Here is a 103,218-nt window from a genome sequence, read left to right as displayed (position 1 = left end):
GAGGAAAAGAAAGTTGCTTGACCGAAATTTTGTGCTTTAATCCAAATACTAAGTTTTTATTATATTTAATCCGAGATTATCTTTGAATCCTGCTTTTTACAGTCTGTTATATTATTCCTATTCGATCTACCATGTAATGTGTACCAAAAGTACAGGCCAAATAGCATCACTCCGCTTGTTGTTTTATAAATTTTTTTTTCCTTTATTCAATCGGTACAATTAAAGTCGACTGGCAAAACATGTAGAAAGGCTGAACGGCAGATGTGTTTTGTTCCGTTCCCTATGTCAGTTTGAAGTGTTGGGAAGCTATTTTGCAGCTTCACCAATTTTGAAGGCAGTAGCCGATTTTAGAGTCCCGATTTATGGATAAAGAAAAAAGACATTGGCTGCCTGAAGCACTGCCACAATTCCAAAGCTAGCCCTCAACTTTAAGTGGGTGCTCCATGAAATGAAATACGAGAAGGGTGTTGGTGTTGCTTCATGACCAGGCCCCCCAACTTAAGGCCTAAGGTAGCTCCCAACTCAAGGGGTTTACAAGTGATGGTCTAATTTAAAATACAAGTGATGGTCTAATTTAGACTAAATTAATCTAATCAATTGTGAGAGGATTTGGATTCAAACTTGGATGCAATGAGGGTGGGATCACTGGGCGAGGCAATGGTGATATTTTGTAGACTTTGGCAGATGGGTTTCCCTAAATATTTTAGAGTGGATAGGTGGGTAGGCGAGGTGAGTACTTCGGGTTAATAATGTTACTCTTTATAAATAAAGTGTTGTTTCAAAGAGTAAGAGCATTTGTCTCTCCCTATTGTCGTTGCCAATATATGATCAGTTGAATTGAATTATGCCAACAGAACCACCACTCTAAAAAATAATAATAATTTGGTAAAAAAGATATGTATAGAAATCTGAAATTGGGGATCATAAAGCATTGCATCCATTAAATTCCTGCTTCAGATGTTATACACACCCAAGAAGGTCTTGGTTAAAAATCCGGTTAATATTCAACTCTATCCATTTCCCATCTTATTGGAAAACATTTGAATTGAATAAAAAAAAAAGCTTGTATTATTTTGAGCTTCTCCAATAAAAATGAGGTAGTTTCTACACTTCATTATGAGATGAAAAGCAGAAGGAAGCATCTTATTTTGATTAGATCAAGCCTAAATCTTACAGAAAATCTGAGCTAATACAGTTCAGTTTTCACCAACTAATCCAAGAAATGATTTGCTAAGGTAATAATATTAGGACCATTTCATGGAATGAAAACTTAAAAGCAAATAAAATATGCTTCCCTCTAAAGTGGTTACTTCCTCAGTCTCCATTTGTGGAGGGTCTCATACACCCACACACACGAGCCTTCTTGCGCCTCTCACTACTTCTGCCACTGTAAATAAAATCCTTCAGGAGAACACCTGTTCTACTTACGTAAAATCCATTCCTCCCTTTGTTTTTGTTTTCATCCTCCAATTTCAGCAAAATATAGTGAATGTTCTGTAACTCAAACTGCAACCTTCCAATATTCTCAGACCCTTTACTTGCCTGTTCGAGTATTCTCTCTCTCCGGACATTTCCAGCCTCCTCCAACTCCATGGACGTCTGCTCGTTCAACGGAGACTCTTCGATATTCTTTTTCAATTGATCATTAATTTCTGCTAGCTGCACAACTGCCTCCTCAACTTCATGCAAGTGTGTCTTGACTGTTTCATATTCAGTGCCATTTGCCTTTCTACCCTTCTTGTTTGTCTCCATCTTCTTATTCAAATCTTGAGCAATTGTTTGCAGACTTATCAGTTTCTGAGCATCAGAAGCAAGTCTCTCCAATATCTTTTCCTTCTTGCCTTCATGACTTGGCCCTTGAATATCAAGGGACACCTCTAGCTTGTCAATGCCCAACTCCTTCTCAGCCTGAACTTCCGAAGAAGAATTTTGAATGATCTTCTGCAAATCTTCAAACTGATGGTAAGCCACATCATCCCTTGGTGCAGATGCCTGATTTTATATCTCACTGGTCACTGGATCCTGACGGCAGTGTTGTTCAGCAGTTTCCCATAACTCAAGCATTTGATCATCCACCCCACCATTATCTCTCCCGCTTCTTCCATAAAATGAACAATCTGAAACATGATCAAGCGGAATATCTTTCATCGAAGTCCCATTATCAGATTTCATCCTCTGCAACTTGAGATTTTCATCAGTAAACTCATTCACAAGTTTCAGCTCTTCACTTTTACTGCCTTTTCCTTGAAGTGAGATACCTTCTGATTTTAGCTCTTCGATCTCCACAGAAACCTCCACTTTGATGTTGCTGTTTTTTGTACTTTCCTGAGTTGCAAGCCTTTCCATTTCTTCCACCATTGCCTTTTCAACTGCTTCAATTGCAAGCCTTTCTGTTTCTTCTACAAACATCTTTTCAACTTCTTTGATCATAGTCTGCATTTTTTCCAATTCTGAAATTCCGTCTGGTACCAATGTGCTTCGATCTTCTCTGGAATCCTGACAGCTCTTTTGATGTAGATAATTTTGTGGTTCAATATCCTAGAAGCAAAAAGCTAATTAGAAGAAAGAAGAAGAGCAGCAGCTAGCAATGGCGATGGTCAGAGTGGTGCAATCAGACACAAGCATGTTAATTTAGTATTAGTTTTAGCACTAAGACTAAAGACAACTTGCAGACTTGTTTTCTCAAATATGTTTCTGTTGTGAAGGCCTTCACCAGAACAAGAATGTTTTAAGTTTAATATAAACAGGACTCTCAGAACTAACTGGAATTTCATGTGAATATATGATAGCAGTTAGATACACATTTCCTCCATGCCATTTGGCCAAAAACACACACTAAACAGATACACTTCTATGTTCTTGAAGGTTCCCTTGAAATTCAAGCCAATTAATTTGGGTTCATGCTGTCAAAACCAAAAATGGAGCAACTACCTAGCTCAGATTGTAACTTCTGAATCATCATGATCATTAATGTTTCTCAAAAGAGGGAAAAGATTACCTTATATTGTTGATTGCTTTCCACAAGAAGCTTTGTTCTAAGAACGGCATTGTGCTGAAGAGATGCTACATTCTCTCTCAATGAGGCTACAACAGGAACATATGCAGACAGCTGGGCCATCAGTCCACCAACTTCACCTTCCAAGGAGCTAACTCTTTCTTTCATTTGTTCAAGCTCCACACCTTTTGTAGCACTTTCATCTTTAAGACTCTCACAAACTTCAGAAAGCTCATTAACTTTATTTTCAAGAAAAACTTCACGGACAGCAGAAACTTGAAAATCAAAATAGAATGTTGCAAGTGGATCCACAGGCTGGCCATATCTCTCTTCAAAAATTGAGGAAACTTGGTTAGGTTATTTTAAACTGCGTCAAAATGTCAGGTACAACACTTATGTCATAGATGATGGATTTTCCTACAGTTCACGGATGAAAAGCTGATGTGAATTTAAGAATGACTACAAGCTTTTGCTAGATTTCTGATCTATGGGAAGTGAATTTCAAAAAGAAGTCACGCAATCATCTGGTTTCAGCTTATATTTCCAAGTCCTATTTCTAGATTTCATACAATAAAAACATATAATCATAATCTTTAAGAATCTTCATTTCTTATTAAGATTCATATCATTTTCTCCAAAAGACAGCTTTCATTCAAACAAATATTTTAATTATTATTTTCTGATCAATGGGAAGAGGAAAAAAAATGCACCTGTGAGTACGCTGGAAGCTGAGGGCGCACTGGAGCCACTTCAAGTGGATCCACAGGCTGGCCATATCTCTGTTCAAAAATTGAGAAAACTTGGTTAGGTTATTTTAAACTGTGTCAAAATGTCAGGTACAACACTTATGTCATAGATGATGGATTTTCCTACAATTCACGGATGAAAAGCTGATATGAATTTAAGAATAACTACAAGCTTTTGCTAGATTTCTGATCTATGGGAAGTGAATTTCAAAAAGAAGTCACAATCGTCTGGTTTCAGCTTATATTTCCAAGTCATATTTCTAGATTTCATACAATAAAAACATATAATCATAATCTTTAAGAATCTTAATTTCTTATTAAGATTCATATCATTTTCTCCAAAAGACAGCTTCTCATTCAAACAATATTTTTTATATTATTTTCTTATCAATGGGAAGAGGAAAAAATGCACTGTGAATGAATGAGCCACCTCAAGTGGATCACAGCTGGCCATATCTCGTTCAAAAATCTGACCAAGTTTCCTCAATTTTTGAACAGAGATATGCCGATCATCTTCCAAAGTGTACTCACAGTGCATTTTTTCCTCTTCCCATTGATAAGAAAATAATAAAAGTTAAAAAAAAAAATTGTTTGAATGAGAGCTGTCTTTTGGAGAAAATGATATGAATCTTAATAAGAAATGAAGATTCTTAAAGATTATGATTATATGTTTTTATTATATGAAATCTAGAAATAGGACTTGGAAATATAAGCTGAAACTGACGATTGCTTCTTCTTTTGAAATTAACTTCCCATAGATCAGAAATCTAGCAAAAGCTTGTAGTCATTCTTAAATTCATATCAGCTTTTCATCCGTGAACTGTAGGAAAATCCATCATCTATGACATAAGTGTTGTACCTGACATTTTGACGCATTTAAAATAACCTAACCAAGTTTCTCAATTTTGAACAGAGATATGGCACTGTGGATCCACTTGAAGTGGCTCCAAGGCGACTTCCAAACAGACTCACAGTGCATTTTTTCCTCTTCCCATTGATCATAAAATAATAAAAGTTAAAATAATAATAAAAATTGTTTGAATGAGAGCTGTCTTTTGGAGAAAATGATATGAATCTGAATAAGAAATGAAGATTCTTAAAGATTATGATTATATGTTTTTATTGTATGAAATCTAGAAATAGGACTTGGAAATATAAGCTGAAACCAGATGATTGCGTCTTCTTTTTGAAATTCACTTCCCATAAATCAGAAATCTATCAAAAGCTTGTAGTCATTCTTAAATTCACATCAGCTTTTTATCCGTGAATTGTAGGAAAATCCATCATCTATGACATAAGTGTTGTACCTGACATTTTGACGCAGTTTAAAATAACCTAACCAAGTTTCCTCAATTTTTGAAGAGAAAATAAAACAGATGAAAAAGCAATTTTGCACCCGGAAAGTAACCTAAGAGTAAGGAGATCAGAGTGACACGAGTTACTGAAAACAGAGCCATCAAAACCTAATAATGCTCAGAAATAAAGTTATCCAACCATTTCCAACAGACCCAAACAAAAAGTGACCTTCGAATCAGTATCATCAATACTTCAATACCCAAAAACAGATCATACATACATATGCTAGGTGTAAGCAAAAGTCACAGACCTATAAGACTCAGACAACTACAAGCTCTAGATTTCATAAAATGCTAATGATGCTAATATTAAAGACATGTATGAAATGCTAATGATGCTAATGAATTCATTGACCTCAGACAACTACAATTATAAAGTAAGATTCAAATGCTCTTGCAAATTATCTTGCACTGATGAGACATAACCAATTGAAAATGTTACTTATTCTAACTTTTTCTACCCACTTTTTTCCCCCAACCTATGTGACCCAAAGTATGCACACAACATCAAAGCATGCACCCAAAGTATGCACAGGATCATTCTAGAATCATGAAATACAAAACCCTTTGTGACAACAAAAAACAGAAAGGAAGAACAGAAAAATGATAGGGAACTCACCCAAGTCAAAAAAAGGAGCAAAATTGTGCAGAAAGTAAAATGCGTGACAGATAACCATCAAATGAACAAGAAGGAAATAGAAGAGAGAATAGTAACATTCTCAAGCATGAATGAGCACAAATTGTAGAATAGAACAGATATCCTAGACCCCTCATGATCAACTGCAAAGATATCCTAGAAACCTTGTGATCAACTGTAAAGAATCGATATCCTAGAAACCTCATAATTGAACTTTGGAACCAAATATGCCTACACTCTCCAAGATATTCCAACTCTTTAGACAGCCTAGAACCATGCACTTTCCTACCATAAAAACCCACACTAAGCTCTCACCCTATCAATATGCAAGAAGACCATAAGGCCATCAGTTAGACTTAAATCAACATATAATCTGAAAAATGAATCAGCGAAAATAAAACAGATGAAAAAGCAATTTTGCACCCGGAAAGTAACCTGAAAAAGAGCCATCAAAACCTAATAAGCTCAGAAATAAAGTTATCCAACCATCCAACAGACCCAAACAAAAAGTGACCTTCGAATCAGTATCATCAATACTTCAATACCCAAAAATGATCATACACATATGAGTTACAAAAGTCGCAGACCTAAAAGCTCCTCAGATTTCATAAAAGCTAATGATGCTAATATAAAGACATGTATGAAATGCTAATGATGCTAATGAATTCATGACCTCAGAAATACAAGCTCTAGATTTCATAAAATAAAAAACATATAATCATATCTTTCCTAAACCCTAAGAATCTTGATTAGTCATTTTAGTCAGAAAGAAAACAGAATAATCACCAGCATCCAATGCCCGATGAAGCATTTGCTGGAGGAGTTCGTGAAGATTTCTTCTCCGTTCCTCACTCTGAGATTTTCTGTGATCTTGAGTGCAGAATCAGAATGCACAGAGAGAGAGAATGAGAATGGGTATGAGGAAGAAGGACAGAGAATGCTTGAGGAAGAAGAAGGGAGCTGTGAAAGAATAATGAATTTCCTTCCAAATTGTTTGTAATGTGAAATAAAAGACACATCGTTTTCCCCATCCAAAAAACAACGACATTGCGTTTTCATAAGAACATGGATACGCTGCTAGTCCGTCCCGTATCAGATACGCAGTCGGATACGATAGCATCGGATACGCTCCAATACGCATTGGATACGTATTGGAGTCAACGGATACGATCTTTGACTAACGGATACGCGTATGCTCAATCTTGAAGCCAGAAGCCAAAGAGAGAGAGAAGGAAAGATTGAGAGAGAGAGAGAGAGAGAGAGAGAGAGAGGAGGAAGAAGAAGAAGAAAATATAGGAGGTACACTGGACGCTGCGTGTGAGGAGGGAGGGGGCGAGAGAGAGAGAGAGAGAGAGATGCAGAAGAGAAGAGAGATGGTGGAAAAGAAAAAGGAGCGGCGCTCTGAGGAAGAAGAAGACCTCATTTTTCTTTCTGTAATATAAACTCTCAAATGAACGACGTCGTTGGTTGTAAAAACATATGTTGACAAAAAATAATTAAAGATCTGTTTATGGGTTTTGGGTCTTAATTAAAAATATTAAAATGGGTCATAACATAATTACAGCAATAGAACCACCAAGTGTACCAAAATTCACATACACAAATGCATACGTGCGTTATTATGACATAAGCCCCCATTTGGTGGGCTGCACTGGACTGGACTTTTCCAATTAAAATGGATTATAGTCCTAGTCGTTGTTTGGTGAATCTAAATTGCATGTTGGACTGGCTGTGACTTCTTTTTTTTCTCCGGATAAGAATCCATTGTATGATGGTTTTGTAAACCCAAGCTGAACCACGGGTTTTGAAGCCTCCACCTCCTCCTTCACATCTCATCGCCTCTGCTCTACGTCTTCACATCTCATCGACTCTGCCCTACGTCTTCGCCCCAAGCTGAACCACGAGTTTTTGTCATTCAATCTTTAGAAAACCCAGATTGTGCAGAAGTTTCGCATTCAGAAATCAAACCCAAAAAAAATACTAACTGAGTACTAGACTTCCATTTCTTTGCAATTTAATTATATGTTTTCTAGTACTCAGTTAAACTATCATATAAAGTGATGCTCGACATTCAAGCAGGAAAACATGTCTCACATAGGCTGGAATCCACTTAAGAGCATCTCCAATAGATGTGTCAAACGTGCCACATAGATATTTAACAGCTAGAAATAACATCTCACATCACTCCAACCGATGTGTCAAAGCTTATGTGGAATGAAGGCTGGAGGTTGATATGTTATTTTTGACATCCCAAAAGCAAGATGTCAAATGAATATTTTATTATTTTTTCTTTTCTTTTCTTTTCTTTTTACTTAAAAATGAATCAACACTAAAATGTAATAAAATAATAATTTAATTTGACATATTTGGTGAAGTGTAAAGCTGTGTAAGATGTATCAAAATTCATATACACGAATGCACACGTGCATTATTATGACATAAATGACTTTATTTCTTTGCAATTTAATTATATGTTTTCTAGTACTCAATTAAATTATCATATAAAGTGATGCTCGACATTCCAACAGAGAAAACATGTCTCACATAGGCTGGAATCCACTTAGAGCATCTTTAAGTGATGCGAGATGTTATTTCTAGCCGTTAAATGTCTATATGACACTTTTGACATATCAATTGGAGATGCTTTTATCTCGCAAATCATAAATTCAACTTAATCATGGATGTTCATCCAATCCACTTTCTTAAGAGTCAATTTTGAAGTATTGTAGAATGCGTTGAGCAAATGTTTTTGGCCTTTCCTAAATTATAGTTTGGATGTGGAAATCACTCTTCTTCTTTTTTTTGTGCGAATAGACATTCACCTTCCAAGTTTCCATCTCATAATCCCATATCCTTGGTGAAATGAAATGGTTCGTCAAAAGATTTGTCCTTTTATCTTTCAGGGCAGTGGTTGAGCAAGATCAGAGAATTCAAGTAAAGCCAATTTAAGGGAAAATCTTATACTAAAAGGATCAAGAATTTTTTTAAACATGCTATTTCGTTAAGTGGCCAGAGAAAGATGAGAAGCATGGAAACAAAAGGGGGGGAAAAGATGGACTATAGATTGAAACTCCATATTATACAAGGAAGAGTTGGGTATTATGAGAGCAGGATACCATACCACATACTATTATACAAGTACACAAAACTAAATAAATGACATACAGAAAGAAACTAAACAACTTATCTTAAGCAAACTAAAAGATTTTGTTCTACTTTCCGCAACGAAAATCTGACCATCGCAATGCTCTCAATGCTGGGAAGTGAGAGACGGAAACAAAGGGATGGATTGTAAAATTAATTTCCTACCAGTCCTTCGACCAGGTGATGGCCCAAAGTCACTATTAGGAGGGCACACCCTCTTACTATTGGGAGAAGCAGTCTTGACGCCGGTGCTAGGAGATCCATCTCCTTGAAGAATCTCCGGTATTTCATCCTCTGGAACAGTTTGGCTATGTCTCTCAAACTTGGATTCGGGTCGCAGAATATTTGGTTTTCCGAGTTTCTGGCTTGTATACAATCCAGAAGAGGATCCTCCAATGCTAAAAACAGAAGATCGCGGTGGTTTGTTCTTTGATGAAAATGGCAGTGAAACCATTTGTCTGGAACACAAATTGTACCATTAGAGATGTTATAACAATGAAACATCAACTTCTCAACCCACAAATAGTTTAAGAATTAAACCTGGAAAGCCGTAAAGGCGTTGTGGGAAGAGCAGAATCCAGGCGCTGCTCTTCATTTTTCTGAATTTCAATTTTCTGTTGATGTTTCTCAGCCACACTCTTTTCACATGCTTCTGCTTCTTCCTCATATAGCTCAGCTTCTGTTCCTATAAAAGATCCTGAATTCCAAAAGAATAAGGAGCAAATGTAAAGTTAATCAGCAAGCACACTTGAAGAAGTTCATAGGAACAAATGTAAAGATGATAAGAAATCAAAGGCATGTCAAGCATAGCACTTCACTCACCATCCTTTCTACCAAATGCGTTTTTACAGCCTTCACATCTGCAGCTAATAGAGCATCCAACACCGCCCTTTAAAAGAAAACCAAATGTTAATAAGATTAAATAGGATTTTATAAGCAAACAGAATATGCTGAGGGGAAAACCTGATAGCATTCACAGTATTTTTTCAGGCAGCTTGATTTCTTGCAGTTGCATCCTCTTTTATGTCGTGCAGAAGCTGGGGTCTTGCTGGATTCCTCCTGCTAGTGAAAACAACTTTTACAGGTTAGATTGCAGTTCAACTAGCAAAAAGAACATAGAAGAGTTGACTTATTTTCTAACCCCAAGTTCAGGAACAGAATCTGAGCTCCTAATCACTTTCGGAGCAAATGCAAGTGGGTTGCGAGACTCAATCTGTTTACGAGTTGCAAGAACAGTATCTTCATGGATAGGCTTGTTGAAGCATTCGTGACATGAACATGGTTCTATGCAGTAGACACCAGCAGCAAAGCATTCACAGTAACTACATGAATAGTATCACGAGTCAAATAATAAACTCAAGGACTTCTAATGGACTAATCAACCAGATGCATATATCTCAATGCAAGCGACGTAACAAAAATTTTAGGCTTCACTAAAAGGGAGATGAACCTACAGTTTCAAACACTTCGATTTTTTAGAGTTACAACGTTTGCAAGACTCAGTTTCTACAGCATGGTCAAACCTGCGCCTGCAAATCCAATGAAAATTATGAGATGATAGATAAATATACAAAAAATCTAACCAATTACATGAAAAATGAAAATCAACAGGACAATAATTTAATGGAGAATATCTAGTCAACAGCACATGCCTCTTCTTTTTGGGGCTCTTCTGGTTGAACTCTTCATTAGCTAAAAATGCAGGTTCTTGGGAAGCATCGTGCGCCAGCTGAACCCCATTTTCAGTGCCATCCATGTCACTTTCTGAAGAAGCTGAAGATAAAGATTCATGACCAGGTCCTTGACCACCGGTGGGGGAATGAATGTCGGCAGTGGAGTTGGGCAAACTTAGTTGCCTACCATAAGCCAGACTTTCACACTTAATGATTTTGTAGTCTGTTGAGGTTTTTGCAAAAGCATTTAAGTGCAAACCAATTCCAGGTAAGATGCACCGTGAGGATTCACCACCGGGTTTCATAGGAACTAGTTGCTTATCATTTGTGGTGATTTTTTCATCAGATTGAGATAGCATATTAGAACTACTGTTTGAAACATTATCTAAACTCTTCCTGCGAGCTCCTGCCATCTCAAAATCCAGACAGCGCCTTCTCAAGCCACGTTGCAAATTTAAAACAGCAGGCTGATACACAAACAGAGATAACACTATTAGTACAACCGAAGAAGTAAAATAAAAAGGCAATGAAAACGATATAAACAAACAAGTCACAACTCTTTAGAATCAGCAAGAGAAAATAGATATTAAAGAGGACTATCAAGATGGCATAAATGTTCTGCACGAGGGTAACCAGAAAATACACATAAAATTAGTACAAACAAACGTACAACTCTTACCGTACAACCTACAGGAGTAGGCTACTTTTTTTTTTTTTTGGGTCAGAACAGGAGTAGGCTACTTATTCATTATATATCTATGCAAATGTTACTGAAACGTGGGTGATGGAACCTTGTTGCATACTGTACCTTTCAACTGAACTGCATGGGTGTTTCCTCTTTATTATCTTCTTTCTCACTTTGAGTGCTAACCATACAATTATTTAAATGGTCCTCCATCTGTTCTGTTCTTTCCAGCTGACTAGCTTCTCCATATTGAGAGGAAGGATATTCAGTTTCAAGTTGTCCGCCAGAACCAACCATATCAAGGACTTGCATGTTTTGCTCATCATTAACGTCATTTTGCGTGAGCTGCGGCGCAAGAGAAGTACAAAATCTTGTTGCAGGGTCCAGAGAATTCTGCATCAGCCCCTTGAAAGCCTCGGTGCCATTGGGGGAATCAAAAATTAACAGGTCAGCAGCATCAGAAATCAAACTCTCCCAATCACAGCCTGTCCCTTATTTTCTTTGCACAGTCTGGCATATAACCTGTAGATGTGCTTCATCATTGGATGAACCTTCTTCATAGGTCTTTTGAACATATGGAACAAGTGGAGCGGACAAGTCGGCCACTTCCAACTCACAATGTGCCTCAGTACCAGAACGAGTTGTTGGGCGACAGTCAGGGCTACCAGTCATATTTCAAATTCCGTGGTAGCTCAATTACAAACTTTGAGTGTTCACTAGATGGCTCTACAGAATCTTCTCCTGTAGAAACCTCTGGAACACAATCTTCGCGTAGCTTTTCTGAGTTAATATAAAGTTGAGCTGCATCTTCATTTGCAGAGACTTTATTTCCACTTTCCAGAGAGGACTCGGGTTTTGACTGATCTGAAGTGTAATGCCTGAAAACAAAAAAAAGTATAATTTACTCAAAGAATAAGGTAAAAACAAAAGGTACAAAGAAATACAGCAGTGAATTACCTCCTAAGGAATCTGGATTCCTTGTGAGCAATGACATGGGGAGAAGTGAAAACAGATGGAAGGGATGCAAAACTGAGTGAGCTGAACGTCTGAGTAATGTGTACAGACTTAACTGGCTTGATAGAAGAAAGACTATTGATGTAGTTAAAGACAGGAGAATCCTGCACATGAGGAACACAATTCTTCTTAATTAAAATATTTACATACACACAGCAATAGGAACATAAAATCTGGACTAAATAGAAATTAAAATGAAACGGGTTTTCAATACAAAATTAATATATAAACTCTATTGCACCACCAAGAAAGTAAAAGAACCATCCGCATATCCTCAAGCATCAACAATAGGAGAATAGGAAAAACAAACATACACCTATCAAGCAAATAGTTGACCACAAAATCTGGCAAAAATGAATGCTCTACAATCATTATCTGCAAATTTCATGAAGATGCATATATCAGATCTGTTAATAACTTTTCTGAGTCTGGTTTTATGGCCTCTTGTAACATAGAATGAAGTAATAAATGGCTCAAAAATCTTTTATAAAATTTTATTAAAAAAAAGTGGCTCTAAAAGAAATTGTGTTAGCAATATATTGAATCTTAAATGAAAGAAAAACATTTGAAAATAAATTCCATTACTTCTGTTTACAAACAAAAAAGGTAAAATTGATACAAATTAGGCCTGAACAACAGTCTCAAGTCTCAAAATAAGCTTTCTAAACAAATCATCTTACAAGAGACTTGCTGAAGCCAATTAGTGACAATTGAGCTCAATTTGAGATCTAAATCACAAGATACCAAAACCCACATAAAGCAAACCAATTTTCCAAAACAAAATGAAAAGAGGAAAAGCGGACAACAAATTATCTAAAACGAATTATCACTGTATTCTTTCTAAGGACATCCAATTGACCACATAAAAAAATATATACGAGTCCTGATCCAGCTGAGAATCAAAGATTAAACCACATGCAGTGATGCAGAGCAACACCCCATGAACCAGAAAGAAGGAAAAAAATATGCCTCAGTTAGCCTTCTCAAAAATGCACAAGCTTGAGAAACACCAAGGCAAAAAAACTCAAAAACAAAAAAAAAACCAATTGAGCAACAACCTTAAAAGTTTGTTTTAAAACCGAGGCAAAAAAACTCAAAAACAAAACAAACCCAATTCAGCAACAACCTTAAATATATATATATATATATGTGTGTGTGTGTATGTATATATAATGCCTAGAACCTTCTCAAAACTGCACAAGATTGAGAAATACCAAGGCAAAAACTTCAGAAACAAAACAAAACCCAATTCAGCAACAACATTAAAATTTGAAAGAAAGAAAAAACAACAAGAACAAGGAGAACAAGAAAATGGGCACAAAGGCTGACCTCAAATTTGGCTTTGGAAGTGCCGATCTGGTTCCTCTCCGGGGTGTCCATTTCCAGAGAGGCAGCTCCACCACAAGCCCTCTGCCTCGACTACTTCATCAGCCACTACCACTACCACTACTTTCTCTCTCTACTTTTTTGGCAGTGAATATTTGTTCTTCTCTCTAAATTGTAAAAAGGAAAGACATGGTGAGGTGGGTCACTTGACTGGGTCTGCTCTGCTGCAAATAGGTTGAGATTCAAGTAGAAGTGAAGGCGGGAGAGTTATAAAGGAGTAGCTAATAGCTATGGATTTTTCTCGTGGGGATAACCTTGACCCTACCACCAAAGCCCCAGAGTATCCACAGCTGTCTGTATGTATATATGTTTGCGTTTTCTCACACCCACCCAAGTTTAAAACAAGGTAACGTACAGTTTACTGTGTATGGATTCTCTCTCTCTCTCTCTCTCTCTGTGTCTGTTTTTTCCTTACAGGGTTTCTCACTCATTCACGGTTCACCACCCGCTTATCCCCTCCTCTAGTCTTCGGTCTTTGCCCTTTTGGGTTTTTATATTAATTACTTTGGTTTGCATTCTTTTCTTTTCTTTTTACTACTTGACTTTGTAAAGTGTAATACTTGTCCCTTGAGTCTTTGACTATTTTGCCTATATTGAAGTAACTTGGCAGTGGTTTTGGCCTTCGGTAAATAACCCAAGGTTGCAGTATATGCCAATAGAATTACTTAAACTTCTTACATTTTTTATATGTGAATGGAGTGTCTATATCACATCCTTAAGAGAATAACCAACGATTTTGTTTTCACAAGGTTAAACCCAACAAAATATTTCCATTTTTTGTGCAAATTGCATGCTCATTATGGGTTAAAATCGCCACTTCAACATCCATTTCATATTTAAGATAAGGCTGAGGTTGCAAAATGCAGATCAGATCTTGTGGAGTGAGCCTTTTGGCAGGAAGTGTTTGTTAATTAATTAATGTTATCCTGGGACGGGAAGGAAGAAGGCTATCTCAGTTGAGCTAGGATATCCTTGTAGCTTTTATGGATTCTGGAGGCCTTTTGTTTTTCTCTGTGTTATGTTGCACAAACAAGTTTTCTTGCTGACAAACGTGTAACACCATTTGCCCATCTTTTTTTTTTACTCTCTCTCTCTCTCTCTCTCTGCCAAATAAGCATTCCAATAAAAAAATTACTAGGTATATTGGAGTTTGGGTATGGGAGGATAGATTTGCATGTTACCCTACCATATCAATGGGTTGTGGTCATCCTTCTTTTTAGCTCAAAGTGTGGATGGATTTAATTTTATCTTTGTATGTTGTGTAGCCATGTATTCATCACTTACGTTCTCCATTCGATGATTTTCGTTTTGTACTTCAATTCAACTGAGAGGAAGGCTTAAGTTTAGACGTAATTGTTGGATTAAATGCTCTACTCTTAAAATTGTAAGGGACTTCATAGTTCAAATAATTAAGAATATTCGTCAATTTAACCGATATTTTATGTACAATTTCCAGCTTTTGTATGGGAAAAAGGTAAATTATAAAGCTCTTAGGATTTGGACCTAGGTAAGATTAGGCTAGGCCCAAATAATAACAGCAAACTTCATAGAAAATAAACAAAGAGGAGCCCGACAAACAAAGTCTTTGAGCTGAAAAGCCCATTTAGGAGGCCCAATGATTCTTTCTCAGTGTTGTTATTGTTTTGTTCTGACTTCTGTGTTTGCTTCCCAAGCTCTCAAATTGTCATATTCATTGGAGGCTATTGAAGGAAACTGCAAAATGCCTTACCTAAAACAGACATGAGCCAGGCAAATGTTTTCATGAATCCAATGCACCATGAAGCTTAGCTTAGCTACCTTTTTAGTTGGATTCATTAGGTTGACAGGCTATAGGATGTCAACATGGATTACCTGTTTGTCGTCACTTGGCCCTTCTGAGTTTCGAGTGCTGACAAAGATTGCCAAACATGTATTATTGCTCTCTTCTTGGCAAGCACTCCATTTCATTGTTGTAATCACCGAATTTTTGTTTTGGGGGCTTTGAAACACAATGTGGAATTAAAATGCCAAAGAAGATACAGTTGTATCTTTTGCCGGCCACAAGTTTTGATGACACATTGAAACTATGATTTTGTAACCACATCGCATGTCCATTTGCGCCGCACAAAATGCTGATTCTATAAGAAAAACACAAATGAGTACGTAAGGCATATCTGATGATTTTCTGTTAGAAATGATTCTGTTTTTTTTTTTGGTAAGAAAGACAAATGATTATGTTGGGGATATACCATAATGTATCTAGCTGCTTTCCATATCGACCATCACTCCTTAAAATAAAAGCATGAAAAGTGTTGCTATTTATAAGAAGGAAAAAAAAAAAAAAAAAAAAAGGAAGAAAAAAAAGAAAGAAAAACAGTGTGCCCAAATAGTTTAATAAGACTTGAATTTCAATCCTTTTTTAAAAATAAAAAAATCACAAAGAATAGCATTTGGTTGCCTCTATTTTGTTCGTTCTGTTCCAATGTTAGATAGATGTCTTGTTCTTACTTTTACATCAAAAACAACATTTTGGCCCATAGAATTCATGGTCTAATAACTAGAGTCCTATGCTTAAGAACTTTTTTTAGCTCTAGAGTCCTATTTTTGTCATCCATAATAATTTGGTACCCAAACTATTTACAATGCATCAAAGTGACATTCCACATCACATCTACAAAAAGAAAAACAAAAAAACAAAACAAAAACAAAACAAAACAAAACAAAACAAAAGGAAAAAGGAAAGAAAGAAAAGTAAATGATGGCTAATTTTGAGTTTCTAGACCTAGACTTGTTTTGAACAAGAGAAGAAGACCTAGACTTGTAGTTGTGAGTTTTGTTTTGAACTTTAAATCTTGATATTTATTAAGAAAAGTATGCTTGTCTGGTCAAGTCTGATGGTATTTGGACGATGGGGTAGTCTCATGTTCAAATTCCATAACATTTTGGTAGTGTGTGTAAGAAAAAAACCCTCCTCTTTTCTAACTTTTACAAAAACAAAAAATTGATGGCATTTGATGCATGTGACCTACTCTTATTTTTATCGGACTCGAAAGATCCTAAGAGCATTTCCACTCATGGCCTTTTGCCATCCTAGGCTGAAAAAACCTCTCCACCAATGAATTCTAGCCCTGATAGGATTCACCCAGACTAGGCAGGCCCGAAGGCTAGATCAGCTCGAGTGTTGACTAAGAGCACTGACGTTCGCGAATAAATTTTTTTATAAAATATCGAAAAAAATTCTAAAATATTACAAAAAAAATATCATACCTATTAATTTTTTATTCATTAGTCTCATACATATAATTCAAATTAATCCCATGTGAATAGTAATTGTCCTTGGGTTGCCATGGCAATGGGTGGAAAAGCACAAAAATCATTGCTAGGCCAGATACTATTTACGTGAATAAGGATTTCATTTAAATTTTCTTGATGAAATTTATGAAAAATCTAATCAGTGGACCACTCCTAGTCCATTTGAAAGTACTAATCGCTCTAAGTCTACTTCCTCTTCTGTTAGTAAAGGGAATTTTCAATTAAAAGGAGGAAGATTATTTGAAATTAAAATATGAGAATTTGGCCAAAGAGGCAGTTGCTTTAAAAATCTAAATATCTAATGCACCTCAACATGTTTATTCCACCAATATTAATTAGGTTTGTGATGTTTGTTATGAGATTGGTCGCTGCACTAAAAATTGTCATCTGTTACACGAGATGAAATGAGCTTATGAAGAACGGTGTGCAATCATAGGAAATTATCAAAAGGCATATTCTTCTTTTTCTGAGACCTACAATCCAGCAACAAGAAATCATCCTAATTTCCGTTGGAGGAATAATGAGTCCCAGCCTCAAGTAAGTTTCTCTAACCAACAATTCTACTCCAAATTCATTTAATCCTAAACCATCGTTGGGAGATACTCTTTTCTAACTTTTACAAAAACAAAGAATTGATGGCATTTGATGCATGTGACCTACTCTTATTTTTACATGACTTGAAAGATCCTAAGAGCATTTCCACTCATGGCCTTTTGCCCTCTGGATTGAAAAAACCTCTCAACTAATGAATTCTATCCCGATTTGTAGGGATGGCAAAAATTCCCATAGGGGCGGGTCCTCGACCCTAATGAGGGGAGATTTCGAGGCCAAACTGGTATTGGGTATGAGGATCCTCGAACTTGAAAAATCCCGGATGGGTGTGGGGAGGGGATGGTTTTGGAGTCCCCATCCCTGAACCTGACCCGAAAATATATATGTTTATATTTAAATAAATAAATATAGAATTATAATATTTATGTTTAACCCTAAGTTAACCTCCCTTTCTTAATTCTTCCTAATCTTCTTTGGAAATTTTTAGGCCCAAAAAATCCAAGGTTGGGCCCAGATATATTCCTGGCCCAGTACGACACCTTACTGAGAGAAAACCTGACTTGGGTACGCAAGAGTTTGTCATATGCGCTTGCACACGTGCCACACGAAGCAAATACGCAACATGCCACACAGAAAAGTGGTAACAAGCCCGTAAAATATACTGGCTCTATGAACCCTCGCTTATTATCTCGTTGAGTGTCATTTGGCCTGGCCATAACCCATTACAATATGACAAAATTCAAGCACAAGCACGTCAAATAACATGCAATGCCAAGTGAAAAACCTTTATCTTAGTACCAAGCTACGCTACAAGTTTAAGTGGGCCCAAGTCACACGAATGCCTAGGGCTTGCTGAGCAGGTTGTGGTATGGATGGTTACGAGTATTCAAGAGGCCCATTGATGGTCCAAAAAATGGAAGTTTTGGGCTGCTTGGGAGCACCAATGGAAGTTTTGGGCTGCTTGGGAGCACCAAAACTCAAGCTCATTTCTTGAGCCTAAACATATGGGTAAGTATGATAGAGAAAACCCAATACCTTAGGAAAATATCCAATGGCCTACAACACCTAGAAATATCCCACATCAGTCAAAATATTCAGCACCTTGTCAAAACTAAAGCAAATCTATGCAGATAGGCTGTTCCAGCAGCTTGACGAAACCAAGGCAAACTTACAAGCCGCTCTATGGTGGGTGTTGCGTGCGCAAATCTCACGGTCTAGTGCTCCGGGCCAAGGGGATGTGCGTGAACAAGTGACGTCCTTCTTTTGGATGTGCGGTTGTGCGCGGCGTGCCAAAGACGGCTCACCGTAAGGCGTCGAGATGGTGATGAGGTTCGAGTAGAATATGGTTAAGTGATGCGCCTGTTTTGAGTTGGACTTCTAATCAAACGATTGTGACCGAGAAAGGAACTTATCTCGGCCGTCAGGTTCACGGCCTGAGTTACAAGGCCGTTTAATGGTGGTGTTGGTGGTGGGTTTTAGGCGGTGCTCCGGCGCGTTGCTCAGAGAGCGACGATCGTATGATATATGGGGTGAATGAGACGATAACAGGGATGGTGCTCCGGCGCCTTGAAAATCAAGGGTCGTATGATATATTGATGAATGAATTTTCCTTACAATCTACCACTACTCCTAGGAAAGCAATTAAAGGTATTGAAAGTGCATTGCAGGAAAATATAAGTTGCTCCGTGGGAAGCTTTTGGTTTGGTGTTGGACCCTTTGAACTTAGTCTTAAGCTTAGTATTTATAGGGGGAGTCCTGGAGGGACAATCAAGGCTTGAAAAAGATCTGTATGGTGGAGTCTGATCGAGGCAAGTGGGTAGTCAAATTGGCATTTGGGATCGTGAAGCATGGTGGTGTGACCCCCATAAATCTCGGCAAATCTTGGCCACCGCCCTGATCATGGGTTCTGCGCCCTTGGCCGTGGGAACGCATTTAAGGCCCTGGTCTGATGGTTGGTGATCTGACCTCAAGTTGTAAGAATACTTATGAGAATGTTTGCGCTTAATCACTCGATTCCTGCTACCAAATCCCGACTTCAGTCACTTCCCTCTTCCTTCGTGTATTAAATGCTTCTTGCGACCAATGGATTTGCTGCGATAGTCAGATGCATTACTTCATTAAATGGGGCGTGGGACCCTGAGGCCACGTGGCGATTTAACCATAGTATCTTCGACCGTGTCTCTTACAGCCTTCGGCCTCGGCCCATAATACCGCGGTCGTGAGGCGAGAGGATTTTGCCTTCGCATCCTTTCTTTTGTTTTTAGGAAGGCAAAATGTCTAACTAAACGTGGCCGTTTCAGTTTATGAGCAGTGTCAGGGCCGAGAGGAAATCCCTTCGGTTAGTTTATGACCGTGATTTATTGGGCACAAACAGTGGGAAAACAAGAAGGAAAAGTAAGAGGCGCCTCATGCAAATAGAGGAGTCCAGCCGCAGGAAAGTCTTGGAACCCCAAAAAGCTCTGCTCCTATATGCTTGGGTTGGGGAGATTTCACCAAAGAGGATTGAATGGAAGAAAGTGAAGAAAAATTGAGAAGAAGACTTGATAAAATTGAGGACAGAGATGGTATTGTCATACTCGGCTCCTACTTGATTCGTTGTCATCCCTACCAAGTAGGATGTGGGCTCCACCAAGTCTGGACAAGCTCGAAGGCTAGATCAGCCTGAGGGCTCTGATGTCAACGAATAAAATTTTTTATAAAAAAAATTGAAAAAAATTACAAAAAAAAGTAAGAATTTTTTTTTATAACACATACCTAGCAATATTTTATTTATTAATCTCATACATATAATTCAAATTAATCCCATGTGAATAGTAATTGCCCTTGGGTTATCATGACAATGGATGAAAAAGCACCAAAAAAAAAAATGCTACAGCAGATACTATTTATGTGAACAATAACTAGCCTTACTTGCCATTGCCTTTTGTCATAGCAAATGAGTAGAAGTGTTTTAATAACTCTTCAAAACATATTCATCTCTTCCCTAATTTGAGCAACGAAGCTATAATTTGAGTACCAAATCGATCTAATTTAAAAGTTTAGATATAAAAATTAATTTAAATTAAGGATACCTCAAAAGTTGGAAAAGTTTCTAGTACCCAACAATTTTCAAAAGTACCAAATTGAGATGGGTTAAGAGCATCTCCACCCACAAGGGCAAAGTCTAGGGCAAGGGCAAGCAAGGGCTGTTACTATTCACGTGAATAGTGTCAGCCTTTGCATTTGTGGTTCCACCCACAAGGGCAAAGTCTAGGGCAAGTCTAAGGCAATTACTATTCATTGTACTTTATTTTCAATTTTTTTATAGTTTAAACCATTAATTTTGATAATCTTTTGTAATTAAATTTTCGGATAAGATTTTCACCCTCTAAAATTGTGCCACGTCTGATGTAGAACAAATGTCAGATTTTATCGCTTGAGTTAGAAAAAGGACGTAGTGGGAATTTGCAGATTTGTCGTCCGAGCTCCGATTAGGACGCAAAATACCATTTCGGAAAGGGAACGACGCCACGAGTCAAACTCACAGCTTTGCTGTGATGTATGATGGATTTTGGCATTTTGAGGTCGTTTGGCCTTCCAAAACGGCATTTAAAGTTTCGTAGTTAATTTTCAGTATTTTAGATTTTAATAAAAATTATTCAAAGAAAATTCCTTTTAAAATTGTGCCATGTGTCAAATGTTAGATAACATTTTCAGATATTTTTAAAAAATTTTAATCTCAGATTTTAGATAAGATTTTCACCCTCTACAATTGTGCCACGTGTCAAATGTCAGATAACATTTTCAGATATTTTTTAAAAATTTAATCTCAGATTTTTGATAAGATTTTCATCCTCTCAAATTGTGCCACGTGTCATCTCAATCTTCTAAATCCGTCTATAAACTATACCTGATTTTCAAACCCCTCACACCATCTCTTATCTATTCCTTCATTTCTCAGATTGTAGAAAACACATTCTACTCTCAATGTCAAACTTGTTGAGGGTGTTGGAGAGGCAACAGAAACAAAGGGAAGAAACAAGGCGTAGACGTGCTGAAGAAGATCGGGAAGCCGATGAAGAAGAGGAACTACTGCTTGCAGCAGCGGTGTGTATGATGGATCAATCAAGGCAAAACCGTCGTCCTCGTGCCCCGAATGTGGACAGACATAGGGAGTCTCGGGGTAAGAATCTCATGGAGGATTATTTTATCCCAAATCCGTTATATCCTGCTTCTAAGTTTCGAGAAAGATATAGAATGCAACCACATTTGTTCCAAAAAATCATGCATGATATTTGTAATTACGACACATACTTCATTCAAAAGCATGATGCTGTTGGAGCTGTAGGTCTTATCCCGGAGCAAAAATCGATAGCTGCTTTGCGGATGCTTGCTTATGGGGCATCTGCAGAGCAGGTGGATGAGATTGCAAGGATGGGAAAATCTACTGTCCTAGAGTGCTTGGTGAGATTTTGTGATGCAGTGGAAAATTTGTACACGAGGGAGTACCTTCGCAAACCAACGCCAAGAGACCTGCAACGGCTTCTACAAAAAGGCGAGGCCCGAGGTTTCCAGGAATGATTGGAAGCATCGATTGTATGCAGGCGGTGGAAGAATCCATCGCTTGGCAAGGGGAGTACGGGAATCGGAAGGGCCAAAAAAGTATAATTTTGGAGGCCGTAGCTTCATTCGATTGTTGGGTTTGGCATGCCTTCTTCGGGGTTGCCGGTTCTCAGAATGACCTCAATGTCCTTGGTCAATCCCCAGTGTTCGATGAGGTATCGCGAGGTCATTCCCCAGTCACGTACCAAATCAACAATACCGCTTACTCGTGCGTACTACCTTTCCGACGGAATTTATCCTAGGTGGACGACATTCGTGAAAACAGTTCCGAATCCCCAATCCGAGAAGGAAAGAAACTTTGCTTCCTTTCAAGAAGGTTACAGGAAAGACGTGGAGAGGTGTTTCGGTATCTTGCAAGCTCGTTGGGCAATTATTAGAGGTGCTGCTCGGATGCTAGATGAGGAGGTGCTGCGGAGTATTATGATGACTTGCATCATCCTTCACAACATGATTGTGGAGGATGAGTATGACTATGATGCTCAAGAGGTGTTTGAACCCGATCCAATGAACACATCGTTGACAAGAATATATGAAAGGCCGATTGGACCAAATGGACTACCACTGGAGCCCGAACCAATACTTCGGGATGGTCAATTCAACAACCCCATGATTGATCGGTATCAAGAAATGCAATCTTCATATGTTCACGAGATACGTCAACGTGACTTGATCGAGCACTTGTGGGAGATGAAAGGCAATCACAATGGATGAAGTCAAGATTAGTGCTTTGTTTGGAATTATGCCTTGTTTTTAATTATGCTTCATTTTGTGTGTGGTTTTTTTTTTGGAATTAGGCTTTTTATTATTATGCTTTTATGTATGGTTTGTTTTGTGTGTTGTTTGCAATCAATGAAGGTTTTTTTGAATTAATATTTGTTTTGATGCTCAAATGTTTTTAATAAATAGTCATTTAATTTCATGCTTTTTTGATTGAATAAAAAGGGAACAATACAACAAATTAAAGGATAAGGGAACAATACAACAAATGAAAGGAAAATACAACAATACAACAACTTAAAGGATAATACAACAATACAACAACTTAAAGGATAATACAACAATACAACAACTTAAAGGATAATACAACAATACAACAATACAACATATGGCAAAGGTGTTTCAATTGCTTCCTAATGGTTTTCATCATTTAACCAATCCGTATTGCTAGGTCCGTCGTCATTGAAAAGTTTTTTCCTCATGACATCTCTTCTTCGTTGCTTCCAATAAGCCTTTGTTTCGGGAGACATATGGCTCGTATCCATAGCCATGATTTTAATCTCTCTATCCTCTATGTCTTTTTCTTGTGCCATTTGTTGTTGGAGAACAAATGCTTCCTCTCGTGCCTTGTCCATTTCATCTCTTTTCAAGTCTCTCTCCATTCTTAGTGAGGCGCTCTTAGCTATATGCTCCAATAATTGTACATAATCATTGGTCGAAGTGGCCCCTCTCTTGGCCTTTGCCGCCTTTCTCCCAATAGGTCTTGGCGGACGTGGCACAAATGGTGACTCCGTTTCCATTGGGGAGTCCAATGGAGAATCGGTTGATGTTGAATCGTGGAGTGGCGTCTCATTCATCACAACCGGCGGACCGGTGGGAATAATTTTGAATCTCGAACAATCCTTCACAATTTCCCAACATTGGAAATGCACGAAACTTTTTTTGCCTTGCCCCATGGCACCGAACCACATTTGTGCTTGTACCATCTATTAAAAATAAATAATTGGAAGTGCAAGAAACAAAAATTATTATGCAAGAAAATATAAACTATTTTGAAATGCAAAAATAAAATTGATTATGCAAGAAAATATAGACAAATTAAAGGTGCACCAAGAAAAAAGAAATTATGCAAGAAAAACAAATAGAATATGAAAAAAAAAGTGACATTGAATTGATTAAAATGGCAATTATAAATATTTTACCTCATCGGTTAAATTTTGACCGCTTTGAATGTTCGCCTTTGCTTTTGTCAAGGCATTTCTCCATTTCCCTAACTCTTTATTAAGAAGTTTCCATCTACTAGACAACGCCATTTCGGTCCGAATAGAACCCGATCTTTGACAAAATTCTCCATGAATTTTGCTCCACATGTGATGAAACTTCATCTCATTACCCGTGATAGGGTCATGACTAATGTTCACCCAAGATTGACACAACGCAATATCTTCATTCGTTGACCACGAGCCTCCGACTTCAATAGAAGATGCCATTTGTTTTTTTATACAAATGGAAAGTAGTAGAAAGAGAGTAAAAAATATTTGAAGGAGAAGAGTTTGTATGGAGAATTGGTGTGGAAGTGAAAAATGTGAGTGGAGATGAACAAAAAAATTGGAAGGAGAAAAGTTTGTATGAAGAATTGGTGTGGAAAGTGAATAATGTGAGTAAAGAGTAAAAAATATGGGATGGAGAAGAAATTGTATGAAGATTTTAGTGTGGAAAGTAAATACAATGGTTAGGTATTTATAGAGAAAAAATACAGAATTTTTGGGTATTTTTTAAAAAAAAATTCAGATTTTTTTCGATTTTTTTTGCAATTTTTTTAGCCAAAAAAACGAGGACCGTCGGATGTCTGGAAAAATTCAATCGGAGAGTCCCCGGCGCGCCACGTGGCACCCGCCGTTGAGCTGCTGGTCGACGCCACGACGCCACTAACTCGGCTTCAGCCGGGCAAGACTTGCCCTTGGGCTTCTCGGGCTCGTGGGACCCGCCACCAAATCGGGCCCGCCCTCGCTGGATCGAACTTCGGGCGCGCGGCGCCTTTTCCTCGCCCAAGAGCGCTGGAGATGCTCTAATAATTAGTGATAAAAATTCCACTTTTTATTATTATATAGACGAGACTTGGGTTGGGTCTAGGCCTCATCATTTGGCCCGCGGGCTCATGGGCGATGGGGCCCGCCGCCCATTGGAAAAAGCCGCCCGCCCGTTATGGGCTTTGAGATGGCCCGCCCCTGGGCCGGCAGGCTTCTGCCCGCCCATAGGCCCGCCCGATTAAGCCCAAGAAAGCCCGCCCACCCAAAAAGCCCGGCCCGTTAGGCCCGCATATATATATAATTATGTATAAATAAGAGTTTAGGATTAGGATTATATCACTTAAATCACATATATAATTTGTTTCATTTCATTTACTTTTCTTTACTCATTCCTAGTTTATAATTAGATGATTAGCACATTAATTTGTGTCAATTATTAATACAACAATTATATATATATATATAAATAAGATGAACAATATATCATATCACTAAACATAATCGTACTACTACCACCAAATATAATCATATTTTTCTTGAACACATCACCAAACATTTACATATTTATTTATACCATCCTTTAAAAAAAATATCTTTTTGATACTTATTATTTTTTTAAATTATTTCTTAAAACGTATTATGGTCTAATTATGTAATAACCTCAAAAATAATACTTTATTTTATTATTTTTGTGGAAAATCTTATTAAGTTGTGTGACTTTATTGAGTATTTTATGAATTTGGTTTGATGTGAAAATATTGGAATTAAGTGAGTTTAATCTCAAATTTAGACTAAAATGCCCTTATGATTAAGTTTATGATTTTTTGAATGAAGTAGGTCTGCTTCGGCCCGTTGGGCTTAGCCACCGCCCAATGGGCTTTCTCAAGCCCGACCTATGGGGGCTTGAAGTTTCTAAAAACCTGCCCGCCCGCCCGATATTTTCTCTCCTCTTTAAAGCCCGGCCTCAGAATTTTGGCCATCGAGCCCTAGTTGGGTCCGTCTAAACAAGTACACGTAAGCTAGGTAAACAGACAGAGTTTGGGTCCTCCCGCGCCGTGGAACAGATTTGTTTGTTTTTTTTTTAAATTTTAATCAGACAGATTTGTTGTTTTTCTGTTACGAATTCTTTTTTGGGTCAATTGTTACGAAAATTATTTTCTCCTGGCCACCTTTCTCGTATGTACCTGTCAATTGTACCTCTCTTCTGGTATTTTCCTTGAGTTTTGAAACAGTCTCTCTCCCTCAAAGCCGTACATTAGGCAAACCCGCGCATCTCTCTCGCCTCTCCCTCTCTCTCCCTCCCCTCTCCCTCTCTCTCTAAAACTCTCATTCATTCGCCTCTGCCTTCTGGGCTGTGGTTTCCTGTTCTGGTTTTTTGGTTAATCCTCCTCGAAATCTCATCCACAAAGGAAAAACCAAAAGGAAAACGAAAAACCCATAAGCCCCAAACTGCCCAACACCGCAAAAATGTTGTTTTCTGCTCATTATTGTTGTTACAGTTTGTTCCATTCTCTGTTTTTTCATTGCCCTCCAACGGCTTTGTCTTTCTTCGATTCTCTGGTGTTCAAAGTAAACCTTTTCGTCTCCCTATAATATATTCCAGTTTCGGGATTTATTGGGATTTTTTTTTGCACGCGTGATTCTTCTGGTACTTCTCCGTGGGTTTGTTTTTTGGGCTTGTGTTTGAATTTTCAATCTTTTGAGGGTCATTGGTCTTTGGTCACACAGTTGTGGAAATTGTGTCGTTTTCTGAGAGTTTACTTTCATTCTTTTGTTATTATTTATAGAAAAGAAATCAAAGAAAAGTGGTTGGTGATGAAATACTTGGGATTTTGAAGGTTGTTTTGTTTTCATTTATTTCATTTGGAATATAAAAGAAGGGAAAGTCGGTATTGATTTTTTTATTGGTGCATATTAACAGAAATTGTTTTTTGGGTTATGAGGTCAACATTGGAGACATTTGGGGTGGTGTGATTGGTTTTCAATTACATCATATATTCCTTTTTCATCTTCCATCTTATTTCATTTGTTAAATTTAAGGAAAGCTTTGTTGGTGAGTTCTATTGTTAACCAAAGAAGGGTTTTCCAAATCTATCTGTTTTGAGCTTTATCATTGATGGGTTGCTGCATGCATATCTGGCAAAGATGATGATGAAAAATTGAAGTCTTTTGTTGATCATGTTTTCTATGACAACAGCTTAACAGATTGTTTCTGGGTTTAGCTTTGTTTCATTTCTTTTTGCTGTTCCCATTACCGTTGGTAGTTTGGATTTTCTCTGTCGATTTTTCTGTATTGATTGTCAGCAATGGATTCAAGGACAAGTGAGAATTTTGAAGGTGACATTGTATCGAAGCAGGTGGATCTCCAGCAAGGCGATATGAAGTTTAACATTAAGGGTACAGGTACAGGAAGCATTAGTTTCAAAGATATGGATCCAAAAATTAAGGGTACAGGAAGCATTAGTAACAAACAGATGGATCCGAAAATTAAGGGTACAGGAAGTATTAGTAGCAAAGAGATGATCTTCAGAGCTGATAAAATTGATTTGAAGAACATAGATATACAGCTTGAGAAGCACTTGAGCAGGGTTTGGTCCAAGAACATTGAGAGAACCAGGCCTAAGGAAGAGTGGGAGATTGATTTATCTAAATTGGATATAAGATATGTTGTAGCTAGAGGGACCTATGGTATTGTATACAGGGGTACCTACGATGAACGAGACGTTGCAGGTAATCACTGATAATCCCATTCCCATTGTGATTTTGATTTTTTCTGGCTGTGTAGGACATGATGGAAAGAAAAAAAAAGGAAGGAGCTTTCTTTACATATTGTATTGAATACATCCATCTTCTCTGTGTATCTCTTATGTTAATTTGGCATTGAATAACTAGTTTTTTGGCAGTTAATTCTAAGAACTGCTACGCTGAATCCCTTTCGGCCATTTCTGGTGTTGAATTGGGATTTATATGAATAAAAATAACAATATGTTTTTAGCATTTCCCTTTGCTTTTGGTGAGTCATGTTAAAACACTAATTTGGCATATATCAAGTCTGTAGGTGAAACTGAATTATGTGTTCCACTTCAACGTTGAACGCATGATATTGAAGTGTTACATATAATTTATCTTTATAATCTGTATTATTGGTGTAAGAGTGTTGTGATTGACAAGTTCTGTTATACTTCCAGGCCTTAGTAGAATTTTGATCAAGACATTAAAACCGTTCATAATCCTGATAGAAAACCATAGACAGTCTTAATTTGTATGAATTTTTAAAACTTCTGTACTGATGTTGTTTATGGCACTTTCCAACATGTGATTATATTACTCCAATTGCTCTGTTTCGCTCTGTTTCCAATCAATCATTAGCAGCCATAAAAGTCGGTGCTCAACCTCATATCATATGTACTCTCTTTGATAATTCTGAAATTCTTTGGATTTATGCAATATAAATTGGAGCTACCACTTTCGTATTATGAATGATCTTATTTGAGTTACATTATAATGCTGAAGCAAATCTATTAAAGAATATATTTAGTCAAAGTTAAAGAAAAACACTTGAGGAGCCAGGATGCCAGTTAATTAATAATGGATATTTTATTTTGGATTATTATTCTAGAGCTTAATTTCTGTAAAATGAAAAAGGAAACATCATACTTCTGAGATTATTTATAGTAGTTTGATAACTTTGCATAAAGTTATAGAACTCTGCAAATGAAGTTAATTTAGTATATTTTGTTGCAGTATTGTCTTGTCAGGAACCTGGCGGAGTTTGAATTGTTTTACATGGTGATTTGCAAACTTTATGATTGAAGCATGACTGTTTAATCTGTTCTAACACTAGTCATTTCATTTCTAGAGTACCAGAAAAAAAACTGATGTTAAATGAGATCGATAGCAATTGTTTGCAGTGGTGGTACAGTAGTGCTCTGCCACTTTGTTGGCATGCATATCAAATTCTCATTGCAATCTTGTGCTGAATTTTATAGTTAAGGTGTTGGACTGGGGGGAGGATGGTTATGCCACAGCTAATGACACTAATGCTGCGCGGGAATCTTTTCAAAAAGAAGTTGCTGTCTGGCACAAGCTTGACCACCCTAATGTTACAAAGGTACAGACCCAGTTTTCTTTTGATTTTTTATATTCAGTTTATTGCAATCTCCATTATTAATGTAAAAGTGACAGTTGTGGAGATTATCACTCAACGATTCTTCCACCCCTCCTCTTTGTCTCAGTTCATTGGAGCTTCAATGGGAACTTCAGATCTTAAGATTCCTTCAAAAAGCTCTTCAAGTGATGGTCTAGATTCTAATCCTGCAAGAGCATGTTGTGTTGTTGTGGAGTATCTCGCTGGTGGGACACTAAAGCAATACTTGATAAGAAACAGGCAAAAGAAACTTGCCTTTAAGGTTGTGATCCAACTTGCTTTGGACCTGGCTAGAGGGTGAGTTCGATTGTTCTATACATTTCTCAGCTACATACTTTTCTAGTAAAATTCTTATTGATCTGGGATTGTTACCCTTCCTCTTGCAGTCTTTGCTATCTGCATTCTCAAAAAATCGTACACCGTGATGTCAAAACAGAAAATATGTTGCTTGATACTCGCAGAAACCTTAAAATAGCAGATTTTGGTGTCGCTCGTGTTGAAGCTCAGAATCCAAGGGACATGACTGGTGAAACTGGTACCCTTGGATACATGGCCCCAGAGGTATGCATGCCTAGTTAAAACCTGTTATGTGTTTTTGTGTAGCTGGAATATTATTTCACACTAAAAAAGTAACTGTCTGGTGCTCTATGAGCTTGAAATAAATTAACAAAAAAAAGGGGGGGATATAAGGTTAAATCTCCCCTACACTTCTAATTTCATCAGTTCACACCTTAATTGTGCATGCATCTTTTTTTTAGCTTTGGACTTTAGAATGGATGGAAATGACACGCAAGCTTTACATGTGAATAAGTGTGTGCCCTTCATGTGAGAAAGCCTAAACTACCTGCCGAAACCACACTAACATATTTTAAAACAACAAAAATTGCATAAGGCTGTTGTGAGCATGTGCAAAGGCACATGGGCTCAGCAAAAATGCTCTCACAGGGTTCTCAACATCCATGTTGAAACCAGAGCAACATATAACAAAGCCACCTTCCTCTTGCTTTTCCCCAAAAAATACCAACACTTATTTGTACAAACTATTATTTCTCAGTTCCCAGCTTCTGATTCTTTACTCTAACCCCACCAAATTCGCTCGTGAAGGCGATGAAGACAGGGACCCAATTGAGGATGTTGTTTTGAGCCTTTAAGTTGGTTATGAAATCAATATACTGCACACCACCTTGCTCGGTATTCTGTCTGTTCCCAGGCATCAAGAGAAGTAATTCATTGAGGTCAAGTATGATAACCTCTTATTCGACACACATCAACAACACTAAGCATTTAAGAACTATTCCTTTGACCTTTTCGTGTTACTGGGAATCTGCTTGATCAATATGTTAAATTGAGCTTTAGATGAAAGAATGAGATGGCCAAGGTGAGAGGGTTTAGTTCAAGAATTGAGGATTGTAATTGTGGATCATGTTATCAAAGTATTTATCGCCGATGATAAAGATTTAGGAGTCCAGGTTGTTGCTGGAGCTGATACTTAGAGCATGAAGGGCCAACCTTTGAGAAGGGTTTAAGAGCGAGTTGGCTAGAGAGGGAGAGGGGCTTATGGCTATGATAAAAAGAAAAGAAGAACGTGCGGCAGTTGAGGACAGTGTTGGTTTTTCCACTGACATAGCAAACGACCTGTTATGTGGGTGTGGGATGATGTGGCCACCGTAGTTGCCCATGAGGTGACCTGCCTTACGGTGCTCGTTGGAAGGAGAGGCTCGTCACATGAGTCTGTATGAGAGCTTTCCTTAATGTCATGTGAAAGGCACATGAAATTTCCATCCATTTTAACATGTGTTAATTGATAGAATTAGAAGTTTAGGGGAACATTGGGACTAGCCTAAAGTTTATGGGGGTTAATTTTATATTCCAAAAAAAAGGAAAGAAGCAACAAGGAGATACTATTGAGTTGAATTATGTTTTCCATCTTGCATATTGTGCTAAAGATGATTCTTCTTTATCGGGTTTGGGGTTGGTTTTGTCTGGGACTCTGATATTGTGTTCCCCCTGTGATAAGGTAAAATTATCATTTGTGCTGTTAGCTTGTTACAAATACCTCCATAAATGAGAAGAAAAAAAAATCAATTTTATGTACATTATTGGGCGTGAAAAGAAAAACCTCTCTTATTCTTTCCTCTCTGTATTTCTCTTAATTCGTGTGATATTTTGTGAGGTTTTAAGTGGTAAATCATTAAGCTGACAAGATATATATGTAGGTTCTGGATGGTAAGCCTTATAATAGAAGATGCGATGTCTACAGCTTTGGCATATGCTTATGGGAAGTTTATTGCTGCGATATGCCTTACCCAGACCTTAGCTTTGCTGATGTATCATCTGCAGTTGTCCGACAGGTCAGTTTTTTTCAAGAAATAAATATATATCTCTTTACATTATATAAATACAAGGAAACCTGGCATGATCTAGAGTTTGACTTGTCCATGTTTAACTTTAAAGGTCCTTTTGAAATGTGGGATTTCAAATCTAGGGATTTTGGCTTATGTTTTATATGTAAAAGTTGCATGATACATGAATTTTCATATTTGCATTGTGCATATATATTTCTGATGATTCATTGTATCTGATAATTTCAAATTCAAAATGTTCCATTGTCACCTTTCGAAATAAATTGAATTCAATATTTTTGTTGCTTTTCCAATAAAATGTAGCTTCATTGTCAAAATCCAAATCGCTAAGTTAGGTCACCCAGTTTAAAGTTATCTGCTTTTATAAGACTGCTTACTGTTCATTTAATGAGCAACGTTTATTTATTTTGCTTCTCTGCTGACAATGACCAAAATAAGAAAAATCTGAAATGACTTAAGAAAATTGCATGAAGATTTAGCTCATATCTTGTACTTTTCTGCCTGTTGGTTGGGTCTAAGACTCCAAAGATCAAGGCTTAGTTAGTTGAGTTACCAGTGTCTTAATGAATGGACTTTTGTGGCGGTCTTTGTAATTGAAGTTGTATATCTACTCGAAGATTTGACATCTAACTCTTCATGGGCGTTTCATTGTTCGTACTATATGGTTTGTTAACAGAACTTACGGCCAGAAATCCCCAGATGCTGTCCGAGTTCTTTTTCGAACATCATGCGCAAGTGCTGGGACGCAAATGCAAATAAACGTCCTGAAATGGGTGAGGTGGTGAGAATGTTGGAAGCAATTGATACGAGTAAAGGAGGTGGGATGATACCTGAAGACCGTTCTCCGGGCTGTTTCTGTTTTGCCCCTACTCGTGGTCCCTGAGCTTTTATCTTGATTTGTTCCTGTTGCCGAAGGAAATTGATCGGCTATTTTCTTGCCAGAAAGACGATTGAAAAGAAAAAGAAGGGAAAAGAAAAGGATGGTAAAGTTTTTTTTCAGATATGCTTGCAGTTGCAGCCTTGCCGCTTAGTTTCAAAGTTGTTTCTTTAGTGAATGAACAAAGAAAGGTTTATGAATTGTGCATCAATCTGATTTTCCAGCTTGTATTTGTGATGTGGGTCTGTTTCGATAGTGAGCTTCGAGAGTTGGGATTGAATGCGTTGTTGCACATGACAAAGAGCCGAGGGAATCGTTGCCTAGGAACAAACAGGCAGTGACTGGATGGAAACAAGTTGAGCAGCTTATTGAAACGTATTTAGGGGCTGTATTATATATGGTTCTGTAGCATTGCTATGTTCCTATATATTTGATTGGCCTTTTGTATGTTGATTTTTAAACGAAAAGATTTGCATTTGTTTGTTGGGCCTTTTGACCTTTCATTTAATGCATATACTAATTAGCGACGAAACTTAGAAACTTATCTGGACGCTAAGTATGCTAAGGACTATTATGTGGGCAAGAATGTAATTCTACGGCATTGAGCAACACACAAGCAAAGCAAATGTTTGGCTCACGTCCCATTCATTTGGAGGTGGAGAGGGTGTCAGGAAAGGATAGAAAACAATTCAAGCGATAATTGATTGTTGGTTCTATTTGAGTGATCTTTAAATTTATTTTCTACTTTTAAGGGGTGGTGCAAATTCGAGATATCTTTCAATATTGAGAAGAAAAATAACACATGAATTCGACCAAATAAATGACAGAAAGAAAAAGAGACCAAATAAATGACAGAGAGAAAAAGATGAAGAGATGCACCAGCTTAGTGGGATTCTAGTATTATTAATTTGAACACCAATTAAATAGAGCTTGCTTGTATGATCATCATCTCACAGGTGACAGCATATCTCTTATATATTCTTCTCATGTCATGCGCTTGCCATATAACACAAGTGGAATTGTAGTCGGATTAATTTGGTGATGGATGAGGATGAACCTACCTTCATTTGTCGCCTGTGGTTGCTTCTGTGTACCTATAGTGGTGGAAGTGGAACCAATGCCAATTATTATGAAGAGAAGTTAATTGGTATATTTTATAAGGGAGCGGTTGTTCACACTCTAAAAAATTTATTTTACACGTCTTTATTATGAAAATATAAGGAAAAAGTTTCACTCGAAAGAGTATGTATGATGACTATTTTAGAGTGCCAATAACAATTCCCTTTTGTATAAAATTATGACCCCTAAGTGCAATCATTGGTGATTTTGAGGTGGAGTGCATTAAATCGAACCATGTCCACTCCTATTTATCAAACTTATTCATCAAAATTGTTCACCAAATCGACGATGTATCTATAATACCAATGAACTATTTATTTGTTGGTATTTCTCTATTTTTAGAGGAAGTTTCAAGTTCGAATTTTCATTTTTTCTTTGTTTGAGAAGTAACGTAATGAGAGAGATAGACATATAATTGTATACAATAGTTAGTACGAAATTGAATTACTCCCACGAAAGCGCAAAAAACAGTCCCTATATTTTTCTGTACAAACATCTTATTTGGTAAACAGATCATCCTTTATCAACATGAATAGAAGATTTGTCCTTGCTGCCGATACGATGTCCTATTATTTACCTAATCCCATAACATTTGTTTGTTTTTAACCGTACCCTTTTGGAAGTAGTGGGTGTCACCACTTGCACTAGTTAAATCATTGTCATTCTCCATATCTGCACCCTCTACCGCTTCACCTTATCTAAGCTAAGAATAAGATCCTAGAGGTAGGGCACCTTATAAAAAGAAAACCCCTATGAAATATATTTATATTTTTCTAAATAAAGCACTGGACCCAGCCTCTATCTTCTATTGGGTTCCATGCGACAGTGCAAAAGCAAACAGCAGCAGTAGAATTGTTCCTTATTTTATGCTGTCAAGAATGTGGACGTCAAATCGACCATGTGCATATTCTCAGAACACTCCCCTCCCCAGAATAAAAAAACGTAGAAGGGAAAAATTGAGATTTTTAAATATTTTTTATACAAGCGAGATTTTATTTTAATTTAATATAAATTACGGGGGATTCAAACTCGAGAGCATATTTACTTTAACGAACTTAGCTAAAGCCATATCTGCACTGAGTATTTTATTTTGATTGAACCTTTATCGGTGGATTAAATAAGATAATGATTTCTAATTTTGTTTGTGTCCAGATTATCGGTGGATATTTGCTTCTAATGATTTCTAATTTTGTTTATGAATTGACTATATAGACAAATTAGTGACTCAAAAATCCCAAGTTCATGCATGTGTCAATTCATAAATAAGGTCTTTCAATCTAGTGGACTATATAGACAAATTAGTCATACCCTCAGGTTCGTTAGTGGGAAAATAATATGCTGAAAGGGGCACTTTCAATTCTGTCGAGAATTATAAAAAAGGGAGCTCCACAACAATTCTAAAACAAACCCACCAAGAACACAAGGGACAGAAAAAATATGGAGAAATGGGCTGAGGATGTGGTGACAAAAAGTATGCAATTAAAAAAAATTTGTCCACTTTAATTATACAAGGCCCCATTAAAACATGTTAACTTGCAATCAGATGTTTGAAAATGCAAGACAAGAACGTGAGGTAGTGCTTCTTTATATTGATCAGTAAGAATTTTCAACACGAAATGTTGCGTCAGGTGGTGATAAGAACAAATGTCGATATCCTTTGCCAACAAACTTCATTTTCCGTTTTGTTTTTCTTGCTTTCTTGGTTGTCCTTTAGTACCCCATACGCCATGGTGCTGCCTAATCCTTATTTGGTGGAAATCTCCAAGTGTACGCTTGGAGTTGATTAGTGTATTAGTTGGAACGCTTAGCATATATATGTCTTAATCCTTCAATGTAATTAAACTCTTGCTTATGTTGCGATAATTTATCTAAATATGCTATTCAGATTCACAGTTTAACAATAAGTACATGTTTAGCATTGCTTTTTTATTTTATATTTTTAGCCTTGTTTCTTTTTATTGATTTAACAAATCTACTCATATCTCACATTACGTAATATCTACTCTAACCTTTATGTATGCGATTCAGATTCACAGTTTAATAATAAGTGCCTGTTTAGCATTGCTTTTTTATTTTATATTTTTAGCCTTGTTTCTTTTTATTGATTTAACAAATCTACTCATATCCCACATTACGTAATATCTACTCTAACCTATATGTCACGTTTCCTTGATCCTAGACCCTTTATTATGGGAATATCAGAGAGTCACGGCTGTAAAGTCAGACCCAAAAATGAAAAATACGATAGAGATTAGATTAGAAAGAATATCATAAATTTGGTTAAACATGGGGGAGGTGTGGGTATATTAGTAATTCCACCTCATTGTATTCCCTCTACAAAACGCTTCAAGAAGGTGGCCACATTCATTATTCAACAAGCTGCTTTCAGTTACAAAAACAAATTCATAAAGAACTTCTGCTGCCCCTTCGACTACAACGCATAGCAGCCAAAAGTGCTTCTCTGTTCCGCTTTTACTCCTTGTACCATGGGCTTAGGAGGCCAGGAAACGTCGTCTTTTGTGAGTGATTTTCTGGAAAAGTGTGGTGGCTATGCTGTTCTTGACGGTGGGTTTGCCACTGAGCTTGAACGACATGGAGCTGACCTCAACGACCCTCTCTGGAGCGCCAAATGCCTTATCAGTTCTCCTCACCTCGTCAGAAGGGTACTTCTTATTGAGTTGCCCTATTCTCAACTTTTTTAATTTTTTTTATTTGGTTAAATCTTTTCTCTGCACTTTTGCTTGCTTCTTTTTTTTATTTCTAGAATCCCATAAAGGGAAAAACTTAAAAATAAATGAGAATAAATGCTCAATAATATCTTCTACTTTATGTATATTATATTGCATTTATGACATGTTTACTTATAGTATGTTTATTTACTCGGAAGGAGAGTGAGATTTATACATCTTTTGATCTATGTGTTAGTAAATGTGGGGAAATTAATACTCATTTCTGATAAGTAAACATGCGAATATAATTATATATATTTTCAATCCTGCCCTTTTTATTTTTCTATTTTTCTATTTTTCCATTTTGTGGATAAGGTAAATTAATCTGCTGCTATTTCAAAATAATAAAATAAATCATATTCTAAAACTAAGAGTATTTTTTGATTTTTCTGTATGGGAATGTTAGTTTCTTTCTTCTCTTTTTCTCCATTTTTTGTTGACATGTGTCATTTCCTTACACTTAAAATAATGTCATTAATATATTATGCAAGTTAACTCTTGTTTTCCAAGTTTACCCTTATTAAATGTATTCAATTGATCCCAAAAAAAATTAGAACTTTTCTACCATTTTTTTTAAAAACGTCAATTATTGTTTTAAAGAAAATGTTTGCTTTTTTCAAAAAAGAGAAAATGTCCCCTTTTTTGAAAAAACACAAAGGACTTTTTTTTTTCTATCTAAACCCTTTGTGTTATTAAAAAAAAATAGGGGACATTTCCTCTTAAAAGCATATATTTTCTTTAAAAAAATTAATTGACGTTAGAAAAAAATTAATAAGATGGTAAGAAAGTTGTGAAATTTTTTTGGATAAATTGAATACATTTAATAAGGGTAAACTTGGAAAACAAAAGTTAGCTTGTATAATATATTAATGACATTGTTTTAAGTGTAAAAAGAATGACACATGTCAAGCAAAAAATGGAGAAAAATGTTAGAGAGCCACAGGTTGCTAGATTCCTCTTTCTGTATATATCTTTAGTGGGTGTCTGTATTATAATCTCGATTAAAGATGAGAGCTGAGTCATCCTAGGTTGTATCATAGTAAGTGAAGCACGTCAGCTTCTGACAGCAACGTGGCAAAGCCCAAACATCCAACTCAGATCGTCTCATTTTCTCATGACACCTGTCTTTTTCATGCAACAATTAATAAAAAAATTTGGTGCACAAAAAATATTATGTGGATACATTCATGACGGTCAAAAATATTGGGCCATCTTAAAGTCCAATCTCATTTCATATCCTTCTGGGCACAGCAAAGCTTAGGCCCATCAAATATTTATTCTTTTTTTAAGATATTAAAAGAGGGGAATGCAAATATATATATATATATATATATAAATTTTTTTTAAAACTATTTGAGCTACAAACCCTTTCAAATATTCATTTTCGTGCCGTATTTTAGAATATTTTTTCGTTTTTCTTCTATTAACAGGTACACTTGGACTACCTTGATGCTGGCGCAAACGTCATAATAACCGCGTCTTATCAGGTAATTAATTTTGTTTATCCCACCTCTTTACTTTATAATTGTTTTTTTAATAACAAAGTTAATTATGTTGTTATATTTTCTGTGATACAGGCCACCATTCAGGGTTTTGAGGCCAAAGGTTTCTCTAAAGAAGAAGCCAAAGCCTTGATTAGGAAAAGTGTACAAATTGCAATTGAGGCAAGGGAAATTTATTATGACAAATTGCAATCAAGACGTCCAGTTCTAGTTGCAGCATCTGTGGGCAGCTATGGGGCATACTTGGCTGATGGCTCTGAGTATAGGTCAGTGAACTCAGTGATCAATAAAACTTTCACTGATTGAACCCAAATTAATTTACAAAACAATAGCTAGATTTCTGAGCAATGGTAATTCATAGGCCCTACAAAATTCCTGAATGTTTCAGCGTATGATTTTGTAGTTGGAACAAGAAAATGGAAGCACCCCTCCATTGCATGTGTTATTTTCTTGTGCATTGTTTTATATGGTTTGTGGTTCATTTTTTCTGGCCTGGTTTGTGTTACTATGTTCCTAGATGATTACCTGATCTCATGCATTATGATTTTGCTGTTTCTGCTTCGCAGTGGAAACTACGGTGATGCAGTTACCGTAGAGACGTTGAAGGATTTCCACAGGGAAAGGGTACAGATTCTGGCCAACTCTGGTGCTGATCTTATTGCATTTGAGACAACGCCAAATAAGATAGAAGCAAAGGTAGATGCCATTTCCCTTAGTTGTGCCTTGTGAAACATAATATGTTTAAGGCATTTCATGCCCCATTGTTGTCCAAATGCCACATGCATCTTGAATTAGGCTCACGCCTGTTTATTGATGGGGAAAATATAACTCATGAGGGTGTTTCAGTCATGTTCAGACTAGAACATGGAAAATTCCACTCTGGTTTTGGCTAAATTCCTTGCTTGAATGTGATGCAGGCATATGCTGAGTTGCTTGAGGAAGAAGGAATAGACATTCCAGCCTGGTTTTCCTTCACTTCTAAGGATGGAATCAATGTGGTCAGTGGCGATTCGATCTCAGAGTGCGCCTCTATTGCAGATTCATGCAAGCAAGTTGTTGCTGTTGGAATCAACTGCACACCTCCTAGATTCATCCATGGACTGGTTTCATCGATTCGGAAGGTCTGATTTTTGGTCAATTTATTAGTTTATATACTCAATTAGCCCCTTGAGCTTCTGATAAAATGGTCCTGTTCCCATCTAATTTGCAGGTTACAAGCAAACCAATAGTCATATACCCCAACAGTGGTGAGACTTATGATGGTCTGACGAAGCAATGGGTGGTGAGTCTCCCTACTTTTTACAGAAAATACTTGTGTTGCATAGAAAGAGTAGCAAATTATTGTCAAACATATGAAATCTGGTCTTAAATTGTTCCAAATGTTTTGAAAAATTCTGAATGCATGTTAATTTTCGATTGCAGCAATCAAGCGGGGAGGTCGATGAAGAGTTTGCAGACATAGTGATAGGCAAGTGGCGTGAGGCCGGGGCTTCTCTATTCGGAGGCTGCTGCAGGACAACCCCAAATACCATAAGGGCCATATCTAGAGTTCTCTCCAACAAGAAGTCTTCTGCAATTAACGTGGATGCTTAAATGAGTTCCAAAACTGAGATGTAAATATTTCTCTAATCCGCTAAGAATAAAAGCTTTATATCCCTTCCTTTCCTTGTTTTGTAACTCAAGAGGAAGTAGTGAAAATGTCACCGTGGTAAAATTTTCTGGCACTTTTTGAGGTTTAGGTTTATTCTGTTGCATTCTTACATGTAGCCAAATAAACAGGGGAATCATGAAAAAAAATGACTCATTTTAAAAGGGCCTTCAAATCCTTTTTCCAATTTTTTTAGAAATAGTTAAAAAATAACTCATTTTGATAATATTATCGAGGGCCAAATGTAAAATTTTGAATTTTAGCTCCAAATTTCTTCTCCAATACATATATAGGCCAGGTCATAATTTCCGCTCAGCTTTTGAGTTGGACCTAAATTTTCCAACATGTTGTTTGTTTACCTTTTTTTTCCTTCTTAAATCAGAACTTAAACATTTACCTCCCATCAAATGCCCATGATTTTTTCTGATTAAATATAACCTTATAAAAAAGATCCAACGGCCCAAAACGAAATCTCAGTCAAAATGTTAATTAAATAATCTAACCTCAATATCATCCTAAAGTATATAAATACACACTTGTTTGTTCATAGTATGTGTGTTTATCCTTTATTATTTATGAATTAAATTTTTGTTTTCAAAATTATATTTTTTTTAATGTTAAAATGTTCAGAGTAATAAATCACGATGATATAAACGAAAATTAACTTAAGAAAAATTAAATACAAAATATTTTTAGAGTTAAACGATTCTTAAATAATTAATAAAGTTATGGACTCAAATTTTGAGTCTTGCAGGGTTGGAGGAAAAAATTATTTAAATCTGAGTAATACATGAATAGTTGTATTTTAAAAGGGGAAATTTGGGTTTAGCCTCACTCATTTGAGTTGGAGATGGTCTAACATATACTCGTGCAACCCGTATTGAGCAAAAAAGCCACCCTCAAGCGAAATACCTACATACTGAGATCTCCACCTTGCAAATTATCTCCACTAGCTCAATTTAAGTAGAGCTATTTGGTGTATTTTGTTCTGTCAACTTAAAAATCAATCATTTATTTTTCTAAATGTTTGAAGAAATTGTCAACTTTTTTTTGGGTTCAAAGACTACTAAATGACGGATATTTTAGATATCATTCCCTTCACAGGAAAACAGAGGAAAATAGGTAATTCAAAATTTCTAAAAGAGAAAGAAAGAAAATAAAAAAAGTTCTGAAATTTGAACAGTCGGCGTACCAAGTTTGATGTAATTCAATATGGTTCAAGCACAAGGAATCATTTCAGTTAAGTTAGTTGACAGTTGGTGCAAAACTCCAAACAGGCAAAACAGACGCATCCCAAAATGGCTGCAACGCTTCAACTAAGTCCTCTGGTCTCAGCCACCCCAAGCTTCGTAGCTCCCACAAACCAAAGGGAACCCAAAACCATGGCCAAGGACACTTCCCCAACTGGGTCACTCAGAAACTGTAAAACCATGAACGAAGTCAAGCAACTTCACTGTCAAATCACTAAAAAAGGCCTCAGAAACAGACCCTCTACTGTTACCAAGCTAATTACTACATGTGCCGAAATGGGCACCTTTGAAAGCTTAGATTATGCCCGGAAAGCCTTCAATTTGTTCCTTGAAGACGAAGAAACAGAGGGTAATATATTGTTCATGTACAATTCTTTGATAAGGGGTTACTCTAGTGCTGGACCTAGTGATGAGGCTGTTTTGCTTTATGTTCAGATGGTGGTGAAGGGTATTTTGCCCGATAAGTTCACATTTCCGTTTGTGCTGAGCGCTTGCTCCAAGGTTGTGGCTTTCAGGGAAGGGGTTCAGCTCCATGGAGCACTTGTTAAGATGGGTTTGGAGGAAGATGCATTTATTGAGAATTCTTTGATCCATTTCTATGCTGAATGTGGGGAGTTGGATTATAGCCGAAAGGTGTTCGATGGAATGGCCGAGAGAAATATCGTGTCGTGGACTAGTTTGATTTGTGGTTATGCTAGGAGGCAGTTTCCAAAGCAGGCTGTTTCTTTGTTTTTTGAGATGGTGGCTGCTGGTATTAAACCAAATTCGATAACCATGGTGTGTGTCATTTCTGCTTGTGCAAAGTTGAAGGATCTTGAATTGAGTGAGAGGGTGTGTGCTTACATTGGGGAGTCGGGAGTGAAGGTTAATACGCTTGTGGTAAATGCACTTGTTGATATGTATATGAAATGTGGAGCTACTGATGCTGCAAAGCGGCTTTTTGACGAATGTGGGGATAAAAACTTGGTTCTTTACAATACAATTTTGTCCAATTATGTGCGTCAGGGACTGGCTAGGGAGGCACTTGCTGTATTGGATGAAATGCTTAGACAAGGTCCAAGACCAGACAAGGTTACACTGTTGTCTGCAATCTCAGCTTGTGCACAACTAGGTGATTCTCTGTCTGGAAAGTGCTGCCATGGTTATGTGATCAGAAATAGACTCGAAGGTTGGGATGCTATTTGTAATGCCATGATTGACATGTACATGAAGTGTGGAAAACAAGAGATGGCCTGCGGAATTTTCGATAATATGTCGAATAGGACTGTAGTGTCATGGAACTCATTGATTGCTGGTTTTATCAGAAGTGGTGATGTGAACTCAGCTTGGCAGATGTTCAATGAGATGCCGAAGAGCGATCTTGTCTCTTGGAACACCATGATTGGTGCTTTAGTCCAAGAGAGTATGTTTGTGGAAGCAATTGAGCTTTTTCGGGTGATGCAGGCTAACAGAATAAAAGGAGATAGGGTGACCATGGTGGAAGTGGCATCTGCCTGCGGATATCTAGGAGCGTTTGATCTTGCAAAGTGGACCCATGCTTATATTGAGAAAAATAAAATCGACTGTGATATGCGGCTTGGCACAGCCTTAGTTGACATGTTTGCTAGATGTGGAGATCCTCAAAGTGCAATGAAAGTGTTTAATAGCATGGCGAGAAGAGACGTTTCTGCTTGGACTGCAGCCATTGGAGCAATGGCCATGGAGGGAAATGGGGAACGGGCTCTAGAGCTTTTTGATGAAATGATTAGGCAAGGGGTGAAACCAGATGAAGTAGTCTTTGTGGCTGTATTAACCGCATGCAGCCATGTTGGGTTTGTGAAACAAGGGTGGAACATTTTCAGGTCAATGAAGTCAGTCCATGGAATTTCCCCTCATATTATTCACTATGGTTGCATGGTTGATCTACTAGGCCGAGCCGGGCTCTTGGGAGAAGCTTTTGATCTGGTAAAGAGCATGCCAATGGAGCCTAATGACGTCATTTGGGGGACTCTCTTGGCTGCTTGTCGAACCTACAAAAATGTCGAAATTGCATCATACGCAGCCGAACGGTTATCCAAGTTGCCTACTCAGAGGACAGGGATTCATGTGCTTCTATCAAACATATATGCATCTGCTGAGAAATGGGCTGATGTTGCAAAAGTGAGGCTACATTTGAAGGAGAAAGGGATACACAAGGTGCCCGGATCAAGCTCCATAGAGGTCAATGGAATGATCCATGAGTTTATTTCTGGTGGTGATACAAACACAGAGAAGAGCCAGCTTACATTGATGCTACAAGAAATAAACTGCAGACTGAGAGAAGCTGGCCATGTTCCTGATTTGGACAATGTCCTGCTTGATGTTGATGAGAAGGAAAAAGAGTACTTGCTCAGTCGGCATAGCGAGAAACTTGCCATAGCTTTTGGGCTGATCGGTACAGGGCAAGGCGTGCCGATTCGTGTGGTTAAGAATCTCAGAATGTGCTCTGACTGTCACTCCTTTGCCAAGTTAGTGTCAAGAATATACAACCGGGAAATTATAGTTCGGGATAACAACAGGTTTCATTTTTTCAATCAGGGGCTTTGCTCTTGTAGTGATTACTGGTGATAAAACTATAATTCAAGGCTCGCATTTGTACTTAAGACATTCTTATCTTCATCTTCAGGTCTTGTAGATTAAAAAAAAGGAATATAAAAGTATAAATTCAAGACATTCTTATCTTCATCTTCAGGTCTTGTAGATTAAAAAAAAGGAATATAAAAGTATAAATTCAGTATATATAAAAAAAGTGAAAGACCAGCTGTTGATTTGGTTCAGTCAAGTGAACGCGTCAGTGACAAAGGAATATCAAACGAAGGTTCCTCACTTTTGACTTTCTTTGCAGGCAGCAGGAAGCTGCTTCCTATATGTGATAAAGCACAAGGCCTTAATATATAACAAAAGAGAGTTTCTGACATGAATATGATTTCTATGGCCAATCAAGCAGCCTCTTCTTCCTCTTCTTGTTTCTCCAATTCATGCACGTATGATGTGTTTCTTAGTTTCAGAGGTGAAGATACACGCCATAATTTTACAGATCATTTGTACAGTGCTTTGGTTCAGAATGGAATCAATACCTTCATAGATGATAAGCTCAGAAGAGGAGGAGAAATATCAGCATCACTTCTCAAAGCAATTGAAAAGTCAAGGATTTCTATAATTGTATTCTCTACAAAATATGCAGCGTCCAAGTGGTGCCTGGATGAACTCGATAAGATCCTTGAGTGTAAAAAATTGAGGCAACAGAAAGTGTGGCCGATTTTTTACAAGGTGGAGCCCTCGGATGTAAGGGACCAAAGAGGATCTTTTGGTGAAGCGCTTGCTAAACATGAATGCAAATTCAAGAATAATATTCACAAAGTGCACAGATGGAGGAAAGCTCTTTCAGAAGCAGCCAATTTGTCTGGGTGGACTTTTTCAGATGGGTATGTATATTTCCGACGACTTTAGTGCTTGTTTTTGTGTGTATAAATTTCCGGGCTATTTTCCTTTTTAAGCCTTTTCTTTTTGTTAAATTGCTTAACATATAATGGGATATTGATTTGTTAAATCTTCAAGAACACAAAACGTATGAAGGACAAATTTTGACACATTCTAATTGGAAGGTATTAACATAAGTGGAGGCTGACTAAATCAATTGGGTCGAGTGGTTGACTAATTGTTGAGGTAAAATATTCTGTGTCTTTTAAAATGTCGTGTTGGTTTATGAAATCTTTTGTATTCTTTTAAAATGACAGGCATGAATCTCAGTTTATCCGTAAGATTGTTGAAGATATCTCAGCGGAAGTATCATACCATGCATATTTAGATGTGGCTGCATATCCAGTTGGAATAGAGTCTTATGTTGGAGAAATCAATGAACTTTTAGAAGTTGGGGAAGAAAGTGTTCGCATGGTAGGGATATGGGGAACTGGTGGAATTGGTAAGACAACAATTGCTAAAGCTGTTTATAATTCAATTGTCCATAAGTTTGATGGTAGTTGTTTCTTGGCAAATGTTAGAGAAAACTCAATGCCACATGGAGGCCTAGTCCAATTGCAAGAGACTCTTCTAATTGATATTCTGAGGGTTAAAAAGTTGATGGTGACTAATATTGATAAAGGAGTCGCTATGATAAAGCATAGGTTGAGCAATAAAAAGGTTCTCTTGATTCTGGACGATGTGAATCAATTGGAACAGTTACACAGCTTAGCTCGAGTGTCTGATTGGTTTGGATCGGGCAGTAGAATTATCATAACGACAAGAGATAAACATTTGCTAACTGCTCATCAAGTATATTTGATATACAAGGTCAAAGTATTAGATTATCATGAAGCTCTTGAGTTGTTCAGTTGGAATGCATTCAAAAGAAATGTACCTCCGAGCGATTATGTGAAAGTTGCTAGACGTGCAGTACACTATGTTCAAGGCCTTCCACTAGCTCTGACAGTTTTAGGTTCTCATCTATGCGGTAGAAGCATAGATCAATGGCAAGCGTCATTAGATAGTTACAAGAGAGTTCCTAACAAAGAGATACAAGAGATTCTCAAAATAAGTTTCGATGCATTGGAAGATATTGTGAAAGAAATTTTCCTTCACATTGCATGTTTCTTTAAAGGTAAATATGTAGACTATGTGACACAAATGCTAGAATGCTGTGACCTCAACCCTATGATTGGTATTGAACTACTTGTAGAAAAGGCTCTCATAACTATAGATGGATGTCGGGTTTTGATGCATGACTTGCTAGAAGAAATGGGTAAAGAAATAGTTCGTCAAGAATCACCCAATAATCCAGGAAAGCGTAGCAGATTGTGGTTTCACGAGGATGTTGATCACGTGCTGACAGAAAATACAGTAAGTATAATTTCAGTTGTGTTATTCAGCTTGAAAAGCAAGCCCATATGATTATAGTTTTCTTCTTGTCAAAATTCTGAAGCAAAATATTTATAATTTGGAAACACGTGTAACCAATTTACACTAATGGTTTTTCTTTTGTTTTGCTTTGTTTTTTTTCCCCTGTTTCTACTATAGGGAACAGATACAATTAAAGCCATTATGATAAAGGTGCCTGAATCATATAATCACATATGCTTGAATGCTAAAAGCTTCTCAAAGATGAAAAGTCTTAATTTATTTGTGAACTATGATGCGCACTTTTCTGGGAACATTGATTATCTCTCAAACGAGTTGAGGTGGCTTGACTGGCCTGGATGTTCTTTACAGTCTTTGCCATCTAATTTTCATCCAAAGAAGCTTGCTGTGCTCAATATGCCTCAAAGCTGTATCACCAGATTATGGGAGGGATTCAAGGTACTTAAAAGTATTCATTCATTATTTTTCTCAAACGCTTATGCTGAAGATTTCTTTGAAGCTTCATTTGATTCTCTTTCTTGTTGCACAGAATTTGCCAAAGTTGACATCCGTAAATTTTGAAGGCTGTAAGTTCTTAGAGAAAATCCCGGACTTCACTGGAGTCACAAACTTAGAGAAATTGAATCTAGATTACTGTACAAGTTTAGTTGAGGTTCATCCTTCCGTTGGATTCCTTGATAAACTTGTTATGTTGAGTCTCAAGGGCTGCTCTAACCTCATGAAGTTTCCAGCACAAATAAGCTTGAAATCTTTAGAAGTTATGGAGCTGGGCAATTGCTTTAGGCTTGAGAATTTTCCAGTAATTGTAGAAAAGATGGAATCCTTAAGATATATGAATCTACAAGGCACTGCCATTAAAGAATTGCACTCATCAATTGGATATCTCATTGGGCTTGAAGAGTTGTACTTATCAAATTGTAAAGATCTTACAACTCTGCCATGCAGCATTTATGAGTTGCAAGATCTAAAGGTTCTTGACCTGCATTGCTGCAAGAGGCTTCGAGAAATTCCCGAGCTTCCACCAACGATACGTTGGTTAGTTGCGAGTGATTGTGAATCATTGGAAAGGTTTTCAAAATTGTCAAAGACATTCAAACACAGAGAAGAATCGCGAGGGATTTATTGGATGAACCTGTCTAATTGTTATAGATTGTGTTCTAATCTGGGCCATGGCGTGGCAAAGATTGAAAATGTTTTACTGAATCAGGTCTCTATATCCTCTCTCACTCTCTCTACGCAAATATATATATATATATGTGTGTGTGTGTGTACACATGTGCAAAGCACACACACACACATGTAGTTAACATTGTTATTCTTGTGTTACAGGCATCTTCTGATCATGACTCTGCATTTGACGTTTTACTTCCTGGATATGAGGTTCCGGAGTGGCTCCCCTATCATAAATGTGAACTTCTTGTTGAAACCCCTCGATATAGGCGTGATATATGTGAATTTTCTTTTGAAATTCCTGCAACAGTCCAATTGGAGAGCACAGGATTGGCTTTCTGTGCTGTTTTTAAGGTCGTACAGAATACTGGTTGGCATTTTGGAGCTACAATTTCCATCAGCGATGTATGCCTAAACCGTGATTATGAGTTTTTTTCTTATTCAAGAAAGACAACGTCTGCTCATGTGTGGCTCAAGTATATTCCATTAAGGACTTGGAAGAAGTCACAGATATTTGAAACACAGCCTCGGTTTCGTCCTTATACCTGTGAAGTTAGATTTTTCTTTGGGAGCGCACGACCAGTTTTCTTGAAAAGCTCAAGTGTTGACCTACTCCTAGTATGCGACCAGGATAATTTAAACTACGGCATGGCAGTCAATAATCAGCAAGAGGAGTTGCTTTCAGAGTCTTCGAAACTGATGAATCATCAAAAGCGAAACCTACAACAAAGAGCCTCAGTTCTCATGAAAATCGATGATACTGACATCGAACATCAGCTAGAGAACCCGCTTAACTTGTCTTCGGAACCAACGAATCCTCAAAAACGGAAGCATAATGAGGAACAAAGGCATCGTAGAAAACAGAAGGATGTTGAGGAGCAACCATCCACTTCAACTTCACGAATGATTTAGTGGCTTGGTCTCTTATCATTGGCTTGGTCTCTTATCAACCAATCGTTGGTAGTTTGTCACTCTCAGAAATGAAAGCCTATTTCATCAGAATTATCTTATTTTTGTGTGTGCTGAGGATCTTCTTACAAAGTGGACACTCTAAAGCCTGTGTTTTGAATTCATTGATAATCTTTTGTTCTTTTTGGGTTAGCGTTCAACGATTTTGTGCTAAGAGTAAACACTTACAGCCATTAAAGTAGGAAGAGAAGGGTGGAAAACAAAATATGCCCTTTATTTCATTAGGAACTACCAAAAATAAAAAAATAAAAATAAAAAAGGGGAAATAAAAGACCAAATCTACGAATTTATTGACCGAAAAAGATTTACGAATTTAACAAACATTTTACATGACAAAATTAACAAGCAGAATGTAACAGTTGGTAAAACCCAAAGGCCTTTCATGATTTGCTTCTTAACTGCGGAAAGATGGAATCCACAAAGGCATGATGCATCGGATCTGATAGCCAAAGATTGGCTATATGATAATGAGATGAGGTGTGCCGGTGGACTTCTTCCATGAGCCAGATGGTGGCTTCGGCTTTACATGGATGAATTATGGTATCCAAGGGCCTGTACTCTTCCTCACTGCCCATCCTCAATTGGTCCCATTGTTTTAGGAGAATATTGGTGAGGTAATGCAAAGGTTGTCCATATAACTGCTTAATGGATTTGCCTAACCCCATCCATGAGGTAAATGGAATAACAGAGCCACGGTGCGCTGGGATCGGGATCTGCTTCATGTACTCCTGATACATCTCTGCCCTTCGCACCAAAGCACCTATAGTTTAAAGCATGTTTAGAGGACTTAGAGAGACCAAAAAAGCAAACCACCCTAACAGCATTGTAGTCATCAAGGCTACTAAGGTACCAGGAAAGAAATATGGTAAAGTGCCATAGTGGATATAAACAGCAACCTATTAGCCACTCATTTTCCTAAAGAGGTTATCACATATTGAGATTACTATATTCAGCGAAAAAAAGCTCAAAAAACCCCAACGATGACATTTACGAGTACATATGTTCTTCATCTTAGTTAATAGCATTGTCACTGACAAGTTTAAGAATGACCAATTATGTACCCATTACAGTGCAAAAAAGGGAAAAATAAAACTTCTTGGACAATCTTAGCAAATAAGCATTTTGGTAAAAACTGGTAATTCATTTACTGGAACAAACAGTATTACATCGCTTGGATCAGAGATTTTCACAGATTCATAATTTCTCGATGATGTTAATGTAGTTCTAAACATGATAGAGCGTGCATAAGTTTACACAACTATTAAGTTTCTCGAACTTAAAATTTACCATTTCAGTTGGACTACATTTTTGTTAATATCTTATTTTAGAAAAAGAAAAAAAAAACATAAAATTTGCTATGCAACATTATAAATAAATCTTAACTGACACTATAATTTCAACATACATTAGTTCACCAGTTTCAGTACAACAAGGCTCTAAATCTTGATTGTGCAATTACCTTCAGATGTTCTTTCTTTGGCAGGTTGATCAGATGTGGTATTATTGGTTAACTGCTTGCTATCAGACTCAATATTGGTTTCCATCTCCATGTCTGAGGAAGAAGAGTCATCTGATGATATAACATCAACCTGCTCATCCCATGGAAATGCCCTCTTCATGGTATATGGACTGTAACCTGCATAGGATAACTCATTCAGCATTCATATGAATTAAAACAACTGAGAGCCGATATAAAATAGATGAAAAACTTAAAGCTACCAAAAGAACCATAAGTTACTCATTTTGTGCAGCACACACACCGCCCACCCACCATAAAGCATTAGTGCGATAAATTAGCTACTGGAGAGGTTTTTAGAGAAAATTACAGAATCTGGTGGCATTTGGAACAGGAAACATCCTATCACCAATTCTGTCTCTAATCTTTAAATACAAAGACAACAATGTTCGGATAAAATCAGATTCGAGACAATGCCTGCAGGCTGTTCAATTCCAAAACACGGCTGACCACAGGAGAACAATTGCGAATAATGTTTGCCTACTATTAATTCATAAAGAAATCCATAGGCAAGAACTAAGGCCAACAAGATAAATTAGACATATGAATAACAGATAAAAGGCATGCAATAAACTGCACACCTAGATAAGGCATGCTGGACTGCTAATCTCTTAATTATAAATCACAGGTCACTCAATTCTCATGAATCATGATACACCCTATTTAGGGTACAAATGGGTTCTCCTAGAAGCAAACCAAACATGAACTTTCAATATGATTTCATGCAAACAGATCTTTTGATTTCATCAACTCTGTCCTTTTTACCACTGAATTCCACCAATTTCGTCAATTCTGCAGAGCATGCTTCCAGTGAATTTTCAATGACCCATTTGCCTGACTTGTTTGCATGATATTTTAAACAATTAACAAACACAAAACAAACACATTCCTATTTACATTCTTGACTCTTCATACTTTTCCAGAAATGGCAGAACAAAATCACCCAACTGCTTAATTAGAAAAAGAAAAGAACGGAAATTTAGTTCCTTCCTCGGGAACAATTAACTGTAGAAATTAGAAGGCCCAAAGAAGAAGAACGAAGAAATGAATTGCAGAAAGATCACTAAAGAGAGCAACGGGACTGACCTTTAAACAGCAAACGGAAAACGATTATTATTAGAAGATGTATTTCTGCTGCTGTCGAAGTTTCTTCAGTTAGTTTTACCAATTCGGGTCGTATTTGTACAGGACAAAGTGGAGAGAGAGATTCCGTTGCGGGCTCCACCCGAGACCCGTCCACTCAATGTTTTTACTCTACAACTCATAGGTCGACCCGACCCGACTCGACCCGACCCTAATATGTAGAGGACCGTCTCTACCTTTGACCATAAATAAGAGGCTCCTGTTTAGGAAGACTAAAAAGAGAGTTGAAGAATTGTACAACTCAGAAACTAAACACTTTGATTTGCATTTTAGGGCTCAAATGATTACTTGAATATCACACATTGATGAAATTCAATAACTAAAAGAAAGATCGATTCTTTGGGATACTTATTTTCTTCAAACAGAACAAATAGAGATAGAATCAGACCGATTTCCTAAATGTCTTTCTGGATATTATTCCTCAATATACCTGCTATTTACGGAACGTGGAGTTCCATGTTGGTTATTCAACTAAATTATTTGTTCTAATGGTTGTTCAACTCTTGCAAATTGGTCTTACTATTTAACTCTGTCAATATTGCTATTACTTTAAGGGTAAAATCGTCAATTTATACTAAAATATTAATAAATTAATTAAAAATATAAAGAAAAATACTATAAAAATCAGAAATTTTAAAATAAATCAATAAAACTAAAAACTGAAATGCGCAAGAGTAAAAACAAAAAAACCAAATATTCAATCTAATTGAATACACGCACAAGAAAGAGATAAAAATTGGCTCACCATTGGAGGCCGATCGCTTGCCGTGGTTGCTCCGCTGCGTGTCCATGAACATATTCATCCTCTGCACCTCCAAATCATTGGCGAATTGCATCCTCTGCTTCTCCAACTCCACCATCTGCCTCAACTTCTCGGCCTCCACTCTCTGATACACCTCCCCGAACCTCTCAATCGCTCTCGCCAATCTCTTCAACCCTTCTTCTCCTCCTCCGCTATCTCTCTCCATCTCAACCTCATACTTCTCCTCGTCGTCCTCTCCATCTCAACCTCCTCATCTAGAATTGGAATAGCTGTCAAAAGTCCTATTTACCCCTTAAAAAGGTTGCAGGTACTGCTCACAATGATTTAATTTGACAGAAAATGTTACATTGATTGGCAGTCTTTCCCTGTCTCTCGCCCGAAAATGCTTCCAAGGTTCCAAAATCCCAACCTCTCTTCCATTTCTAAAACCAACATCAAACTGCTGCGTCACTTGTTATGCAATCCTCTGTGCACCCTGACTGAGCCAACCCCAGTCAGTGAAGTCACCGAGTCTCCCGAGCTTCCAAACTGGGTCAAATTCTTCGACACTAACCGCCCAGAAAAGGCAGATCTTGATGAGGATTTTGTTATCCCTTCTCTTGCCGATTGGGTCGAGGCTCAGAAGCTCAGAGACCCCAGAAAAGCTGTCAAGCGCCCGCTCAGCGAGACCGCTGATACCGACGACATCGATAAAGTCTGTAGAATCTTGAAAAATGGGTACCCATCATGGAAAAATGCTGCTCAAGCTCTGGATGGGTGTGTTTTGGATTTATCAAACAGTTTGGTGGAACGGGTTTTGAGGAGGTTTAGCAATGAATGGGTTCCTGCTTTCGGATTCTTCATTTGGGCAAAAGCACAAACAGGTTATAGGCATCCGCCGGAGGCATATAACTCAATGGTTGACATTTTAGGCAAGTCCGAGAATTTTGAGCTTATGTGGGAGATGGTTGAAGAAATGGTCCAAATTGGAGGAGGGTATGTTACTTTGGACACAATGAGTAAGGTGATGAGGAGGCTTGCAAGGGCTGGCCGGTACAAGGAGGCAATAGATGCATTTCGGGGGATCGAGCGATTCGGCTTGAGGAAAGACGTGCTGTCCTTGAACACTCTCATGGGTGCATTGGTGAAGGAAAGAAGTGTTGAGCATGCCCATGAAGTTTTCTTGGAGTTTAAGGAATCTATACCTTTGAATTCTCAAACTTTCAATGTTCTGATACATGGGTGGTGTAAACACAGGAAGCTAGACATTGCTAGAAACACAATGGAGGAGATGGAGAAGCACGGTTTTCGTCCCGATGTTTTCTCTTATACCTGTTTCATTGAAGCATATTGTCATGACAAGGATTTTCGCAAAGTTGTTGAAGTTCTTGCTGAAATGAAGGACAAGGCTTGTGAGCCAAATACCGTGACATATACTATAATAATGCATGCTTTAGGGAAGGCAAGGGAGATAACTAAAGCTTTGGAGGTTTATGAGAAGATGAAAAGGAGTGGTTGTGTTCCTGATACTTCGTTTTATAACTCTTTGATTTTCCTTCTTGGTAAAGCTGGTAGGCTCAAGGATGTTCAGGAAGTAGTTGAGGACATGACAAATCAAGGTGTAAAGCTGGACACTTTGACGCATAATACCCTGATCTCTTCTGTTTGTGCACATTCGCAGGAAGAGGCTGCTCTCAAGTTGCTCAAGAAAATGGAGGAGGAATCATGCAAGCCGGATCTTAAGACTTATGCCCCGTTGTTGAAGTTGTTTTGCAGAAAGAAGAGGATGAGGGTGCTCTGCTTTTTGTTAGACCACATGTTTAAGAACGACGTGAGCATTGAAGGTGGAACTTATGCACTCTTGGTACGTGGGCTTTGTAGCAATGGTAAGCTTGAAAATGCTTGCTCATTCTTTGAGGAAATGGTGTCGAAGGGATTCGTTCCGAAGGACAGCACATACAACATGTTGATAAAGGAATTGGAGGGGAAGAGTATGGAGAAAGAGAAGAAATCATGTTGAAAAGTTGATGTTGCAGGCAAAAGAGCAAGAGATATAGGCAACTCTTTCCGCCACTGAATGCCCAAAGAGTCATATGCGGATTTGTACCCTTGGAGTTGGACCATTATCAAATTATAGCATCTCTTTTTCACCATTATTTAATTATTGCGCTGAGACACAACTGGTAATCTTGACCATTCCTAGAGAATTCCAAAGACATTGCTGTTAACAGAGATGCACGTCTTTGATGTGAGCAAATAGAGATCTTTTAAGATCAATTTTGTTTTGAAATGTTGGTCTCTTTATTTTGTACTCAGTTCATCCGAAAAACATGTTTGGTGAGAATCATGACATATTTTGCCGTGTAAGTTGTAACTTAACCATAAAACAAAAAAAGGAAAATAAAATAATAGCGAGAAGTCCAGTGTGAACTTGGAGAATGGGAAAAGAATAAAACTCTTCCATCAACCACTATTGTCATGATGTCATCCAATGTTGCATACATACAAAGAATAATACAATGCTTTCCATAATTACAAATTTAAACTACTTTTTTTGTGAAAGAATATAAACTACTTTTCAGTTTGGGAGCTTAATGCTCTTTCTGAGAAGTTGATGTGTGGACAGATAACACACTGAAGGTGAAGAGAAGATTCCAAAGGTTTCTCTTGGCCTCGAGTGATCCAACTGGGCATAGAAGAGAGGGAATAGACATGCTGAAGGAACGATAAATATCTCACAAGAACTGTCTTGTTTTACGGAATAACGAAGTTAAGGGAGTACGTGAGGCTAATCTCTTGGACCTCGGCTTCTGCCATCCTAATCTCTCCAGAAAGTCTTCAATCAACCTACAATTTTGAAGTAGAACAAATTAGAGATACAAAGAAAACAAAAACCAAAAAACCAATGCCAGTTGCAAGTGAACTCACATGCTGCACATCGACTTCTGCGAAGATGCCAGCTCACGGTCTGGGAATGATTCCTCTAACCGGAAACTCAACCAAACATAGAGATCCAAAACCTTCAATTTTGGCACCAACAGAGAGATCTTATCAGAGGCTGACCTCACAGAGTAGTTTCAAATGAAACGACATTACTTTTAAGAAGCTCAAGTCAAAGAAACCATTTATCTTATCATTCTGAATACAAAGTACGGTACCGAGTACTTTCAGGTAAAGTGCAAGTACATATTTATACAGGAAGCTGATGGATTTTGTCTTCTGGCATCTGCCATTCTGGAAATCATTTCCAAACTAATTTGTACGAGGTAGAATTTAGTGATTTCCATCAATTGGGTTTGGGAGTGAAGCATTCCATGGTGAAATTTGGAAGTTAGAATCCCACATTCCTTCTCAGGAAATAGGCAATCTAAAGAAACAATATTACCTTGTGAATGGATTCAAGCTCCTTGAGTGCAGCTTCTGTTTGTGGTACCTTAAGTGTCCCTGGTGTGAATATTTCTCGAAGCCGAACAATGCCAGTATTTGCATAACTTTGAGCAAACTGTACCAGGATAGTCTTGTTATAATGGCTTCCCATTAAGATTAAACAGTACACACTCAAGGACAGTATATTAATTTTACCTGTGTAAGACCCTGGGATGAAATTTCATCATCCATGTCAACTGGGCTGCAGATCACAATGATTAATGAATCTAATTCTGAACAAGTTAAAAAGCTAACCCAACATGATTGTTAACTAAATTTTCTGAATCAAAGAGAAGACCTATTGAAAAGGTAAATTTCATTCTAAAACTTAAAAAGACAAACTCAGGTAGAAGTCTCTTCTTTATTTACCTTATACAAAAACGGTACTTATCTGGCAACCCAAGAGGCAACTCATCAATAACAGCTGCAACTTTCTGATCAAAGTGAAGGTGGAAGTAACCAACAAAAAAAGTTATCAAAATCAATTGCTAACAAGAAATACCATGTTGAGTTCCCTGACTCATTTAAAATTCACCAAAAAGCACAAACATACCAATACTTCTTCACAGTTAGCAATGAAATAATTGTCTGATAATTTGGCATTCTCTACAAAATGTGCCTGCCAACACGTAGGGGAAGGAAATGATATATAAATACATAATATATCTCATTAAACAGAAGGCTTAAACTTCAATAAAATAGAATGTCAAGAATCAAATTAATTTTTGGTTAGCTGATAATTTTCATTTTCTTTAAAGTTTTCAAAGCAAACACGAAATTACCAATCTTGGATTCATCCCTTTACTATTGTTCAAGATGTGTAAATCATCTAAAAAGTTCAAATCCACTTATAGATTGACCCTGCTATTGTGAAATCCATTATATGTTTGGTTTCAACCAGCAACAAGATCCAAATCGCTGTCCGTGTGAAGTACAAGTGAAATGTAATCAGCCGGAATAATTTCCCATGTTTTACTTTAGAAGTAGCTCCAACTGTCAACAAGCCTTACCTATGCCCTAAATGATACCTATTTTTTACGCTTTCTTTTATTTGATAAAGTATTCCATGACACACTAATTTAGTTGAATTGATCACCCTGAGCATATCTTTGTAGTGTTCCTCTCTAATACACACATGTACACACAAACATATGTAAGCTCGTATGCATGCGTTCAAAGATACAGAGCCCATGAATAAACACATACACAGGAACAGATACAAGTTATAAAGAATATAGAGATGATAATGAAACCAACCAGTATTTGGTAGAGACCACATTCTGGGTGTAAACGTGAATACATATACATAAGATCAAAGGTAGGAAATAATCCAGCACTCTGCATTAGAACAATTGCACCCGGTTAGAGGACAAGAGACACATCAATGTGAACTGAGATCTAGAAGTAGATGCATCATAAGAATCAAATAAATGTTCTTTGCAATAGATAATAGCATAATCACCTCAAGAGTCGGAGATGGGGATTCTAGTGATGAATGAAGCAAGGGCAGATCATCTGCATGTAAACAAGTCACTTCACCAACAGGAAACTTTGATCCATACCTGCCAGCTCTTCCTGTAAGAAAAACCAGTATGTTCGTCCAAACATACAGAACCCATCATTTCAAGGTAAGAGTATAAAAGGTTACTATGTACACAAAACAATTATAAGTTGGTGGAAATTGCGAAATTTTCAACATAACACAGCACAGCACCTTCATGCACTATAGATACATCACAAGGATATGGGAACCTATAATTTTAGCTCTTATCATTATGGTAAAGTATCCACCATTTATGAAGTATTTCTTGCAGTAACTAGAGGTTATGAGAATGCATGGTAATGACATATTAATGCCTTAGGGCAAATCAGGGATTCTTAAAAGCAGGGAGTATGAATGATGCACACACCTCATAGGTTTTTATATGACGATTACATAGAGCACTAACAGATAGCATGAAATTGTGGTCAAAGTAATAAAAGATTTAAGACGAAACAAGCTCTTAACAGACTTGTTCATTTTTAGATGAGGAAGATGTTTTCGTGATGCCTTTTCTGGCACTTGTGGTTGGAGAGTAGTAGAGCATCTGAAGGAGCTGATCCAAAGGACCAAAGGATACTCAGAATAGCGTCTTTACAAGCCACCCATACTCCTTGTATATTTGTCAGATTATGCCCTTTCTCTGCATCTTTAATTTGATGTACTTCATGTGTACATAGGTGACACCCCCTTGAGTCTTTCATGAACCATAAGAGTAACAGACACATGCCATCAAGAGAGCTTAAAAACCTCATAACATACCAAATCCAAAAATTGGTTCGTTAAAAATTTCAAGAAATCACCAACATAAAGATAAGAGAGAAGGGGAAGAGTGAAGGAGAGCTACAAACAATAGCTCGGAACTTTAGAGTAGATCAGAAATTGTTGCTGTGGAAGTTGATGAAGATTCATGGGGTGGGGGAGGAATAGACTAAGGATTTACACCATGAAAAAGACTTAGGTTGTGCTTTTGGTTAGGAAAATGCCTCACAGAACTGGCATAGACTAGAGTGTATGACAGGTATTATATAGGTTTATATAAAACCAGGGTTTTAGGATCAATGTTCGGAGACCTAGATTTTGGGAAGATTTATTTGGGCTGCCTTGATAAAATTCTGAAGAAATTAAATACAGATATACTTACAAATAGGCTACTAGCATTAGCATCAAACTAAAATATGAACCTCGCCTATATGGACTTACAAGTTTAAACTTTAAAGTATATGCTATTAACCCAAAGGAGTACCTGCAATTTGTTTGACCTCAGGTACAGTGAGTTCCCGCTTCTCAAAACCATCAAATTTCTTCATTGTTGAAAATATGATCCGTGAAATGTTCAGATTAAGACCCATCCCAATTGCATCACTTGCCACAAGAACATCAAACTCACTGCTTGCATCATTGAACTTTGTTGCCTGCAGTCCTAAAGGGTATATTAACCAAGAAATTGTGGTGATTATAAAAGGTTTAAACTAGAAAGTCAATCATTACAACCAAAAACATCCACAATTGAATTGGAATCTCATTTTATTCTTTTACATTCAAAACAGTTTAGCAAGACAGTAAGCTTGTCACTAAAGGAAATCATTTAAGAAAAAGGATACCTATTTGCAAGAAGGAACTAATACCTGTCTTGTTCGAGTCTCTGGTGGGAGTGAACCATAAACAACAGAACAAAGATGCTTTCCCCCATTTTCAATTTCTTTCTAGCAATACAATAAATGAACAAATGCACTTTGACAAGTTAGTACAACGGTAATACCGTAAATGAATAGAATCAAGAAAGACAAAGAACATCAACAGAAGTTCAAACAGCTTCAGCAATAAAACGTTTATAAAATAAAATAAAATAAAAAGTCCTTTTTGAGCCCAGAAACAAAAGTAAATATTAGTATAGCAGGGAAACATTTTCTACTGAGACTTGAGAGAATAGAATAAAGCTTTCTGAACCAACGACCATTTTTAGACTCAAAATTTTCCTTTAACACCCAAATTCCTTTCTAGTGTCTCTTTTCCAAGCCTCATCTCATATGTACCTCAAAGTAGAATATATTATTACTATCAAGACTCAGAGAAGCCATCTCTATTATTCCCATCCAGCCAACAAAGACAAATCACGCATCTCATACAAGATACACACAGTCAGTTCAGTCTTTCAAAATCTATCCTTTATGTTAATCCAGCATTATAGAAACTAAGATGCCATTTCTCATCTTCATTTCTTTTCCCTCCAGAGAAGAGCTTATAACTAATAAAAGTTCTAGAAACTTTTCTTCTTTGGGACATAAAGCATACCTAAATAAATAAATAAAAGTTCATACCGTACACAGATAAGCTCAAGTTTCAAACACAAACACATCAGGAAACTAATCTAAGAAGATATAACTAGGAAAAATATTGAAAGTAGGTCTTGCGTTAAACATAAACTGCACACACGTGCACCTACATATTTCATGACATACAAAAACAAATACAAGATTGTCGATCACTACCTTCAATTTGTATATTTTATGACGTGAAAAGGTTACAATGCAGTCGCCTGTCCTTATATTAGAAAAGGAACCGAGAGGGACCTTCATTGGAACAAGAGGTGAAAGTCTCTCATAGAAGTTAACCTAATCAAAACCAAAAACAAGAACACATTGAGAGGAACAAAGATAAAAACAAGTGACAGAAGGTAATTGGAAGAGCATTACTGAATACACACATCATATGCTCATAACAGCACTTAACCAATACAATCAATCTAAGGAGATACAAATCATGAGCTTCTGGTTTATTGGAGTTGATGGGAAATTTTCATTCAAATGTCAAACCGTCGTCTCCTCAAAATTTTAGACAAATCAATGATGTCCCGAATACATACTTTTGTCAAACGATCCAAGGAAAGTAGTGGACACTCTCAAAATTTCTCAAAATAAAATTCAGATTATATATCCCTCCCTCTTACTCATATAGAAAACTTTCATAAGTGGAAACCAGAATAAATACAAAGGAAAATCCTTTAACACCTAGTTTCTGGCTGCAAAATACAGTAAACATATTATTGATATTGCAGTAGGCTTCTCATTATTGTCTTTCTGAAACAGTCAAAGTGAAATGAACTTACAGCATGGACATTACAGTTTGGGATCTTTATTAATAGTTCAAATGAGTAAAACACATGCACAGAGAAAAATACCTAGCAAATAATTATGTAGCATCCTTATCCCTCTGGTCCAATACAAACTACTTTACTAAAACAAGAAAGACTTTAGCAAAGCTGGCTCCAAAAAACCCTATTACCTCAATATGATCACCGGTCACATTCAGTATTTCCTGAATAAGAGGAACAGCAGCTGGATCTCCACAAAGGTGAAGTTCGTCAGCAGAAATTCCTAATAGAGCACGTGTGAATGAAAAACCCCTTGTCTTACAACCCAACATCTGACCAAAGAGAAAAAGAAAAAAAATTAATCCAGAAAGCAGAGAAAAGTCTTCAACCAACTCTTGAGTTAACTTGTGAAGGAAAAATGTTCTTGGGCGGTCTGACCGAAAACTCTAAACAAAATTTCTGACTCATACTCGGATACAAACAAGTACTTAGATCATTTCCTTGAACGTGCACTAGTCCATATGCCTCAATAATTTTCCATTTCCACCAAACACCACAATCTCAATTAAAACAACACAGACTGATCTTTAAAAGGTTTCTAAAAGGTAGGAAGCAAATCTCTAGAGTTCCACATAAATAAAATCAACTTGCCTGAATTTCGTCAATAATGGCACAATGGTAGTGGGAGGTTACATCAGCCATCTCAACTGTCACAGCCGTATGTTTTGCACCATCAATCTCCTCTCTTTCTTGTCCTGTAATTAGATCACAAGGAACGTTTGCCTTGTTCAACCGTTTGGCAACCTCCCAAGCCAATAATCTCAGGGGACCACAATATATGCCTGCAGAGAAGGGGAAAAAAAATACCGAACTATATTCAAGGCATTATTATAACAGCTTGTCATTAATTACCTGAGTAAACTGAATAATCGAAACCACTGCAACGCACAACATACCAGATGGACTTGATTCGAGTCGCTTCAGAGCATTGTGCGTTTTACCACTGTTTGTGGGACCCATGTGCAGGATGACCTTGCGTTGCTTACTTCGAGCTTTTGGATACCATGTATGAGGAGAACTGAAATTTGACCACATTCAATCATGAGGATAAAACTAAAGGATGCTAAATGCTCTTCATGGAAAAAAAGAATATAACAATCCAAAGAGGAATATAAAAGGAAAATGACACATTGTTGGATCCTAAGTCCTAAGCTTTGAGCCTCTAGTAACAGCTGAATGTAAACTCCAAGCTTGGCTCCATTTATCCACTTGAAGTACAATATGAGTGACCAAAATTAGAAAGATACAGTAAGAAGTTGAGAAATCACATTATATTGAATCGTAAAATTGTCATACCACATATTACATATGATTTTTTTTTTAATAAAATGACTGTTTAAGTATCTAAATTGAACCTACAAAGCAAAGAATAAAATCATTTTCGAAAGTGGAAACAAAAGAAAATACAAAAAGGAACAAACTCATCCAGAATGCTATGCAAGACAATAGGAAACTGGAAGTTACAGTTTGTTTCCAAACAAGTCTTACATAATTTACAATTGCATATCCAAGGCAATAAATAGCTACGAGCAACAAATTTCTTACGTCAGGTCTGTAAAATCAAACTTTGTGGCACCACTGGAGCTACTATACTGCTTTGTCTTATCAAAAACATCAACCAAAGTTGCGACCTTCAATTCCAAATGCGGGCAAAGGGGCCCCATATTACCTGCTAAGCCTGTGGAAATGTAACAATAAGAAACAACATGAAAACAGAAAACGAGTTATAGCAACACTCGGATTATGAAATTACACATGAATCAATCTAGAAATTCTGAATTAGCAAATCCCAAGAGCTCATAACATCCTTACAGACTAATTACAAGTATAAACATGTCGGCTTATGAAGCCGGGGACATCTACAAATTTTAATGAATATATTTTTGGTATATTAAAAAGGTAAACAACACCGATCTAATTTTCTCTTCATATCTATCCACTTTTTTTGAGAGAAAGAAAAGTAGGCCAAGAAAGGAAGTCAGGCCACATTTCTCTCAAAACAAGCATGCAGTGCACGCATGCTCTTGATGGTAAAAAGATAAAAGTGGACTAAAGAACAAAAACTCAACCTACTACATTAGAATTAGCGGTATAATTGATCTTCATTTAGCGTTTCCCTTTCCCTCATTACCCAACAAAGTTGGGGAAATAAATCTGCTAAAATATCTGATAAGTAAGCACATGAGAATTGGAAAATGGAAAAACTATACTTGTTCCAGTTTTCACAATGAGTTCCAAACATGTTGTAAGTACTAATATTTGAAACAAATTAAAAATGGAAAATAGCAGAACCCTCCTATTGGATAATATTATATTTAACATGATAAAATCAAATCACGTAAGTCAGATGATTGCATTAGACTCACGAATGCACTGGTGATTTCTCAAGTTACAGGAATGATACATAACGAACACTCCTGCAGTTTCTAGGCTAGCAATTCTCAACTGATATTGCAATGCAGAATCCAACAGTTCAATACTTATGCTCAGTTTAATCCCACTAAAATCAAATTTCTAAACTTGGGTTGACTTTATTCATCCTAAAAGAAGAACATTCCATAACCAAATAAAAAGCAACATAAAGCATGCTCTTTTTTCCACCGTTTTCTCATCAACCAAACACCTTATAACTACAAAAGCAACTAAATGAAAGGAAAAAAAATGTGGGTATGAAGGAACGAACCGTGGAGAGTGCGAGAAACGCCGACAGATGAAACTCTTCGGGAAAGTATTAACGATGCCGCCATTGTTACGGGTTTAAATTTTCCAGAACAAAAAAGAAAATTACGGCAAAAACGTTACTGCTATTGTTGTTGTTGCTGCGTTTATGAGGATTGAAGTGTTAAAGAAGAAAGAAAAAACGAAATCAGTGTGAGTTATGAGACATGTTATAGGAAAAAGGTTTGGTTCTTCTCTCTCAAAACACTCGAAGTGCCGAACTCATTCTTCGGGTTCGCTTGGGTACTTGGTGGGCTTCAATTCACTTCCACCGTTCCTCAACTTTCAGTTTAGGTCCTAAAAATAAAAATTGGATGCTTGGCTGTTAAAATGCTATAATATAAACTCTCATTGTCAATTTGTCATTCATGATTGTGATTTGAAGGTCAACGTATCCAATGAAAAGGGTTTGACGACCTCTAATCTTATGTACAAACCCTATAAATACCCCTATATTTAAGCTTTCCTTTCGGACATCCTCAAGCTTTCAGTCCAAGCTCCATTGCCATTCTGTGTTGGGTTGGGTTCAGTTTCACCCTGGGCAAAGCCCTAAGGTCAGACCTATAGACCCCACGGCCCAAATGATAAAGGCATGAGCACTGTGATTTGGTTTCGGCCCAATATTGATGGGCCGGTTTGGTTTCAGACCGACATTTGCACATATGATACGGTTTGGTTCGGTTTCAGCCTGACATTGAATCATCGCAGTTTTTATTTGTTTGGGTTAGTCTCAAATTAGACCGAATCAAACCAAATAAATTCATTTGAAGATTGATTTGGTTCGATCATTTCAAACAATCAAGTAAAAATCTTATGTTCTTTTTACATATATCAAAAAACTTAACTTTTGATATGATTATTTTTAAATTATCTGGTTATATACTAATGGGAAAGTTTATGAAAGGATGATGGCTAGCCGATAATACTTATGAGAAAGTAGAAAATAACAAATTGAGAATAAGTATATTGATTAATTAGTTGGGTGCACTATGAAGCCCATAAATAATCGATGAACAAACATGGCCCATCTTCTTAGATGCATGGCTGATAGGCTCTACTTCATCTTCAAGAGTGGGCTGTGAACCCATCCCATGCAAAATCCCAATCACCCTCGCTGGAGAGACTTAGCTTGTCTCATGTGTTATACTCACAATTACAGGACCATCCTAATATTCCCATGCATCTAAAGGAGCAAATTTAATTTCATAAGCCTTGAGATATATCCTCCACATGATCCAAATGTATCTATTTAGCTGGGCCTAGTCATATTGAATGCTGTGTTAGGGAGCTACATGAATGACAAGACTATTGAAATGGCCAGAACCTCATGATATTTGGTAGAAAATATAAAAAGGTGATATAATGCCTGGAAGAGGAAGAGATGCCTCCCTACCACACATATGTCAATATGTAATGCAAGGTGGGTGCTATGCTTCGGCCGGCCAATATTGTACTGTGTGAACTATATATAGCTCATCACATCTATATCCACATTTATTAAATGTTGTTAATATCAAATGGAGTGATAGTTAGTGTTGAGGCGCATATAATTTACTATTTGGATCAATACGAACACCAACACGATATTATTATTATTATTATTAATTTTGTCGAATTTTCTACATTTTAAAAGCATACTTCATATAATTCTGATTTCGGCCGATTCCAACATTGGAAGGTTATGAAATCCGAAAAATTTGAAATTTTCGAAATTGAATCGAAATTAAAATGTATTTCAAGACCAAATAGACATAAACGAGTTAGCCTATAAATGATTGCATATTTATACAATGTACAATGTCACTCAAATTATAGGGGCTCTTCAATTGTTTTAGACTAAGTCAAATGATTTCATCCTTTTTCAAAACTTGAAATACGGTGGTCCTATAACATACTTTTGAGTCTGGACCATGCCCTAGTTTTTCACATCAATCTCGTGAAAGGTATATATATACTTGCCAATCAATTTCCAGATACAGAAATAATCAAATGAATCTGGGAATGTACAAAAGAAATAAAAGAAAATTTTATCGTAATTCCAAAAGGGAACTGTGGAGCAGTGGAAAGAAGAACATAGCAAAAATAGTCTCGAATAATTATCTAATTATTCAGACAGTAAATCATTATAGCCAAAAGAAATTTCCTGTTTCAATGCATGCTTATAGTAAAAATAAGAAAAGGAAAAACCAATATAAAAAGTTTGATATTCCACCATGTTGGATCCTCTATGTATAAAACATTTTGCGTTGTATATCCTTCATGTAACATTGTAACTGCACAACAATGTTGATCTTCATGATCATCTTAATATTTGTAAGATTTAATCCGACCATATATGTTAATTAATTGAAGCAAAAAAAAATTGCTCGTCGGATAGGTACCTCGTCGAACTTTCACAAGTACAATGTAAATCTCACTCTTTACGATGCATCATATACTTGATGTGTGAAAGTTTGACACAATGTACAAGACACATAAGAATTTCTCTTAAAATTGTTTTCCCTGATGAATTAGTTACAAAATCACAAGCATTCTTATACATTCCTAACCCTATATAATTTTAATCTCATCCAAAAAATTGACTAAAAACAAGCAAGGAAACACCAAAATTCTTGTAGTCTGGGATTATAAACGTATGTGAGAGTGAGAGGTCTACATCCAAGGGACAAATAAATATATTATTGGGTACAAATGCAGAGGTAAAATGAACTTTGTTTATGAAAGAGAATATGCCAAAGACAGTGACATGTGAGAAAGCTTCGTCACATTTTGAAAACAAAGAACAAAACCTTGTCTTAAAAACGGATACAAACCTCATTAAAGGAAAAGAAGGAAGAAGAATGGGGGATGGGTCTGAAAGCCAACAAAACAAAGAAAACAAAAAAAAAAGCAATAAGGAATCTTGGAAGAAAATCAAATGCTGCATACCTTTGACTGCCTCGTAAATCTTCATTATATTTGGCCTTAGATTCACCAAGGCCAAAGGGGGAGGAGGGTAGTTCAGGAAACAAAAAAGAAAAAGTAGCAGTACCAAATCTTCTTTGAGTTCTTTATGATTTATTGACCTATTTTGCATGAATCTTATTTTATTGGGACAACGCAATCTCATACACACACAGTTTGTGAACAAATGCATCTTTTAATCTTTACTCTTTAGGATACAATTAGTCATCATCATGTTCTATTCCAATGTATGATTATGTGGAAATTAAATTTAATGCTAATTTTAATTATAAAACCATCTTCGGTTGCCTTTAATTGAATATGCATTTTGTACAAGCGCATGAATGATTATCAACTGTTGAGCATAATGCATCCCACCATCAATTTGGAATTGATATATCAATAATATAAAATTAATAGCAAAAGTGAGAAAGAGTGATATTTTTTGGGAATTGGAATATCCTTTATATAGAAATGTCATCCCTTGTGTCAATTCTCAACCAGAATGGATGGTGCTGATTGAAAAAACCAGTTCATCACTTTTGATCTCATTAGTTGCTCTCATTGGAACTGTGGAAGGGTTTAGCCAAGGGTTGTTTATACCCACTCCCTTTGCTCTCATTAGTCAATGGGTGGGATGGGACTAAGATATCCGATCAACTCTAAGATACCATTATTTGTCTTCAGAATCATGTATTTATTATGGCTTGGTTGAATCCATGAACGTGGTGTTCCCTAGATACCACTTCATGAAATTGGAATGCTTGTGTTCTATAGAATCATGGATAATTTTTTTGAATTTAAGGTCTATTGTAGGACCTATTCTATGAATTTGGGATGCCATATTCAACGTTTAGGAGCTATGGTCTATTTTTCTAATATTCCCTTCAAAGATTATTCATGCAAAAAAGTCAGAATAAATAGGAAATTATGTACCAATTTGAATATCCGTAATTTTTTTATTTATCTAACCAACTGTGTATAAAAAGAAATACCACTAAACTAATAATTATTGTTTCTTATTAAGTTTTACTTTCTTTATTCTTTACTCTAAACTCATTAGGTCAGTAATTTTAAAACTCATTATGTGAGTGAAAAAATTGTGCAATATTGCACTTGAGTGCATATGACCAAAAGATGAGCCAAAATTGCTACCCAATTGCAAAGGGCTTAGTTCAAGTGGTTAAGAGCAGTTATCCCTACATCTAAAGTCATGTGTTTGATTTTTCTCCCTCCCCCCTCTTCCCACAATATCGCTTACATAAAAATACACTATGGTATCATTTATTTGCACAGAACCAAACCAAATTTATGGACGAAAAAACAATTATATACTAGCATCCTTTCATATGCTTACAATATCCGCATATTGATGAGTATGCATGTCAAAATTTCCCTCTTTTCATCATGTATTCATTGAATCAAAAGAATATGATTTCTGTTAGATACCCATTTGAATTTTCATGAAATCCTTCGTCAATTGTTAAGGTTCTCAAAGTGGAGAAGAATGAAGTATATTTCCAATCGTAGTGGGGCCACTTTGTTCGAGGTTTTTTCCCTTTAGATATCCAATTACAAGGGATGGCCCATTAGCTCTTTGTGTTTGATACAATCTCTCACTTTACATGTTCCTTTGCACTATTTCAGTATTAACTTTTTTCTCGTTATTGCTTCAAATCATTCCCTAAGACCCACATTAGCAGAAGCAAATTGAAAACAATGTCGCCCTAAAATCCATCCATACAAAAGCAAAAGCACATAATTCACCAACCATTTCATGAAGATTAAATGATTTAATGCTGATTAGATAACCTTGATGAGCAAAATGGAAGTAAACTCATTATTACATGTTTTTGAAACTTGGGGTAGTGCGCATACGATATCATTTTCTAGTTAAAAAAAAATTGCTTAAGTTTTTCTTTTAAGTTTTTAAACTTGCAAGTTCACTCATTACTACTTCATGGCCTTAACCCAAATGGAAACTTTGGATTGAGAAAAGTAATTTGGTGGCAGACTCTCTTGCGGATATTGAGCATGATTGAGCTCAGCCTAGCTAAAACATGGACTGTCTGACCAAAAAGAATGAAAAAGGCTAAAACATGGCCTAATTGTTTTCTGTATATAAATGGGGTTGTGGATGCCTTAGGTTTTTGAGTGGAAGTCTTTTTATGTATGCTATTTTAAGTGCTATTTCAAAGGGTTTGTAATTTGTTTTATTTATTTTTTAAGTACAAGCGATTGTGGGAAGGAGGCTTACACACAAATATTCACGTGTGGTTTTGGGAGTTTCGAACTCCTGCCCACATGGATAGAGGTAGAATGGCTTAATTTAGTGGTACTTATTATTTTTTTTTTCCAATGTTGAAAATTTGAATTTATTACTAATTATTTTTGCTAGAGCCTGAAATTGTGGTACAGTTGGGCTTTACATCTTCATAACAAAGGCAAACAATGCATTTATATGCAAGTCCCAATCTTGCATATCTATTTGGGACCAATTGGTCATCATAAAAACTACACGTAGTTAGTGGAGGCTAATGAAGCTATTAAGGATTTCCATTTGGAATGTGGGTGGATTTTGATTTATGCCTTTGTGGTGCCCCCAACAACAATTGTTCCGCCGTTTGCACAATACATTTTGTCCTCTAAACATGTAAAGTATGCCCCTAATCAATGGTTTAAGACCCAATAATAATCATGAGGATTTGCAACAACTAATACAAAATGCAAGAGACAGCCAAGCTCTCTCTGCCTCTTGGATGCTTATGGGGTCATGGGTATTAAGAGTTTATTACCGGTCAATTAAGACTTCAAACTTTTGGGGAAAAAAAAAAAAATTGAAGACTTCAAATTTGAGAGCCTATCCTAAACCAAAAAGGGAAAAGACCTTGTTTTGTTCAAAGACTGGCTTTCAAACATGTTGTTGTTGAAGGCTCAAGAAGAGCTAGAGCTTGGCATGGGCGGCGGGCACATCAAACTATAGAAGTAGGACACTTTGTGTGACCACACAAATATTGCTCAAATGCCTTCTAAGTCAAAAGATCCCCATGCAAATAATAATTATAATAATGAAAATAAAAATTAAAGATAATGTTATATAAATTCAAATATATGCTAACGTGGTCTAGTCTAGTGGAAAGAGCCTTGACTTGCAGACAAGTGATCTCAAGTTCGAATCCGACACCTTGATAGTGTGTATGTGAGAAAACCTTCCTCCCCCAATATCGTTTGTATAAAAAAAAAGCTCACATCTTTATAAGTTGGTAGCTTCTAAAGAATTAAAAAGAGAACCCCAACACCCAAAATCTGGGACAGCTGCATATGTTTCCAAAGACACAAAACCTAGATTGAGCCAAGAAAGCCTCAAAATTGCTTAATAAACATTCTCCCAATTTCCCAACCCAACATCCACAATCATTTCATCTATAATAACAACATAGAGAATCGCACACATGACACATACATCCACATTGCTAAAAAAAAAATTAGTTTGGAACTTTGGAAAAACCTAAAAGGACAAAAATTGAAGTTTGTTGAGGGAATTTTATACATTGCTAAAGTTGAATGCCTCCCAAAACCACAAAAACCCAACAATTTCACAAAAACACAAAAAACCCAAGTAGGGAATGTATTAATTTGTTTTGTTTATTGTCCAAGACACTATTTCTTCAACCCCAAACATTCTTTGCCAGCAAAAAGAAGAAAATAATAAAATAAAAAAGAGCAGCAGAAAACAAATATAGTATTAGTACTTGAACAAGAGCAGATACATTCCCTTTATCTTTTTCCTTCTTTAACTGCTTTTTTACTTTGATGGGTAGACCAAAATGGGGTAGAAGGATACAGCTATAGGGGAGGAGGGTATATGTCTGGTTCTCAAACCTGCCCTTCACTTTGCTGACCGTGGGCAGCCTTTGTTCTGCTGACCGGCTCGTTTCTGTTCAGAAGCTAAAGCTAAACGACATGCCCGTTGCCCCATCATGTTGGGCCTGCCTTGAGCTTTGGGGTAAAATATTTTTCAAATTAAAAAAATAAATAGAAATTAAAAAGAAAAGCCCACAAAGACTCTGTCTTTCTCTCTCTCTGTCTCTGGGCACTTTATACTGTTCAAATTCGATACTTTGCTGTTGTTACTAAGAACGAGGCCCTTTGGTTCAAAGAGAGAGAAAGAGAAAGCTTCGCTTCTCTCTCTCTCCATGTCTGCCGCATTGTCTTGTTCTACTTCAGAATCTCATCTCACTTCCACGCATTAAAGCGTTGTCTCTCTTTCTCTCTCTTTCTCATTCCAGTCGTTGTGCTTTCATATTCTTCTGCGCTTCTTTTGCTTCTCTGAGCCTCAGCACTTAACCAGAGAGAGAGTGTGTGTGTATACATAGCACAACAAGACCAAAACAAGAAAACCCATTTGTTGTTTGCTCTCCTTCTTTCAATATTTGGAGCTTTTTTTTATTATTGTTTCTGAGAGTTTAAGGAGCTATTGGGAAAACACAAAGGACTGAACTTGTTCATAGTCTAGAGCTCCTCAGAGTGAAAACCCAGAAATTGGGGAAGGGGAGAGTATCTTTGGCTGATACTGGTTAAAAAACCAGAAGCCCAAGAATTGCAGAGAATAATACTGCAGAGCTGTATGAAGTAATAGTGAAACAATGAGAGATGAGAATTCCAAGAAAAGCAAGGTTTTTTACTTTCTTCTGCTGGAAAAAGTATTTATTTTAATGAAAAATTTATGAATTTGTTTATTATTATTTTGTTTTGATTTCTGGAAATGGTTTGCTGATTCTTCTATTTGTTGTTTGGTGAAGCTCTCATGGTCAAAGAAAATGGTCAGAAAGTGGTTCAATATCAAGAGCAAAACTGAGGACTTTCAGGCAGATGATGTTGTTTCTGGAGGTCGAAATCTTTGCTTTGTTTTCTTTACCCATGTGGTACATGATTGGTTCTTGCTATTATTAAATCATTATTGGGGTTCTGGGTGACATAATCTTAAGCTCACTCCAGAAAACTGAGAGAAACTATAAAAAGAAAAGTAATTGGTAAATGCTGCTATAGCTTCTAAAATTGACTTATTTTTTAGAAGTAATGTAAAATGCTAACTTCTAAATTCTGACTTATTTTCGTTCTCATAGCTATTCTTATTGTCCTATCTGGTTTGGCTATATATGAAACCAATTTGAAACATGTAAATCCTCTTTGGTGCTTATTTTGACCTCTCTTGTGTTTTCTTTTTTGAACTCAAAATTAATGCATTGCCAATAATTTTCTTCTTCAGGAGGTGATCAGGTCGAATACAGGACTAGCTTCTCAGAGAGGGAACCGTGCACAATTAAGAAAAGCAAGACAGGTTGGGTATAATCTGAAAGAAACTATTTGAATCAGCCCCTCTCTTTCATGTCTCAAGACTTGGCATTATTGGTCTCTTTTCCTCATATTATTTTCTCTCACTTTATTGCACAGAGAAATTTAGCAAGAACCCAGAGCAGGTCCGTCGACGAAAAATGAATCTTGACCATCCTCGAATCATAGATGTAGAAAACCATAGGTAAATGTCTATATCTTCTTTCACAATGTTCTTAATAAAGTACTTTATCTAATATATTATTTATTGACAAGTTTTCTTCCTTTTGATTTGGAGCAGCATTTTTGTTGCTACATGGAATGTGGCTGGAAGATCTCCACCAAGTAATTTAAAACTAGATGAATGGCTTCATGCCTCACCTCCTGCAGACATTTATGTTCTTGGGTAAGGTTTGGTTGTTTATATGCTATCATATTTCTGAACAAACTCTGTTATTGACCCGTTGCTAAAAGATATATGTATACTTCTCTCTTTCAGATTTCAAGAGATAGTTCCCCTAAATGCTGGTAATGTTCTGGGAGCAGAAGACAATGGCCCTGCCAAGAAATGGCTGGCTCTCATTCGAAAGACTTTAAACAATCTTCCCGGTACCAGCGGGGGTAGTGGGTGCTATACACCATCTCCCATCCCTCATCCAATTGTAGAACTACATGCAGATTTTGAAGGATCAAGTAGGCAGAAGAGCTCTTCTTTTTTTCAACGCCGATCATTCCAGGCGACCCAAAGCTGGAGAACGGAGAATGACCCTTCAATCTCACAACCTCGACTTGATCGAAGGTTCAGTGTTTGTGATCGGGTGATCTTTGGTCACAGGCCAAGTGACTATGATCCCAGTTTCAGATGGGGTCATAGGCCAAGTGACTATTCAAGGCCGAGTGACTACTCAAGGCCAAGTGACTACTCAAGGCCAAGTGACTATTCCAGGTGGGCTTCGTCTGATGATGATAATGGACCAGGTGATTCACCAAGTACTGTTTTATTCTCACCAATGTCCTATGGTGGATCTGCATCCAATGAAAATGGATATAGAATGCCAGGAGGGCATTCAAGGTACAACTTAGTTGCAAGCAAGCAAATGGTTGGCATCTTTCTTACAGTATGGGTCAGGAGTGAACTGAGGGATTATGTTCAAAACATGAAAGTATCATGTGTTGGAAGAGGATTGATGGGTTATCTTGGGAATAAGGTAATGATTGAATTAATTATATGGTTGTTTTGATTCTTTTCAATGCATTTTTTCAATTGTAATCAACTTAGCAAATGCAAATTTTCTGTTTGGATTAACAGGGATCCATCTCAGTAAGTATGTCTTTGCACGATACAACATTTTGCTTTGTTTGTACTCATTTAACATCGGGACAGAAGGAGGGTGATGAACTAAGAAGGAATTCAGATGTCATGGAAATCCTTCGGAAGACCAGGTTTCCGCGGGTTAATGGCTCCCGCGCACTGAAATCCCCAGAAACAATCCTGGAGCATGAGTAAGATTTTTGCTCGTCAACCGTTGATTAAATATTACATTATAGTGTTCAGCTGCGTGTATATGCCTCTTTTATAATTACCATTGCCCAATTATTTTCTTATAATAAACTAATAATGTTTTCTCTCACTTCTTATCTAGTCGAGTTATATGGCTTGGGGATTTGAATTATCGAATTTCCCTCTCGTACCGCTCTGCTAAAGCGTTAGTTGAGATGCAAAATTGGAGGGCCTTGTTAGAGAATGACCAGGCATGTTTTCAAGTCCCTCAATATATTTCTCTGTTTTTAAATCCTTGCCTTTGTTCTTTACTACTGCAGTAGTAAAAGTTTCATCATAAATTGACATTGGTTCTTTCGACAGTTACGGCTAGAGCAGAAACGTGGTCGTGTCTTTGCTGGCTGGAATGAGGGGAAGATTTATTTTCCACCAACTTACAAGTATTCAACTAACTCAGACAGATACGCAGGGGATGATATGCACCCAAAGGAGAAACGTCGAACACCTGCTTGGTAAGACTTTCTTTCCTACTGTATGGAGAATTATGCTTGAAATAGAAGGGAAAATGGAGTGTAAAGTGAAGAAAAATGGATTGATCTTAGAGCAAAATGATGAAAGTTGGTACTGCAGCCTATGCATGGGCGTGCCAATAACCAAAAACTTGCAATGCTAATTTGTTCACTTTTGTCGGTGAAGGTGTGATCGAATATTGTGGTATGGTGAAGGTCTCCAACAATTATCTTATGTCCGTGGGGAATCTAGGTTCTCAGATCACAGACCAGTTTATGGTGTATTTTGGGCTGAGGTTGAGTCAAGCCAGAGCCGGTTGAAGAAAAGCACGAGTTATTCTAGTTCCAGGATTGAAGTGGAGGAGCTTCTTCCATATTCTCATGGATATACTGAGCTAAACTTTTTCTGAAGGATGAGAGAACAATGATGACCCACACCGGTCCTGCATTCAAGTATGCTTTCTCTCTCCCTCTCTGATGCCTGCACACAAATGATATGGTTGTCTGAGTGTGTGTTTCACTTGCAGATATATATATATATATATTATATTTTATATTTTAAAGTTTTATAGTTTAGTTGTTCCACTAGGTTGCCAATACAAGTTGAATAAGTTCATTTTTTTCTTTCCTGCAAACCATAATTGGTTTTGCATCCTAAATTATTCAAGCGACCCATTCCCTTTCTCCCATTTGACCCTTGTTTCATGAAAGTTTCATCTGTCACACTCCTGAGCATTCTGGTTGTCTGTGGGTATAGGAACCTTTTAACTCCACCGCTGTCCGGCTCAATCAGATCCTTCAATCTATACATCTGTCATCCTGTAGAATATACCTTTAAAAAATCTCATTGAAGGAGAGGAATGATGCCTCTTTAAGTAACCTGAAAGTCTCTCAAATTTTTTCTCTCTTTTTTCTTGAGCAGTAGATCTCTTGCTTGTTTTTGTTCCTAATTTACAATTTGGTCCCCAGTTGCAGGCGGGAATCACTTTGAAGAACTAATCGTGAAGGGTGATGGAGACTTCTCCTAGCCCACAAACCGAAAAAGGTTAGTCTTTTTTTCTTTTTGACTTTTCTTGGTTTTGCTGTACATCTTGGTTTTGCTTTGTCTAATTTGTCCCTTTACTTTCTCTTATCAGGTGTTAATTTTGCAATTTTGTTCAGTTTAACTCTATACATCAACAGCAAGTTGTACAGTAACAACAGTTGGTTAGCAGTAAGAAACAGTTTCAGCAGTAAGAACACTGCATTATTTGGTCACTCAATTAACAGATACCTACCCCACTGGCAACTCAAGCATTTCGTCTTCTGCACAATTATTAGGTACTATAATTTTGTTAAAAAGTGAATACTTCTACGCTTATGGTAATAATTACTTGCCCATAAGCTTACCATTAAAAACTTTTGTCTTGCAGGATAATCTCAGCCAACCAGAACTAGCCAAGTGGGAAGATGAAGGATTTTTTTATTCATGATTCTTTATGTGTTTAGGAATTAGGAATGTATATGATGAGTGAATGAAAGTGAAAGGGTCAAAATAATCATTTTCTTACATCCTTTCTGTATTAAATGCAAAAGAAGAAGTAAAAGATTTGATGGAGGCCTGTTGAGGCTATTGTCAAAGAAGAAAAAATAGAAAATATGTTTAAAGCCTCCTGTATCTTCCTGTTGTGGCAATTGATTTTACTGCAAAAGTTGGAGCTGCTCTTGATAGTCTCCCATCCCCACTCTGCATCTGCTTTTCCTTTTTAACTGTGAGGTTGGTAAATAAACTAGGAAAGCATGGGTCAGTTTTTACAGGTTTTGACAGGTATATGGATGAGCAACCATGATTTAGAGACTGCTTTCTTTTGTAGTGGGTTGCATTTCCACATTTGTCTTTACCAGTTTGCATGCACCAAATTCTCATGATTACCTTCTCGTAAGGACCACTTAGAACAGGTGCAAGCAGCCAACAAAAGAAAACTGCCATGATTTTTATATTAAGTGGACAAATAAATAACCAAAAACAAACGCATGCATTAGAACCCTCACCCAAGAAAAAAAAAATCATTAAAAACGTGAAAGGTGGGATTATTTTTCTAGTTTTTCATTAAAATTAAATAACAGGGGAAAAGAATTCATGAATTTTTATTACCTAAAGTGAGCAGAAGCACAGAATAAAGGAAGTTTTCTGATAGCTATCTGGGCCTTGGTGATTATTTACTGAAAAAGGTGGTGTACTTCATCTTCATAGACTTGACAAGCAAACCAAATTTTACAGTCCTGCCAGTTTATGTCTAGAAGTCATGATTTAGAGATTCTTTCCTAACGGAGAGATTGCTATCAGCCTATCATCACTTCTGTATGTTTCTGCTAAAAGTCTGAAACAACAGAAGCACTAAAACCAAATTAGCAGAGAAGGTGCTTAACTTTGTTTTATTTTTCAGAAATTAAAAAGTTTGAAACCCACTAAATAAACTTGGGTTGCATTAGGTGTCAGTGTGGTTCCTTCTTTTTGTTCTTTTCCTGTCCAATCTCTCCTTCCATGATCCATCCATGGGCTCTGGTGGTGGGCTCTGGTGATAGACTCAAAAACCCAACAGCAACAATAACTCAAATTTAGTAAATTGGTTTTCAAAACAGAGCTTCCAAGTCATATTGTTAATTGTTTCTGGAAACAAATGAGAAGCTAGTGGTAAAGAAGTTTAATTTATTCTGCAGTCACATTTCCTAAATATTTTAAGTGGCATTTGGAAGTGAATATACAAACAGATATTTGGCTTTATACATCGATCAAATAAATAAACATCACATGATCTCAGGCCTAAAAAGTTTCCTACAATTAATTGCCATCCAATAAGAATAAAAAATTATCAGTAGATTAGCAGACGTCTCCTTATCATTAAGAACTGTAGCTGGCATCTTGTTTTCTGTTTATTCAGAAACCATTGACAATTAACATGCCAAGCTACGAAAAAATTTGTAAAAAATAGTTTTTCCTACACTGATGTAGTCTACAGTGCCAGCTGACTGCAAAATTTTTGCAGCTGTGCATACAACCTTCTCTTCTTCTTCAGTGCAATGGTGCATTTGGTTTGCCAAAAACTTCCATTTTTCTTATTTCACGATCTGCAGCAATTTTTTTGTCAAACCCGTCCAAAGCCATCTGATTGTCTCGGCATTCAGGGGAGCAATATGCAGTTAGGTATCTGCATCATCAAAATTTCAGGTCATATTAGTATCAGTGTGAAACATCACTTATTTTGATGTAATTTAATCCAACAAACAAGGAAAACGTGCAACATTTCAAAAAGTTGCTAAAAATGCATAACATGCATGAAATCAGTCAAAACAAGTATCTGTAATGTATAAGGTAAACCAGATAAAACAAATAATTGGGGTTGCCCTGTTTTCACAGATAATATACTTACTTCCCTCTAGTTTTCCACATTTGTACATAGCTTCTACATAACTACGAGTAATGCTACATAAATCACATTCTTTGCTTATTACATCACTAGTAGAGTGATACATAAAATTTAAGGAGATCACAAACTGAAATTATATATATTAACATTTTGGCGCTATAGATTAGTTCCAAGATGTGAAATGCTATTTGCCTAAAAACCCAATTAGAAAAAAGAAATTAAAGCAAAGTCCACTTACGTACCCATACATGTGGACGTCTTTATCATGTGTGAGTTGCTTCTTGCACAAGGAACAGCACTTGAGGAAAGCTCTGAACCCTTCATCAGGCTGCTCCTTAAAGACGTAGTCGCTTTTCTCCTCAGTCGGCGAATTCAACCTAAAGATACTCTGCTGAGGCTGAGACTGGGGCTGCTTCTCCAGCTGCTTGATGTTTGGCCTCTGAGGCCTTTTCTGCCGCGCCGGTTCCCACAGAGGCACAGACGGCTGAAGAGGCTGAATATGGGTGTACAACCCTGTCTCACCCTGACTTGATGAGCGGAGAAGACGGCGCCATTTTGAAACCATTGCCTGAAACTGGGTTCCGGGTTCAAGAACAAAAGACTTGGGCTTTTAATGGTTTTGAAGCAGAAATCACAGGGATTAGGATATGGGTTTTGGGTAAAAATGTTCAAGATGAAGTCTTTTTTATGTTTAGTGATTCAAATTGGGGAGAGTGAGCTAGAATTAGGGTTTTTGTGTGAAAGTATTAGTCTTGCAGAAGAAGGAAAAGTAAAAGAAAGAGGGAGGGAGTTGCTAGGTTAGAACTATTGGATTTCTAGGGGGTAGTGGTTGATTGGAGGGAGCAGTGACTGTGGGAGAGAAAGATGGCTATATATTATTTATATATGAATTTCATTTAATCCTCAGAGAATGTGGGGAAGGATATTTCTCTTGAAAATTAGTTAGGATTCTGAATTCTTTTCCCATAACGGTTATGACATGATTTGCCGCCACTTGAAGAAGTTTGTGTTCGAGTCCCTTACGGATTGTGATTAGTTCCGTTTCGTGTTTAAAATGGATTTTCCGTCCAGTTTTTGTTTTTCCAAATTTCTGTGTTATAAAAAAAAAAAAAAAAAACTATATTTATAAAATAAAATAAAATAAAATAAAAAATGGTATAGCCGCGCGGCTATACAAAAAACTCCGAGTATAGCCGTGCGTCTATACTCTTTTGAAAATTGGCGGCTATACTATTTATAGGTGCGGACGTGTCAAAACAAGTCTAGCCGCACGGCTATACTATTTAAAAAAATCCCGGGTATAGCCGCGCGGTAGTACTAGTTTTAAATAAACAAATAGTATAGCCGCGCGGCTATACGTGTGTTGGGTCCTACGATTCAAAATCAATGTACCTGATAGTGGTGGTAGAAGGAAGGGGACGCTATGAAATGGCAGGTACCTGCCGACAACTCAGGAGCCAAGGCCAAGAAGAGAGCATGGATCAAGTGCAAGAAATTCAACAGTACAGGACGTTCAGTGCAGACCTATCACCTGGTGATCTTTTTGTGAATCCCAGCTGCTCATCCTACTGCCATTGTTGCCCAAAACAACAACAATGGCAACCAAAACCAGAACCTGAGGCTGGTGGGGTTTGGAATCAATGCCCAAAACAACATGAGGAACTTCCTTGCAGGTACTCATTGATATACTTAATTAATAATTAATTTATTACGTAGGTGTACTTATATATATTAACCTCTTGCTTTGTTATATATTCGTAGGGCAAGAGGACAACATAATGAAGGAGATGGAGAGAGAGGCTAAGCAGCTGGCATTTGGTCAGGAAATGAAACAGATATTCAGCAAGCAGAAGCAATCTTACTTCGTGCCGATCCAGCAGAGAGCCGCCTGGCTTCAGCTCTGGACTTCTAAGCTCTAAATTAAGTACTTGTATAATTAATATGCAGTGGTATAGGAAATAAATCATGTAAGGAGAGTGAGCTTTCTGTTAATGCAATGAATCTGTATCAACCGTGTGGGATGTATTTCTGGTGCTTATAAAATAAAAGCTTTATTTTGTAAGTGAGATCATTCAGATTTGAGATTGAGATCAATCTGACTTCAATCAAAGTGAGAGTTCAATTCTCTTAAAATATATCAAACAGTACATGCTTGCATAATTGAGCGCACAATTTATAACATTTTAGATACCTTGTTTCGGGTGGCCTTCAGCTTCCTGCTGGCAAGTTATATCCCACATCTCTGGGGAAAACAATTCAGGGCTCATTGTATGACAGCGTCGCCGACGCCGGCAAGACTTCTATGGCAGGATACAGAGGAAGCAAGAAGAGTGGAAATTAGGAACAAGATCAACAAAGAAAGCTTGGCTCTCATATCCCGATCACCACCACCACCATGCTTGCTTTACTTAGTTACTAACTATTGAAAATGTGACACAGTGTACTTATGCACATGTGCATTTGGTTATGCATATTACATGTAAGGTGACCAGCTAGCTATAGTGTCCCAGGTATATGTGACAAAAATGACGCTCATTCTTGTCCTCATAAGTTATAACTATGTATGGTGGAGGGGGAAAGAAACTCTTTTGCGACGTGTTGTATTTAGCATTATTGTCTGTCTCTCTCGTCACATAGTGAATATAATTATATTCCTCAGGCTTGAAACCCCACCTCAGGAATTTAGCATTGCCAAGAGAACGGAGGAACAGCTTAGCCTCTTCGAACAAGAGCATCTCCAACATGTACTACAGCCAAAATTTGTGAACAGCTCCGTTAATAAATGATTCAATCTCATTAGCAATGCAACCTTAACAATTGTTTTGGCGCAATTACAATTGTTCTGTCAACCAGTAGCAATTCCTTGACACTCTGTATGAATGGAGGAAAATAATTCAGAATTTAAGAATTTTCAGGATGATATTATATTATTCAAATCAAATTAAAGCAATAAACTTCTGGTTACCAAAAAAACAATGCCTTATATCCTAATCGTCATTAATGAGTAACGACATGAAAACTTCAACAATTCGTGTCGATTTGCAGCATGAGCATTCACCATATTCTGCGCAGAACACGTGGCTTTTTCTCTGCATCAAAAGTATGCCTATCGTTATTGACACAATGGATGAGCATCGCCGCGTCCACCAACCCAGTTCCAATTCCTGGCTTCTCAATTACATGCACCGCAACACGTTCACACCTCAGCTGTCTCATTTGCCATACACCCCCACCACCTTGCTCGATCAAATGCCACACTCAAAACAAAACCAGAAGACTCTACGCAACCTCTCACATTTTCATAAGATTCGTAACATAATCTCGCATAAATCCATTCTATGCAACCATATATATTTGTCCTCATTTTGCACCCTCACGTGAAGACCAAACTCTGGAGAAGCTGTGTTCCTCTTGTGAATTTTGAAATTGGACACGTCAGTTTTGTCACCTGTTGACACTAGTCGCCTTGCATGTAATGCGTATAGACAAATGTCCATGCATGCTCAGCCTTGAGCTTCTATAAATGCTTGAACCCTTTATGCCATTTTTCCATGGAAGATCAATTTAGAGTGTCATAGTTCAATAGCAAGCAAGTTAGCAGACCATGGTGATCCATATCAAACCTAGGCTTCCTCTGTTCTTGTTCCTTTCACTTCTTTTTCTTGCTTTCTCTGTGTCTTTCACTCTTGGTCAAGATAGAGAACAGCAATGTGAAAAACAGTGTCAAGACTTTAAGAGGCCTGTAATTCATTCTGAGTGTATCTACCAATGCAGGATGTGGGGGCCCTGGTCACTTTCTCCGGCGGAAAGTTCTAATCATCACAAGAAACAGCAGCAACATGAGCAGGAGCAGCAATGTAAGCAGCGTTGCCAATCGCAGCACGGCCATAGGCAGCAGCAGCAATGTCAGCAAGAGTGTCATGAGAAAATTAGGCAACAGAAAGAGCGCGAGGAAATGCAGCAAATGTGCCAGCAGCGCTGTGAGATGCAGGGGAGCGGTGGTCAGCAGCAACAGAGGCAACAGTGCCAAAGGCAGTGTGAGGAGCAAGTCGAACAACTCAAGCAGTGCCAGCTACGGTGCCAGATGCAAGGACAAGGCCAACAACAAGAGCAATGCCAAAGAACGTGCAGGCAGGAACTTGAAGACCAGCAACGAAGGCAACAACAAGAACAAGGACCTGGCGCAGGGGACAACAAACTAGAGGATGAGACACTAAATGGTGAGCCCAGAAGGCGATTCGAGCAGTGCATGCAGGGTTGCGAAAGACAACAGCAGGGTCAAGGAGAACAAGAGCAATGCCCACGACAGTGCAGGGAACAATTTGACAAGGAGAAAAAGCAGTACCAGCAGTGCAAGCAGAGTTGCGAAAAGTCATCACAGCATGATGATGAAAAACGCCAATGCAAACAACAGTGCAAACAACAGATAAGTCTGCAGCAGGAAGGAGGTAACCAAGAAGAAGATGATGATGCACTAAATGGCTCGGGCTATGGTGGTGCCAAAGAGCGATTCGAGCAGTGCAAGCTGAGTTGTCAGAGTCAACAAGGTCAGGGACAACAAGAGCAATGCCCAAAACAGTGCAAGCAACAATTTGAACACGAGAAACATCAGTACAAGCAGTGCAAGCGGGGTTGCGAAAAGCAAGCACTTGATGATGATCAAAAAGAACAATGCAAACAACAGTGCACACAACAGATGAGTCAGCAGTATGGTCAGCAGCAGGAAGGAAGCACAGGAGGAGGTGGTCCGAACCAACAACAAGAGGAGGAGGGGCAGATGGGGAGTCAGGGTCAGAGCCAGAGCCAGAGCAACAACCCCTTCTACTTCCCATCACACAGGTTTCAGCCAAGGTTCCAGTCTAATGAAGGTGGGCTTTATGTGCTTGAGAGGTTCACCCAGAGACAGAGTGAGGTTCTTCGCGGCATTAAGAACTACCGCTTGGCCATCTTTGAGGCAAGGCCTAACACTTTTGTTCTCCCACACCATTGTGATGCTGAAGCAATTTACGTTGTTCTGAGCGGTGAGTTAGTCCTCTACTTCTTGTTATATGCAATTATATTATTAGCAACTGACATGAGTTTTTGTTGCTTAATTTGAAATTACAGGACAATGTACTTGTACCCTTTTGATGCAAGACAGAAAGGAGTCCTTCAACATGGAACACGGAGATGTGATTAGAGTTCCTGCGGGGGCTACTACCTACTTAGTTAACAATAACAGTGATAAGACTCTTCGAATTGCAAAGCTCCTTCAGCCTGTTAACAATCCTGGCCGATTTGAGGTAACCAATCGTCACCTCACTTCATCATTTGGTATATGTTTTTTTTTCTTTTCTTTTGATGAGCTATTAATTGCCCGTAAACCCAATTACATTTTCACACAGCAACTTCAAGTTTGTTTTTCTTTTCTTTATAAATATTTTGAGTAGGTAATTTCTAACATTGCCTTAACATTCTGCAGGAATTCTTCCCTGCCGGTTCCGGAAATCCTGAGTCATACTTCAGCGTTTTCAGCAATGACATTCTTGAATCTGCCTTTAATGTAAGCTCAATTCCCAAGTTTCTTTCTTTACCCTTGATTTGTTTTTATTTGTTCACACTAATTAATTAGGCTCCAATTAAAAATTATCAATTATTTGATCAGACCCCAAGAGAGCAGCTAGAGCATGGCTTTAAGCAGGGCCAGCAGCAGCAGGGCCAAGGCATAGTCATGAGAGCCCCAAGAGAGCAACTCCAGGCACTGAGTCAGGCCGCCTCATCCAGGCGTAGAGGAGACCGTCAGTCTCAGGGTCCATTCAATCTGAGACAACAAAGACCTGTGCACTCTAACAACTATGGCCAGCTCTGTGAGGCTCGCCCGGAGGAGTACAATCAGCTCCAGGACATGGATGCCTCAGTCAGTTGTATTGAGATCAACCAAGTAATGCAACATTTAATCAGAATTTTTTTTTTCTCTAAATCCCATATGCATTCCATATACATGTCAGAATATAATTTTTCATATTATTCTGGAGCTACAAATAGCATGTGTATTTGTTGTCGAGGGAGAGCTTGTGGCTGATTTTTTTATTATTTTATTTTATTTTATTTTTCGCTTCAATTTTCTTGTGCAGCAAGCTATGATGGTGCCACACTTCAATTCAAAAGCAACACACTTGATTATGGTTGTGGAAGGAAACGGACTTGTTGAAATGGCCTACCCATACTTGGCAAGCCAAAGCCAAGAAATTATGGGACAGCAAGAGCAGCAGGGAGAACAGAGTGGAAGGTACATGAAGGTCACCGCTCAGCTATCACCTGGTGATGTTTTTGTGATCCCGGCTGGTCATCCTGTTGCCCTTGTTGCCCAAAATCAGGACCTCCGAATCCTGGGATTTGGACTCAATGCCCAAAACAACACGAGGAACTTCCTTGCAGGTAATTAATTAAGTCAGAGACATTGCTTAATTAGCTGATGATCAATTTTTTAAATATAAATTATGTGGGTTTGTATATAATTATATGTACTGTGCTTTTTTACACATGCAGGGCAAGAGGACAACATAATAATGCAGATGGACAGAGAGGCTAGGCAGCTGGCATTTGGGCCAGAGATGGAACAAATTTTCAGCAAGCAGCAGCAATCTTACTTTGTGCCAACACAGCAGGGAAGAAGCAGAAACCACCATTTGTCTTCAATTTTGGAGTTTGCTGGCATGATCTAACTTCTAAGCACTAATAATAGTTAGTATGTGTGCGTAAAAAATAAAAATAAAGTTAGTGCTTGAACTAAGAACAGAGAGGGTAGTGTACCAAGCCGCGCGATGTAATAAAAGTTTGTATCTAGATATAGCAGTTCTAGACTAATGGTAGTAGGCGGTGCTAGGGTTTTCGGGTAGAGCTCATCTAGAGTGAGCTTTTTGTGTGTGAAAAGGCAAAAGAGCTCTAGCTCTGTGCCATATAAATGAATAAATAAATGAAGTTATTTCTCTTTGTGCTTATTATTCACTATTTAAGGGTCAGTTTGGTATTGTTGTATTGTGAAAATAATCGCTCTCAGATTTACTCTGAGAAAAATCAGCTGTGAGAGAAAGCAGTTTGGTGTTTGGTAAACTTTTTGTTAAAAGTGTTGTTGGTACTAATCCCAATATAATCATAAAATAATTGCTATATAATCATTAAACCTAATGCCTATTCGAAATTAATTCATGCATAATCAAAAAATGAAAGCACTTCATTAGGTATTTTTCCTTATAACTTTCTTTCGCAGCAATTTTTAACAATGATTTTCTCGTAGTTTACCAAACGGGCCGGGCTTCCCAAATTTTTTTTAAAATCACTTAACCCAAAATAAGCAATGCCAAACGCGCACTAAGCCTTGTGGAATTTCCGTTCTCATATTAGATAATCAACATATTCTACCAAACTTGTGGAATTTCCGTTCTCATATTAGATAATCAACATATTCTACCAAACTTGTGGAATTTCCGTTCTCATATTAGATAATCAACATATTCTACCAAACAGACCCTTTGATATTTTTATTTTTTAAATACAAGTGATAAGTCTAAATTTTTTAAATACAAGTGATAAGTCTAAATTGTTGAATAATATACAGGGCCCTACATCAAATACTAAATAAAATAGAAAGAGTCTCACATCATATACTTAACAAAATATATTATATTTCATATAATAAATGGATGTTATTAAGAGTCTCACATCATATACTTAACAAAATATATTATATTTCATATAATAAATGGCTTAATTCTTAATAACATCGAGGTTTTTTGTGTTAACAAAATATATTATATTTTATTCTTCACTCTTAATAACGTTGAAGTTTTTTTGGGTATAAAATTCCATCTTTGTTAGGGGCAGAGGGAGGGAGTTTTTTTATATACAGATTATTAAGATGACATGGGGTTTTGAAGAGGCTTTTTGTATAAAATCTCATCCCTGTTAAGGGGAGAGGGAGGAGATTTTTCACAGGCATTATTAAGATGACAAGATGACATGGGGTTTGAATTTGAGACCAATATAGCGTTTGAATCTGAGACTAGTATAGCAAGATGACATGGGGTTTGAATTTGAGATCAGTATAACGTTTGAATCTGAGACTAGTATTGAGGTTTGAATTTGAGACCAATATAGCGTTTGAATCTGAGACTAGTATAGCAAAACAAAAGAAAGGGGATTTTTCAAACACATTATTAAGATGACAAGATGAAATAGGGTTTGAATCTGAGACTAGTGCGTTTGAATATGAGACTAGTATAGCAAAACAAAATAGATGCGGGAGTGCAAGAAATGTAAACAATTTTGTAGAAATAAAATAAAATGGGAATTGAAATAGCAAGGGACATTAAAGAGATAAATTTGTATACAATAGGAAATGGAAATTGAAAAGTAAAGTAACGAGTATCATCAGAGTTGAATATCGGAACAGCATGGGCAGCATTGTGCAGAGCAAATGAAGCAACCAGAGCAATACTGCCAGTAACGTTGTGGAAGGCAAAGATATTATGGTCAACAACAAGAAGAAGGCCAAGGGACGTGCAGTCAGCAATTCGAAGAGCAATTTTATATATTCCATTGCTACGAGGAAAAGTATATGGCCTATGTAGAAAATGCTTACACAAATATTGCACTTTGATTTTGGCTTTTACCACACGATGTTTCCAAATGATATCAACCAAAAAGATAAATTAACAGAAAGTAACTGCGAGAGGACAGAAAGGTGTAACAAGAATTTTGTTGAAATTGAGCCTGAGATAACATTGGACATTAAAGAGACTTGCACAAAATACGATGGAAACTATATAGAGACTTGAAGATTAAAAAGGAAAGTAAATATTCATTAAAAAAAGAAGAAGAGGAAAGTGAATAAAACATGCACATATATAGGCTATTGATACTATTCCTTATTAACCATGTCATCCTATTATAATACGTGGATAAATTATACAATGTGACCTTATTACCGTACCATTCCATAGTTTCTCACACATATCATTCTTGATTCTAGACGTGATATTGGCCATAATTGAATATTGTGGAGCGTGATTGCATTTATGATCGATATTTCCTTCTTCATAAGTATCACCATGAGAAGCATGAGACAAGACAATTGTCCTTCAGTTTCTCCTAGCTTAATGAAGTAATATCTTTTAGAATCTAAGACAATACAATTGTTTTCCAGACAATTTTCAAACCAAATCTAGTTATAAATTAAGGGCAGTTAGATTTTCATCCATAAATAATATTGTTTTTTTTCTTTCAAGAAACCATGTATTAGATTGAATTTTAATTTTAATCCTTTTTTATTTTGAATACCTATTATAGTATTCATTTTAATTTTAATCCTTTTTTTTTATTAGAGAAATTTAATCCTTTTAATTTGGCCTGAGTGTCTATTTGGGATATGAATCCTCTGTTTAGATTTTCTCTATTAGGATCTGCTTAACTTTTATTCTTCACATGCCACCTCATTTAAATCTCATTCAATGACTGAAAACATGACACATACTTTCCCTTTCGCGGTAAACCAAATTCCTTTTTCTTATTTCTCCCAAACCTCTTAACTCTTCTTCCCTTTCAATAATGTTGCATTTTTCTACATACTTTTTAGATGACCACACCTATGAATCTACGATTTGGATTGAAAAATTCTTTAATAAATTCTTTATTATTACAAAAATGAACAAAAAGAGTATTACTTATTATGCGTGCAAAATTGAGGTCACAATTATTAAAGGATGGATTGACAAGTATTGTATGAATCTCTTCAGCCATGAATCAAACATTTCGAAATGAAGGTTCCGGTGGAACTACAAATAATCCAAATAAAAGCCTTACTCCACGATTTAGTATTCAATACGTTGGCTTCAAAATGAAGACTATTGTGTCCTTTGAATACGATAGCTTTTAGCAGAAAATTTCAAGTGAGTCGTGAAGTAATTTGTTTTTTTTTTTATTATAGCTTTTAACAGAAGAAGAAGAAGAGAGGCTGAAGCAATATATATATATATATATATATATATATATATAGTTAAACTAGTAGGGGTTTTTTTTTAATTTTGTTTTGTGTAGTATAACTAGTTTTATTTTTTTGTTTTAAGAATGTGGTGTCAGCTATTAAGCCCTTGGTTCAAAATTCAATGTTTGAAGATGTTCCAATTTCGAAACATCGTTTTCTCACTAATCCATAAAATTAAAAAAAAAACAAAACAAAACAAAAAAAAACCATCAATCTAATTTTACATATGAATTAAGATTATTATTGTAGTTGTCTTGATTTAAAATCAGATATGGGTCAACGGGGGTGTAGCTTAATAAAAAATAGCATTATTTTGCACACCAGTGTTCACAAGTTCAAATCCTCATGACACTTTAGTATGGTGTATGTAAGAAACAGCGGCAGTCTATGTTTTGGAGGCCCTAGGTGAACATCCTAAATGGGGCTTTATACTCTATATGTATATTTATGTAATTTTTTTTCTTCAGTAAGTTAAAAAAAATTATATAAACTCAAATTCACAATTGTAACATAAAAGAAACAATTAATATATAATTTAAACAACAACTTTATAAAATGCATCAAAACATCACTTAAATATCATGTGTCTTGCATTTTCGATTTAAAAGTATCAATTAACTGTACATAATCAAGTTTTTCTACCTTGCCTTTTTTTAGTTTCCTAATTGATTCAACTAGGTTAATTGATTTAAGCTATAACTTTAAAATATAATTGGGTCTTTTTTTATTTTCTTCTTTTTAAATTTGAATTGAGTAATTGGGCAATTTTTTTTTTTTGTTTTTACAATGAGTGGACCTTTATTGAATTTCATTTTTTTTTTAATTTTGAATTGAATGATTGAGTAAGTGTTTTTATATTTACAATAATTGGTTTGGACCTAACATAATATTTATATATTATATATTATTAAAAAATAATAATATAGGATATTATACAAATTTAGACTATTATTTATATTTTTTAAAAATAAAATCAAATGTGTATTCAATTTATCTTAGACTTCTCTTTAGCCGTGGAATGACGGCCTACAATCAAATCTAAGTCGTAGGTGCAAAATATCTACTCAACAATTCTCGTATTATAGTTTTGACTATGATTTCAATTCTTTTTCCTGTAATTTATATTGTTTTAATCCAGTTCACGTAGTTAATTATATTACCCGTTGCAATTAGATCCAAAATTAGAATGTAGTAAAAAAAAAGAATATATCTTTATGGGACGGGTATTGTACATAGACAAAATAGATAAAATAAAAAACATAAGAAAGGGTCCACCACATAATAGAACACATCACATGGTACATACAGCCATTTTAGTCTCTGCAAACCCAAACCTTTTTCGGCCTTATTTCCAGATTCTATCCATCTCCGTGAAGAAGATTTATCAGTGTCCATTGAGTTCAAAACGACACGTCAATTTTGTCACCTTGAACACCAGTCACCTTGCATGTAATCCCCATAGCCAAATGTACGCATGCATGCTTAGCCTTGAGCTTCTATAAATACCTCAGCTCTCTCTCTCAGCTATTCTCACACTTCAACACACAGTATATATTTGAGCACAAGCATGGCGACCATGACCAAAACTGAGCTTCCTTTGTTGGTTTTGTTCCTATCCACTCTTCTCCTTGCTACCTCTGTGCCTTCTGCTCGTGCCCAGGTCACCTGCGAGGAAGGATGCTATTCGATATCTGATCAGTCGAAAGTGGGGGAGTGCTTGCAAATGTGTTCATCCCATGGCCAGTCATGTGAAGATCGTTGCATGAGGGAAGCAAGGTGGCCGCAGCAGCAAGAACAGTGCCTGAGAATGTGCCGGCAGCAGGAGCAGGGACATCACTTGCCGTGCCGTGAGCAATGCATCCGGAGTCCAGACCGAGAGATGTGCGAAAGAGCTTGCCAGCAGCAGCAAGGTCAAGGAGGAGGGCGCCAGTGCCTGCAACAATGTAAGATGATAACCAGAGATCCGCGGGAGCGGCTACAGTGTGTAAGAACGTGCATGCAGGGGCAGCAGCAGGGTGTTTTTCAAGGGCAGCAGCAGCAAGTTGAGCAGCAGTGCCGGCAACATTGCCAATCGGAGCGTGACCCAATGAGACAGCAAGAGTGTCAGGAATACTGTGTTGGGCAAATGATGCAGCAGGAATACGAGCAGCAGTGCCGGTCGCGTTGCCAATGGGAGCGCCCTCGGAGGGAGCAGCAGGAGCAGTGCCAGGAAGAGTGTACTGAGAAAATAAGGCAGCTAGAGCAATGCCAGGAAGGGTGCAAGATGCAGGGGCAATATGGTCCACAGCAACAGGAATGTCAAAGGATGTGTAGGGAGCAGTTTGAACAAGGACAAGCAATTAGAATGGTAGCCTGATGCAATAGAAGTTGCATGCATGTAAGTAGTTGGCTGTGCTAGAGTTTAAGAGAGTATTATAGCTCATGGAGAGTGAGCTTTAACTTAAATTGTATGTGTGAAATAAAGAGCTCTAGCTTAATAAAACTATAATGATGACAAGTTCTATCCCTTTCTGTTAATTTGTTTGTCAGTATTAGCTAGTACTTTTAAATCTTTGTGCATGTGTTTTCAATTCTGACTTGGCTAATTCAAATCTTTTTGGCCATAAAGCAGCACTTAGAGCATGTATCGTTTGATCGAACATCCATTATCTTTTCTTTACTCAAATGGACTGCAAAACCATGTAAGACCGCTTCTACTTCGGCTTAGTTTGGGGTTGCTGTGCTTTTAAAAAAAGCAGCTTATTTTTAAAATTTTCTGACTTTAGGTGTTTGGTAAAACAAGTGAAAGTCGCTTTTTTCCAAAATCACGGGTCAGTGGCAGCAGATTTGAGAAGCGGGTGGCAAGGTGCTTTTAAAATCTGCTTCTTTTTGAAGCATGTGGAGCTTTTAATGAAACTTTCATAATCCCTATACTACCCTCATATGTTTTTAAAAAATTACATGTTTTTGCCATAATTTCCACTCCCCCAGAGTTCACGCCTCCTCCATCTCCATTTTTAAAGCTTCCTGAGGTCGATTCTCAGAAAGAAAAGTTTGAGAAATTCTTTCAGAAAAGTGTTGTGTTGCTTTAAAAATTTGTTTGCTACTCTGTGAAAGATAGATGAAATCTACATCTATCTTTCTCTTTGAAGAAGGTGCTCTCTACTCATTATTAATGTTAACACATATATCTTCCTCTTCTCTCAAAATAGTTCATAGTGTTGGTAGAATTTTGATTCTAGGCGTAAACGACAAGTGGGTTTGTTTTGGTTTGGGGTTTTAGAGGCTGTCAAAGCCTTTGGCAAGGTTAGAAGGTGGGAATATCTTAGGGTAAGAGATGGGTTGGCAGGTGGGAGATGGGTGGCTTGTATTAGAGAAACCCTAAACTTGCTCAAGCTAAAAGAGCAAAGGAGTTGCAGAGAAGGGGAACGAAGAAGAAGGGAGAAGAAAGGAGGGGGAGGGTCGAGAGGAAAAGGGGCTTTGAAGGGGAAAATATGGAGAGATCAGGAGGGAGAGAGAGACAAGGATAGAGAACTACAAAGAGAGAGAAATTGAAATTGCAGGTGTTCGACTCTGAATTGCAGTGCTCGACTTTGTGGCGTATATATCTCCACAAACACGAATTTGTATGAAACTGTTGCATTTGGACATCTTTGGATTGGGGTTGCTTGTGTTGGAATTGGGTTTGATTGGAAACTTCAGGTGTCTATATAACAAGAATTTGGATGAGGAGTTGGTTTGGATGACGATAGCCAAAAGAAACGGGGCCTGGGAAGAAGAAAGGAGAAAGAAGAGAAGAGGAAGAAAGAAAAAAAAGAAAAAGAAAAAAGAAACGGACATCCTAAGAAAAAATGGATGGTTTGATCAAACATCCATTATCTTTTCTTTACACAAGAAAAAAATTCGATGGCTATTATTAGGGAGTTACAATAGTTAATCCTACTAATGATAGGAAATGGTCAGTTGTCAGTTACGTTGTTATTAGGTCATAACTCCATATTTATGTTTATGATAATGGCTTGTTGTAACTGTAGATTATTCTCTACAGACTTTATATATATTGTATAATGATCATATGAATAATATAATGGAAAATCAGTTTCTACATGGTATCAGAGCTAATGGCTAATGCCAATTAGCGATCCTTCATTTGCCAACATTGAGAGTCGTTGGCTCTCCTCACCCGAAGGGTGTTTGCTTATGTATAGTTCTCCATCTTCTCCTCCCTTCTATAATCAGTCTTTTTTTTTTCTTTCTCTATGCTGTTGCCATTTCCTTTTATTTTTCAAAGCTCCCTATCAAGCTCTCTGCTCATTGATGAGCCTTTTTCTTTCACTATCTCCGTGTCTAGCTCTCTGTTGAAGATTGAGCCATGCATTTCTCCATGTAATGCTCTCTGTTGAAGATTGAGCCATTTCTCCTTTTTATGCTCTCTATTGAAGATTGAGCCTTCTCCCCCATGTCAGTTGTCATCGCTCGCCAAGCCTTATCCTAGCCAGCCTTTGTATCTATCCTGCTGTGCTTCACTGTCGTTAGTCCCTTTGCACAATCGTTGTCTATCCTTCATGTGCTCTATCCTCTCTCTCCCTCTCTCTCTCCAGGATCTCATTTTTTTTCTTTTTTTTTTCTCTATCAAAACTCCCTCTTGAACTTTCTCTCTTTCTCTTTGGTGTCATGAGCCCCCCATTTTTCCAATATCTATCTACACGCATGCTTCCCCTTCGCTTCATCTCTCTCTCCTGCCCAAACACTCGTGCTCCTCAACTTTATGCTTTCCTTCCTTTATTTTGTTTTTTATTATTTTGTTTTTTATTTGTTTTTATTAGAAGCCCGTATCTTCTTTATAAAATAACAATAAATAAAAAAATCAATAAAAATAAAACTTCCTTTCACTTCCTTCTCCATGTCCGTCTCTTGGCATGATGGCCATATCTCTGTTTTCCCTTGAAGACCACACCTTTCTATTGTTGGTTTCTCTCTTTCTCTTGACATCTCTGTCCACTTCTTTGTCTCCCTCACGCCGTCTCTCTCGCTGAGCTGGTTTCTCTTTCCTCCGTGAGCCTCGTCAACGCTCGCCGAGCCTTCTCTACCTTGCTACCCTGCCAGTGTTCCCTTTGCACAGCCCTTGTTTCTTCCTCTGTGTTGCCGACTTGGTATTGGCCACTCAAGCCCTATCATTGTGTTGTTGCCTTGGTATCGGCCTCTCACGCTCTATCTATGCTCAACCTGTGTTCTCCTCCCCTCTTAAGCCCAATCTATTTCTTTGATTTTACTGTTGGTCTCTGTCTTCTTCAATGCTCTCTTGCGCTGCCTTTCTTCTTCTCTTTTACTCGGATATTGTCTTCTTTTCTTTATAATTATTTTATGTTACTGGGGTATTCTCTTCTCTTCTTTTCAATTGTGTTTTCTCTCTCCCTGTCATGGGTTGTCTCTGGAATCTTGAGTTTCCTTTCCTTTTCATGGATTGTCTCTTGCATCTTGTTCTCTCTCCCTCTCTTGACTACTTTCTCTGTCTCACTTGGTTTCCTTTTTTATTTCGTATTATTGTTTTTTTTTGGGTCAATAATCCCTCTTTATTTTAATCTCTATGGGCTTCTATGCTCGTGTGATGATTTTTCTTTATTACTTCTCTATTCCCCCGTGGTTTTCTTCCTCATACCTTCTTGTTTCTATGGTGCTTTGAAATTCAAACTTGCCCATGCTCTCGTTTTCTTTTCTCTGTGTCCCAAGTTGGTTTCACCTCTTATCCTCTACTGTTGTGCTGCATCCTCTACTGTGTTGCTTACCATGTGATACATTTTCTTTTCTTTCCACTTCCTCTCTTCCTATGGGTGTAACTTTTTTTATTTATTTTGCGCAACTTTTATTTTTCTACATGGCTACTTTTTTTTCTCACTTACCGCATGCTCTTTATCCTACCTTCACTTCCTGCCTTTCAATGGGCATTATGTTTACTTTGTTTCTCTCATGCCGCTGTTGCAACTCTGGAGATTGGAGTTCTTCTTTTTGGTTCCCTTTACTGGACTACTACAACCGACTGCTGCCGCCATCTCCATTACTATGTAGTTTCTTCATTCAAATCTTGCTATACTGTGTGTGCTCGATTTGCGGGGGAGTATTAGGGAGTTACAATAGTTAATCCTACTAATGATAGGAAATGGTCAGTTGTCAGTTACGTTGTTATTAGGTCATAACTCCATATTTATGTTTATGATAATGGCTTGTTGTAACTGTAGATTATTCTCTACAGACTTTATATATATTGTATAATGATCATATGAATAATATAATGGAAAATCAGTTTCTACAGCTATAATTACTTAATAATTGGGCATCCTAATCAAAACTCAAATGGACTGCAAAACCATGTAATTAAGACGGCTCGGCTTCTACTTCATCTCCTAAATGAATGAGATAGATGCGTATATCCCCATCCCATACGTAAAGGCAAAAAGTTGTCGAGAAAGGTCTACCCGGCAAAACTTCATTGGGCAAGATCAAAATTTACTGGGAAAGATCTATTGCGGCGAACTTTGTCGGAAACATTTTCCGGTAAAGGAAATGTTGTCGGGAAGAGCAATATTTGCCGGCAAAACATTGTCGTGAAAGATCAAAATTCACCGGAAAAGGTCTACCCGTTGAACATGTGTAGCAGACAGATCCTGCAGCTTGCATTTTCGTAATATGATAGATGGACTAAAATGTTTTTTGTTTGGTGGATCAACTAGCCAAAAACACCTTATTATAATAATAATTTTTTAAAATTTTCTGGCATGCAGCCGGTCCCCGTAATAATTGAACAGAAATTGAACAAGTTGCGTAAATTAAACTTTAATAAAATGCAGCAGAACTAACTGCAGTAGAACTTGAATAATAATTTCGTGACAATAATCATACTTACAATTTACTGTGCATCGTGACAGAAATTTTCTTTAATAATATATGAAAGATTCAAAGATCAGACCTGGAATATTTACTAATGATATGTTCCCATACATCTTTTTCTTTTCATCTTCTTATCCTAAAATGGGGTATGTGGGCCCAATATTGTCATTGAAATTATTGATGTTTAGTAGTTGTGGTGGTATTTCAACTGCGTGGACTGGAGGTTGGTGGATATTTCAATTTTATTGTTAAGTTTCCATATTCTCTCTCTCTCTCTCTCTCAAACAAATCCCATTTTCTCTTTCACTGTCTGGTTAATACAGGCTTCGAGTAAGTAGTACTGCATTCAACACTGATCAGGCATTGTTTTTCATGGATAGCACCAGACTAGCTTCAGATCCGGAGAAGCAGACGCAGAAATCAGAGGGGTTAGTACTTCTTTACATAAATAAATAAATAATTTTTGTATAGATTATTAGAGAGAGAGAGAGAGAGAGAGAGAGTTTCAATGATGGGTGCAATTTTGGTAATGTTTGTTTGTGTCATTTTCCAGACGGGTTAAAACGGGGAAAATGTATGCTGCCGCAATAAAGGAGATTTGTAATCCACAGGGGCAATACGGTTATATATGGAATAAGATGTTTGTAATATCGTGTGTGTTTGCTGTCTCACTGGACCCTTTGTTCTTTTACATTCCAATCATCGATCAGCTAAACAAGTGCCTTCAAATGGACAAAGTGTTGCAGACTGTTGCTCTTGTTTTACGATCACTCACGGATATCATTTTCCTGCTGCATTTCATCTATGAAATCTGTGACGGTCTCAAAACTCAAACCAAGAAAAAGTCGTCGCAGTCACCGTCGCCGTTGGGGACTAAATTGGCATCAGATACCCTCAAAACTATGGCCCCAATCACCCAGAGCAATGGACATTCCAATTCCAAGGTAGAAACTGGAGAACATTCGGGTCCCAAATCAAAATTAAGGTTGATTGGAGTTGCCCAGGAAATAATGTCGTGGTTATCTGTCTCCATCATAATTGACTTTTTCGCTCTCCTTCCCATCCCGCAAGTAAGACAAATTGAACTCTAATTAATCATTGTGTGTAGCTCTTAATGTTAAGTTAACCACATAGTTAATCTAATTAACCCTTCTTCTTTTTTTCCTTTTTTTTTAAAAAAATTTTATTTTCTCCAGCTGCTAATAGTAGCTACTTTTGACAAAATGAGGGGCTTCGGATATTTGGAACATAAAAAGGTTATGAATATCCTTCTTCTTGGTCAATACCTACCAAGGATGTACCGAATTCACATATCCTCCAAAGAACTCAAAAGGACTACTGGAATATGGGTTAAAGGTCTATTCAATTTTTTCCTCTATATTCTTGCAAGTCATGTAAGTCTCATCACAATTCATTTCAATTTTTTTTTTTGGTAATTACTAATGTAAAATGATTTTTTAATTATTTTTAATTTATAAAAAGGGTTTAGGCTTTTTTGTTTTTGTTTTTGTTTTGTGTGTGTGTGATGTTTTTCACTTATTTAATATTTTTAAACAAGGTGGTAAGAAAGTTGTTAAAATATTTAGATAAATTGAAGGAAACATATATAAAAGCCATAAGTAGAGTGAGTCTAGTTGTAAATGAACACCATTTGGCTTATGAGATGTATGCATAATATTTGGCTTGTTAATAACTCAAAAGGAAACCCGCTATTACATTGTTTAATTATAATTTCTGTAAGGATAAATTGATTCATGCCAAGTAGAGTTTTCTTTGTAAATAGCAAGAGGAAGGTCTCCCGTACTTACTACTTGATCAGTTGCTAGACGTTTCATGTCTATTGGGGTAACTGGTGTTTTTTTATAGTACAAACGACAGTCTAGACTATAGGGGAGAAGGATTTCTCACACACACACAATTGAGGATTCGAACACCTCTGATATGCAAGTCAATGTATTTTTCCATTGGGTTAGACCCATTGACCGGCTAAGTGGTGTTTAATAAAGCTACATATGTACGCATACACACATATACTTATACGGAGGTACCCTTCGAACTTATTTTTGTCACCAATTGTAACAAGACAACTACTTTTTGCCTATTTAATTTCATTAATGTAGAAATTCATAACATCTCCATATATACATGAAGTTTTCTTAATGCATCAATTAATCATTAATTAATAAGAAGTTGGTTAATTCATTTTTTATTTTTAGATACTCGGAGCTTTTTGGTACTTCTTTTCTATTCAACGAGAGATATCATGCTGGCACCAGGCCTGCATAAACCATAAAATCGATTTCGCACAATGCACCAACACTGTCTACTGCAATGGTCAAGCTACTACTTCAAGAAATATCACGTTTGTGAACGAGCATTGCCCGTTGGATACCGGTGATAATGCTACGTCGTCATTTGATTTTGGAATATTTCTTGATTCCCTTAAGAATCAAAACACGGAGCACATCAAGTTTGGAACGAAGTTCTTTTACTCTTTTTGGTGGGGCCTGCGAAACCTTAGGTATGTAGCTCAGCAACAAATATTATAATTGTTTATAAGCTAGCAAGCTCATGGGTAATTAGCATCTGTGATACTGCTTGATCATGTGAGTAATATATTTGCAGTAACTTTGGCACGAATCTCACAACAAGTACGTATGTGTGGGAAAACTTGTTTGCAATTCTTATTTCTGTCATTGGCTTGCTGCTATTTCTATATCTGATTGGAAATGTGCAGGTTGGTATATATTGAATTTCTATATCTGTATTATAATTTTATATTTGAGCTTAATTTATTCAGGGCCCCTGTTCATCCAGTATATATAATGTTGTGATTTTGTTGCGGAGACAGACTTTTATGCAGATGCAAGCTACACAATCAGAGAAGATGAGGAAAAAAATTAAGATAAAGAAGCTAGATATACAAAGCTGGATATCCAAAAATAAACTCCCTGATGTTATAAAGAAAGAAATCATGAAAAGCGTAAAGCAAAAACTGAAAGAACACAAAGATGCTGATCTCCAGAATGACCTCTACTCTATGCTTCCCTGGAAAACCAGAACATCTCTAAAGCGTTGTCTTTGCATGGACGCATTTAAGGCAGTATGTTCCTCAACCACGATCTCTCTCCTTCCCTCCACTTCATTATCAGTAAGGGATTTGATTAATTATTTTTCAATGAAGTGTATATATATATATGTGTGTGTAGGTGCCCATGCTTAAAAACATGAGTAATAAAGTGTTGGAAATGATGTGCGAATATCTGAAGCCAGTGATGTACAACGAGAACAGCTTCCCCTTCCGAATGGGAGATCCACTGGATCGCTTGCTCGTCATTATTGAAGGGACTATGTGGACTTACTCTAGTACTGGTGGTGGTGGTGATGAAGCTGCTGCTTCCCCATCAAATATTTCGACATTATTAGCGGCCAAGCCCCTTGGGAAAGGTGAGATTTATGGGGAAGAGATTCTGAGTTCGGTATCACCCTCTATCACCGAACTTCCGATCTCCACCAAACACCTCAAAAGTCAGACAAAAGTGGAAGCCTTTGCTCTCATGGCCAAGGACTTGGCAACTATAGTCTCCTGGCACAAAGTACAGTGGGATTTGAACAGGGGTGACACATCTCAAGAGGCGAAGGAGTCCATGGCAAAGTCTATAATTAAAAAAGCAGTCCAACAACTCACAATGAAGCGTCCCACGACCTTAACCCCGGTTACAGTAGTGGGTTCAAATAACTTGTCAACACCACCACCACCGATCAATTAGTATATATCTCATCTGTAGAAACTATATTTATATATATATATATATGCTAGACTTACCACATTTTTATATGGCTTAAATGTCAAAATGGTCCCTATGTTTTACCTTATTGGCTAATTTAATCCCCATGTTATTAATTTGGCCAATTTAGTCCCTGTACGTTTGTATCTGTTAACAAATTTGATCATTTCCTTCAAAATTTTGATGAAACCTAAAAGAAGGACATTTAAAATTAATTTAAAAATCTGTAATTAATTATAAAGATTTAAACTCAAATAATAATAATGCTAAAATGATTAAAACCCACACAACCTCAACCTCCAATGGTCTTGATTCCAGTAGGAAAAAAAAAAGGGTTCTTAGTCAAATAATAATAATACTCTTTTCTTGCTGCAATTTTTATTTTCTCTTATGTTTTAGATTTTCTCATACTCTACCCTTCGTCTCTCTCTCTCTCTCCTCTCTGATCCATTGACATGAATGTCGTCGACTTTTGCTACAATGAGGATGATCAATTGGCGGTAGAGCCATCAAGGATATGATGACCAGCTATGAAGATCTTCGTGATTTGTCAGAGAGAGAGAGAGAGAGAGAGAGAGAGAGTTGTTGTGGTTTAGGTGGGGTTGGAATGGTAGTGAGGGTGGCTATGGGTTTAGGGTTGGAGTGGTGATGGTGAGGGTGGTTGGGTTTGGGCTGTGGTTAAGGTGTGTGTGTGAAATTGAGGAAGATAAAATTTAAAAACAACATATTCCATTTTCAGATTAAATTTAAATTTTATAATCAATTACAGTTGTTTTAATATATATATATATATATTCAATATATATAAAGCAAAAGACAGAGAATTGTGAAACATTTAAAATACCAAAAAATGTCATTGGTTAATGCAAATATTAAGAATTAAAATTATTAATTAAATGAGGATAAAATTGACACTTTTTTATATTTAAAAAAATTAAAATTAAAAGAAAAATTAGATAATAGATCCTATTTTTATGGAACATAACTACCCATTATCTTTTTTAAATTTTAAAATAAATTTAATTTTTTTTTAAAAAAATGCCTCTCGTAGGCGCAGAAGCGCGTGCAGAGAGGTTAGTATATATAAAGCAAAAGGCAGAAAATTGTGAAACATTCAAAATACCAGAAAATACCCTTAGTTAATCCAAATATTAAGAATTAAAATTATTAATTAAATAAGGATAATATGGTAAATTCATACATTTTCATATTAAAAAAATTGAAATTAAAAGAAAATTCAGATAATGAATCCTATTTTTTAGAAACACAACAACCTATTATCTTTTTTAATTGGGAGTTTCATTAACACACCCAAAATGGGGGCTGAAATTATAAAAAAATCCAACACTCAAAACACTTTATAAACACACCCAAAACCCATCATTACACACATTCAAAACCCATTTATAAACACACCCAAAAAATATACAATTGTTGATTTTAGGGTTGATTTTGGGTGTGTTTCTATATTTAAATAGTGTTGGAGTTTTTTTTATAAACACATGTCTAGGATTGGGTTTATTTATAAATTTGTATTTTTAATTCTACAATAAAATTATTTTTTTTTAATTTTAAAAAAGCCTCTTGTAGGCGCGGAAGTGCGTGCGAAGAGGCTAGCTAATTTTAAATATTTTATGTTTTATATTTTTAAGGGAATGGACCACAATGACTAACATATACAAACACAAGGATCAAATTGGCCAAATTGATAACACATGGACTAAATTGGCCTATGAGATAAAACACATGAATTATTTTAACATTTAATCTTTTATATACATCTTTAATAAAGATAGAGCCTACTAATACAATGGGGTCACCTCTCTAATAAAATGTTAAAGTTGATACACAATACGGTATAAAAATATGGTTAGCTAGCATTTTCCTTTCAATATTAGTCTGACAAAGTTCGTCCTTATTTTCTCAGATGGCTAGGGACACTGGTCACCTTGCATGTAATATGCTCAGCCAAATGTACCGACGTTTTACCAAAATTTTTTGTTTGCAAACTATTTTACAAATTAGTTTGATATCCGTATATATTTATCATATTAAAAAAAATGCTTTAAAATACTATGCCTCATTTGGACCTCTTTATAAACAATATATATATATATATACCAACTTTGCTTGATTTATAATTTCAATAATTAATAATACAAATAAATCTATATAGTTGAAATATTTAAGAAATTACAAAACAAAAAAAGTAAAGGATGGAGGAAAAAAAACCACGGTCCACAGCCCCTATCCCAAGAATTAAATAACAAAAATATTAACAGAAATTATTAAATAAAAAAATTTAAATAGTAGCGAAAAAAAATTATGTTAAACTGATCATATTTATATATCACATCTCTAATAAAAATAGAACCCACCAATACAACGAGTCACCTCTCTAATAAAAGGTTAGAGTTGGTACACAATACTGTATAAAAATATGGTTCGCTAGCATTTTCCTTTCAATATTAGTCTGACAAAATATATTCGTCCTTATTTTCTCAGATGGCTAGGACACTGGTCACCTTGCATGTAATCTGCACGGCCAAATGTACACACTGCATGCTCAGCCTTGCCTTATTAAAAGCCTCCCACTACAAACAAACACCTGATATAACAAGGTTTAGCCCTAAACATGGCGATCAAGATCACCATCAAAGCTAGCTATAAGCTCCCTTTCTTCTTCTTCTTCCTCTCCACTCTCTTCCTAGCCTCCTCCTCTGTAACACCACTGATCAACGCCCTCAGTGATTATCATAATCAGAAATGCCAGCAGTCGATTTGCAGAGACGTTGGCGGCCGCCATAGCTTGTTAAGATCCAAAGATCATCCTCAAGATGCTCGAGAGGAATACTTCTATTGCTCGCAGAGCTGCGGAACGAGTGAGGACCCCGAACAGTGCGAGACAGAGTGTCGAAAGCGATTTGACGAGCAATTGAGGAAAGAAGCTGAAGAGCAGAAGGGACAAGAGGAGGAGGGGCCGACTTTTAATCCTAACCCTTACTATTTCCCCAAGTTCGAGTTGAGGCCTCGGTTTTTGGCTGAAGAAGGTGCCTATTTTGTCCTTGAGAGCTTTGCCAGGCTCTCGCATTTGCTCCGGGGAAGAATTCAAAACTACCGCACGGCCTTGCTTCAGACTACGCCTGGCACTTTTGTTCTCCCTTACCACCTCGACGCTGAATCCATTTTTGTTGTTTGGAACGGTGAGACGTCTCTCTTTTGTTTTCTGTTGACAATTGAGTCGATTTTGTTTTGCTTAATGAATTGGAATTACAATTTACAGGAAGAGGCACTCTCACTCTTGTGATGAAGGACACGAAAGAGTCCTTCAAGATTGAAAATGGAGATGTAATTAGAGTTCCTGCCGGGGCTACCACCTACTTGATTAACAATCACACCACAGAAAATCTTAGTCTCGTACAGCTCTTTCAGCCAGTCAACACTCTTGACCTATTTGAGGTAATTAAATTTTTGTTTTTCGAATTTCTATGCTAGCTATTAGAAAAACCTACTTCAAATTTTCACATAGAAACGTGAAAATGAATTACTTCTTTTCGTTTAGGAAAAAAACTTCTATAGATTTTTTTTAGGAATTGCTTTGATCATTGGATGCAGGAATTCTTCCCTGCTGGTTATAAAGATCCCGAACCCGGGTCAGACTATAGCTTTTTGCACGGTACCGAGTCATACTACAGCGTTTTCAGCAATGACCTTCTTGAAGCTGCCTTTGATGTAAGTTTGTTTTTTTCTTCCTTAAATATTTCTCTTTTATTTCTTTTTGATTTGTTCATTTACACTAATTACTAATTTGATTATCAGGTCCCAAGAGAGCAGCTAGAAAAGGCCTTTGGACAGCAGAAGCGGGAGGGCATGATCATAAGAGCCTCAAAAGAGCAACTCGAGGCATTGAGTAAACAACCTTCTCCATGGTGGCGCAAACTAGTCCCTTGGTCTATGGATAGTGATTTAAATTTCAGTCTGCTAAGCCAAAGACCTCTGCACTCCAACAACTATGGCAAGTTCTATGAGGCTCCCCCTCAGGAGTTCAACCAGCTCCAGGACATGAATGTCTCAGTCGCTATGCTTGACATCAACCCGGTAGGGCAAAACTTAAAACATTAATTCCCAGAAGAAATTTAATTCCATATACAAATGTTTTTAGTAAGGGAAATTTAAAATCTGCGAAATTTTTGCAGGAAGCTATGATGGTGCCACACTACAATACTAAAGCAACATATTTGATGATGGTGGTAGATGGAATGGGATACTTTGAAATGGCCTGCCCAAAGTTCACAATACCAGCAAGCCAAGAAGAGATGAAGTATCAAGAAGAGCAAGCAGATCAGCAGAGTGGAGCGTACGTCAAGGTAAGTGGCAAGCTTTCACTTGGTGATGTCTTTGTTATCCCAGCAGGCCATCCTGTGTCTATTGTTGCCCAAAACAACCACCCCAACAACAACGGCAACCAAAACCAGAATTTGAGAATTGTGGGATTCGGAATCAATGCCGGAAACAACATGAGGAACTTCTTAGCAGGTAAATTGTTAATCAAGACAGACTTAATATGCTTAATAATTACATTTTGTTTTAATTAACTGGGTGTGTTTATAAATTATATGTTCTCTGCTTTGTTAAATATATGCAGGGCAAGAGGGCAACATAATGAAGCAGATGGAGAGAGAGGCTACGCAGCTGACATTTGGGCAAGAGATGGAACAAATATTGACCAGTCAGAAGCAATCTTATTTTGTGCCTGCCTCGAGAAGAGGGAGCAGCACAGAGAAGGCATAAGCAATCCCAACTGGCTTCAAGTATGTAGAGAAGAAGTAGTATGCTTTGCTGGAGTTTTGAAGTGGCTAGGCTCATGTAGAGTGAGCTTTTTGATTAGTTGTGTGTAGAGAGCTCTAGCTAGTTTTGTGCTACATAAATAAATGAATAAATGTGACTAGCTCATAATTAGGTACCATAAAAATAAGAATGACTACTAGTGCTAACCAACAATTTGTTAATTATAGAGTAGATTTATGTCAATTTCAGAATTTACCTAATAAAAAAATTCAAAACCGAAAAAAAAAGGCCCATAGCCCATAGTGTTGGTTAAATTTGGCCGCTCAAATTACAAAAAAAAAAAAAAATTGAAAAATGAAAACTAACGATTGGTTTGCTTCAGTTTGTTTAAATAAACTCCCAGGAAACGTGAAATATACAAAGAGAATTCAAATAGTCTCTGTGACTTATTCTAAACGTAAAGAAATTGCAAAAAGGATGGTGGTAAAGATCCGACGTTGAAACACAGTCACTTACGATGATTGGAGGAAAATCATAACAAATCGAAGACAAATAGGGAAATTTTTTGTCTCTGAAAATGAGGGAAGAGAAGAGGGGAGAGGGCAGGAAGAATAATGGATTCCTCCCCCTCAAAGTGAAAACGGCTGTAGGAGTATTTTCTGAAAGAGAGGGGTTAGTTTTCTCTGGAGTTTGAGTTATTTTAATTTATTTCAAACTTACATCCTTTATGACCTTACGATTGTTTGGACCTCTGGATAATTAACATCACCAAACAAATAAACAAAATCAATTAAATCACAAAATACTTTTTTTTAAACATAAGCCAACATTTCACGTTCTTTCTATGTGGCTTCTATGAACATATGCAAGTATTTACTCTTATTATCTGGCTAATAACCATTTAATTCTCCAGGATAATTTAGGTAAAATATCTCTGATAGATTGTGAAGGATTCTTCTCATTAGATATTTCTTAATTTGCTTAATTTGCATTAATACGGGGAACATCTTCTCACTTGTGGTTTACTTATAAAAACCTACCAAAGCAACACCAATTGACAAGCATTGCCTTCATTCTTCTTATTCTTTCAATCCACGGTCTCATTGCTGTCTTGAAACAAGCATTCAAAATGGCCAAGCTCTTTGCCCCCTTGTACTTGCTTCTCGCCCTCTTTGTATTCACCTCAGGTTTGTGTTCTGCTTTTTTGTATATTTGCACCCATATTTAATGTTAATAAACATGATTATGGATGAATGAATGGAAGTTTGTCACAATGTTTCCATGTCACAGCGTCAATCTGAACTATATATGTGTGGTCTTTATTCATAATTTTACAACATAACACGTCACATATTAATTTATTATTTAAGTAAGTTGTTTTATTCGTATGGACAGTAAGAAGAATGGTGCCAATGGTGAATGCCGATGAATGTTCACTAGCATCTATTGGTGGCGGTTGTCCCGACGAGGACGAGTGCACCATGACATGCATTACTTGTTATCGGAATGTTGGGCATGTCAGATCCTACTGTCGTTCTGGTGGCGGAGGGATTCCATTTGATTCATGTATTTGTGTCATGTCCGATGGTGCTCCTTGCAATCCTATTGGTCCACCAAAGTGCCCGAACTGGCCTCGATCTGCTTCTGCTGCTGCCAATTTCACTGCAAATTAATTTACATTAATTTTAATGCAGAAAACCATTTACAATATGGTATACTGCCAATATTGAGAACAAGATATCAGTCTGATGTAATAATGAATAATGGCAAAGGTCAAAGTCCTTGATACAGTCCTTCTCCAACAAGGTTTGTTCAATCTTTTAGCAATCAAATCAAACATTGCTAACACTCAAGTGGTGTCGCTTGATGTTAGTCACAACCATCTATATCTGTATGTGTGACTTTGATTCGTTGATTTGGAAATTCTAAATATTTAATCAAGGCTTATTATCATAAAACGTCCATAAGGTTTACAAAACTATCATATTGCATCTTTAATGTTTTTTTTTTGTCACTTTTGGTCTTCAAGGTTAGTATGTGCAATCACAAATAGTCCATACTGTTAGGTTCTATCAAAAACTCTGTTAGTTTGCTGATGTGACATACATATATATCACAAAACATCCTTGAGGTTTACACACTTATCACAAATGGTCCCTATGATTTTTTTTTAATTTTTAATTTAAAATTCATAACATTTTGGTTTTCTTTTTAAAATTATTTATAAATAAAAGAAACCATTTATAGAAGGATTTTAATCTTGAGGACCATTTATGAACCCTAAACCTTTAGTTTTTTTCATTTTTAAATGTTATGAATTTTAAATTATTTTTTAAAAACTTCATTAGTTT

General features: G+C 36.9%; 13 protein-coding genes, 1 long non-coding RNA gene and 2 pseudogenes across 19 annotated transcripts; 10 read left to right on the top strand and 6 right to left on the bottom strand.

Moving 5' to 3' along the window:
• Window positions 1-1,122: 1,122 nt before the first annotated feature.
• On the bottom strand, window positions 1,123-4,279 carry LOC148919933 (protein NETWORKED 1A-like; annotated as a pseudogene). The gene is made up of 4 exons (XR_016123555.1): window positions 4,172-4,279; window positions 3,706-3,774; window positions 2,999-3,349; window positions 1,123-2,538 (listed from the first exon to the last, which is right to left on the bottom strand). The product of XR_016123555.1 is annotated as a protein NETWORKED 1A-like (transcript).
• A 4,494-nt stretch (window positions 4,280-8,773) lies between these two features.
• LOC103324010 (protein tesmin/TSO1-like CXC 2) lies at window positions 8,774-13,780 on the bottom strand (annotated as a pseudogene). Its single transcript, XR_016123814.1, has 10 exons — window positions 13,579-13,780; window positions 12,193-12,353; window positions 11,359-12,113; window positions 10,530-11,017; window positions 10,332-10,406; window positions 10,019-10,199; window positions 9,841-9,936; window positions 9,700-9,766; window positions 9,418-9,574; window positions 8,774-9,335 (listed from the first exon to the last, which is right to left on the bottom strand). The product of XR_016123814.1 is annotated as a protein tesmin/TSO1-like CXC 2 (transcript).
• A 9,314-nt stretch (window positions 13,781-23,094) lies between these two features.
• Window positions 23,095-24,689, bottom strand: LOC148919932 (uncharacterized). The gene is made up of 2 exons (XR_016123728.1): window positions 24,000-24,689; window positions 23,095-23,783 (listed from the first exon to the last, which is right to left on the bottom strand). It is a non-coding gene; the product is annotated as an uncharacterized LOC148919932 (long non-coding RNA).
• Window positions 24,690-25,948: 1,259 nt separating this feature from the next.
• On the top strand, window positions 25,949-32,746 carry LOC103324011 (serine/threonine-protein kinase 52). The gene is made up of 6 exons (XM_008226048.3): window positions 25,949-27,557; window positions 28,817-28,938; window positions 29,063-29,271; window positions 29,361-29,535; window positions 31,191-31,325; window positions 32,014-32,746. Exons 1-6 carry the CDS (start codon window positions 27,134-27,136, stop codon window positions 32,218-32,220), a joined length of 1,272 nt encoding a protein of 423 aa, XP_008224270.2. The 5' UTR covers window positions 25,949-27,133; the 3' UTR covers window positions 32,221-32,746.
• A 2,950-nt stretch (window positions 32,747-35,696) lies between these two features.
• LOC103324014 (homocysteine S-methyltransferase 3) lies at window positions 35,697-39,288 on the top strand. Its single transcript, XM_008226049.2, has 7 exons — window positions 35,697-35,996; window positions 37,493-37,549; window positions 37,640-37,830; window positions 38,131-38,260; window positions 38,482-38,685; window positions 38,775-38,846; window positions 38,987-39,288. The coding sequence occupies exons 1-7, from the start codon at window positions 35,820-35,822 to the stop codon at window positions 39,155-39,157; spliced, it is 1,002 nt and encodes a 333-aa protein (XP_008224271.2). The 5' UTR covers window positions 35,697-35,819; the 3' UTR covers window positions 39,158-39,288.
• Window positions 39,289-40,371: 1,083 nt separating this feature from the next.
• Window positions 40,372-43,153, top strand: LOC103324015 (LOW protein: PPR containing-like protein). 2 transcript variants are annotated; one of them, XM_089044991.1, is made up of 2 exons: window positions 40,628-40,811; window positions 40,898-43,153. In XM_089044991.1, the coding sequence occupies exons 1-2, from the start codon at window positions 40,764-40,766 to the stop codon at window positions 43,046-43,048; spliced, it is 2,199 nt and encodes a 732-aa protein (XP_088901117.1). In that variant the 5' UTR covers window positions 40,628-40,763; the 3' UTR covers window positions 43,049-43,153. The 2 variants fall into 2 exon arrangements, with proteins under 2 accessions (XP_008224272.2, XP_088901117.1); XM_008226050.3 differs by having other exon boundaries at window positions 40,372-43,153.
• Window positions 43,154-43,249: 96 nt separating this feature from the next.
• Window positions 43,250-46,274, top strand: LOC103324016 (disease resistance protein Roq1-like). The gene is given in 5 exon segments (XM_008226051.2): window positions 43,250-43,905; window positions 44,218-45,316; window positions 45,494-45,772; window positions 45,864-46,109; window positions 46,111-46,274. Coding segments are annotated over 5 exon segments (2,160 nt in total). The 5' UTR covers window positions 43,250-43,396; the 3' UTR covers window positions 46,138-46,274.
• A 1,465-nt stretch (window positions 46,275-47,739) lies between these two features.
• Window positions 47,740-51,144, bottom strand: RDM1 (RNA-DIRECTED DNA METHYLATION 1). 3 transcript variants are annotated; one of them, XM_008226054.3, is made up of 3 exons: window positions 50,878-51,144; window positions 48,933-49,109; window positions 47,740-48,233 (listed from the first exon to the last, which is right to left on the bottom strand). In XM_008226054.3, exons 1-3 carry the CDS (start codon window positions 51,098-51,100, stop codon window positions 47,854-47,856), a joined length of 780 nt encoding a protein of 259 aa, XP_008224276.2. In that variant the 5' UTR covers window positions 51,101-51,144; the 3' UTR covers window positions 47,740-47,853. The 3 variants fall into 3 exon arrangements, with proteins under 3 accessions (XP_008224276.2, XP_088901120.1, XP_088901119.1); XM_089044994.1 differs by lacking the exon at window positions 50,878-51,144 and adding an exon at window positions 50,076-50,218; XM_089044993.1 differs by lacking the exon at window positions 50,878-51,144 and adding an exon at window positions 49,755-49,879.
• Window positions 51,145-51,277: 133 nt separating this feature from the next.
• LOC103324017 (uncharacterized) lies at window positions 51,278-53,164 on the top strand. The gene is given in 2 exon segments (XM_008226053.2): window positions 51,278-52,885; window positions 52,887-53,164. Coding segments are annotated over 2 exon segments (1,653 nt in total). The 3' UTR covers window positions 52,932-53,164.
• A 136-nt stretch (window positions 53,165-53,300) lies between these two features.
• ATSUV3 (ATP-dependent RNA helicase) lies at window positions 53,301-62,028 on the bottom strand. Its single transcript, XM_008226055.3, has 16 exons — window positions 61,678-62,028; window positions 60,540-60,672; window positions 59,891-60,012; window positions 59,586-59,776; window positions 59,126-59,266; window positions 58,333-58,455; window positions 57,469-57,546; window positions 57,087-57,255; window positions 55,763-55,875; window positions 55,558-55,638; window positions 54,854-54,919; window positions 54,670-54,734; window positions 54,457-54,502; window positions 54,260-54,376; window positions 53,803-53,894; window positions 53,301-53,721 (listed from the first exon to the last, which is right to left on the bottom strand). The coding sequence occupies exons 1-16, from the start codon at window positions 61,739-61,741 to the stop codon at window positions 53,610-53,612; spliced, it is 1,713 nt and encodes a 570-aa protein (XP_008224277.2). The 5' UTR covers window positions 61,742-62,028; the 3' UTR covers window positions 53,301-53,609.
• A 6,751-nt stretch (window positions 62,029-68,779) lies between these two features.
• Window positions 68,780-73,723, top strand: CVL1 (CVP2 like 1). The gene is made up of 13 exons (XM_008226056.2): window positions 68,780-69,331; window positions 69,458-69,545; window positions 69,925-69,996; window positions 70,110-70,194; window positions 70,291-70,395; window positions 70,489-71,197; window positions 71,299-71,492; window positions 71,633-71,741; window positions 71,854-72,002; window positions 72,187-72,452; window positions 72,969-73,044; window positions 73,136-73,319; window positions 73,412-73,723. The coding sequence occupies exons 1-10, from the start codon at window positions 69,302-69,304 to the stop codon at window positions 72,407-72,409; spliced, it is 1,764 nt and encodes a 587-aa protein (XP_008224278.1). The 5' UTR covers window positions 68,780-69,301; the 3' UTR covers window positions 72,410-72,452; window positions 72,969-73,044; window positions 73,136-73,319; window positions 73,412-73,723.
• A 951-nt stretch (window positions 73,724-74,674) lies between these two features.
• LOC148919931 (uncharacterized) lies at window positions 74,675-76,279 on the bottom strand. The gene is made up of 2 exons (XM_089044917.1): window positions 75,649-76,279; window positions 74,675-75,187 (listed from the first exon to the last, which is right to left on the bottom strand). The coding sequence occupies exons 1-2, from the start codon at window positions 75,969-75,971 to the stop codon at window positions 75,052-75,054; spliced, it is 459 nt and encodes a 152-aa protein (XP_088901043.1). The 5' UTR covers window positions 75,972-76,279; the 3' UTR covers window positions 74,675-75,051.
• A 2,731-nt stretch (window positions 76,280-79,010) lies between these two features.
• On the top strand, window positions 79,011-82,110 carry LOC103324021 (vicilin Jug r 2.0101-like). The gene is made up of 6 exons (XM_008226057.3): window positions 79,011-80,427; window positions 80,513-80,688; window positions 80,868-80,948; window positions 81,051-81,326; window positions 81,520-81,823; window positions 81,935-82,110. Exons 1-6 carry the CDS (start codon window positions 79,011-79,013, stop codon window positions 82,108-82,110), a joined length of 2,430 nt encoding a protein of 809 aa, XP_008224279.3.
• A 4,884-nt stretch (window positions 82,111-86,994) lies between these two features.
• LOC103324022 (uncharacterized) lies at window positions 86,995-87,783 on the top strand. Its single transcript, XM_008226058.2, has one exon. The coding sequence runs from the start codon at window positions 86,995-86,997 to the stop codon at window positions 87,781-87,783; it is 789 nt and encodes a 262-aa protein (XP_008224280.2).
• Window positions 87,784-92,512: 4,729 nt separating this feature from the next.
• Window positions 92,513-96,195, top strand: LOC103324023 (cyclic nucleotide-gated ion channel 1-like). The gene is made up of 7 exons (XM_008226059.2): window positions 92,513-92,719; window positions 92,845-93,361; window positions 93,488-93,685; window positions 94,508-94,812; window positions 94,917-95,028; window positions 95,143-95,394; window positions 95,501-96,195. The coding sequence occupies exons 1-7, from the start codon at window positions 92,664-92,666 to the stop codon at window positions 96,059-96,061; spliced, it is 2,001 nt and encodes a 666-aa protein (XP_008224281.2). The 5' UTR covers window positions 92,513-92,663; the 3' UTR covers window positions 96,062-96,195.
• A 2,519-nt stretch (window positions 96,196-98,714) lies between these two features.
• On the top strand, window positions 98,715-100,870 carry PAP85 (cupin family protein). Its single transcript, XM_008226060.2, has 6 exons — window positions 98,715-99,282; window positions 99,363-99,538; window positions 99,695-99,811; window positions 99,899-100,177; window positions 100,276-100,615; window positions 100,725-100,870. The coding sequence occupies exons 1-6, from the start codon at window positions 98,715-98,717 to the stop codon at window positions 100,868-100,870; spliced, it is 1,626 nt and encodes a 541-aa protein (XP_008224282.2).
• Window positions 100,871-103,218: the final 2,348 nt, after the last annotated feature.

The sequence above is a fragment of the Prunus mume genome, linkage group LG2 (genome assembly GCF_029339155.1).
Source record: "Prunus mume cultivar Tortuosa linkage group LG2, ASM2933915v1, whole genome shotgun sequence".
NCBI lineage: Eukaryota > Viridiplantae > Streptophyta > Magnoliopsida > Rosales > Rosaceae > Prunus > Prunus mume.
The sequence above is the reverse complement of the archived record's forward strand: the minus strand, read 5'-3'. Positions and strand labels throughout refer to the sequence as shown.

Coding starts and splice junctions, on each gene's coding strand:
- LOC103324022 (XM_008226058.2), top strand. CDS start 86,995: ATGGCGACCATGACCAAAACTGAGCTTCCTTTGTTGGTTTTGTTCCTA.
- PAP85 (XM_008226060.2), top strand. CDS start 98,715: ATGGCGATCAAGATCACCATCAAAGCTAGCTATAAGCTCCCTTTCTTC. Junction 99,283..99,362: donor CATTTTTGTTGTTTGGAACG/GTGAGACGTCTC, acceptor TACAATTTACAG/GAAGAGGCACTCTCACTCTT. Junction 100,616..100,724: donor CATGAGGAACTTCTTAGCAG/GTAAATTGTTAA, acceptor AAATATATGCAG/GGCAAGAGGGCAACATAATG.
- CVL1 (XM_008226056.2), top strand. CDS start 69,302: ATGAGAGATGAGAATTCCAAGAAAAGCAAG. Junction 69,997..70,109: donor AATTAAGAAAAGCAAGACAG/GTTGGGTATAAT, acceptor TTTATTGCACAG/AGAAATTTAGCAAGAACCCA. Junction 72,003..72,186: donor AAACGTCGAACACCTGCTTG/GTAAGACTTTCT, acceptor TTGTCGGTGAAG/GTGTGATCGAATATTGTGGT.
- LOC103324014 (XM_008226049.2), top strand. CDS start 35,820: ATGGGCTTAGGAGGCCAGGAAACGTCGTCTTTTGTGAGTGATTTTCTG. Junction 35,997..37,492: donor CTCCTCACCTCGTCAGAAGG/GTACTTCTTATT, acceptor TTCTATTAACAG/GTACACTTGGACTACCTTGA. Junction 37,550..37,639: donor TAATAACCGCGTCTTATCAG/GTAATTAATTTT, acceptor TCTGTGATACAG/GCCACCATTCAGGGTTTTGA.
- LOC103324021 (XM_008226057.3), top strand. CDS start 79,011: ATGGTGATCCATATCAAACCTAGGCTTCCTCTGTTCTTGTTCCTTTCA. Junction 80,689..80,867: donor ACAATCCTGGCCGATTTGAG/GTAACCAATCGT, acceptor AACATTCTGCAG/GAATTCTTCCCTGCCGGTTC. Junction 81,824..81,934: donor CACGAGGAACTTCCTTGCAG/GTAATTAATTAA, acceptor TTACACATGCAG/GGCAAGAGGACAACATAATA.
- LOC148919931 (XM_089044917.1), bottom strand. CDS start 75,971: ATGGTTTCAAAATGGCGCCGTCTTCTCCGCTCATCAAGTCAGGGTGAG. Junction 75,188..75,648: donor AAAGACGTCCACATGTATGG/GTACGTAAGTGG, acceptor TTGATGATGCAG/ATACCTAACTGCATATTGCT.
- RDM1 (XM_008226054.3), bottom strand. CDS start 51,100: ATGGAGAGAGATAGCGGAGGAGGAGAAGAAGGGTTGAAGAGATTGGCG. Junction 49,110..50,877: donor CAAGCGATCGGCCTCCAATG/GTGAGCCAATTT, acceptor TATCCTATGCAG/GTTACAGTCCATATACCATG. Junction 48,234..48,932: donor CAAAGAAAGAACATCTGAAG/GTAATTGCACAA, acceptor TTTAAACTATAG/GTGCTTTGGTGCGAAGGGCA.
- LOC103324023 (XM_008226059.2), top strand. CDS start 92,664: ATGGATAGCACCAGACTAGCTTCAGATCCGGAGAAGCAGACGCAGAAA. Junction 92,720..92,844: donor CAGACGCAGAAATCAGAGGG/GTTAGTACTTCT, acceptor GTCATTTTCCAG/ACGGGTTAAAACGGGGAAAA. Junction 95,029..95,142: donor ATCTGATTGGAAATGTGCAG/GTTGGTATATAT, acceptor TTGCGGAGACAG/ACTTTTATGCAGATGCAAGC.
- ATSUV3 (XM_008226055.3), bottom strand. CDS start 61,741: ATGGCGGCATCGTTAATACTTTCCCGAAGAGTTTCATCTGTCGGCGTT. Junction 60,013..60,539: donor TTTGATTTTACAGACCTGAC/GTAAGAAATTTG, acceptor GTCAAATTTCAG/TTCTCCTCATACATGGTATC. Junction 59,777..59,890: donor ACTCGAATCAAGTCCATCTG/GTATGTTGTGCG, acceptor CCTTCTCTGCAG/GCATATATTGTGGTCCCCTG.
- LOC103324011 (XM_008226048.3), top strand. CDS start 27,134: ATGGATTCAAGGACAAGTGAGAATTTTGAAGGTGACATTGTATCGAAG. Junction 27,558..28,816: donor CGATGAACGAGACGTTGCAG/GTAATCACTGAT, acceptor TGAATTTTATAG/TTAAGGTGTTGGACTGGGGG. Junction 29,272..29,360: donor GCTTTGGACCTGGCTAGAGG/GTGAGTTCGATT, acceptor TTCCTCTTGCAG/TCTTTGCTATCTGCATTCTC.
- LOC103324015 (XM_008226050.3), top strand. CDS start 40,511: ATGGCTGCAACGCTTCAACTAAGTCCTCTGGTCTCAGCCACCCCAAGC.